This window comes from Numenius arquata, chromosome Z, assembly GCF_964106895.1.
Source record: "Numenius arquata chromosome Z, bNumArq3.hap1.1, whole genome shotgun sequence".
Classification (NCBI taxonomy): domain Eukaryota; kingdom Metazoa; phylum Chordata; class Aves; order Charadriiformes; family Scolopacidae; genus Numenius; species Numenius arquata.
The window spans coordinates 51,977,216-52,121,394 of record NC_133616.1 but is presented as its reverse complement, the minus strand read 5'-3'; the positions used below and the strand labels follow the sequence as shown (position 1 = coordinate 52,121,394).

Genomic DNA, 144,179 nt, shown 5'->3' with positions numbered 1-144,179 from the left:
TGCCAGCACAATGTTCAGCAGCAGCAGCATGATGCTCTGGGGCAACTGGAAGTCAGGCTGTGAGCATCATCGTATCCCACTGGACTGTGTCTCTCCTATCATGTAAAAGGTAGTTATGCTTACTGTTCGTACCAGTTTGTTCTCCAATCCTATTCCCTGGAGATCTTAGCACCTTCTGTGGCTCTATGCCTGCACCAGAAGTGGGGAGAAAATTGTGGTTTTCCTTCTTCCCAACCTGTTTTGCTCCTTCAAGCTCCCCAAAATGCTTATGATTTTGGAAACTCAAGCCAAGGGGTAGGAAGACTGGTGGTGTCTCTTGGCTTGGGAGAAGTACTAAATCCAGCAAGGTTCAGAAGCCCTTGTATCAGGTGATTGGAAGCAGAAAGGCTGGAAACCTACCCTAATTTACTCGTGCTACATTGTTTACATGGACTTTAGTAAAACTTTTGATACCATTTCCCACAGCATTCTCCTGGAAAAACAGGCTGCTCATGGCTTGGATGTGCGTACTCTTTGCTGGGTAAAAAACTGGCTGCATGGCTGGGTCCAAAGGTTGTGGAGAATGGAATTAAATCCATTTGGTGTCTGGTCACAGGTAGTATTCTCCAGGGCTCAGTACTGGTGCTGGTTATTTTTAATATCCTTATTAGTGACCTGGACAAGGTGATGGAATTCACCCTCAGGAAGTTTGCAGATGACACCAAGTTGGGTGGCGGTGTTGATCTGCTTGCGGGTAGAAAGGCTCTACAGTGGGATGTGGACAGGCTGGATTGATGGGCTGAGGCCAACTGGTATGGTGTGTGGTTCAACAAGGCCAAGTGCTGTGTCCTGCACTTGGGTCACAACAAGCCCATGCAGCACTACAGGCTTGGGGAAGAGTAGCTGGAAAGCTGTCTGGTGGAAAAGGACTTGGGGGTATTGTTTGACAGGCAGCTGAATATGACCCAGTGGTGTGCCCAGAAGACCAATAACATCTTGGCTTGCATCAGAAATAATGTGGGCAGCAGGACTAGGGAAGTGGTTGTACCCAGGTATTCAGCACTGGTGAATCTGCATTTTGAATTCTGTGTCCAGTTTTGGGTCCCTCACTCCAAGAAAGACATTGAAGTGCTGGAGTGTATCCAGAGAAGGGCAATGAAGCTGGTGAGGGAGCTTATGAGGAGCAGCCTATGGAACCGGGCTTGTTTAGTCTGGAGAAAAGGAGGCTGAGGGGATACCTTATCGCTCTCTGCAACTACCTGAAAGGAGGTTGTATCAAGGGGGATGTCAGTCTCTTCTCCCACGTATCAAGCGACAGGACAAAAGCAAATGACCTCAAGTTGTGCCAGGGGATATTAGGGGATAGATATTTGGAAAAAAATCTTCACAGAAAGGGTTGTCAAACATTGCAACAGGCTGCCCATGGTAGCTGTTGAATCACCATTCCTGGAGGTATTTAAAAGACAGGCAGATGTGGTGCTTAAGGACATGGTTCAGTGGTGGTTTTGGCAGTGTTAAGATAACATTGAACTCTATGATTTTAAAGGTCCCTTCCAACCTAGACAGTTCTGTGATTCTATGACTCTGTTTAAGACCCACTCATGCAAGAAGGTTGCTGTGGATATTGTCCATTTATTTAAAATGTTATGAGTGTGCTGAAGCCAGTGAGATAGAGTCCCTGAGAAAGAGCTGCTTGCTATTGTTAAGAACACAGTATAATGTTACACGATGTTTTACAGTTACACGATGTCAGGTTTTACTGCTTGAATGTCTCTCTCACTTCTCTTCTTTAATCAATAGTGATGTTCACCGAGGATCCTCAGAAATCCCTGCTCAGTCCAAACAACAGTAACATTGTGAGATCGATGAGACACCAAGTTCTGTGTGATCCCATGGCCTTCAACTGGGATTTGAGACCACATCAGTTTGAGGTCAGCTCCTGGCCAGCTCTCATAAGCTCACACTAGGGTAAAATTGTATTTTAGTAGATGTATTATTTCTTAGTCTACCCATATACAATTATGTGCTTATATCCACAGCTGGGGTACAGATTGAGCAGGCACCACAAACTGCCTGACAAGACCCTGTGTTTTAAGGAGCTCCCTTAGGGAGTAGGTCATGTCCTCAGCTACTATAAATCAGTTCCATTCCCCTGCAGACAGCTAAGTAGCTCTGGAGAAGCGATGGTGTAAACCCTGCTTGAACCAATTAGGCCCATGGAGGTGGTGCTGGCTGTGGACTGGATCTGCTGCTGGTGCCAGGGCAGCACTGCTGAAGTGAGTGGAGCTGTGTCAGTTTACATCAGCTGAGCACATGGATCAGGGCACTCTCTCTTGCTGTAGCACAGGAAAACATATTTCAGTGTGGAGGTAAACCAGAGACCACAGGGATTGTGACATGTAGAATAAACTCTCAACAACTTTTCTCCCCTCTCTTTACTGCTTGAGGTACGTATCTTAAAAAGCTGATAGCTCTGCAGCTTTGCTACAGGTTCAGCCACCCCCTCTGCTCTTTAGTATCCCTCTGGGAAGAAGGAGAATTTTCACAAATGTTTCAGTCTCTGTTTCAGAATTTGCTAGGTTTTTTCATTTCATCTCCCTAATCCTGCTGCCACTGCAGCCATCTGGCAGTGTTACTGTCCACCCGAATCAGCAGGACTGCATTTGCTGAGGTGGGCTTTGGGGGACAGGTTGTGCAACAGCTATATGCAGAAGATGAAAGAGTAACCTCACTGTGCACTGCATACTGCTTTCGGGGTCAGAAGGGAAGTTTACCGTGTATGCTGCTGGCACGACCTGTTCAGGGCCTCTGTCTTCTCACAATAAGATAGCAAATGTGTCCTGAGTTGAAAGCAGAGAGGATAGGGTGGCTGGTCTAATCCTGACCAGCAGACCTCTTGTGCCCCTAGCTCTGAACAGCATGAGACTGACAGGCAATCCCACCCGCATCCCTGCTCTGAATGAGAAGCTGCTTTTGAGCCTCCCGTTGCAGCTACAGGAGGATTTTAGCTATGTAGAAAATGTCCCCTCTTCCTTTGATTTCTTTCCTCTCACTTTTTGTTTCTCTTTTTGACACAAGGCATGATCAATATTTAATTTCTCTCCTTATTACACTTTCCACTGCATCTCTGGCTTTATTACCGTTGTTCCTATCTGTTACTCCTGGCTGAAAATCGGGGGATATTTTGCAAAGGGTACTTTTGAAATCTACTTTCCTATTCTACCCTTTTTCTCCCTTGAATGTTTTGAAAAGCCCCTCAATAGTCCCCCTCCCCGCGCCTGAGTGAGCTGGCCTGTTTTCCTCACAGCAAAGCCCAGACAATGAATCACAATGGTGAGAATTGGCTCAACAAAAGCACTGACTTCAGTTTATGTCAATTGCAGATGCAGTCTGATAAAACAAAGGCACTTTTGGGGGGGGGGAAGCAGTAGGTGGAAAGATTTGTCTGACATAAGCCAGGCAGCTATCTGCGTGTTGGGCTAATCATCTGGAGTGCTGCTGGATGATCATTATTTAGAAGAACAGCACAATACTGTGACAAAAGCATAGCCTGCCAGACCTTGTATGTTTCCAGGTGGCCTGCTGAGTGTCAGACTCTGCTTTCTGCTCTGGAGAAGTATCCTGCTGCCTAAAGGTGGTGCTGACTCACTTTTTTTCCCCTCTAAGTAACAACAGTGAAAGGTGAAGCTTTTTTCCCTCACCCACTTCTTTTGACCTCTTTGGCCCCTGCTGTAGGTGGTTTCATTAGTCGTGCTCTGCAATTATGTCTTCATAAACATGTGTGCTTATAGAAGTATGTTCATCCTTTCACTCCATCATGCACAGGTGGGACATTGCACACGGGGATTTCAGGGATTCCCCTAAAAAAAAAAAAATGTTTTTTCAGGGCTTATATCTGGATGAATTGAGCTGTGGGGAGATGAAGAGTTTATTTTGCAAAAGCTTAAAAGAGTTCAGTTAATCTTCTTGTAGGCTTTTAACAATCTTTTTAAATCAACATAGTGATTTAACTATGCAGCTAAGACACATGTAATTCTTTGTCAGTTCTGAAATATTTAAAGCTTCTTTATTTAATAAGAAAAAATTTATATTAGCAATATGGGATAATGGAAGTGAAATATTACATGATATTTTGGTCTCCAGGAGGTACAAATCAGAAGACAGACTAATTTCCAGCAGCTAAACTATTTGCTCCATTGAACTTCTCCTTGTAATAGGCTGAGCTAAAGGCTCAGAAGCATAAATTGATGAAATTCAGAAAATAACAAGAAAAAGGGAATGAAAAACCTGACTGGAGAGCAAAGATTTAGGAAAAATCATTCTGCTATATTGAGAAGGAGCTAAAGTAGAGACAATGGGAATACTTTCCAAGTAGTACAAACAGGACGGGGGGACAGGAGTAGTAGAGAGAGTATGTTACATGACCTACTGTTGATGGACCTGCAGACTTCGCCAGCTGCCTTCCTAGTTTTGTCTCAGCTTCCTTGAGCTGCCCGTGTGGATTTCACGTCCTCTTAGCACACTGCAAACACAGAGAAAGGTTTGGGGACACGTCTTGCCCTCCCTGTTGCTCCCTGCCACCTGGCCATGAGGAATGGAAAGGAAACTGCAAAATCTCTGATCCACCAGAAACATCTCAAAGGCATGGGCCAAGCAGAGAAGACACAAACATAAACTGCCCTATCACCTTTCTCAACAGTAAACTTCCTCTTAGCTTCTGCTCTTTATAACTTTGGCATCATCTTTATCTTCTAGTTGTCTCCCTTCCTGCAAAGCTGCCTCTCTTCACTCATTTCATGCTCATCAGCTGCTGATTTTATGTTGCTGAAGGGCTTGCTTGTCAGTTTCATTCTTCTTGTGTCTGCTATTCCAATTTATATACAAGTTTGGGAATAGCATAAGAAAGTTCTATGTGATGAGAATTTGAAACTCATAAAGCTGAAAAAAAAATAAGAAAAATGAAGAAAGGCTATAATAATGCAACACGTAACAATGAATCAGATTTCAGGCTGCACATGCTGTCACCCTTTTCCTTCCAGATTAGGTAAGGGACACCCACTGGAGCACCTTTAAAATAGCTTATGGGAGCCTGTGGTACTCATTGCTGCAATATATTGTGTGATGTAATGATGTTGTGGAGCTACAAGTCAAAGTATGGCTTATATATGTCCAAAGATAAATACTTGTGTATCTATACTGGGTGTGCTTTAATAAAGCCAGGCACCTACAAAGCAGTGTTTAAAACAGTAAATCTTAATAACTAACGTGTATATGTAGCACAAACATATTGAAGCCTTCCCTTACTCACTTCCCAATATGGCCTCAAGCTCTTTTCCCTGATACTTTTTTCCCAGTTACAATAGCTGTGCAAATCCTAGACTCATTTGTATTATCTTCCTGTAGGAAGCAACACACTGAGTATGTAAGACAGAGTGGGTGAGGTTGGAAGGGACCATTGGAGCGTTCGTTTAGTGGCCAGTCCAGCCTAAACCACAACAATCACCTTTGAATATCTTCAGCTATTTCATAAATTCCATAGCATGTATTAGATCAAGCTTTGTCACTACTTTTTATTTGTGTTACTGTTATTGTGCTTCATATTGCAGAGAGCTAAAATCTTTCAGCAGTTGTGGGAGGCTTTGCAGCCTTAATAATTTAGTTGACTTATTCTGAAAGGTGTGTTTTAGCATTCACAGCAATAAGTGAATGGATGACTTTCCCAGTTGTTATGCTTTTGATTTGCATGTCAAACTTCCAAAGTTTCGTCTTTGAAGTAAGGAGTTGTTTGATATAGGATGGCAAGAAAGACTGCCTGGTTTCACCCATTTGTTGGTTATGTCTTTGTAACAAAACACACAATGAGATGACCAATGACCCAGTCCCAGTGAACTTTTCTCTATGCCACACGTGTTGTGACTTTGTGCTTTCCTTTGAATTCATGTAACATGGACCCGAGGGCATTCTTTTGATACTTGCTGCTAACTAAAACTTTAAAGTACTTTTTCTGACTTCTTTTGTCAGCATAGGTTGCTAAACTTCGTCATCAACTGAACCAGAAACATCTCACAGTTCTGAGTTTGGGCTTCATGTTCCTGCTTTTAGAAATCCTTGCACTAGATCAGAAACACTAGAAACACAGGGGAAAAAAAAAAGTTTAAAAGGTAATTTGCTTTGAAAAGGGATGGATGTGACTAGTAGTATTGGGATTACTTTAGAAAATGAGGAGGTCCAGCACAACAGCACTGCAGGCAGGAATGTGATACCAGCTGCCAAACCATCAGCTGTGGTGACTAGAAAAGTGTTGGATGGCTTTGGATGTCCAAGTCTAGATGCTTCTACACTCTTCAGTGTGAGCCAGAGCTCCCCTTAAAATAGGTGTGAGGGCTTCCATGTACTTTGGGCAGTAAGTGTATGGATATCAGATACAGGATTTCCTGCAGTTTGGCTTATGTCACAAAGCTGAACTAGGGATTTCTACTATCTTTCATAAGCTTTTCAGGATCGTCTGAGTCCTACAGGCTATTGCAGGTTAAAACTTCTATGTGGGTGAAGAACATGTTGGCTAATGTCTGTCATTAGTGCTCTGTGTCCGTGGAGAGGAATCTACAGCAGCTTAGGTCTAGCCCTTGGTGCTCTAAACATGGGCCAGAAATTTCCCCAGGGGGTAGGTTACTCCTTCATTCCTCTGCACTGACTTTTCTGTGAAGTGTCAGTGCTGATCACTCTGGAGACATTATGTTAGTCTGGATTGACTACGAGTCTGAAGGGCCTGAATTCATCTGCTCTCTGTTCTTCTTCATGGAGTGGCTTCCCCAAACACCAGTGCCTTCTGCTGCAGAGTGTGAGGACACTACTAACTGTCTTTTCATAAACAGAAGTAGCACCACATCTAAATTGCCTCATGTATTGCCTTTTGACTTGCTCAGCAACATTTTGTTTTCCTCCCTGCACAGCTTCTCAGCTGTGTTAGGAGGATCCAGTTTCTTCATCCCAATGGCTGCATGTTCTCTCCTCATGTTCCAAGCTCTGTGGCTGACACCACGACCCCCCATTCTCTGTGTCCTTTGGCCAGGGTCTCTGCAGTGGTTGTGCACATACTTACTTCTGTGTTTTGGTGAGATTCAGGTGCCTCTCACCTATTCAGTGATCTCAGCTCCTCTTTGCTTTTACACTTGGATCCATGTACGTGCCTGTGTTTATTCATCAGGCTATCTCCATAGTCCTATGCCGGGTCCAGCAGAGAAGAGTGCAGAATTTCCATGCAAATTATGGTAGTACCTAGGCAGCTGAGATACAAGTGGTTCAGCATCAGCAAAGCTGTAGGTGAGGTCTGTGTTTCTGCCAGAAAGGTAGAGTAGGTTATGTCTCCAGAGATGCACATAATCCATTATTAATATTTCTACCTCTTTACTTTTTTAGATTTTCTTTTGCTATTTAATAGCACTGACACCTTGAAGAGTTAGTTAGCTTAGCCCTGCACATTTGCTACAGAAGAGTCTTAAATCTCACCTAGAGATTCGTGGAGAATTTGTGCTCCTAAATCCGTTAGGGCTTGGGGAAATCTGGCTTGTACTTCCCAGGAAGCTCTCAGCAGAAGATACTACAGCCAGCCATAGGCAACTGGAATAGGACAGAGCAGATGCTTTGCTCCAGTGCATGGATGTTCCAGGCCTGGCTTCGGCTGCGTCCCTGGGGGAGCAGTCTGAGGACCCTTGCATTGCTGCAGTCTGTGTTGTTTCACTACTAATCAATACAGACTACTTATCCCTGCAATTTGCAGTTTTTCCCTTGAGAGAATACCAGCAAGTGGGATTTCAGAAGCAGAGGAACTTGCTTTACCCTCCTGCCACTGAAATCACTGAGTGTTTTACCCTTGAGATCAGTAGGAGGAGAATTAGGCCCATACTGAGCTCTTTTGAAAATCTCACTCTCTAATGAAGAGAAATATGGGATGTTGATGACTGTATTCTAAAGGCTCTTCAGAGAAGACGGAATTTAAAAGGCACTGAAGAGAACAAATAGATGCTGCAATTGCTTGTCTGACCTGCCATTTCATCCCCAGATGATAGTTTTTCCTCTGTGAATGATACTTTTAATTGCTTGTGAGATACTGTGCCTCATCTAGTGAACATTAATGTGACAGACCAGAGACTATAGAAAAGGTGGTAATCTGCAGTAACTGAATTTGGCTATTGTAAAGATGTCTTTGTGTTGCAGCATGATAACAGAAAAAAATAGGCCTATTTAGTGATTAACGCATAGACAGACAAAGCGCCCTATTTTTTTCTGTGAAGACAGTGGTTCAGTGAGCAGTCATAGCTCCCATAACAACAGAAAATAATCGTGAAAGAGCAGATGTTACCTCTTAAAATACACTCAAATGAATCACATATTATATATTGATTGAGACAACACCTGTCTAGGTGAAACTGTGCAGCTTGTTTTCTGCAGGAATATAGGCTAAACCATCACAGAAGTTGGAAAATTTAATGATACTCTACTGTTATGAAATGAAACAAAAGGGGTGGCATCCACCCTTTGAGAACCCAATACTCAAGTTGGTGAAGGATAATACAGCCCCCACCCCCTGTAGTTTTGCTGATAGTAGCTACAGAAAGAGTGAAAATTTCGAAATCCCATGTTTATGATAGTTTGTTAATGTTTTGGGATCCTTCATTTTAATTTGGGGTTTTGCTCTTTTTCCTCTGCCTGCATGGGCTTTTGCTTAACAGTGCTGCCACTTAAATTTTTGTTCAGAATGCCTTTCTCCTCTTTCCTCATTTTCCTTGTTCTCAGCTCTTCACACTGTCTTCTGCGGGCTGATCCAAGAGTCTGATTTTTTTTAAACACATTACTCATGCACTAAGGCTGCCTCTGGCACATGGGTGAATGTCAATGTGTTTCATTTCCAGCTAAAAAGCAAAGAGGAGAAGTTCCTTCTCAGTGGAGGAAACACAGAGTTTCCTGATGTCTCTGCTATTTCAGTTGTTCTCAGTGGATAGAGAAGGGAATTAAGAAAATCTTGTGCCTGGCTTGTGATTCTTTTTCAGGCAGGTGAACGCCTGCCCTGGAGAAAGGTTCATTAATGCTGGTAATGTTGGAACAAGACTCCAAGCTTTAAACAGTGATGCCAGGTCACCTCTGGCTGATCCTGGTTCATAGAAGGTGTGCGAATCATCCTTGCCTTCCAGCTGTGCTTTGAATGCTTTAAGTGTCAAACCTGGCTCATAACTTTTTAAATAAGCTCACAATAAATGTGAAAAGGCAGGGTGCAAAGGCAAGACTAATGCTTTTTCTCTGGTGGAGCTCTCAAAGGAAAAGTTTATAGGAAATATATGAAAGAAAGGGTGTATGTGTGAGCACATACATCTCAACTAAGTTTTAAGAGAAAAAAAATAAAAATAGAGAAGAGCACAGTTTATTCATTATCAAGATGAAACTCTCAAGGCAAAAATATTTAGCTGTCATACGCTGTAAGAACAAAAAAATGGTCATAAATGTGTATAAAAGACCTTGTAACTTTTTTCTAAATGTCCATCCAAGGAGCATGAAGAGGTGGAACATACTCAACTGACCGACCTGTGATTTTTATTTCCAACACTCGAGGGCACTGTTGGTTTAGTTTTGGAGCAGTCAGGGTCCCCCGCTGGCAAGCCCCCTCTCCAGATGCCACTTGCGGGAGCCTGGCCTCTGCCAGGACGTGCAGTTTTTGGTGCTTTTGGGGTCCAGCCTGGGCTCCCAGCTCTCAGCTCGTATCGGACCACTACCTGAGATCTACTGTCCATGGCTGAGAGTAGAATAAGAGCTTGCCAAGCACTGTTGGAAAATCAGGCCCATTGGAGGGCTTTCCAGCTGCTATGGGCACTTCACATTAAGTATCTAAACAGGGATTTCAAAACAGAGCTTCAGCACTTTTGATTTTGATGCCTCAAGCTTTAGTACATCTTCAAGTGATGCCTTATGGATAAGGGGAATCTTCTTTTTCTCAAAACTTGAGTTTTGGTCTGTTCCAAGTAAGGATATCCCATTGCTGTGCTACCTGAGTCTGCCATTTCAATCTTGCTTTTTGGCCCTTGTTGAGGCACATATGGCAGTTCTTTGCATCAGGAGGAATGAAGCCTTCTCTATGTGCAGTGGGATGTCTTTGAAAATTTTAAATGTCAATGGGTTTGAAGCAGTTGGGTTTACAATTAACAAAGACTTTATTATGGAGACACTTGTGCAGGAACAGTAGGAGATTTTGAAAATACTGAGTTTGTGTTATCCCAGAACAAATACTTAGGGGCAATTATTGCATACTTGAACAACTTAAACCAATCTAAATTGTTGTATCACATTTCTCTGGCTGCCATCTGATAAGGTAGGTAATGTGCCTAAGAAAATGACAGGCCGAAATCTTACAGGCCCTTGTAAGGACACTCAGAGCCTATGAACACTCTCAGCATCTACAGGAGACCATTGTCTTTTGCCTTAAACATACCTCAGCACCTTAGAAATGTGCTAATCCCTGCAGTCTCCAAATAGTAGGGAGCATTACTGCCCTTATCTCTTCTGGACTGGGTACTATGCAGTCCTTCAGTCTGGCATGAGACTTAACATAGGCACAACTTGTCAGCATTCTGCAATTAGTACAGCACCATTAGTGGGCTCTGAAGAAAAGTGGTGATATCAAATCTGTTCTCAATTGTCAGAGGGCAAATGGAAATGATAAATCACCCTTTTTTTTTTCTGAAACGTGAACTCTATCCAGCCAGATGTGTGTAACTTGGCTTTTCCTTCACACTCATCCCCTAGTCATTTTCTCCGTGCTTGGAAATATACTTCTATTTGTGCATGGGTGCAGGTGGTGATCTTAGTGCTAAGTGGCAAAAAACATTCTCTGGAACATGTTTACTGGGCATCAGGGACCACACAATTGTTTCTGTCTTTTTTACTTCTGGTGAGCCTTGATTTGTGTTTGAAATCATCTGGGTGGCCTTATGCCAGCACACCGTGTTACTTAGTTTTTTTCTTGGAGATGTAATGAAATATTTCTGCAAGTCAAGGAGGCCAGCATCAGACGAGGTAACCACTGCATTTATTGATGGCTTACTAGCTTTAAGGAGCAGGAACCACAGGATGATACATATGCATTACGTCTCTGCTACAGCTAAACTAGACTGAACAACATCTGGTGTTGGGTTAACAGATAACAGATCAGGCTTTGATATGAACAGCAACATGCCAAACAAGTCAGTGCCATTCACACTTCACTCCTTCCTGAAGCTGTTTAAAAAAATAAATGAAACTGATAAACTTAAAGCAGAACTGGAGGTCAAACTGAAAATGACATGGTCAAGTAGATCTGGTGTGCTTTAAAACTTGAAGGCTAGATTTTCAGCCTTCCTAGTGGCTTGGGGCTTTTCAACAGTGGGAAGACAGCTAGATACTACTTTCCTGGAGAGCAAGTAGAAGCTCTGACACTTTTGCAGGAAAAGTCTAAACTTAGTTTTTTTTGCAAAGAAATAAATTCCTCAGCATTGGCCATTTCTGAAACCAGATATTGATAACACCAGCTAATAGCCATGTGTTTCAGGAGTGCATCACCCTTGTGGCATCAGTATAACTGAAGTATGAGTCCAAAATCAAGTGTTTTCTCAGTGGTATACAGGAGGAAACAAAGGTATTTTTTTCTTCAGAAGAAACCAGGGCTCTAATGTTCTGAATTTCTCAGAAGATTTTGGTTCAGACCTTTTGTGTAATACAGTCAACGGACTGACTCCTCATGACTCTAAAGGGCAGGGATGGGGAATCAATTGGATGTCCTACTTATCAAAGATTCTTTGATTTCCCCTCCCTCCTCCTTTCTGTAATATCAAAGGAGACCTTGATGCTTCTATACTCCTGTTCTTGCAGGGACATGGATCTCTGCTGTCGACTGAACACAGTTTGGACTTGTTGACACTTTTTAAGTAATAGGGAGCTGAAGCTGCCTTGCCTGTTCTCTGGCTCAGTGAATGAGCCTTCCTCTGAAAGTTCATCACTTCCTGCAGCCTACTCTGTGCCATGATATCACGCCTCCTGCTGAGCACAAAGACTTGTAACACAATTTCATCAGACTTTTTACTGGTAGTATGATATTGCTTTTCAGACATTAGAATCAATTTTTCCCAGCACTGAGCTACTCCATGGGCTGAGACGAGCAGCACCTCTAGCAGTTACTAATCTCAGTGTGTGTCAGGACACTCACTTACTCTGTCCTCACTGAAACTTTTCCTTTTTCCTCACCTTTGCATGGACTCTTTATCTTCCAGGGACTTGGAGAGATGTGGCAGATTCAGTCCCTCTGGAGTCAGGTGCATATGTGTGGAAAGGCTGGAGAAAAGAGTAGCCTGGAGGGGCTTTAAGGCTCCAGTCACCATGCAGCACAGAAAAACTTGTCCAGTGTCAGCCCTGATGATGTGAAATCTGGAGGTTAAAGCCTACTGGGAGACGTGACTGAATAGACAATACCAAGGAGTCAAAAGAGCTTACCTCACACTTCTTATGTTGTGCATGTCACTTCCATCAATACTTTCTGCTGAATGTATTGTCCACCAATAGAGTCATTTCCAGGCAACTTGGAGGAATACTTACGCTATTGAACAAGGGACAGGTGAAGCATCCTCCAGAAAAGTTTGTACAGCTGCCAATGTTTGGGAAAGCTGACACCTCCTGCACTAGTTTTGGTGGAAGTATCAATGAAGGAGTGCTTGGCTTGCCTTACTCAGCAAAATGAAGTCTCAGAGAAAACATGTTTAGCAGTAAGCATTCTGGTAAATATGCAGAGGAGAAAGCTGTTCAAGCCAAAGGACAACATTAGCACCAGTAAAAATAGTGTAGACTGTCCTAGGATACACAAAGGGCAATATTGGAAAGGCTTCAGGTCTTGCATGAAAGGACATAGTAGCAGGAGGGAGGATAAGACATTTCTGTATTATTATGATAGAATTTGATCCCTCTCTGAGCAAGCATGCCATGTGTTTAGCCTGCAAAATAAGATGCTGAGCTCTGCCCTAGATGACCTGCTAACCTCCATTCCTGTGTTGACCAAGTGATTCAGCACAGGGAACACCCTTTTCTGCATGAGGACAATGCTGGAGCACTGGAAGCAACAAAAACCTTTCCTGCATGTTTCCTGCTCCAAAACTTATTTCAGACCTCAGAAAAATAGCAGGCAGGGCTCAAAAGGCTTAGCAGCACAATGTGAGATGTGATGTTTTTTGGTGGAAATGACATACCTGTATGGTTAGCAGGCTGCTACTCCAGCTGTGTCATGCATAGAGGCATATCATTTCTTCCCTCCACCTTTTCCCATGTGACTTAGCAGCAGCTCATTAGCTGAGTGCTAAGCCCATGAGCTAAGGCAGTGTATCAAATGCACCAAAAGTCAGATCTTCATGAGTACACATCAAATATGGATATACTGGAGAGACTCCAGTAAAAGGGCCACTAAGATGACTAAGGGACTGGAGGGACTAAGGGACTCTGTGCCTGGGAAGATCATGGAGCAGATCCTTCTGGACGCCATGCTTGGGCACATGGAAGACAGGGGGATGATTCAGGACATCCAACATGGCTTTACTAGGGGCAAGTCCTGCCTGACTAACCTAGTGGCCTTCTATGATGAAGTGACTAGGTCAGTAGACAAGGGACGACCTATGGATGTGATCTATCTGGACTTCTGTAAGGCCTTTGACACAGTTCCTCACAACATCCTGCTTGCCAAATTGGAGGGATACGGATTTGATGGGTGGACGGTTCGGTGGATAAGGAATTGGCTGAATGGTCGCACCCAGAGGGTGGTACTCAATGGCCTTAAGTCCAGATGGAGAGCAGTGACAAGTGGTGTCCCTCAAGGGTCCGTCCTGGGACCAGTACTGTTTAACATTTTTATCAAAGACATAGACAGAAGGATTGAGAGCACCATCAGCAAGTTTGCAGATGACACCAAGCTGTGTGGTGTTGTTGATACACCGGAGGGATGGGATGTCATTCAGAGGGACCTGGACAGGCTGGAGAGGTGGGCCCAGTTGAACCTCATGAGGTTCAACAAAAGCAAGTGCAGGATTCTGCACCTGGGAAGAAACAATCCTCAGTATAAATACAGACCGGGGGATGAGGTATTAGAAAGCAGCCCTGAGGAAAGGGACTTGGGGGTGCTGATGGACGAGAAGCTGGACATGAGCAGGCAATGTGCTCTCGCAGCCCAGAAGGCCAATCACATCCTGGGCTGCATCAAAAGAAGTGTTGCCAGCAGATCCAGAGAGGTGATTCTGCCACTTTGCTCTGGTGAGACCTCACCTGGAGTACTGTGTGCAGGTCTGGAGCCCTCAATATAGAAAGGACATGGACCCGATGGAGCAGGTCCAGAGGAGGGCCACCAAAATGATCAGGGGGCTGGAGCACCTCTCCTATGAGGACAGACTAAGGGAGCTGGGGTTGTTTAGCTTGGAGAAAAGGAGGCTCTGGGGAGACCTCATAGCGGCCTTCCAGTACCTGAGGGGGGCCTACAGGAAGGCTGGGGAGGGTCTGTTTACAAAGGCCTGCAGTGACAGGACAAGGGGCAATGGTTTTAAGTTGGAGAAGGGGAGATTTAGATTGGATATTAGGAAAAAGTTCTTTACCATGAGGGTGGTGGAACACTGGAACAGGTTGCCCAGGGAGGTGGTTGAGGCCCCTTCCCTTGAGATATTCAAGGTGAAGCTCGACGAGGCCCTGGGCAACCTGGTCTAGTAGGAGGTGTCCCTGCTGACTGCGGGGAGGTCGGACTAGATAACCTTTGGAGGTCCCTTCCGGCCTGGACCAATCTATGAATCTATGAATCTATTTCCCTTGGGAAGAAAGGGTGGAGAAAGCTGGGATTGCTCAGCCTGGAGAAGAGAAGGCCCAGGGAGGTCTCACCAATGTGTATAAAGACCTGAAGGGAATCTGCAAAGATGATAGAGCCAGGCTGGTTTTGGCGGTGCCAAGTGACAGGACCAGAGGCAGCAGGCACAAACTGAAAAATGGAAGGTTCCTCCTGAACTTCAGGAAACCCTTTTTCACTGTGAGAGTGATCGGTCACTGCCACAGGTAACCCAGAGAGTGGTGGAGTCTCTGTGCTTGGAGGTATTCTAAAGCCATCTGGACATGGTCCTGCGCAACCAGTTTTTTGTGGCCCTGCTTGAGCAGGGGCATCGGACAAGATAACCTCCAGACATCCCTTCCAGCATCAGCCAGACTGTGATTCTGCGTGATTTAGTGTCACTGAAATCAGTTCTTCTCTTCTGGAAGTGTTTACTTTTCATAGCTGGTAAATTGTGTTATAGAAATGTTCTCTCTGAAAGGTTTGGGCTGCTGTAATATGAGCACATCAAACATGTTGAAGTACATGCTGAATGTCATCCCAAGGAAAGCACAGCACAGACACCATTCTTGATATTTGATGCAATAAATATATTAGTGAAGCAAAACTACTGTCCTTAAAATAGATGGAAAAAATCCCTAGCCATTGCTGATGTCTCTCAAAAGACATCTTTAGCAAAAAGCTAACAATTTTCTAGCTTTAAATATTTATAGGCATATGGGAACACCAGCACTACCCTTCATCAAGATGGCTTTGAAAGAAGTTATTTGAGATGGCAAATCTTAAAGTTGGTGTGTGTGATATGACAGGACTTGGGAAAATGAAATAACCAAATGAGGCGAAGCATTTAAAATTATTGAAAGGATTTACTGCAGCGTGTAACAGAGCTGTCAGGCAGACTAGATCTCTCACTTGATTGTTAGTGTTGCCTCACTGCACTTGCATATGACAAGGCTCTGCTTTTTCTATGCTGGCTGACTCCTGTGTTCTGACCGCGTTGGATTCTGTGACCAACATCCTTTCCCCAATGCAAGAAACAGGTGGGCAGTAGTAGGGAAAGTCTGAGTCTCAGCTAACTTGAAAAACCTGTCTGACATGGATGTGACAGTTCAAATGATCCTGGCAACATAAGTAAATCTACAGCAACAAGATGGTGGAGAAGGCTCCTAGTATAAGAAGGAAAATGAGCCCTTACTTTCCAACACAAGGGTTTGATGAGATGCTGAGCTTGTTTAGCTTGCTAAGTCTGCAGGAAAGGCTCAGACTGTCCTGCACAGAACATGAGCTCTCAGTCACCAGACACCACCCAAAACACCATTTCTCTTTGTAGATACCTGTGACTAACCTACAAAGGCTCTAGGACCAGAGAACATGGAAGAAACAGAGGCTCAGGCCAGACATCAGCTGTTGTAAATATGATCAGTAGACTGCAGGGCTAACAACGAAAGGAAAGAGCTACATCAGGTAAGCCATTCACAGCACGCAGCCTTTGCTGGTCCTGCAGGACCCCAGAACTGTGCGGCTATGCCTTCTGCAGCTCCACCCACCAGGATTGTTTAGGTACATGGAAGAAATGAGTGCTCCTGTAACAATGCTGTTTTTCACTGGTGACAGATTAGCCACAGAGTGGACTTTCTTCTATTGTAAATCAGTTGGGTACAATGAAGCTAAGCATAGTGTAAGCGCCAAGACAGATTACAGCAAAACAGACAGTTTGGAGAGGGCTGGACCATGGCCAGGCAATACATCGCTATGCTGGGGAGCACTGGGGTAAGAGCTCCTGGCTCTTTCTACACTGGTCTGGGCCCTGGGGAAGGGTGCAGCCAGTTGAGTGCATCCCTGCCCAGTGGAATTGCTGTGCTTTGCCTTTGCAGTGATCTTCCACACCAGTGTGCTGGCCGTCGTCCCCAGGGGCAATGCCGCACGTAGCTCAGTTGAGCCATTTCCCCAGAATTCAGCAGGGAGCCAAGCATTCAGCCTTGCCTCTAGAGAAACTGCCTCACAGCCAATGCTGGGAGCTGGGCAGCAGCAGAATTTTTCATGCCATTAAGTATTCACACTTTCTTCCCTTCTCTTGCTGTTGTTGTTTCTAAACATGAAAGACAATAATCAGAAAACAAAAGCATTTACATTCTCTCATTACGTTCATAACCAACATCAAAGGTAGGGTTTAGCGATCATTAGTGCAATATCACACTTCAACGTGATCAAAGCAATCAGTGCCCAAACACAATAAAGAAGATGGAGCTCTGACTCAGCTCCTCCATAAAAGGCTACGATAAAGAGATCTGAGTGAGAGTGAGAGCACGGTAAGTATATGAGACCATACGGCTGAGATACCATTTAACATCAACACCAATTTCCATTTCATACCCAATTATACCTCTGAGCTGTTCAGCCCAACATCACTGTCATCTCTGGCTTTGAATTGACATTGTAAATTGTGGAATAGAAAAAGCTGCCATAAAGCATGTCTCAGTTGAAATTTCTCCTGAAGTTTGTTACTGCAAACAGGTAACTCTCTGAGAGCTGGGATGCTTGCTCTGACCTTATTGATGCTGCCAGCCAGCCTTAGTCACATTTGGGTGAGGGACTCTTTAGGTACTGCCTAGTCAATGAATATAGCGGTTTTGCTTACCACTTGATTCAGGGTAGAAAGCTCTGAGTGTAGGAACAATGGACTTTGTGCCGTTGGGTGACCACAGCCAGAGAAACAAATGGCATTGAAGGCAAGTGTAGAGATGTCATTCACCAGGCTACCATAAGGGACTAATTCTTTTGTCTCTCAGACTTGCAGAGCTCAGGCTACAAAAGTGCACCAGAAAAATCCCATAGGAAGGCCTCACCTTCTGCCTGAGTCGGGGCACCTCTGAAACACTTGGCTTTGTCTTAAAATCCTTGAGACATACAGACTCTTTTATATGCCAGGGGCATCATCCCAATGACTGATTACAGCAATGACATATTTGTGCCCTGTTCTGTGAATTCAGGTTCAGGCTTACTGATTTGCAAGGGTGTAGGGGGGAGGCTGGGAGAGCTTGTGACTAGGGGTGTGTGGGTGGGAAGGGCTTGGGAAGGTGAGGGCTTCATTAACAAGACCTCAGATTCTGGAAGTCTGGTCCCAAAGTACGTAGCCCACAACTGCGACTGAGTCACTCTGTCTTCTCTTGTGCAACCTAAACCACAAGAGCTTCCTTTCTCTGAAAGACAGATTTTCCACACAATGGCTTGTATAGGAGATGTTCTAAAAAGTGTCTCAGGGGGAGAATACAAACAGAAAATAAGATCCAGTAAAAAGAAAGGCAGTCAGTGATTCTCAGCAGGGCAGGACACTTGTTTGGAAGCAGCAAAGCATCATTAAATATGGGTTTGTCAACTGCTAAGGGAATAGGAAAGGGAAGAAACTGAGTCATGTGTGTTGAAGAAAAGGAACCATGACAAGTCACAGAGGATACAGAACAATTCAGTAATAGAATGGGGGTGTTTTGCAGGGGGAGGAAAGTATTTTGCTTAAAAGAGTGAGATGGGTAATAAAGTTTGAGGCAGAGAGGTCCTCATCTGTGTTGGCAGTGAGTGTAAAAGTGATGTTGTTTCACTCCCACAAAGCTTCATCAGTATATACAAGCAAGCCACACAGCTCATCATTGGTATCATGAAATGGCCACAGCTGGGTAGCATTCCCATTCTGCTTTATAAATACCCACTCTCTGCTGGGTAGAAGCTGTTCTAGCTGCTGGAACCTCTTTAACTTCACCTACCTCCTGTTTCAGAAGTAAACTGGGTTTTCTTTCCCCAAAACTCCAAAGTCATGTGATAAGGGAGTCTAGTGAACTGTGGCTCTTGAGCACTGAGCCAAACACCCACAAAATTCCTGGAAAGAACAGGGTACACAGGTATGGGATCCTTGGGCGATGGCATGTGGAGCAGATGGAGTAACGCAACAAGCAGAGGGCACTGGCTAGAATTACAATCTGACCTGAAAGGTACTCGGACACTTTGTGCTGCTCTGGTTTTCTGCTGTGAGCCCACTCCCCTCTGCCAGTACTCTAGGTCCTTCCCCTTGGAAACAGAAAAATACAGGTATGTCTGTTTGTGATGTCCAGCTTGATTGGTAGGGCATCCTCCTGAGTGGGCCTGATTTCTATGGAGAAGGTGATGACCAAGTTGAACAAGACACTGCCAGGGGTTTTCACCTCATATTCAAATAATACTGGTGGCAAGTTTGAAAACTGATCTGTGTCCCACTCAGGGCTATTGGCATCTGTGCACACCAGTGCCTGGCCACATCGTGCAATGCTGAGCGATTCGGTTCTGCTTATGCCTGTAGCCACTGCTGAGGCCAGTGGGACCTCCACCTGTGGACTCTGGCACCAAAGGCTGGAGGTGAGTATGCATCTCCAGCACATTTAGCTTTCTGTGGCCTCAGCAGGAGGACTTGGTGCCCCAGACATCTTAGAATCATAGAATGGTTTGGGTTGGAAGGGACCTTAAAGATCACGGAGGTCTAAAGCTCCCTGCTGTGGGTAGGGACACCTCCCACTAGACCAGGTTGCTCAAAGCCCCATTCAGCCTGGTCTTGAACACTTCCGGAGATAGGGCACCCACAACTTCCTGGGGCAACATGTTCCAGTGCCTCACAATCCTCATTGTGAAAAAATTCTTCCTGTTATCTAAATCTACTCTCTTTCACTTTAAAACTGGTATCCCATGTCCTGTCATTACATGCCCTTGTAAAAAGTCCTTTTCCATCTTTCTTGTAGGCACCCTTCTGAAACTGGAAGGCCACTGTAAGGTCTCCCCAGAGCTTTCTCTTCTCCAGGCTGAACAACCCCAACTCTCTCAGCCTGTCTTCACAGGAGAGGTGCTACAGCTCTCCAATCATCTTTGTGGACTTCCTCTGGACTTGCTTCAACAGGTCCATCTCCTTCTTACGTTGGGGGCCCCAGAACTGGATGCAGAACTCCAAGTGGGGTTTCACCAGTTCGGAGTAGAGGGGCAGAATCACCTCCCTCACCCTCCTGGCCACACTTCCTTTGTTGCAGTCCAGAATATGGTTGGATTTCTGGGCTGCAAGAGTGCATTGCTGGCTTATGTTGAGCTTCTCATCAACGAACACCCCCAAGTCTTTCTCCTCAGGACTGCTCTCAATCCATTCTTCCCCCAGCCTGTATTTCTGCTTGGGATTGCCATGACCCAGGTGCAGGACCCTGCACTTGGCTTCATTGAACTTCATGAGGTTTGCACAGGCCTACCTCTCAAGCCTGTCCAGGTCCCTCTGGATGGCATCCTTTCCTTTCAGTGTGTCAATCACTCCACACAGCTTGGTGTCATCAGCAAACTTGCTGAAGGTGCACTCAGTCCCAACATACATGTTGCCAACAAAGATGTTAAACACCACCAGTCCCAGTACCGACCCCTGAAGAATGCTGCTTGTCACTGGTTTCCAGTTGGACATCAACCCATTGACCACAACCCTTTCAGCGCAGCCATCCAGCCAGTTCCTTATCCACTGAGTGGTCTGTCTGTCAAATCCATGTCTCTCCAGTTTAAAGACCAGGATGTTGTGTGGGACAGTTTGCACAAGACCAGGTACATGGCAACTGTTTCTCTCCCCTTATTACAATGCTGTAATGCCATCATAGAAGGTCACCAAATGTGCTAGGCGTGACTTGCCCTTGGTGTAGCTGTGTTGGCTGTCACGGATCACGTTATTTTTCATGTGCCTTAGCAGAGTTTCCAGGAGGATCTGCTCCATGATTTTGCCAGACACAGAGGTGAGACTGAGCAGCCTGTAGTTGCCCGAGTCTTCCTTTTTTTTCCCTTTTTGAAAATGGGGATTATGCTTCCCCTTTTCTAGTCAGTGGGAACTTTACCAGCCTGCCACAGCATTCCAAATATAGTGGAAAGTGACTTAACAACTTCATTTTCCAGTTCCCTCAGGACCCGTGGATGGATTTCATCAGATCCTATGGACTTATGTACCTTCAGGTTCCTTAGATGGTCTCGAACCTGATCTTCACCTACAGTGGGGGGTTCTTCATTCTCACAGCCCCTGCCTTTGCCTTCCACTACTTGGGCAGTGTGGCTAGTGCCCTTGCCAGTGAAGACTAAAGCAAAAAAATAATTGAGTAACTCAGACTTCTCCATATACTGGGTGACCAGTTCTCCTGTTTCCTTCTGGAGAGGGCCCACATCTTCCTTAGTCTTCCTTTTATCACTGACATACTTACAGAAGCTTTTTTTGTTGCCCTCAGTGTGCCTGGCCAGATTTAATGGGGTTTAGCTTGCCTAACCGCCTAACCTGATCTGTGGCTGCTCGGACAGTTTCTCTGTATTCTTCCTGGGCTACCTGTCCTTGCTTCCTTTTGGCTTTTGTGTGTGTCCAGGAGTTCCTTGTTCATCCATGCAGGCCTCTTGGCATTTTTGCCTGACTTCTTCTTTGTCGGGATACATCACTCCTGAGCTTGGAGGAGGTGATCCTTGACTACTAACCAGTTTCTTTGGGCCCCTCTCCCCTCCAGTGCCTTAACCCATGGAACTCTACCAGGCAGATCCCTCAAGAGGTCAAAGTCTGCTATCCCGAAGTCCAGGGTAGTGGGCTTGCTGCGCACCCTCCTTGCTGCCCTAAGGATCTTGAACTCTACCATTTCATGATTTCTGCAGCCAAGGCTACCCTTGAGCTTGACATTCCCCACAAGCCCCTCCTTGTTGGTAAGGTCAATATCTAGCATAGCTCTTCTCCTCATTGGCTCCTCTACCACTTGGAGAAGGAAGTTATCATCAATGTATTCCAAGAACTTCATGGATTGCCTGTGCCCCACTGTGTTGTCCCTCCAACAGATATTGCAGTGGTTGAAGTTCACCATGAGGCCCAGGGCCCCAGGAAGGCGATGCCACTCCTATCTGTCTATAGAGGGCCTCATCCGCTCTGTTGTCCTTGTCAGGTGCACTGTAGCAGACGCCCACTGTACCATCACCTGCCCCTGCATTCCCTTTAATCCTGACCCATAAGCTCTCAGTTGGCTCCTCATTCACCCCCTGGTGCAGCTCTGGCTGCACTCCGGCTGGTCACTGACACAAAGGGCAACACCCCACCCTCATCTCCCCTGCCTGTCCTTCCTGAAGAGTCTGTATCCTTCCATTCCAACACTCCAGTCATAGGAGCCATCCCACCACATCTCTGTGATACCAATGAGATCATAGCCCTACAGGCAGGCACAAGATGGATTCAAACAAGGATTTTGGTTTTCCAAGTTGCTTGAATTTTTGAATAACATAGCCCAGACTCTCCACTGGAGCAAACTGATACAGCTCCTCTGACCCAGTGGGATCCTGGCCAAGCAATGTCCTTCTCCATTATTCATTGCTCAGTCCCCTTCCTGCTCTGCCCATAGCCAGCGTATCTATTCAGTATGCGCTTGGGAAGGGAAGAGGAATGTTCTGATTTATAAGCTTAAATTAAGGCATAGAAGTGCAGCTTTAAGTTGTTCTAGCTCTCCATAAAAGACAGCTTTCTGCGGAAAATCTCCTCTCCCTTGGGAATCCTACCTGCCAGTGTTGGGGAAGGGGGCTGCAGATCAGCTGGTGTGGCACTCCAGAAAATACTGTGCTCACATTACCCACCAGGAGTCATCTGCTCCTCGCTACTCTCCTCTGCAGGAAATACGCTGTTAATATTTTCATATGATCACCTCAAATGGCCATTTTGCATTTGCAGCAAGGTGGGATTGTGTGTAGGACTTGATCAGTCAGCAGTCAGGCTGCTGCCTTTTCTGCACAGATCCTGCATCCATGCAAAAGCAATTAAGGGAAGATTCCTCTCTCCTTGCTGCAAATGGGGAGCACTGCCACAGAGAGCAGCTCCCCTTTCTCTTACTTCACAGCCAGGGTAGCAGAGCTAAAGTGTACTGGATTTTTGTTGGGTAACAATGAAGCAATACAACTGATGAGAAAGGACTGGCAGTTACCAGTTTTGCAGGAAGCGGCTGTTTACCTGCTGCTGTCTGTTTAGGACTACATCTAAAGCTACCTTCAAATTCAGACTTTCTGTGTAGTCTGATCTGTGCTCAGAGGAAACACAGGAAGCCAATTTTTTGAATACAGCCACCATATGAGAAGAGGTGCAGTAGCTATGGGACAGCTCGCCCTTGCAAAAGATGTGTATAAAGAAACAACATTTGGTATGGTCCTACAAATGCAATCAAGAGGCATCTTCCTCAGGGCTTATCTTGCACATTATTCCATGTTCCTTATGCTGTAGTGGACACAAATTGGTCCTGCCACTCACCAGCAAGTGAATTTGAGTGGTGTAGGTAGTTTTATGCAGCAATGGTGTGCAGAGCTTGACTCCAAGCTTATGTACATGTTAATAGCTGAGATGGCATGAGGGCTGCTGGCAGTGCTCTGAGACAGCGTGAAGCCTTGAGGGAACTGTAGAGACCCAGACTACAAGAAACTGCCCCAAACACTCACTGAAGGGTGTCAACTCTCTCTCTCTCTATTTCTTTTCCTTTTCTCTTTTCTCTAAGTACCTCATTTTTCCAAATGGCAGCTTAATGGCACGGTGAAAGGCTCACATTCATAAGTTTTCTTATACTTCAGGAAGGTTAGCTTGGTTAATAAATGTTCATTGTTGTTTGGACTTCTCTGGTGTCATTTCACCTTAATTCTGACATTGGAAATTTGTCACCTCAGTCTTGGGACGCGACAGGAACCCATTCCAGCCCACACATCTTCCCAAGCAGATTTTCACATCCTCTGTGAGTCCTAGGTTATCTAAATATACTGTTGCTTATTTACATGGATAGCCAGAGATTTAATGCACCTACATGATCCCACAGAGGCTGGATCCCTGTCCTCAGCATGCCCTCATGGGCATAGCTGACACTGTGACTTGGCTCTAAGTGCAGACCTGCAGAAAAAGGCAGGTCCCATGCCTACTCCTACTTTTCCATGTGCCTATTTTCACTCCAGCAGCTAGAAAGTCTCCAATACCCAAACATCAGACAAGGTGTTCACCTGGAACAGTAGCATGTGCTGTTCAATGACCCTTTTTCCATATTGCCCAGGAAAAAGGCTTGCAGACCTGGGGAACAGACACAGTAAGAGGACCCACTGAGTGCTGAAGGGTTTGCAGAATAACATTTTAACTATAGGCTGGGGAGAAAGGGACATGACTTGTCCCACCAGAGATCTCAACTCTTCTGCCACCCGAAGTGCCCCACAGGACTGTGCCCCAGCTGCTCTGAGTAGAGATGATTGTGCCCACAGGCTCACAGTTGCCACAGAAGTGGTCTGTGCCCCATTGCACAGCACCCTTGACCTCTCCTCTGGCTGCCCCAGCTGCAGACTCACGCTCTGGCCCTGGCAGTATGTCTGCCTCTCCTCTGGTGGAAAGCTGGAGGGACCTGCCTGGCCTCTGCACACAGAGTTGGAGTATGAGATGTGCTCCTGTGGGGAGAAGCCCACAGAGAAGTGCATGTGGGTGGGATTTCCATGTGCCAAGCAGCCTCACAGCAAGGGGGAGATGTGCACAAGCAGCAGCTGTCCCGCTGAAGGAAAACACTTTCCCCATAGAAGAAGCAGGCACCAGCTGAGAATTCCTGGGAGGCAGATGCACCGTGATGGGAGGGTAACACCGCCAATTGCAATTGTACATTATCTTTCAGAGCAGTGGTTTATTTGAAACCTGTTTCCAACTGACCTGACGAGTTCATTTCCAAGGCAACAACAGATGGCAGCAGACAGATGGCTGAGTAATTTCAAAGCCTCTCCAGAGACAGGAAGCGTCACTATAAGCCTGCACTATTGTGACATTAGGAAAGAATGGGATCATAACATCTGCATTAGGTGAAAATAGTGTTAGAAAGACTTGTTGTAGGCTGGATTTTTGTAGTTATTTTCATGTTCTCCACTGGCATAGCTCCACCATTCTCAAACCTTTTCTTTATCTCAAAATGGTATTTTGAGCCAGCATTTAAATGACCTATTTCACGACTGTAGATGTTTTCTCTGCATCATCTTGGTCAAACCATGTTGTTGGTGATGCTTCAGTTTCTTGTTGGCAAAACATACATAAAAATCCTCCACTGCTTCTCATGCTTCCACCCATGTGCTTCTCATGCATGTGCATGTGTGCACAATCTCTTCCCTTGAGTTAGACCTGTGCATAGCCTTACCCACTGAAATTATGTCCCTGATGCAATACATTATGCACAATGGGGACTGTGAGATGATGTGTATTAGGATGGTGTTGAAGGAGCAGATTGAAAGTAACTGTATGTGTTGCTGAACTTATCTCCAGGCTGATTTGCACTAGGGGTAGTAGATGCCTTGGAAGAATAATCTGTTGAATGAGTTTGTACATCAAAGGGATGGCTACGGTCTAGCCAGATATTAAACCAGCCAAAGGCTACTATACATCTTCTACAAATTATTAGCCAACCTTCCTATCTCAGCACGGTCAAGTTCTCATACCATGGGCTGGATGTAGTGAGGGCTCCAATCCCCTTGGTAAAACTGCGCTGCCAGACCTCCCCCGTCTGACCAGTCTTGGCACTGGTCCCTGGTCCTGTGCGTTTAGATGGCAGACTCCTTGATAGAGATTCTTTTCCATGTTTTCCTTCTTTTTTTTTTTTTTTCTTTCATGATGTTGTACTCTACTTTGGCTGGAATCTTACCATATGCAGGAAACAATGGTTGGAGGGCTGGATTCCTTTGCTACAAACTGATGAGTAAGGGGACCTCAACTTAGACCACTTTTTTGATATATTTGCCTTGCTTTATTGTTGTGGGAGTTGGGGGTGGATGTTATAATTTGAGCTGGTAAGGGTGTGGTTTTTCTTGTTGTGGTCTTACTGCCGTCTGTTGATTCCCAAGATTGAAACTGCCTCTTCCGGCAGTTTTTTTCCATTTTCCTCCTCTCTTTGGTATTTTGTTGCTGTAGCTTTTTGAAAGAATTGTGTGTCCTGCCCTCTGATCCTCTTCACATGGTAGAAGGCCTATCAAATGCTAGAACCAATAAATAAAGAAAACATTCTTTTGCTTTACTAGAAGTGACCTCTTCTTACTGAAGCCAGGCTGCATTCTTTCTCAGCTCTGACCTGTCCTCCACGGTACATGTAACTTTCTTGTCTTCTCAGAAGGTACTCAGACATGATCAAAAGGAATCAAAGAGCTGTCTCTGCCTTGTTGCCTGGTGCACAACCATTAAGCAGAATCAGGAGAGGGGAGGCTTGTGGCACAGCATAAATTCTGTTTGGGACGATGGAGAGATGAAGTCATGGGCATGTATAAGCGTCTTATTACTCTCAGCTGGGGTAAAGCACAGCTCAACCCAGTGGAGCTATATGCTTAGGAAGTTTTTGTAACTGATAGGAGCATTACTTATTCCAGAAAGCCCAGTCCCCCCGTACCATTGTGCCTGTACTTCAGGGGTTAGAAGGCAGTTGGCTATCCTGAACTTCCCCTTCTCCTTTGCTAGTGAGAGCAAGCTTGGCCACTCATAGCTGCTGGAGTTACAGGGAAGGAATGGCTTCATCTGGTGGTAATGGATCTAGGTTGAGCTCAGGCCCAGAACTTCATTAGCGTTTCAAAAGTAGAAAGAGTAGGGGGTGATAGTGTGTCAGTACTGTGCAGTCAGAGGGAAAGGTATAAAGGTATAGACAAAATGGAGGTGAGAAAATCCTTATTGTCATTGAGTAGAAAATTACCTTGGACTCAGAAGGAGAAAGCAAACGACGTGAGGTTTATTGTCCTGTGGGAAGATGCAAATGGGGTGAGGGAAAAACCAGTCTTTAGGATGAAGCCCATGAACAGTGATATAACCTGAACAAAGCAAGTGGTGAGCTGAGGAGCAATAAATGGCAATGCCCATTGAAACTAGCATGCAGAAAATGACTGTACTGAACTTAGCAGTTACCACAGGGCTGTTTGCTGATCAGAAAACCCTTGGGTGGGTGTTGCAATGCAGGACCCCCATATATAAAAGGGTAGACCACCCTGAAAGGGAGCATGACGAGTATCTGTAGACAAAGATGAGTTTGGCACAGCTGTGACACAGAGGCAGAGGCATACTAGGATGGAAATGGCAGGCCACTGCAGGCCTACCTTAATGTGGAAGGGGGTTATATCCGTCTTTTGAGATACACAGGTCTGTGAAAACTCTGGCTCTGCTTGCCACTGCAGAAAGGATATACCAACTTAGAAGGCTGGGATGCTGAGAGCAATGCCATTTTGTCCCCTGTTTTTACCAATGTGTTCATACTGTCCTGCTACCTCTCATCTTTTCCTTTCAGGATTCAGCAGTTAGAGCTATCTTGCTTACAGAACGTACCCTAAGATCAAGCAGGATCTGGGGGCTGATGGATGTCATTATGTCCCTCTAGCAGAGAGTTTGGTTCAGGTCTACCACTACTCATCCAAAATTTTGATCCTGGCCTGGTGGCTGGATGAGGTAGTTGGACTTCCACTGAGAGCAATGGTGTCTCCTACACAATGGAATCTGCCTTGCCAGTTGACGGAGGGACTGATAAAAAGGTGTATGAGTAACCAATGGAGTTGACACAAGCTACTGTAGACAGAAAAGGCACCAGTCCCTGAGTGGAGTTAAATTCAAACTTAGAAGGACAAGGACTGAAAAACACTCTTTATGGACTGGGAGAAGGGCAGGGGGAAAAATACAGCATCCTGACCTTCTGGGAAAACAGCATTGCATAAATTGCAGTCTCAGCTCCAGCAAACATTCTGCTGCCTCCACGCAAGCCATGAAATTAGAGAATTAACTGCTGGATCTGTCAGAAAGATTCAGATTAAAACATCATCCTGCAAATATTCAGTAAGACCAAATGCAGGCTGTTGATGCAAATACAGCCTCCATCATCAGAAACAAAGCAGGGTATCCCAGTAACTGCTCCAAAGATGTTCGCAAAAATGATGCAGCTGAAGCCTGGTTATTTTTCTAAAGTGTGTTATTGACTTGTCTCCTGGAAATGAGGTTTTCTGCCAGAAATCTACCTCCAGCCAGGAGCCTTCCCTCAGCGTACAGGGAGCAGGCGCTGGTCTCAGCAGGAGCCTGGCTGTAAGGGTTATTGAATAGTGCAGCAGAGCAGGTTTGGGACTCACCAGCACTTGAGGGCTTTAAAATGAGATTACGCAGTTCTTCAAAAAAAAACAGCTGTCATCTGGCCTCTAAGAAAAATACTAATGCTGGATTAAATTTTTCTGGGTGTTTAACAGACAAAAAGATAAAGCAAACACATTGTCTCTGCTGCCCAGTGTGGTATTGGCAAGTCTTGACCATGTGCTTGGAGGCCTGGTGATCACCACAGGTAGGAAAGGGAAATAATTCTTGTCATATGCCACACGTGTTCTCCTAGTAAAGCTTTCTTAGAGAAGGCTGTTAAGTTTCCGCATGTGAAAGAGAAAGTCAGATGATCTGCACTTGTTAAGAGGTTCTGTACTTACAGAGGTTATCAATGGTCCTGCACACCATCACATGAGATGTGAGCTCTTCCCACTGGGGAAAGGACAAGTAACTCTCATCCTCCCCAGTTGTGGGAGTTGTCCCCAAGTGGTGGCTTGTTCGTCATGTGTTTTGTGCATATGTCCAGAACTTGGCATAAGCCTCGTGATTTTTCCTTTTATTTCTGATAAGCCAGGATCAGATAACTCATTGGAAGAGGAATTATCATAGTAGATGGTGAGGAATTTTCTGGTATCCCTCAGGGTGAGTTAAACACATTTGTGCTTAAATATAAAAGAAAAAAAATAACGAACAATACACTGGGGAGAGTCCTATGGCAACAAGCAGTTCTATGTGGAGTCTGCAAAGATGCATCACAAGCAGATTCCTTATATACACTTGCACAAGTAACAATCACAAAGGGTGTTGCATGGGACACCTCAGCCCAGCTGTGGTCCATCCCCCAGCCCAGCTCTGCTGCCTAAAGTGGGCCCTTGAGCTTGGACCCCTGACCGTTCCCATTCCAAGATGGCTACAAGACAATGCTGAGGCTGTTTCTTATCTCATCACCAAGGGATACTTCACTCCCTTGCAAGGTGTGCTTCTGTCTCTGGCATTCCTGCTTCCAGACATTTTAACCCCTTCTTGTAGTTGGGTCTTCTTGACTTCCATGCCACATCATTCTTCAGTCAGAAATGACCACTGCTGAGCAGTTGGAATTAGATTTTCCCCTTCATAAATTAAACAGGCTGATGAAGGGGGTTTGTTAGATTCTTAAAAATATTCCCGAACAGCATTTAAAATAGGAGGACAGAGGCTCTGAACTGGGTTTTGTGTCAAGAGAAGAGCCAATGTATGCTTGTCTTGACCAGTACTGCTAAGGAGATGGGCTGAAGCCATTCACAATTTCAGGCCTGCTTTGGAAAAGGGGAGCCTAGGCCAGACTTTTGCAAATGTTTGGGAAGCAATAGACACAGTTCGTGCAAATAGGGACATGCAAAGACCGGCTGTGACACAACATGTAGCCCCACCTCTGACCGCTGTGGTGTAAAATGGCACTGACATAAGCCTCAGAGAGTCTGTGTGCATTGCCCAAGGTCACACAAGATGTGTGTCTGGCCTGAAAATGGTGTCCAAGTCCACTGGGACATGACATCTCAACACTGCCAGCATTCCTGCTACCCTTAGCCTGGCTTTTTTATGCCTAAACAGTAGCGCATGTTCCCATTTACCCTGTAATGAATTAGCAAGAAATAATATATTCTCTGAAAAAACCGCCATCTTTCTCAGCCTGAGACAGTTGCTTAGACAACTGTCAATATCTGGAATAAATTTATACAATGACCATGTTGAATTTTTAAATCCTTACAGAAAATGACCATTACAGTTTTTATGTATGTGTAAATGTCTATTCACTCAACACCTCCTCGAGGAAGATGGGAGCTGTTAGCCTGGACTTCCAGGTTGTGACAGACAGGACTACTGGTGCCTTGTTGGTATCACACATTTCTCTACCACCTTGCAGGCAAGGAAATTCTGATATGGAGTATGCTGTCTTGCACTGCCCAGGGCTGTACTCTCGTCCTCCTATGGGCAGGGGCAATGCAACCCATGGTGCCCCCAGGCAAAGAACTGATCTGCAAGAAGTTGTTTTGAAGAGCACAGGACAGAGCCCTGCCCACGCAGCCATCCCTGTGGTACAGAGAGAACACCCGCCCTTACATGCCAATGTCTTCTTCATGGCTACACTGTTTTTAAAGCTGGTGCATCTTCATCCTTTTGAAGCTGTGGTAACCCTGTGTTGATCTAGGTTTGCTCTGCCCTCATGCCAGTCTCCAGTAAAGGTCAGAGCTGATGGCTTCTAGGAACACTGAGCTATTGCTCTGCAGGCTCAGTTGCCTGTGAGCTGCTGTCCTACTCACCACAAAAAATCCAGTGAAACAGGTGGTGCCATCTACTGGGAATCGAGATTTTTACTCCCATTTGATATAGAACCTAATCTAATGCCATCAGTCAGACTCCCTCCAGGCTTTATCTGACATCTTTACAGCACCCTTCCCTTTTCCAGCTTTTCAACCTGGTGGAGAAAATATTCATCCTGCTGAGGCAGAGTGGAGATTAAATGCTCTGCAGCTGTGACAGACAGGTGCAGGGTGTTACGGACCAATGAAGTGGGGAAAAAGCATTGAGCTTGCAAAAGAGCTTGTAGAGAGATTCTCTGTTGTGTTTTACTCCAGGTATTTTCCAATAAGCTTGATAGAACACCTTTATAAAACAGGGTATAATTTTGTCACTAGCCTCTCCCTCAGTGCCTAAACTGTCTGAGGAACAGGGAGCTCTGGAGCCTGGGGAGAGACCTTTTGGAGTCCGCCAGTCCAAACACCTTGGATGTTGGATGTGGCTATAGTTTTTGTTATGAAACAGATTGCTTCAGATTGCTCAGCAGCCCCTGTGTCCTTCTGAGCAGCAATTTCTCTCTGCCATTTAATGACATACATGTTTTCTGGTTGGTAATACATAGTCAAACATTGAGTCAGGCTTTGCTGAAGCACACTGCCATTTTGTCAGATCCCTAGTTAGAAACTTTAACATATCATTTTCTTCTGGCTTAAGTCTGTTCCCTTTTAATTCAGTGGGAGTTTCACCTCTGATTTCTGTGAGGGAGTTATGATGAACACCTTAGAAAAATCTCTTCTGAACTGTAACTTTCTCTCTTTGTAATGTTTGGAGGCTCCCTCCATGCCGCCATGCATTGCTGACAGCTTTTGTCTAACAAGCAAGAAAGCAATTAATTCCTAGTATTTTAAATACGGTCTCCAGAAGTTATTTTAGATGAGCTATTTGCTGTATTAGAGCTGCAGCCCTCTGTTTTGCTCTCCACAAAAAGTTGCAAATTAATTAGGTTGCCCTAGACACAGGAATTCATCAGGCCTATATACATGCTTAAATGCCCTGCCAAGTAAATGTGAGATGTTTTCAGAACAGATTAATATATGGTTTGGATCCTGACTGGATCTGCAAGACAGATACAGCATGGAGCTATGAAGGTGCACTCCAAACCTTAGCCTAGCAAATTGCTGTTGAAGCGAAATGCAGTTCTTTTAACAGAGGGACTTGAGAGCAGCCCTTTCCAACATTGCTCTGCTGTGGGCTGGGATGCGAGGGCTTCTTGCCACGTTCCATGTCTCTCTGCCAGAACAGGACCTTGAAGCTGGATTTGTCACTGATGGGCTCTTGTTTAGAGACAGACCTTCCAACTTTCTGCTCTCTGTTTTGCAAGGTTTGTTAGGCATTTTTTTTTTAATGCAGCTGTCTATCCTTGCTGCTCTTACATGTGCCTGAAATAGTCCTCTGATATCAAAGAGGCTGTTTTGTGTTCGGGTAGGAAAAAGAATATTAAAAAACACATTAAATTTCTTTGACGCCAAGAGTTTTTTTTATTCTTTCTGAGACAAGTGTCACATATTCAACAGCCCAGATAAAAATTCAGCAGCCTCCTGGCTTGTAAATCACAGTCTTTCAAAGTCTTGTGACTTTTTTATGTATAGGTGGGAGAAAAGCCCTTTCAAAATTTCTTACCTCAAAATCCCAGCCTGGAATACTACTGTTTCTGGAAAAAGGCAAAAGCATCTGTAGGAAAACTGCCTTTGGATCTCTTTTGCAACTGTTTGATGTGAATGGCTCTTTAATGGGAAGAAGGCAATATTGTCCTGATTCCTGTGCTGCCAGCCTGTTCTGAGAGCTTTAGGGATTTCTATACCTATGACTGGTTTTCCTCAAAACTACTGAGACTTGTAGTGCCCCTCTCAGGAGCACCCAAATGTATCCTCCTGTGTGTATAAACCCCCTTAAGGTTTTTCCCATTCTTAATCCTTGATTTAGAGAGGGTTTAAGTGCTCCCTTAAAAAGAAGAACTGGGAAAGATTATTGATTTGGAGAAGAAATGCAATGCTCGCAGCCTTAGCAAGCAGAAATATATTGCTTTTCTGAAAATCGAGCATAAGAGGGAGAGGGGACAGGGGCAAGAGGAGGTCAAGGGGGTAAGAAGGCTGGAGAGGGAGTGGGGATGTGACAAAATTATTTCCTCCTTAACCATGATGTCAGTCTTTGTAGCAAAAAGCCTCTTTAGGTAGAATTTTAAGTGAAAACATGTCTGAATAATTTGTGTGTGCTTTCTTTCAAGAGGATAAGTAGTCTTGGAAAAAAACCTGGTTTTTTTCTGCTAGAAGTGGTTAATTTTTGAACTGTAAGGCCTGATGCCTTTCTTGTTTACATAGCTTTCACATTCATGAACATGGTTTCACTTGCTCTAGCAAAGTTGCTCCTGATTTGCACCAGAGTCCAGCATTCCACTCAAAGGAGAGTAAGACAACTTAGAAGGATCGGGAAGGAGCCCAGCGTCAAAGAAGAACATCCCCACAGGCTTCAGAGCTGGAGCTTAAAGCAATGTAAAGCATATGTCATATCCCTTGCCCTGTGAGCCAGTGACCTCAGAAAATCCAGTTTATACACCTTCACCCTTCGTTTACTAAAAGGAAAGGGAAAAGTGTCATGGTACATTAACATGAAGGCAGTGCATGCAAGTGGCTCCAGGAAGATTTATAACCATGGAGCTTTCTTTACAAATAGCCCTTGAAATAGTGCTTTGGGAGGGGAGAAGTCAAACTCTCTTCTAGTACCAGATGGAATAAACAGCTGAGATTTTTTTTTAATCCTCTTTTTGTGATCCAAAGAGAGAAGAGCTGGACTTGTTTGTGTTGCCTCACAAAGGCAGAGGTAATACTTACCTGCTAACATTGGTTTGTTCCAATATATCTCTGAAGCATTTGCTGGGGGCAGAAGGGGATATTTCTTCCTCCTTCTCCTCTTGTGAGGAACAACTTTTACTAAATGTTGTTGGAGGGTACTGCATCAGCTCTGAAAAACACGGTATAGTGTATTAGGAGCAATGGAGAGACTTGTACTGGTTTTGAGTGCTTTTGGGACAAGGACCTAATTCAGCTAGTACAGGCTGAATGTTTTATGTGTGCTGAAGCCCTGCCATGTGGCAGGCAGCAGTACTTTTTAGCATCAGCCTGGTTATAAGAATGTGCTAACAAAACCCTTGTGCCCTGACTCAAATGAATGATTAACTCTCTGTGTCCCCATGGACATGTCCCCATCCCCATGTCCCCATGTCCCCTTTCCTGGCTAGTACTTCCTGCTCTGGGATCATGGTACTCATCTCCCTTACCTCTCCTTATTCTGCCTCAGATGTGACTTTTGATGCTGCTTTCATGAAGGCTTTTGCTGAAGGTGGCCTCTTTGGAGAGTGAGCTCCACTCTGCCATGCATAGGGGTCACCAGGAGCTGCTCACACATGCACAGGCAAGGCTTTTTGCCACAGGAGCCTCCTCACCTGGTGGCACAAGGGGTATCAAGTGCGTGACTCTGTTTCAACAACATGCTTTGTCATGGTAATGATGACACAGGTTGTACACACTCCTTTCCGCTGCTGACTTGGGGTGGGACCTGTGCCCTCTTTGACAGACAAGGCTTCTCTGTAATCAGCTCACTGCTGGCACCACTTTGGAAAAGACGTGGTGAGGAAAGAGTGCAACAACAACATAAGTGCTATATTTGAGTTGTACAGAAAAGGACATGCAGGACTTGTGCGATCAATGGAGCAGTAGGCTGAGAGTAATATAATACACACCTCGGAAGTGTTCCCCATTCAGCTGGTGAGTAACTCTACATACTGGATGTGTTACAACAGAGGGGAAGGGAGACTGGTGACCTGCTGTCCTTCCCTAAGTACACTTTCCTGGAACCAGAAACACCACTCAACAAGCCTATGTGAAGCTGTGTCAGATGAGCAACATTTCCATGCTGTAACCAGTAAATTATGCTGTGCCTACCGGTACCTCTGCACAGTAAGTATTTTCATAATTTAAAGCGAAGAGGGGAGATCCCAGCCTAAAGTCCTCCCTGCCCCTTCTTCTCCACATGACATCTACAGGGTAGAACCCTGTGCAGTCCTGCAAATTCCCCATTTAGCCACGCTCAGAGCACTCTGGAGACTCTGAGATGTGATTTCTGGCAGGACGGGGTGAGCTGGGCACCTTGGAATTTGAAATTCTTATTGGCAGCATCATGAGACCAATTCTTAAGTATTGTGTCCAAGTGGCAAATAAGCCTTATTTCAAATGCAGTGGCATATGGTCTCCTTTGGCTGTGAAGATGCCTGGCTATGAAACTCCAACTTCATGTGAAGCCTCTCTTCTTCCACTGAGTGCTTGGTCCTTCTCCCTGTAGCTCTCCCCATACACCAATGTCTCCACTACCTCCCCCATCTTCAGGACAACTGGTGGTCCTTCATGCCCTCCAGTGTTGCTGCAGGCAAGGGGGAGCTACACACAGCTGTGAAGAAGTAGTAACTCCCTCCCGTAACTGCAAACTGACTTCAAGGATCTTTCCTATCCTACTTTCTTGGTAGTGAGGGTAGCACTGCCTGTCACTGCACACCTAGATGCACCCATCACCAGTGTGCTGATGGCACTGTGAAGGGCCTAGACCCCGGTACATCCCATGCTTACCTTCTGCAGCTGCTACTGCCTGCAGCACTTCCATCTTCTGCTAAAGAGCTTCCCTGCGCACAGTCTGTTTTAAACAGGGCTTGCCCTTGTTCCCTTGCTCTTTCCACATGGGGTTTAGCAGCTTATGTTCATTGTAGGAGTCCTGAGGAACCCGGTGATGTGAAACCTTAGTATCATGGGGTCAGGCTCCCTCTGCTGCATCACCAAAGCGTTGGCACCCACATCCAGGTTTTCAGCACAAGAAAACTCTTGTTGGCTACTCTGCTTATTTAAGGATTGCAGTAAACAAGGGCCTAGGCAGGGTAAAGCCAAAGGGCTCTGTGATTTTCAGATCTGACAGTTAAAGAGTGCCCATTTTCCTTCTGGGATGAGAGCTCCATGCTTGCAGACTGATTCATGCCATGAACCTGTTTGCTACCAGGTACAACAATTTGGAAATGGATCTGCTGTAACTTTTACTGTGGAGGTGACACCCCTTCAGACACTAAACCCTACTATGTGACTTCCGCAGAGGTCTGAGAAAGAGGTGAAGGCTGGAAGGACCTGATGGGGACAATCCTGCAGAGGTGCATTGTCTTGAGGTTTGTCAAGACGACAGCATGACACAGTATGCATATGGGTTTGTTTTTTTCATCTCCTGCTCTGAGATCACAGGTGTGTGTGTAAACCAGGGGGACTGAGAAATCTCCTCCTATTTTAAGGCCCTTCCTATTTATTTCACTCTGGTTGCAAGTGCCTTTGCCTCCTCATGTACTTTTTGTGATCGTTATCTCTGTGGGTACCTTGCCACAGGCCAGACTTGAAGAGGGGCCTCTAAATGGAAATCACTAAGCAGGAATTGCTGTAAAGAACCAAGTGGTGGAGACCTCATTGCTCATCACCATGCACTGATCACGCTCCATGTTCAGGAGTTTGAGTGCTTTAGCTTTTCCTCTGGGATGTCACTGTGATGAACAGGTGAAGTTGATAGTCAACAAGTCAACAAATTCTATTGAGAAGGCCAGGAAAAAGAGATCAGATGACTTGATTCTTGCCAAAATGAGATTATTCAACAATTCTCTGAAATTATATAATTTCTACATGGTAGCATGAATGCAGGTTGTGCAGGGCCGATGATTAGCTTTGCTTCAGCAGATGGTGGCCTTTGGCTATGCCTGTTTGTTGTCAGGAAGGGCAGGTTTGTCTTTGTAACTGTCCGAAATGGATGTACTGCATGATTGAAGGAGAAAAGGCAAGATGGATCACTTCTCTGAACGACACACTAGCTACTTCAGTGAGGACCAATGCTGCCTACTTTTGACCCTTGCAAGCCAGGAAGGGCAAGAGCTGAAATTACATCTTTCTGAGGCTGCTACATGAGTGTTGTGGGTGCAGGGAAGGCCACAGCCTAGTACTCAGAGAACACAAATGGTGTAGGAGGCATGCTGTTTGAGGGTCCTGAGACAGCCTCCATCCCCACAGCTAGTAAGTATCACTGTTACCTGCCACAGGCAGGTTTTGATGCAGTTTTCCTGCCTTGAGAAGGTTTATTTGGTGCAGGATTTGATAGCTACCATGGAGGTAAATAGGACTTTGCATATTTAGTCTACATATTGTCTTCCTAAGCCCAGAGTCACATAGTTGTTGGTGACAACCACAGTTTTCATAAAGCAGGTACTGAAAACAGCTGTGATCACAGAGAAGAATGTGAAAACTAGATTCATCAAATACTCAAAACCACAAAAACAAATTTCACCTTTTATTGTTCTATCTGATATTTTCAAGCCTGTCCCATTATAGGGCTCAGTTCATGGGACTCATGATAGGGCTCACTTCAGGGCTCAGTTTTAGGGCCAGTATTGTTTAATATCTTTATTGATGATCTGGATAAGGGGATTGAGTGCACCCTCAGTAAGTTTGCAGATGACACCAAACTAGGTGGGAGTGTTGATCTGCTTGAGGTGAGGAAAGCTCTACAGAGGGACCTGGACAGGCTGGATCATTGGATCAACTAAAGAGTCATTCAGATGCGGTGTTGAGGGATATGGTGTAGGGGAGAACTTTGTAAAGTAGGGTTGATGGTTGAACTTGATGATCCCAAGGGTCTTTTCCAACCTGAATGATTCTATGATTCTATGGATCAATGGGCCAAGGCCAATGGGATGAGGTTTAATAGGGCCAAATGCCGGGTTCGGCATTTTCGTCACAACAGCCCCAGGCAACGCTACAGGCTTGGGGAAGAGTGGCTGGAAAGCTGCCCAGCAGAAAAGGACCTGGGGGTATTGGTGGACAGCCGGCTTAACATGAGCCAGCAGTGTGCCCAGGTGACCAAGAAGACCAACGGCATCCTGGCCTGTATCAGGAATAGCGTGGCCAGCAGGAGTAGGGAAGTGATTGTGCCTCTGTACTTGGCACTGGTGAGGCCTCACCTTGAGTACTGTGTTCAGTTCTGGGCCCCTCACTACAGGAAGGACTTTGAGCTGCTGGAACGTGTCCAGAGGAGAGCCACCAAGCTGGTGAGGGGTCTAGAGAACAAGTCATATGAGGAGAGGCTGAGGGAACTGGGCATGTTTAGTTTGCAGAAGAGGAGGCTGAGGGGGGACCTCATTGCCCTCTACAGCTACCTGAAAGGAGGGTGTAGAGAGGTGGGGGTTGGCCTCTTCTCCCAAGCGAATAATGGCAGGACCAGAGGAAATGGTCTCAAGTTGCAGCAGGGGAGGTTTAGATTAGATATTAGAAAGAATTACTTTACTGAGAGAGTGGTCAGGCACTGGAACAGCCTGCCCAGGGAGGTGGTGGAGTCACCATCCCTGGAGGTATTTAAGAAACGTGTAGACGTGGCACTTCAGGGCATGCTCTAGTGCCTGAGATTGTTGGGTTGGGTGGTTTGTGTTTGTGTTTGGTTGGTTGGTTGGTTGGGTTTTTTTTTGTGGGTGCGTATGGTTGGACTTGATGATCTCAAAGGTCCCTTCCAATCATGAAGGTTCTGTGATTCTGTGATTCTGTGATGACTTTTCAGGAGCCAGAACTGATGGTGCAGGTATTGTCAATGCTAAGCTAAAGAGTTTAGTGCTTGTAGTACTGCTGTCAGGCTGGTGGTATGCGTCACCCCAGCTGCAGCCCTGAGAGTAGCTATCCAAGGGGCTGGCTGAACATCCCCACTGAATGAAGAAGCCAGTTTAGCAGCTGTGACTTTGATTTCAAGCACAGCTCTCAGTGCTGGCAATAGTCAAAAGTGCCTTTTGAACAGGTAAAACAAAGTTCCTCATGCTTCAGAAATGGCTTCAAGGGATTTTCATTTCAAGGGAGCAACACCTACAATGCAGCCAATTGCAAAACCCCACCATCCTAGCCAAGAGTCCCACTTTGCTTTCCATAGGAGACTGCTGCTGTGGCTGACCAAGAGTAAAAACTATAAATTTATTTGCATTGGATGGAGAAATTTCTTTCTTTTTGCAACATCTGCAAATGATCAGCATCAGGATTCTGGCTGATTCCTGGATAGCTGGCAAATCCAAGTTGAAACATCTGTGCATCCATCTGCAAAACACATCAGATGTCAGTTGATTGACTTGCACTTCGTTGGGCTGGGTAACCAATCAGTAGGAAAAGAGAAAGTACATAGCACAGTGAGAGTTGCTACCCCTTACCCCTCCTTTTTAGCTCTACATTTTTGTTCCTCTGTTCACATTTCTGCAGTTGGGTTTTTTTTGCATGGTGCAGTTATGGTGTTAAATATAGATAGGAGAGTGAAAGCCCACATTTCTAAAAGGTGGAAACAGAGCTGTCCTTGGCAAAAATAACTGTATCTGTGATTACCATCACCAAAAGCACAGATGAAACATGTAATGAAATCTTCCAGAAAGTGCTTTGGGATCTCAGCAGGAATACCGTGGAGGGGTTTGGATGTGTTTCTGTAACAGAGATTTGGACACTTTTGGGTGTCTTCTCCTTTGTTTTTTAAGTATTGTTGAATCAAATACAGTTGTGGTACCAAAGTTTGTTGTTCGAAACTGAAGTCATATTTTCTGACTTGCTAATCCCTGATTGCATTTACACTGTTCCCCCCCCCCCCTCATTGCTTCCTACTGCCCACTTCCCTGGGTCATGTGTATGTGCAGTTGGTTCAGTCTTCATCAGGAATACTCTTGCTCTTCTGGCTGCTACTTTAGTCACCACTAGAAGTGCAGACATGCATGATGATGATTACAAAGACTCTGTTAAGTTTTTTTTTAATGTGACGTGCAAGCTGATGTGGCCTGGATTATGACTTTGTTCAGAGCAAACACTGGATCATTCAGTACTGCAAAGTCAACCTGGACCTGGGGCTTATTTCTGCCCTTCCAGCAATTAGTGAAGGATTCAGCCATTCTAACTTCAGTAGCAGGTCTCCTAACAGTGCCTGAGAGGACAAAACAAAAATCTGTCTCACTCACCTCTACATTGCTTCTGCATCACCATGGGAAGTGATAACAGCATGTTGCTGGGAGGTCTTCAGACAGATGTGATCACCCAGGCATGCTACAAGCACCAGGTAGTAAGTTAGAAGGTGACAGCTTTATTCAGACATCTTTCTGACTCTAACTGCTGTTGATGTGCCACATCTGGAAAGCCAGCAACCAAATCCTCTGCTGAGATCCTGTCATGCTCTAGTTCCTTATGCTGCTCTGAGAGCAATGGCAATGGAGTCCTTCTGCCCAGACAGTATTGCTAAAATCCCAGCATTTCTGAGACAGAGAGAGATGAAGGCTTGCTTTAACAGCTTTATGCCACTCTGTGGCTATTATAGCTGACAGAGGGGATCTGCCACACAGTTTAAAATCAGAGCCATCACCCCTTTAATGATCTTCCCTCTGCAGCTCAAGGGTAGTTTGATAGCACAGTAGTTCAAACTTCCCAGTATGACTGTGATGTCTGGGTTAAGTGCTTTGCAGACTGCCTTTTAATCCTGAGGGAAGCAGAGCAGTCATTCAGCAGCTGGCTGGCCTAGCAGATGAATCCCCACTTCTCTAGGCATTCCCTGCATGAGATGACAGATGCCTAGATGGGAAAGGAAATCTCATCAAAGGCTCAGGTAAGTGTGCATGAGCTGTTTTATTTGTATCATGTCAGCTGGAGGAAGAGATCTCCTTTGGAGGAAAGGTCTTTCTGTATCAAAAACAAAAAAACCAACTGAAAAACACAAATGGGGAGAAAAGTGTGGATCTCTTCAATGTGTATAAAAACCTGAAGGGAGGGTGCAAGTAAGTTGGAGGTAGTCTCTTTTCAGTAGTTCCCAGACACAGGACAAAAGGCAATGCAATAGGCACAAACTGAAACATAGGACGTTCCCTCTGAACATCAGGAAACATTTCTTCCCTGTGAGGGTGTCCGAGCACTGGCATGGGTTGCCCAAAAAGGTGGTATATCACCATCCTTGGAGATATCCAAAAGCTATCCAGACACAGTCCCAGGCAACTGGCTCTAAGTGGCTCTGCTGGACCAGGGGGCTTGGACCAGATGACTTCCAGAGGTCCTTCCAACTTCAGCCAGTCTGTGATTCTATGACAGTGAATGAGGGGACCTCTTCAGACCAGTCTGATGTGAGCATGCTCTTCACCCAGATACTGGGAGCAAAGTCCACCAGCTCAGAGGCACGTGGCAATGAAATGTCATAGCCATGATACTGTGTTAGTACTTACTCTTAGCAGTGCTTACTCTTGAGCAGCTCCTCACCGTTAGAGACATGGAAGCACATTAAAAACTACCCACATTTAACAAGCACCCACATTTAACAACCATGGAAAAATGAGGCACTGGAAAGTTGATATGGGGTCATTTAGATCTGAGACAGCCCAATGCACTAGGCAATGCATATGGTGGTTTTGTAATGCTGACCTTGGGAACAAAGAAAAAATGCATTCCAGCATTTCCTCCCAGGAAAACTTTTAGACATCTTCTTTTTGCTGCTATCTCTTATGCCTGTGGACAGCTTGACTGGTACCTGACAAAGGTGAGATTGCTGAAAGCATGACCAGCTCAGATCTAATAAATCACATACAAGTAGAAGAGGAAGAGAACAGGAAATGTCTCTGAACAATCGGCAGTAGTAACAACCGGTTACAATCTATTAAACTTGAAACAGCAAAGGTTTGGTCAGTTTTGTTTCAGAACTAAGTAATTCTGTGGTATAAACAAAATGAAAACCCAGCAAGAACGTTTCCCTTCCACTATGTGGAGATGCTTGCAGTCTGCTGGTAATGAACAGCAGTGTGGTGAACCGGATGGATTTTGAAATGATGCCTGTAACTGATCTAAAACGTAAGTAATGATAAAATGTCCAGCAACTGGCTAGGTGGAAATAACAAAAGGAAGATTGTAATCCAGGCATCAGAGATGGCTCTCACGGTGCTTCATTTGGTGGCAATTTGTGGAGGCCAAACTCCAAACCAGTCCCTGATGCTGAATGATTTGTTCTCTCGATGTATTGAGAGACATAGGGCCAATTTTTCAGTGCCTGTCTGGTCTAAATCCTACTTACTGTTTTGAGCATGCAGCACTGGAAATGAAGAAGAGCAACATTACTGCTAAGACAGTTTGCTGCCTGTGGAAGTCAACCTTGGCTCTGTGAGAGCTTTTGGGATCTTCTCCAGCAACAATAATCTACTTTTGAGGAAGAACACAGGCACTGAGAAGAACAGTGCGAAGCATCTAAAGACATGGAGTTTCTGAAGCTGACTCAAAAGTGAATTTGGCTTCAGAGCACATGTTACATGAGATACCAACCATTTTGGAGGGGTCTTCTTCTTTCCACTGCCATGGCAGAGCTAGCTTGGGATTCTGGTGCCAGGGTCAACCTAGCCTGTGCATAACCAATTGCACAACAAGACCCTAACTGAGATCCTTTGTTCTCACCGTTGGTATTTACAGCCTACCTTTAAGATAGCCACGCCCCAGAGTGAGAAGAGGCTTTATGGCTAGAAGACATGCAAATGTCCACCAGTGTGGTGACTTTGGCTGAACAAAAGACCTCTTACTGCTGAGTGGACCACTGCAGCATGGACGTCCCATGTCTCCAGTGGCTGCTGTGGCGACTGGCCTCTGCTGCATTCACCTGTAATTCATGCTTGTGGAGGTGCTGCCATAGTTTTTAGTGAGGTGGGAAACTTTTTGGTACTAAAGTTATCACTTAGTAATTTTGCTGTTAAAAAATGTCAGTTCCCCTAGGGGAATGCTGGGAAGACACTGCAACACTTAGTGACATAATGCAGGGAGTTTCTCTTGCCTAGCTTTTATCAACTGAAAGTCAATCTTCTCACACGAGCTACTGTGAGCCTCTGGACTTCTTAGTACACAGCACAGGCAGAGATAGTGCCAGAAGGTGATTCCTCTCAGACAAAGATTTATTCCTGAAACCAGAGGAATTTCTTCTCCGTTCATGTTCTTACTGAATGAAATGGGCATTACTAGCTCCAGTAATGTGAGCATTACTAGCTCCAAACTATGTGAGCTCCAACAGGCCTGCCACCTCCTCTTCTTAGCTATGTTTGCTTGAAGAACTGCTTAGATTATGGCAGAGAGTTTTCTCCTGTAGGTGGTAAGGAAGTTTCAGGCTCTTTCAGAGGGGTGGGGGATGGGGGATGAAATAATCGTCTAACTTTGCTGTAAGTATATATTTTCTGAACTGGGACCAGGGATGGTAAAAGGCTCTCTGCTCAGTAGTGAAATCCAGCTTCAGAGAAAGTGAGCATGCAATCTACAAGCAGCTCTGCACAATGTCTCAACTGAATAAAAAAATATCCGGAGATCCACATCCACAATCCTTTTTTTTTTAAGAGTTATCACAGAAAGGGAGCTGATAGGCAGAGAGGAGCAGCCTTCTGTCCTCAAGGACTTTGAAAGCAGCAGTTTTCTTCAGTTCCTTTAGGAATAGACTCAGGAAAACTGGAAACAGGGAGGGATCTACCTGCCTTCCATTACTCCAGTGCACAATGTACCATGAACATCTGAGAAAATGCAACTATCATTAGATTTCCAATAGTATTGGCCCAACTTGCAGGACAGAGGAGTGATGTGTCTTCAGAGGCAGAAGCTAATCCACCTGGCAAACTAGGCATAACACAGCCAGAATACTGAATGCTGCAGTGGGAATTTCTGTACGAAGGAACAGAAAGGTGTTTAAATCTGAATGGATTTATTTAAAACTGAATGGATTTATTTTCCTGGATTTACTCTTGTTTTATTTAAGGCAAGCAAAACCAGCTTTCTAAGACCAAGTTGCCCCCATGTCTTTGTGTAATCAGTTTAAGAAGACATCTTAATGTAAGTTGAAGCTAGTTTGTTTGTGAGAAGGATACCCATATAGATTTGGATCAGGCAATAATTCAGCAATGTTGATTTCAAGTACAATATTTGCAGGGAGAGGTGATCTCTTCTGTTACATCTGGTGATGCAGCTACGGTAAAATGCAAATGTTTAGGTGGATAAGCTTTTGAACCAGTTAGCTGAGTAAATGTGGGTTGTTTACTGGAACATAAGAGGAAATTAGTACAGAGAGTTTCTGCATATTTCTTACTCTCAGCTGTAACCAGAACATTCTCTCTCCCACTAATATTTTAGTGAGTTTACTATAGAAACAGTAAGTTATCAAATAAACAGAGACAGGTCTTGGATCCAATCCTAAAACTCCAAGGAAACATTCCTATCCTTTCTGTCAGGCTCCCCAGCTTGAGGGCAGCTTGTCTCTTTTAGGTCTGTAAGGCACCTACCATAAGAAATGCTTAGTACTAAACTCTTGGTTCTGCTTTTGCCAACACTGAATAATAACGTTTGTGCCAGTGGTGGGTGCCATATATGTACCAGCATGCTTGATTGCAACACTTTACCTTGAGGAAATTATCATCCTCACTCAGCGTGTCTCCATGACCTTGGACACCAAAGCAGAGCATGGTTCACAGAGACAGGTTCAGAAATAGCATAGCTGCTTCAGCACAGTGCTATATGGACACACCACACAACATGCAGTATTGAGCTTTGCAGCTCTACCAGCCTTTGAACTAACTTTGTTATGTCGGCACAACATGACATGTAATAGCATATTCATCCCACCGTGTGCTTAAACCCCTGTTCAAGCAAACTTGAACACCAGTGGTTGAGCTGCATCCCTCAAATTTTCTGAAAACACAAACTGCAAAAATATGATGTGATTTCTTCTACAGGGTGTGCTCTGTTGGTTAGAGCAAGAAGACCAATCCCAAAAGCTGGTTAGACTGTTGTGACACATCAGGAAGCCTGCAAATAATCCTTGCTTCAGCTTTTCACTATCTGCATCAAAACCTGCTGTCAGAAGCCAGAAAGGGTGTGTGAGGACAGATGGGTGGGCTAAGTTATTGTGAAAATTCTTCTGGAGACCACAGCCTGCTCTGGAGCAAGAAGGCACTGCCTTACTATGAGCCAACAAGGCGCAAACCCATGCTAAATCTCTGCCCCTACATGGCAAATTTTCTTGAAGGGGATCAGAAAGATCAGGCCCATGGAAATCTGCTGGAGCCCAGCAAGAAACTGACCTTTGGGTAGGGTCTGGGGAGTGAGAAGGGTGCATTAAAGCCAGGAGGACTTGGCCCCTGGGCAGGAAGTGACAAGGTATATTTATGTCCCCGGGAGTGATGGGGAGAAACTCAGGAAGAGGGGTTTAAATTACCCCGTTTCCTCCGCTGGGGCATGGCCAAGGATTAACACCCCTGTTTGCTTAGAAGATGTCCTGCGGTGCTTTTAATATCTGCAAGAACCCACATATTGCTGCTGTCTCACGCAAATGCACCGAAAGAGCACTTCTAAACAAGCATAATGAATCAACACCAGCCCAGGCTCTGCAGGAAAAACAAATGCCCATCCCTCCAGCCTTTACTGAAGGTGTCTCTGTAATTTATGGGGCCTCAGGAGCACGCTTGGTGAGGAAGTGCGATCTCCTCCCTGCGTTTAGGGTTACAGCCTGCAGGCCATTTTTAGAATCGGACGGGGGCTTGTCCTGTGCCAGCACAGGAAGAACATGTCCTGGCAAAACTGAGCCCTGGAATTATTACCGCTGAGTTACACCTTGTGTTTCTAACATCACCACCTTGCAAATGAATTAATCATGGGGGGCATGGGGAGACACAGTCACCTTTCCTATTCTGACACACATAGGATTCACTATCAAACCCGGAGTCGTGGCATCTTTCCCGCTCCCTTGCTATGGCAGTGGCCTCACCCTCTGTGCCCTACCTGCCACCCCCCATCAGAGACCTATCCTTTAAGTGATGATGTTTTTTAAAAGTTATTATCTCAGATGGAAAAGTTGATTTGATGTAAACAATCGGTAAAGAAAACCCCTTCCATACATAACTGATGTTCCAGTTTCCACTGTGGTTTAGTCAGTCTGCAGCTAAATCCTACCAGTAAGCAGTCATTTCAGGGGGACCCGTGCAGCCAGCCTGGGACTAGAAGTAATTTTGCTGTCTGTGCAAGGCACTGAGCCCAAATTTACAAATCCTGCCAAGCCTGAGTTGGCATTCCAGCAGTGTTGCCAGGCAGGATAAAAGAGCAGAGATTGGAAGAAAAAAGTCCTTATTAGCAGAGTGTCTTGGGGGTGTGCTAAGTGCAAACAGGCAGAAAAGTTCTCCTTTGCCAGATAGGTCCAGGAAAGCAATCACGTGGGTGATGGGAAAGATAACAAGGCAATGCAAAGACTTGGGGTGGAGCAAAAGCAGCAAGGCTGCTGAACTGGTGTGCACAGCAGCACCGGAGTAAAAGAGGTGGTGAACAAAGCCATGTTCTGGTGCCACAGGTTTTGTGACATGCAGTAAAAATCTTGCACCCTAGTCCCAAAATGCAGGATGGGTATGTTGGGCTCTTTCCTCTTTCCACATCAGGAACTGAAATTCTCTAGGGTGCATTTGCTTGGATTCTTATTCAGGCAAAAGCCATACACAGGCTGGAGTAGTGAATCAGCCTGGGTGGTTCCCTACTCCAGCCTGTACATGGCTTTTAGAGGCTCAATTTTGCAGGACAGGTAATGAAAATATTATTCAGTTTTAACAAGTTACTCACAGTCAAACATTTGGATGAAACGAAGCAACCTTTTCCTGCCCTCACTTCCCTATTTATCTGATCTCCTGACTTGAGAATGACCAGGATATATCCTACAAGACTTGGTATTCAGCTCAGAAGATTTTATTAAATTTTTATACAGTTAGGAAACGCTATTGTCTTTGATGCCATTTCTCCCAAAAATTGCATTATCTTTTAAACATGGTCTCTATACTGTTGATATTAAAAAATTGACTGTCCACTTCATTTGCATGAATGTCACTCCATCTTGCTGCTGTATCTGTTCACAGACAGCTTGACACATCTAGATACTGATCATTCTTGCTTTGTTGTCATATTGCGTTACAACAGAAAGAGATACAATCAAGACGAGAGTAGAGGAAACATAGTCTAACTGTATTTAAAGTGCTATCTGTAACTTTTCTTAATGCTCTATGCTGACCTGTCTGGCATTTATAAATTAGTCATATAGGACCAGGAAGTCAGGGTCCAGAAAAACGCAGTACCTCCCTTATTCTTTCTAATAGAACTGGGCAAGATTGCTTCCTGTGCTGAACCACGCTGGTTGTATTTGAGTATATGGCCCTCTTATTTTCTGTACAGAGCTGTGAGAGCTGGCTCACCATGGCACTGAATGCTTGGTACCCGTCTGCATGCTGTGTGTGGAGTCTATCCATTGCCCTGCTATTGCTCTGTGATGTTGGCAGCTATTGAGCAAGAGGACCCGAGGGCAGATGGTTCATGTCTAACAGATACTGGGGCACCTGGTGAGGCCTGAAGCCCACTAAAGTGGCCTGAATCTCATGAAGATGAGTGCAGCTGAAGAGACTAGCCTAGGAAAAGTACAGTCCTATCCTTTAGGATGCATCAACAGAAATCATGATGCCATCTTCTGGTCAGAGTGTCTTTATGAATCAGAAGAGAACTAGGGACAAAGAACACATCATCCCAAATCCCTTTATCTGCAAAGAAAGAAGACTGGAACCAATGCTGAGTGCTCTTCAAAATCTGCCTCAGTATCTTGTGTGCAGGTAACCACTTGGGCTGCAATCCTGTGCAGTCTGAGTCAGGAAAGTAGCTCTGACCTTTTATATGCAGTTTCAAGAAAGCAGATGTGATAAGCCTGTGGGTGGGCTTCTGTCACTGATGGAAGCCAACCTCATGGTCTGGGGAGAATAAGGGAGTAGAAGCTACTTTGACTACTTCTCAGCTGTGGAGATGAAGAGGCCTGGGAGATTAATGGAAATTCTGCTCTGGGCCTTCTTGCATTTTCCAGCTGAGATGTGTCTCTGTCTGGCTGAAGGAAGGCTGGTTGAGGTCCACGGGTCCTTGATGCTTTGTATGCTAGAATTAGGCTTTTCCATCCAGAATTTCATCATGAAGTGTGAAAGTTCATGGCTCATCCTTGCAAATGCCTCTGAGGTTTAGAAAATGAAGATTTGGTTTAAAATAGTTGCAGATAGTCATGGCAACTAGGGAGGAGTCCTACCACCATTGCAAGGCAAAGAAACACTGTGGAGTAGCTTTAGTGCATGGGCCTGGGGTCCAGGGAGCAATGGGTTGGCTTGCTAATGTTTTGGCACCAGATCCTGGCTTGCTAATGGCGTGGTACAGATGGCTTGGTACCAGGTCTTTCACCTTCACATGATGGGGAGATGTCCTTGAGGAAGAACTGCCTCCCCAGGAACTTCTCTCCTAAATGGTTTTACACGTATTCAGTAATAACAACATAGAGTAAGGCAGTGTTCAGCTTCCTTTGATTATTCTGGTTTGGGTTTATTTTCTGCATATCAGGGTGTTCAACTATACCTTAGCCTCAAAGTGGAGATCTGGTTCAGCTGTGGTACTGTCCATCTGCCTGAAGCTAAGCACGCATCCAAGAACCCTCCTGGCCTCCCTCCTGGTCTAGAGCCTGAACATGCTCCTGCTGCTTTCGTGTCCCTGGAAATTCACTTACTTGAAAGACACCATGATGATGAAAAAATTTGGTTTATGTCATCATAGTGGGCACAAAGGAGGTAATTGGGCTTTTGTTTGTAGCACCATCCTTAACACAGGATTTAGGGAGTAATCCTGTGTTCACTGAAGTCCTGGACAGAGCTCTAAGTGAAGAGAGTATAAATCAGATCCAGACTGGTTAAGAGAGTTACACAGCATTTCCAGCAGAAATGGTCATCCTAACTGATAAGGGCTGGACATTTTTCTAGCTCCTCAAGATTACGTGTCCTGCAAAGCTAGGTGCAATAGCCATAACCAAAGGGCAGTTATTAGCCCTCCTCCTCACCCCAGAATGTTGTTTCAGCAAATAAATTCAGCATTAAAAATTGTCAAGCTAGAGTTGTGCTATTTCTTCTATTTCTTGGAAAAAGTAGAAAGCACGTTTTGTTTTGTTTCTTGTTGTTTTGTTTTTTTTTTAATCCTGATGAGAAACTGCAGTAATTTTCCTCAATATTTAGTGGGGAGAAAGAAAATTTCCAGTTGACTGAAAGCAAAGCAAGTGCTGACTAAACGAAAATTACTGATGAGAATAGTGCTAGAATAGAAACTTAATTTCAGCTCTGCTGCGCTGATGAGCTGACAAGAAAGAAGAATCTCTACAGTCAACTGAAGGATAATCACTGACAGGCTCATATCCATCTATGCGGTCTCTTACGAGAGCTCAGGGCTAATGCAAAATTGTATGAAACATTTTCAATGCTTTTTCTTTAATTTTCCTGGGACATTTTGCAGTGCATGAAGCAAATTCGATGTAAATCTTCACAGTACCTGAGCTTTAAATGCCTTGAGGCAGGGACAGTCATTTGCTGTGCACATCTGAGTAGCAAATAACCCAGCTGGATCACTAGTGTCTTACTGCCGTGCAATTCTGTGGTGACACAAATGCCCCACCCGAGCTCCACTACCCTGAGGAAAACAAAAGCCCCACTGAAGTTGGTAGCAAAACTTTGTGGCTTCTCTTGTGCTGGAACTTCACTTGAATGATGCACTCTACAGGCCTATTTTCTGCCTTGGTAACTGCAGGGAGATGTTCACCATGCATTCATCTGTTTTTACGAAAAAAAAAAAGAAAGACACCTTGCACACTGCTAAGACGTTTTGTAACAAGTTGGTGTTGCCTACACTGTGCCTTCAACCCTGACAGCTTTGCTACTATTTTTTTAGAGCTAGTTAGAAAACCAGGACAAAACAAGTGTGTTCTCTCAGAAAATTCCTCCCCTCTTTGTGGAAATCTTTAACTATGGCTGCTAAAAAATCAGGATAGCTTTTTCTCCCCAAAGGCATCCTGAAAAAAAATCATGCTAATTTAATGGATAAGCTGGATTCAGTGCATTTCTGTCCATTTTAGATTTTCTCCAGTTGTTCCACAGCAAAGTTGTCCTGATATCTCCTGGAAGACATCAGAAATCTACCTATGTAAACTGAGGGTTTTACACATTGTGGATCCCTCCTGAGGGACTCAGACTTTCCAGCTGCTTCCCGGATGGACACTTAAGTGCACAGGAGCGGGTTCTACCTGGGTTTCCAGGACTGCTTGCTCCGGCATCTTTCTTCCAACCCAGTGAAGGGCTTGAGAAGGAAGTGAGAAGACAAGAGATACTGTTGCATACCTCCTTACCAATGCCTAAGCAGCTGTTTTTCTGTCGATGCTGAGGGCCATTTATACGTTAGCGATGGGGCTACAGGTCCCAGAGAGAGTTGGACTGGCTTTCAGGGGTCTACATTTCCCTTTCAGCACCGCAGAGCAGGGTGGGCCAATGTGCTTACTGTCCATGGGATTTCATGATACGGCCATTCTCAATGCAGAGGAACACCAAAGCATCAGGTGAGAGGGTCAGCCATGGGATGATGGATGGAACAACCCTTTTGGTGGAGAAAATCAGTTAATTTCAATCAGACTACTTGAGCTTTACCATGGAGCTGTGGCCTGTTTCTCCTTCTCCAGTTGCAGTATGATGGCAATACAACTCAACCACCTCTTTAAAACACCTCAAGGTATACATTACTTTCTATCTGCATGACATATGGGGTCCCTATTACTGAATTTTATAAAATAATGCATTAATCATATTTATTTTCACAACCCTTCACATTTTTTCCTACTAACAATATGAATTCATAGATGAGTAATTCACAGTATTTTTACTATTTTGTTAGCACTTTATTCTCAGCTTTTAAACAGTTTTGGTTTTGATTGCACTCTTATAAAGAGTAATTTCAGATTGGGGAAAGAGGTCTGTAAGCTGTCCTGTAACTCTTTCCAGCCTAGCTTCAAATGATCCTCTCCTTTATTTCTAAAGTGCAGGGGCCTAGCGCAATTCAGAGCTCCCTGTTCTGGTCATGTACTTTCTCTTTACCTCCTTTCAATGATTAAGAGATTTATTTTTGTTTAGCTTTCCCTCTCCATTCAAATTGAGATTACTATTATTAAGATGCATTTAGAGAACAGAATTCCACTCTTTACACTTTATTTTTGGCTTCTGGCTGACTATACTTGATAATTACATGTAACCACTTCACTTTGTAATATATTCCCTATATTTCCCTTCCAGCTGACCTAACGCTTTCATACAGTAACATACTACAAAGTTCACTAACCCTTTTTATCTGGAGGCATAATTGGGGGCTCTGTGTTCCTGAATCTCTGAAGTCCACATCAATCCTTCTAAGCAAACTTCCTTTCAAATGCAGATAAAGTACTTTTTCTCAACTTAACGAAGAAAGCTCCTTTGCCTCCTTTATTATCAGCTTTATGATATCTGTTTCATAATTTTAATGGTGAGAAATACTCATGCCTGATTTTCATGGTGTTTAAAATCGATGTTGAATTCAAAACCAGATGAATACTGGGTGAATACTGGGTGAATCACAGCTGACCTGCCCATTAATGGAGTGTGAATATAATTCTGTCCTGAAGACGGTGCAAACCTCTTTTGTGGCAGCTTCTTTCACTCAGAGCTCACTGTGTTTGGCTGTATGAGGTGGCTTTCTTTCCCATTGCGGGTTAATGTTAGGTAGCAAAGGCACATGCACAAGCTGGAGGTCGGTGCGTGCACTGTATGAGGACTGTGCTGCACGTGCACACAGACACATGCCATCTAAATTAGCATGTGCAGGGAGCTTCTGGACTGTGATCCACTGCAGATCTGTTAGCAGTAACACCCACTTGAGGAGATTGAAGTCTCTGACAGACTCCTAGCCATTTTCGTGTAACTGTTCCTATGGCCTGGGAAACGGACTGAACGTCAGCTAACAAACATCAGCTGACAAAAAAAGAGGTCACCTGTAGGCACATCTAAAAGCATGGGATGTGGGTATGAGCAACTGCCTGTGCATGACAGCTGCTTAAACTCTGCTATAGGAGACACAGCTGTGGAGCCTGCCCCTTCAGTTACCTTGAATTAACTACCAACCAGCCAACTCAGGTCACAGACTCTTTGTGGTCTAAGGCCCTGATTCAGAAAAGCATTTAAGTGCTTCAGTTTACACTTTCAGTTTACACAATGTAAATGCATGTGCTTAGCCTTCAGCACATGCTGAAGTCCTACTGAAATCATTTTGCAAGGAACTGGGATAAACAAATCCCAGTCACTCTACAGACAGAACTTTATTAAATAAAAATACTGGGTTTATCTCTTAGGTTTCTGTTACTTGGTTTAGGATGTGGCTTTCTACTGAAATGTTGCAGTGAAAGTATAAATTACGTTGAAAGTCCCTATAAAACATTCCCTTTGTACTTCCTTGTTCCCCATTTTCCATTAGCAATTCACCACAAAGGACACAGTTCCCACCAATTAAAAAAAAAAAGGCCAAGCAACATCTTAATCTGCATTGCCTGATGCCTCTGAGCTACACTTTTCAGAAAGTGATATTATATATTTTGCTATTTTAGAACCAAAAGCAACTAAAAATGGTCACCCAGAAAGTACCTAATCAGTCTGGTAGCACATCTCTGTGCCGTGAAAGATTTATTCTTATTCTCTATAGCTTGATCCAGGTATTGTATGAATGCTATCTGGCTCCTCTGCCCAGAAATACATATGACCAAATGTGGGTCTGGCTTACTGCATTCAGGGCAGAAAAGTTTACACCTGGCTGCTAAGAGTGATGTTTGTTTGGAATAGCTGCTTAACTGTCTCTGACAGGTGGGCAAACTCACTATTTGAACTCCAAGTGTTGAATCAGGGAATTTTTTTTTGGGCGGATGATGAAGATATCCCATCCTCACTTCTTGCCCTGATAGATATAAGAATACCTGGAGCACTGGCAAATCGCAGGTAGTATTTTCCCCTGCTGTAAAAAAGAAACCACAATTAAAATAATTAGGGATTATAATCACTATATATTGCATAAATGCCATATCTTTTGTCAGATGGTGCTTTTTGTTCTAAATGATTGGCATAACCTTACAAAAGATGCATTTCATGTATTACCAGCATCATTCTCCTCATCAAAATCCACAGTATTCAGAAATACAGTAGTGCACATATCAGAAGGCAAGACAAGGGGTTTGGCTCTGATTACCATCTTCTGGAGGCAGTTACTTTGCGCCACAATACTAGGCTCTCCTAGCCAAAGGAGAGGAATGGCACCTTCGCTTTCTTTGAGTTGATGGGAAGGTTGCCATTGACTCGAACCAGAATTTAACCTTAGCAACAGAGATTTGGATCTCTGGGATTGAAAACGATGAGTTTAAAAGTAAGGATAGGGTAAAGCTAAAGAAGCAACAACTATCTGAGTGAGCAAAGAGCCTGAAACAATTCGTCTGCAGCTTGCCTGTTGCTTTGTGCATGGCATTTTCACATAGACAGCTTCAGAAGGAATGGTCAAATTATAATGAAAATATACTAGTCTTTTATCATTGCCACAGGACAGTAAGCATAATGGTGACTGCTAAAGTAGAAATGGTAAAAATACTATTACAGAATGCTGAGAAAAGATGGAGAAATACATTGTGGAGAAAGGTCTGCATTAAGAGAAACACCTTATTCTGGTACTTAAACCATCAGATGCTAGTCCATAGAGTGGCGTAACTTTCCCCTCTTCATTTGACTTCTGCTGTCTTTTTATTTATGGCTTCAACAGATTTTGGCTTCTTCTGTGTTTTTAAATCCTTAATTAAAACAACTGGGGATGGTGCAGGAGGGAATGTACCATACAATAGCATCATACACCATGTGGCCAATGGAGAGTTAGTATTGTAACTTTAAAGGGTTTCTTAGCTTGAAAGTGCTAACAGTTTTGCTATATGTGAATTACACATGCAATATTAAAATTATCAGGAAGATCCTGTTACAAATATTTTGAGAGCTATGAAAGTTCATTTAATTTGCACTGGACTAAAAACTGGCATACTTCTGGCTTTGCTCAGTATTTTTAAGGCTGTGGTTAACAGCAATATGTATTCTTGTGAGCTTTTAAATACCACTCTTCTCAGCAAATATAGCTGAATTTTATGATTAAATATGCCAACACGTTCTTCAGTGCATTTTTGATCCTAAATAGATCACACCGCTTGTGCAAAGACACACAACTTGGGCAGAGGCGTCCTGAAACAGGAAAACAAGAATTATTGAAAATAGTTCCTCAATCGAGGTCGGACTAGATGACCTTTGGAGGTCCCTTCCGGCCTGGTCCAATCTATGAATCTGAAGTTGACAGACGATAAAGAGACTTGGGAAAAATTACAATATTCAATTTCATATTCACTTCAGGAGAGCTGCAGGCTGGGCAGAGCCCGGCAGGCAGGGCAGGGGGCAGGCAGGAGCAGGGAAGTGGAGGCAGGCAGGGCAGAGCAGAGCCCGGCTCGGCACGGCGGAGGGCAGGCGGGGCTGGGACGGGGACGGGCAGGGTCCGGGGCGCTGCGGACCCCGGGCGCGGCGGGGGCTCCCGGGGCGGGGGCGCAGCCGCCCCAGCCCTCCGGGGCCGAGCCGGGGTCTAGTCGCTATACGCGGCACCCGCCGGGCCCGCCGTCGTCTGCCACAGCCAGGCGACGGCGGCGGCGACGGCGGCGGCGGGGCCCGGGGAGGGACACCCCCCACCACCCCCCCCGTGCCGGCCCATCGCCCGCCCCCGGTGCGGCGGGCCCCGCGCCCTCCCCTTCCTCCCTCCGCACCCCCCCCCCCCCCGCCCGGCACTGGACTCTTTAAGAGGAGGGGGCAGCGGCTGGAGGACTTGGCCAGGGGATGGGGTCGCTCCTGCGGGGGCTGTAGGATTGGGGTCGACCGACCAAAAAAAAAAAAAAAAACGAGGAAGGGGAAAAAAAAAGGCAAAAGAGGGGGAATTAAAAACAAAAAAGAGAGGTGTGGAAGCAAGAGAAGGGGGGCGGGGGAAAGAATAGGGGAAAAAAAAAAAAAAAGGGAAGCCGTCCCCAAATTGTGCCAAGCCTGGGAGCGAGCAGGGATGGTGCACCCCGGTTGGCTCTGCCTGCTGCAGGGCTCCCTCCTCCTGCTGGCCAGAGCGCGGCAGAGCCGCGGTCCCGCCGCCGCCTGCCCGCTCCGCGGAAAGGTGAGTGCCGGCGCGGGGAGGGGTGGGGGCAGTCTCCCGCAAGGAAACCCACCGGCTGCCGCGGCCCCGCGGGAGTTGCGTGGGACGGGGGGCACGGCGCGGCCGTCCCTTTCCCTGGAGAGGGGGCAGGCGCCCCGGCCCCGGCTCAGCCCGAACTGCGGCAGGCGCGGGGTGCGGGGCTGGGGTGGCGGTCGGGAGCGGGGCAAGGGAGAGGGGAGGGTGGTCTCTCGGGGCTGTGCGCCAGGTGGGACGACCACCGCTGGGTGCTGAGGAGGAGCGCGATGGAGGAGGAGGAGCCCGGGATGAGCCCCAGGAGGAGCTTTTGCCTGCGCCGCGCCGGAGGAGCGGCGCCGCTTGCAACGGGACAGGCGCCCCTGGAGCGACTGCTGCCAGCATCCCCGGCTGGGGTAGCCCCTTGCCTTACTGCTGAACGCCGAGAACGGTGAGGCAGGTTCGGACGGCAAACGGTCGTGGCCCTAAAGTGGAAACACGGTTATATGTTAGGGTTAGGTTTTGCTCGTCCTCTAACGTCATCAGCCTCACCGTAGTAACCAGAAGCAGCATGGGCTGACCTGGCTCCGGTGGGTGGTAAGTGCAGCTGGTTGCACTGGCCAGTGTGAAGCTTGCGAGCCGGGTGTCATTTCTATTAAAAATCAGACACCAAGAAGAAGCAATTCTCGCTGAAGTTTCTAAGCTAAAAATACCGAAAATCATGTAGGAAAAGCCTTTCTGAACTTACTTTGTTTTAATGCTTCTGTTAGTGTTGACAGACCATCCATGCTGTCTGTTGGCATATGCTTGGACCTGGAAGCATCCTGACTGGAGGTGCTGTGCACCTGAGATGCTCCAGGGACATGTATCTCGCCATTTGTGTTCATCTCCTGCACCGGGACAGGGTTACCTTCTCTGGCACAGCTGTTAAAAGAATCTGGAAGCCCTTTGAAGTTGAGTGCAGACCTAGCTGCACTAGGGAGGTGCCAAACCCACAGTGGGCAAACTGCAGGGTAGATGTGAGAAAGCTTTGCAACTCTGAAGAAGGTCTGCTATGTGACCTACCTTCTCTCTCTCACCTGCACATGCACCTACATATAGCCCCCTTGGTTTAGGGGCTTTGCTGCCTCCAGCTGAGTGCCGGCCCCCCTGCAGCCATAGAGGGGGATCCTGGGATTTAGGGCACTGCCAATTCAACCATATGCGAAGCTACATGAGCTACATGTCCCTCGCTGGAGTTGTCTGCCTAAGCTTGGTTAGACAGAGCTTAGCCCTGCCTTGGGGGGAGGGTGCCTTACCAATTTGCTTGTGCCTGGAACCAGTTTGTTAACTGGATTTATAGGTGGCCAGTCATGACGTTGCTGTAAAGCCAGGTCAAGCCTCTGCAGCAGGTCCCCCTTCCCCCTTGAAATCATGAAGTGTAAAAGCTCTGTGCTGGCATGAATCTACTGCAAGGAGCTAGTGAGAGCAAGAAGGAAGAGAGAGAGCCTGAGCAGCAGAAGTCGTACTTTTGGAAATGGGTAATTTGCTGATTTGGTGGGACATGAGGAATTTTCCTCAGGAGCCATTGACTGGACTTCTGCCAGTTACAGGCAAAACTGGAGGTGAAATGTGTTAGTGGTATCTCGTTATCTGCTGATTAGTCTGTCATTAAAATGTGATACCACCTGTAGTTCTGGTATTGGCAGGCTGTTTCCTGGGGTCCTTGGGACAGTGGTGGTAACCATACTATCTAGGAATGGCAGCATCAGCCTTATTTGCAAAGCTGTTGAATGTAACCTTATGAATATTTACACAAACCCCTTGGGAAAAAAACATTCCTCCTTGTCCTTGCATCATGAGGGAGGGCTTTTTTGTTTGTTTTTACCTTAATTCTTTATGGGATCTCTTTTCTTACCTCTCTAGATTACATATACACATTTCTTCTTTTTGTCAGGTTGCCTAAAGCTTCTGTCATGAAAGAAATATGTGCATCAGTGCCTGAAAGAGAGAAGCTGCTATTTTAAGGAATTAGCATACAATACTTCAAGGGGCTTTCTCATCATCATTCCACGTTATAGTTAAAGCTGGAACCAATAATCTGCCCCATCATTCTTTTTTTTTTTTTTCTTTTTAATAGGAAAAAAGAAAGGCTTTGAAAACAGTTAATCGAAAATAAAGTATGCTGAAATCCTTTGGGTTATCTTCCAGTTACTAAGTGATGTGGTCTGGTGGTGCTTTCTTTTTGCTTAACATTGGAGTATATTGGTGAATTTAAAGCCAGAATCCAGGGTTTAACAACAGAATGCTTGTAGTTGTAGCTGGTTAGTATTTTATGATGTTGTTCCTGATAGGAGGCCAATTAATTTAAATGGCTACCTTTCCCCATATATGCACTTCAGCAGAGCAAGTAGTCTGTCTGGTCTCAGTCTTTGGCTTTTTAGTTAATGTTTTATTTTTATTTTTCATTTCTGGCAAATAGAGACTGAATGTGTGTTCTTTTAATAGTTGTGCAATTTCTATCCCCAGGCGAGTTCTGCTTACTGTCTTAAGCTGAGTTTGAGGTGGGCAAAAGCTGAAGTGAATGACTATTAAAAATGTGCCTACCATTTCTGTGTGCATTACCATAGATGCATGGGGCACTTTACATGAGTGAGGTGAGTAAAGGCACAATCTTTGCCTCAATTAGGTATAAATGAACATGACAAGATACAACACCAGGGTAGATAAGAGGAAAGGAAGCCATATAGGGAGGGTTATAGGGCTGCCTGCCTGGGTGAAATATTGCATGCCACATGCTCTGGCTTCTGTAACAAGCAAAAATACGTAAGAGAATATTGTGGGTTGAGAAACAGTGCAATCCTGGGCTGAAGATTGGCAGATGTTGCTGTGGGGCCAAGTATGAGGGTTAGAGGTCCTGAAAGATGCTGGAACCACGGAGGGCATCTACCTGCACAGTGAGTTATACACTTTGTGCTGCAAAAATGTATAGTCTAGATAGATGAGACAGATAGAAGATGGAAGGAAGCAGAAGCGATGTAGAAGGAAGCAGACCAGGCGTAGGTTTTCGATTGTCTGGAACTCAAATCCAGTTCCTCAGTCTTTGGACAGCAGTTTTCCTTCCCCTCTGAGCATCCATTCCACACATCACCACAACCTTCCCTCTTGAGTTTTTTTTTGTTTGTTTGTTTTTTAAACTCCCACGCTCTTCTTCGAGACATTCACAGTGCTGCCATGAGATGAATTCTTTGTTACTCTTTTTTTTTGCTGCATTACTTCCTGAATTTTCCATAATTTTACTCTTGACAGGCAGTACATCATGTGACTCAATTTGAGTTAGTTTCTCAGAACAAAGTTGACACTTCTGTGATCCTTTTTGGCACCACTCTTCCTGCAGGATCATGGGATCGTACAATGGTTTGGGTTGGAAGGGCCCTTAAAGATCACCCCGTTCCAACCCCCCTGCCATGTGCAGGGACACCTCCCACCAGACGAGGTTGCTCAAAGCCCCATTCAGCCTGGCCTTGAACACTTCCAGGGAGGAATCATTGCTGCCTCACCTGAAATTATTTGTGATGTCTGACAAACACAGTAGTATTTGTGTATTTGAAGACTACAAGTTGCATCCTATGGTGAACCTATAAATACTGCTAGAAAGGCAAGTTGCTGGGGGTAAAGAATTAACAGAATCTGAGGCTTGGGTTTTTTTAAATCTTAAAAGAAGAAACGTATTGGAAAGATAATAAAAATCCTCTCTGTCAGAGCCTGTGTTCTACTTAAGCAGATGGAAGGAAGGTAGGATTTCATGAGAGTTCCCAGTGCTGCCTGCGGACAACCAGCTATGCGCTTAGAGGGCAGATGTTGGGATATGGGACTAGCACGCTCTGGTTTCAGCTACTGATCTGCAGTACATCACTTTACTTTGCCTTTCTTCAAGCTTTTTTTTTTTTTGTTCTTGCCTAGACTGTTGCTCAGCTCCGGAGGAAAACCCCTTGATTTGCACCATGCTTTTCCAGGATTTCTGCAATGCCTGACACTGTTGTCCCCTCATTTTGGGGATGCATTTTCTGGCCCTGTATGCCCCCATTGCATCTTATGGTGGGCAGTGGAGTTTGTCCGCTGTACAGCCTTGGTTGAAGGGAGGCTTTCCCAGCCTCTTTGTAGGAAGTGGATTCCATAGGTCCCAGTGTGTTGTCAGTGTCAGCTTGAGTAGCTCCTTTTCCTTCTCCTTCATTTCCCTGCTGGTTTGGGAGAAACCTTTCTCCTTTTTTGTTCCAAGTAATTTTTTGGTTGGGCTGATGCCCTGAATCAGTTCACAGCCAGCTGTTCTTCATGCGGAGAGGTGAGGTAGGGGAGAAGGCGTAGTGCTGAGGATTCAGAAATACCTTGATCTGGGACTATGTAGTGGGAGGTTAAACTTGAGGCACAGTGGAGGCGTGGTGTGGGTAGTGTGACACTGCCTTAGATCTTGGTGTGGCAGCAAATTGGGAGACTGGTGTTCTCATGCGGGACTGCTGCTCTCTTTCTTAGGCTGCCCCTCTATTTTTTCCCCTTGCTCCTAGTTTTTCCCATCACAAGTAATGCATTGAATACTACCTGTAAACTGGAGCATGGAGACAGAATATGTATCTTGATCTATATGCAAACCTGACTTTTTGTTGTTATGTTGCTGAAAGTGAAATTCTTGGAGCTATACAACCCAGCTCACTTAAACCTCCAGGACACCACTTTGACTGTAATTTATGCTGGTTTTAAAGCACCTTTTTCTGATGTAACAGCTATATAGAAGGATCCTACTGCAAAGGAAAATTGGGTTGTAGCACCTTTATCTATTGCATTCGCTCAGGAAAGTGAGCTGAGAGAGAGGCACTGCCAGTCATGGTGTATAGTGCGATGCTGAACAAGCCTCGGCACTGTACCTGTGCTATCTTACAGCCACCTAGAGCATTGTTTAGTGGTTTCCCTTTCATGATCTTGGGGAGAGATTATACCAGTGCTTTTCCCTCTCTGAAGCTGCAGTGAAATGTGTTAGCTCCAGGAGGTACACAGGGACATGAGAGTGCCGGAGGGTTGAGCAGGGGAAGCACAGACCTGCTCAGGCACAGCAAGGACTTTGCCCCATCCTCTCTCATGCAAAGCGGTAGTGGGCTGTTTGCAGGGGTCTGGCATGGAGGCAGAGCTGTGCTGGGACTCCACTTTCCACCTCGTGAAAGATAAGGAGGTGCCAAAGGAGTGTGAGGTACCAGCATGTTCCAAACAGCTGTAATGCCTTTTGGAGGGAAAGTGAGCTTTGTGAGCTCCCGTTGTAGCATCACGTGGTCATGATACCCAACTGCTGGTGCCCGCAAACTGGCTCTGCAGGGTCTGGAGAGGTTTCCCAGCCCCCCTAAGCAATTCTGAGAAGGGAGGCCTGAATAGTGCTTGGGGTAGGATGCCAAATTCATGACTGCTCCTTTTGGTGTGGAAGTGCCAGCAAGAGTGCCCAGCCACTCTGCTTTGTCAGGTCTCAGTCTCTAGGACTGTGTGAGAAGTTTGACTAGATCTCAGCCTGCTTTTTTCTGACTGTGCCACAGGCTCTTTAGAGGAAGACTTTATTTGCTTTGTGTCTGATGGCCTGTGTGATTTCGTCAGTGGTACCACTAATAGCTGGCAGTATTACTCTGCTTTCAGTATCCAATTGTGAAAGCTGAGCATATTTGCAAAGCAAAAAAAGTGAGAATGCAATACCAAACACCTTTCTAGCTTGACTGTGTGTAGTAGTTCAGAGCAGTGCAGATGATTTTTGTTAAAGCCTGGTACCATCCATCTGGGCTTGATCCTTCTGGCTGGGTTTATTCAGGAGCTGAATTGAAGTTTTAAGCCGGCTGGTGACCACTTACTCCTTTCGATTCCTTGCAATTGTGGCTGTTCTTGTGTGCTGCCATGTACATGATCAGACTTTTGCAAAGTGAACGACTGTTGGCCTCCTGACCCCATGCCTGTTCCAGGTGCCTCTTCTGTCTCTTCATTTGCTCATACTTCTGGTCCTTCCTCCTTGCTGAATGATGACAATTTCCAGTTCGTTTCTCACCACAGTGGTGTGCCCTTCCATTTTTCCCTTCTGAGAAAGGGCAGGAGAGAACTTTGTCTTGTTTTCCTTCCTGTTTTACTTTGTGTATTCATTTACCTCTTTTCTTCCTGGGTCTATGTCAGATTCATACTCACCTGTTGTGCTGTATCTTCTTTACCTCTCAATTCTGCGTCGTGTTTGTTCTCCTTCCAGTGGTCTTCAGGAGAGTTTTTACAGTTTGTAATTCAGGAGTGCATTCCAGTGTCCTATAGGATCCAGAGTTGTAGCATGATGTTACCAAGGTCTGAGGTATCCTTCAGACTATTGACGTGCTGCAGAAGTGTAGGAAGAGCTCTTTGGAGTATAGTTGGTTTGTTGGTCTATGCTGGTAAGCTGGACTGGTGGTAGCACTTTGCTGAAGTGCTGCCTGATCTGTGGTCTGGGTTTGACGTAGAGAACTGCTGGAGAAGATTGTCTTGGATGAGCCATTGCAGAGCAGTCTTTAACCTTTCTGACCCTGGGCCTTTAGTATCAGAAACTTATAGGCAGTGTGCTTCCAATAAATTCCTCCAAGCAACCTGTTCTGAATTTGGCAGTCAGGCAGGCTTCTTAGATCATCACACATGCACACTTAGCCTCAGACCCAAGGTTAGAATTATCTGCTGGCTAAAGGCTGACCAGATGTTTGAGCGCATCTGGAAGCCTGTCCTCTTACTTAGACATGCAAAGACTACCTTTTCCTGTCTGCACAGACAGATTGAAACTGTTTGTGTCCATTGCTCCAGTAAAGGCCACTGCACCAGTGGGGTTCATGCTGTGGGTGATGGAGGTCATGCCTGATGCTGGTGTAAAGTGACTTTGCAGGATCCAAGCAGGATTTATTTTGCCCCATCTGCTCTCCTGTCCTGCAAGTACAGGGAATACCCTGTACTCTGGTATTCCTGAGGATGCTGTGAGTCCCATTTTGCAGCGGAACAAACTTAAGGTCAGATTCTGACTTCCTGATGGCTGTGGTTTTTGAGAGATTTTAAAAGCTATTCTAAAGGAAGAAGGTTTTTCTCCTCTCTATTTAAATAAGTATGCCCTAGAACCACAGTCTGAGTCTGGCCTGCAGAATTTCTTTCCTTATTTTCCAAGGTATTGCATGTGCTTCTGTGTTCCTTAAGAAAGAGGAGAACTGGGGCTGCAAGGGGTCTTGACAGTGTGTCTGTCTGCCATATCTGCTACATCCCAGTGAAACTGTATTTCTGCCTACTCCAGCAAGTCTGCCTGTCAGCTGTGTTTTGTGGTACTCGTTTGTTTGGTGTCTCGCTCAGAGCAGAAAGTTCTCCCGAGATGCTGGTGCACCCTCTGACTAAGTATTGCAGCAGTTTCTTTGATGAAGGGTGCCTTGCTGTGCTGAAGTGAGAGGCATCAAGGTGAAGGTGATTGAAACCCTGCTGTTGTGCTCCGCTTCAGCAAAGCGATGCCAGCTTTTGACTCGATAAGAGGTGTAAGCTGGATAGGCGTCTTGCCTGGAGCATGGCCTGCTTGGGCTATGCTCTGCTGCTGATTTTGGCAGATATCCGAGTGATGAGCCGGGGTGGTGTTACTGTTAAGAAGACCCAGTGTCGCCTTTCAGAAGGAGAAAGCCAAGGCCAATCGTCTCATGTTTTTAATTAATGAAAATTGAATTTTGACATCAAGACCTGAGAAAAAGAATGGTCAAAGAGAACTCTATGTGAGCAAAACTGCTTTAGGAAAAGTCCATGCTGGCAAGTTCCTGAACCAGGTGACCTGCCGGCTTGGCACTGTTTTCCTTTAAGCCCTGTACTGCAGTGGCCCAGCATAAATGTCTGTACTTACTCAGCTGTGTCTCCCTCTCCCCCAGCAAAACGAGCTGAACTCCTTCCTGTGGACCATCAAGAGAGATCCCCCGTCTTACTTCTTTGGGACAATCCATGTCCCATATACTCGTGTCTGGGATTTCATCCCAGAGAACTCCAAGAAGGCCTTCCAGCAGAGCCACATTGTATACTTTGAGCTGGACCTCACCGACCCCTACACCATCTCAGCTCTCACCAGCTGTCAGCTCCTGCCACAGGGGAAGAACCTCCAGGACGTGCTGCCCCATGACATCTACCGCCGGCTCAAGCGGCACCTGGAGTATGTCAAGCTCATGATGCCGTCCTGGATGACCCCAGACCAGCGGGGCAAAGGGCTGTACGCAGACTACCTCTTCAATGCCATTGCTGGCAACTGGGAGCGGAAGAGGCCAGTGTGGGTGATGCTGATGGTGAACTCTCTGACAGAGGTAGACATCAAGTCACGAGGTGTGCCTGTCCTGGATCTGTACCTAGCCCAGGAAGCAGAGCGGCTGAGGAAGCAAACAGGCGCTGTGGAGAAAGTAGAGGAGCAGTGCCACCCGCTCAATGGACTGAACTTCTCCCAGGTGAGACGGAGTGGTGTGCAGGGTGCCAGGCTGGCTGCTTGGGTGGCTATCCCAGCAGCAAGAGCACGGGCTGGGACGTGAGGTAAGTGCTCTCTATCCAGAGACTCTCACGTTTGCTCCGTGGAGCCCATGCCTTTCCCTGTGCCCTCAGGAGAGTTTGCTAGCTGTAGGAGTTAAGGCTACTAGATTCAGACCTATATTTACTTACACTTGGCCTGGGGAGAGCCCTCTCTTCTTCCCTGGGCAGCCTGGGGCAGGCTCCACCCTAAGAGACACTGGAGCTTTGGATGTCAGCTCTCTGACCTTGGCTGGGCTGCCCGGCAGGGGCCCAGGGCAGTCTGTGGCTCAGCGTCTGAACTTGCTTTTGTAATGGCTAGTTCAGAAGGAAAGTGTGATCACTTAGGGGAAGCAGGGGCACTGAGAGTAAAGCTGACAAGTAAGCACTGTTTGGAAAAGTATCCCACTGGACCTCTCAGTGCGCTCAGAAACAGGGGCCCACCCTCTGCATTGGAAAAAGTATTTGGTTTTGTTGTTTTCTCTTCCTTTGAGAACAGGTGAGGGTCAGCACAGCTTCCTGCAGGGAGTTCCACTGGCTAGTGCAGGCCCTTGTGCAAGTGCCTTTGTGTTGGCAAACCAGCTGGAGTTTAGCAGCGTTGTTCATGCAGTGTCACACCAGGCAAGCAGAATAACCTCTGTGTTGTCAGTGTGTTGGGTGGGGTGGTTGTGGCCTCTCCTCTCTGCACTAAATACACCATGGAGCAGTCTGTCGCAGTCTCTGCCTGGGTGGTGGGTTCACAAACAGGCATAAGGTTGCTCTCTGGCCTGGGATACCTTTGTTGCAGGGAGGTGCTGGTCTGGGGAGAGAAAGGGGCGTTTGGTTAGCCATAGGTAAGACCTGCTGTTGCAGCACGTTCTGGTAGTCCAAGGTGGGACAGCCTTTGGTCATAGGCTGGGGGAGTTTTGACTGGTGCTTGACCCTTTCCCTAACACCCTGAAGCCTATCCCATCGCTGATGCAGAGTTTCCCGTGCTGGAAGGGAACGAGCAGAAGGGGAGTTGCAGCCCAGCAAGGGGAGGGACAGCAGTTCGGGGCAGATGTCAGAAGTGCTGCTACCCTGGGTAATCTTGGCGGGGACTACGGTGCAGGGAATAGCATGGAAGTCCAGAACGCATCGCTTGTGCAGTCCTTAACTGCAGGCAGGGCATCTATGCTCCTCTGTTTGCTTGTTTGGAGCTGGGCAGCCTCATTCACCAGGGGAGGTTCAGACTGGATATTAGGGAAAGTTTTTACACTGAAAGGGTTATTAAGCATTGGAATGGGCTGCCCAGGGAGGTGGTTGAGGCACCATCCCTGGAGGTACTCAAAAGACGGGTTGATATAGGGCTTAGAGACATGGCTTAGTAATGTGGGGGTTTTTTTGTTGTTGTTGTTTTTTTTGATCAGAGTTGATGGTTAGACTAGATGATCTTAAAGGTCCCTTCCAACCTAGACGATTCTATGATTCACATCTCCAGTTTTTTGCTTAACTGTGCTTTGAATCCTTGTGCTGTCACTGTTTGCTCACAGCTACCCTAGGAATGGGCTGGGAAGTCTCAACTCCTCCACCTCTTACCTGGTTGGGGCTTTAGTAACATTATTGGCCATGTTTTTCTTTTGCTGACACTGTCTCTCTGGTTTAGCCCGATGGTGAGGTTGAGATGTGCTTTCTCCATTGCCTTGTAAGAAAGTGGTAGGAAGACTGAGAAATATAGATTGCAAATCTGCAAATGTCCCCATTAAGCTATGTCCCCATGCAACCATTGACACTTAATTTAGGCCTTCACACAGCTCGCTTCAAAGAGCGGCTCTCGCTGTGATGTTTTGCAGGTGGAATAAATACCATGTGAGCTGGGAAGCTGCCCGGGCTGGGGGCACAGAGCTGCAACATGCAGAATGCAGAACCTGGTGACATTTGTTGTGAGAGCCCAGGTGAGGGCGTCAGGGTAACCGGAACTGCAGGAGAAATTTAGCTCTAGTTGGGAAAATCACAGCCCATGATAATCCCAGGGTGGGTGGAGAAGTGCATGTGCATCATGGAAGTTGCGGCTCCTCCCATGGCTGCTCACTTTCAGGGGGAAGCAGCATGCTGTCCCTTGAGGGAGCAGGTATAGAGCAGCTACTGCACCTCAAAGTCACACCCTCACTTCAGCTCACTACCTGATTTCCAATACAGGCAGCTCAAGGTAAAGGAGAACCTGTGTCAGGTAACTTTTATGTTTCTAAGCCAATTCCATGTTTTTTTCGGAACCTGACTTGTGAACTCTGTTGGCAATTCTGTAAATTTTTGTTTTCAGAGCTTTCTTCTGAGTTTGTTCAGGCAGTAGAGTTAATTATGTTGTTAATGTAAACCAAACAGAGACTTTGAAATAGGCTTCTTGAAAATTATTTCCTTTGGTATTGTGCTGCTGTTTGGGAGCCCGCAGTATCAGACCACTTCCGTGTCTGCCTTTCACCTGGGTGAACACACAGGGATGACTTCAAACAGCTGGGGAAAATGGGGACACAAAGCCATAAGGAATGGTCTAATCCTGTGCAAGAAATGCCTTTTTTTTTTTTTTTTTTTTTTTTTTTATTGCAGCAGAATCACAGAGAGATGATTTATGTGGCAGAGAAGCAAGCTTAGGGCTCTCAGTTCATGTTTCTGTGTAGGGTTTGCTCTTTCTTTCACTTAGGACATGGTTGTACTACCTGGTGAGGAGGACTCCCAGGCTGCTCACAAGCAGTACATTGTTTTTAGCTAGGTCCCTCTCTTGATCCATACTATTTGACAAGGCCTGCTTGGTGAGGGTATGTTATTGCAGGTGAAGGCCTGGAACAGTTTATCATTGATTGCCTCCATCAGGTTGCACAATGCTCAGTAACTGCAAAGTGCAGGCAAACCCAAGCTAGACACTTCCTTTTTCTCCTTGTGAGGAGAGAGAGGTAAAAAAAATGAAATAAACAAAAAGCCCCATACAACAGCTAACAACACTCCCTGTCATGGGGCTCTTTTTCTTTGACTGTATTTGTTCCAGTTTCCTCTTTATCTTTTGTTTTATGACTTTCATATTTTACCTCTCTGTGCTTGCTCAACTCAGGCTGGCCGACCACATAGGCAGGTCATAAAAGTATCATTTCTATATGGTACACAATGATGTGTACTAATCTGTGAAATACTTTACTGCCTTCCCAACTCCTCTCTCTTGTTCCAAGATCTGTGCAACTTTAGGGAGTATGGAAGGATTAGTCTGCCTGCATGCCAGGGTCATAGTATTTATTTTCCTGCTTCATGCTGTTTCTGTCCTAGTTTGTCTTAAAGACTTTTTTCTCCCACCCCACCTTCTTTCACGAGTAGTGCCTCTCTTGTTGCAATACCTTATAAAGATGCAGATTTCATTTCTAGCAGCATCTGGGCTTATAGGAGATAAAAGGCTTTGTAGCTATACACAATCTGCCACTGCTGACTCCCAGCACTGGAGTCAGTCCCTCAGACCTCCCAACTGTTCTTTTCAAGTTATGCATGTGCTTACGTGTTTGCTGTATTGGAGGCATTAGTGCTCCCGCCTAAAGCCCATGCAGCTTTGCTGTTGGCTCCAGCTGTTGTGTCACAAACATCGGTTTGGCGTTAGCTCAGAAAATGAGGTGGCCTTCGCCCGTACTCTGCCATGCACTTGTAAACAGGCTATGCTTTGGCAAACTCAGGTGGTGTCCAGGCTGTGCTTCTCACAGGCCAGTTTAAGCTTGAACACAAGAAGTTTGGACTTATGTCTAACCCCTGTATGGGTCCGAGGCTTAAGCGTGTAAACACTGTCCAGCTATCACCACGTCCTAGCCAAGACTCTGGCCAGTTTGGCTTCTCCAAGCTTGGGAAACTTGGGACTTTCCCTGTTTGCCATTCTTGATTTGAGAATAATTTTCCCCATGTGGCTTTCCTGTGTCCAGAGCTTGCTATAGCACGCTGTTCCTACCTGAGCATCTGAATACATGGGTGCATCTTCAGAAGTAGTCTTCAAAGCTGCTTGGGTGGCAGTAGAAAGCAGCGAGCCAAAAAGGACTGACTGCTCCTGAAATCCTGGCTCCAGCTTTTGGTTTGAGCCCTTGAAAGTCCTGTCTTTTGCATCTTTCAGCATACAGTTAGTTGCAGAGAAAAAATGAAGCCCAGGCTTCTAAGATTGACCATTATGTGTTAATTAGGACATTAATTGTTCACATTTCTAGTCAGAGCAACCTCTGCAAGCAACAAAGCACTGAGACATTCCTGCTTTTCTATGAAGGGTTACCAGCTTTTCCAAAAAGTTCTGGACCACCAGCATGACTGTCTGAGCTTTAGACCGGTGCTTAGCAAATACAATGTAATAGCAGCATCATTTTTTTTTTTTTACTTAATCTATGGACCCACTTGGGTGAAAGGGTCACCCTTAATAGCCCTGGTATAAAACTATTATTTAGGAGCAGTCCACATCTGTGTGGAAGCCAAGACACCACTGCCTTGTTACATGTGGAGGGAGGAGTTGGTTGGATCGGGTTTTTTCACCCTCTAAGGAAGTTAGATAAACAGGAGTGATGGATTGAAATTAGGCCCAGAGGATAAGATACTGGATAGAATTGTGTTAGTCTCCTCATTTCAAACAAAGGGTATTTTTGCTACACTGGGTTGATCAATTTTAATGTTTAATTTCTGAGGTGATGAGGTCAGATCTGGCAGTGTTTCCATTGACAGAAGATCCCTGTTCAGGTCCACCTTTGATAACAGCAGTAACAGAGAACCTCAGAGAAAGAAAGAGCAAGGAGAGGCACACAGCGAGAGCTCTGAAAAGAGTGGGTCAGATCCAAACTTGGAGCAAAGCGAAGAGCACTTGCTTTATGAAGAAGCTGACAGAAGAGTAGAGCACTCACTGCTGAACAAGTCGGACAGGACACTACTTGTGGTAACCTGATTGCATCTTCTGCCCCAAGGGTGTAACTTCAAGATGTATGCATCAGGAACAGCCCTCCCTCCTTAGGTGATGGGAACATCAGGGTTTTCTGTGTATGCACTGGAGCTGAAACTGAATTGATCCTATTTGCATCTTTGGCTGCTGAAGTCTGTGACCTAGATTTGTTTTTGTTTTCAGTTTGTGTGTAGACACACCTGCAGCCTCCACGTCTAGACATCAGGGATGGGGAATGGGCTGGCTGGTGGGAACCAAAATAGTTAAGGCTTCGCATTTCTATTGTCATAATTAGAGTTTAATTAAGATCTTATTAACTACCTGGGGAGTTCAGGGCTCTTCCTGCAGTGAGAGTAAAAGGGGAATTCACTTGCTGATCTGCTGTCTCTGCATTCAGAAGGGTGGAGGCTTTGTTTCAAACAGCCTGGACTCTGAGGTAGGGCTTCAAAATCCCAAACCGCGGCTTTTGCTGTGGCACCAGTTTGCACTGGTCATATGTGCCATTACAAGCTCCTTGCATTTGCACTCTGCACACCTATCAACTGGCTGGATTTTCCCATTAAAAATGCCTTTGCTCTGCAGTTTATCCAGCCTAAACAGAAGACGTCAGGTGGTAAAAGCGGCTGCGACTCTTCTCACAGCTCCCACAGATGGCCCCTTGCCAGTGGCTGGCTCCCGGTGTTCCAGTGTGGGCATGCCAATACGCTTTCCTCTCTTCCCAGTTAGCAAGGTCTGGGTGATCAGTTGTGCACGCCCCTCCGAGAGTGCTCCACACTGGGTTATTCCTGCTTTCCTTGACAAGTCAGCACTAAGCTGGTGGGATGGCTGGCAGACACACTCCGTGACACTTGGGATCCTCTAGCTTTGAGTGAGAGTACTGTTGCTGCAGAAGAGCATAGCCCTGTCAGTTGGCTGAGAGGAGTCCTGGGCCACTCAAGGAAGCACGCAGAAGCCCTGGACTGGATGCTTTTTGGAGCAACTCAACCAATAGTGAGGAGTGTGGAGAAGGGAGGCGGGGATGTGGGCTTGGCTCATTCAGCTGATCAAGCAGTTGAGTGCCTCCATGCTAAGCTTTGGTCTGCATGTTCTCAGGTCTTGATGCTGACTTACTGTGCTCAGTCATGGTGGCCTGAAGCTGTGGCTCTGTCTGATGCCTGATCCTAAGGGCTCACTACTTATTGCCTATTACAAAACCCGAAGTGTGGGACCGTAGCTGCCAGTTTTTCCCTTGGACAGCAAGGCTGCAGCTAGTGTGGACACCATAAAGGCACATGCCTGCAGAGTTGTAGAAGACAATTTCCTCTCTGATCTGAGAACTGGACTGCATTGCTGTCACCCTCCCATCCAACAGCTCTACAACAGTTCCTTTTTGGCCCAGACTGGATTGCCAGGTCCATGTGGATCCCATCTGGCTCCTGCATCCCAGTGACAGTTTCTGTCCCATGGCAGTGGTTCCGAAGACTAATTTTTAGTTTTCTTCAACAAACAGAAGAAATAGCCCAGAATATAGCCCAGCATCAGACCCAGAATATAGCCCAGCATCAGCTTTCAACTGTTCGATTTTGTGAGGGTTTCAAAGAGCCTCTGCTGTCAACTTTCTCTACCTTATGCCAGTGCTGCAACTGTGATCAGTTTGTCCTTTGATGTTCTTTTTGTTCAATGAAGCAAAGGGAACCCATTGAGCCTTTCCCAGCGGGGCATGTTTTCTATGTGTTAACTATTCCCTCAGCTCTTCCCAGCTCCAGCAGCATCTATCCTGTGTTGCAGCAGTCACGTGTGTGCTTGGCACAGCAGTATTGTCACTAGCCTCATCTTTCCTTCTTTAAACATCTGAGTTTGTCTGTTGCTCTTTCAGGCACAATGGTTTTCTGAGAGCTCATGCTTGGGGGATTCAAGCATGGGGGATCCTTTTTACTCTCACTTCACAGGAAAGAGAGAATGCTACCCTTATTGTTGTGGTCCAGTCCCTGTCTGCTCTGTGGCCAAGACAAACTGCAAGCCAGTAGATAATATTTGTTTTAAAAAGAGTCAGATTACACAGCACCTCTGCTCTCTTCCCTGAATTATTTTGCTCCCCTGACCTTTTTTTTTTTTAACTGCAAAATCTATCAGTCATAGAGTTGGGGTTGTTGGGTTATTTTTGCCCTCTGGGTTGTTGACATGTATGTTGAATGCTGTAGGGCAAAGAACTTCCCCTGCAGAGGTCTTCAGTAGTTTACACAGTTGTTTCTCACCTGCACTTACTTTTCAGGTCTACTAACTACCATTTCTGTTTCCCATGTCTTCAGTATGTCATTTGTTGGTTTTGTATTTCTCTAAATTCCTACTGCCATACACTCTATTCAGAAGTCTGTTCACTGATGCTATTGCCCTTACCAAGTAAACTTGAAAGCTTGCAAAAAGCTGTCAGGATTTTTGGAAAAGGTATGGTTTCCATTATCCTTACTGACTTGCAATTTTCTATAATCTTATAATTATTTCCTATAATCTTCATGAAGGCTTTTATTAGTTAGAAAGGTTGATGGCAAGTAGGATGAGGAGGCTGAAAAACAATTTTAGGGTATCTATTGCTTTATCTGGCCAAATGCAGAAAGGGAGCAGCAGGAACAATTCTTCATTGCTTTTCATAACTGAGGAAAGATTGGATCCCTTAATAAAACTATTATCAGACAGCAGTCTTAGCAGGTAGATGCACGCCCACAGAAGACATCTTTCATTTCCGGCATGCCTGGATGAAGGATGTTCAGACACCAAGACGTGTGAACAGTTTCAAAAGGATTAAACAGATGGATGAAGAATAGTCAGACCAGGGAGTCTCGATACATGGCCCAAGTGCTGTCTCTGGCTCAAGACATCCCTCAGCCCCTGACAGCCTGAACTGAGGGCATGCAGTAGGGGAAGAGCTGCTCTGTAGGTTCTCTGCCATTGTTTGAGATAGGGTGCTGGGCTTCTACCCTACTGGGCAGCTGCAGGAAGATCATTCCCAAAATGTAATTGGGGCTGCATTTCCCAGAGGGGTGGCAGAAGTGAGCAGCTGAAACAAAGGGCATGACTTCTCTCTGGAGATGTTGAGCTATGCCGGTGGGCAGTGCCAGTGGGGACAGAGCGCGTGCACCCGCCTCGGCCTGGCGGAGTGTCCAGTGTGGGACTCGCCTGGACTTTTCCTTCCTTCTGGGTTATGCACCAGGTGACAGTGCATCTGTCCTGTCTCCTGCAGCACGCAGTCTGTGCAGGCGGATGCTCGGAGACTCGACCCGAGACAACTGGCAGTAAAAGTTGGTGCTCAGACACAACAGCTTTTAGACTCCATTGCCTCGCTGGGAGCAGGAGGTGGGCTTGGAAGTTGATAAGGAACAGGTCAGCCAACCTAAGTTTGGCAGTGTCCCTGCTGGAGCACTCAAGACGTCCACGTTTCCTTCCTTTTCATGAGGTTTATCTTTTTTGAGCATGGAGAGGTCAAATGTGAACAGACAAGCACATGGGGAGTAGTAGTTGGCTGTGCAGTCTGAAACCAGGGAGAGGTTTATCCGTGCAACTTAAGAACAGTCATGTCAATTAAAACCAAATGTGTAACAGTGTTTAGTCTGCAATTTGCTGTGATCACAATCCTGTCATATAACCATGTAAGGGAAGGCTTAGGTAGCTGGCCATGCGCATTTCTCAGTCTCTTTGCTCTAACAAGATCAGCAGGATTGCTAGCTTTGGCCAGAAAAATTAATCTTTGGCAAAAAAATATACACTGTTTCAGACTTGACTTACATGAAGGTCATACAGTAATGCATTAGAGGGATGTTCTAGCAAATATTTTTTTTTAATGTCAGCTTTTATGTGTTTTTATGTTGACCTATTTTGCTTTCTGAGCATGATTCTTTTTTTGCAGAGAAGCTGCATTATCAGTAGTCTCAGTGCTAGAGAGTGATTTTAATCTTATTTACTCAAACCTTAATTTCTGTGTTAATTACTGTCCAAACCATGACAATTACTTATAATTTGTTGGTGTGTCCCACTCGCCTTGTGTGCCCCAAACAGTAACATGTGAGAAAAATATTTATACGTCTTTATGGACCATCAGGCTGTCAAAGCTCAAATCAACAGGGTTTGCAACTATACACGGAATCTGGCTGACCTTGCTGCAAAAAAATTGGTGCTACTTGATCCAGACAGCAAGTGTGGATGTTCCTCTCTCCCAAAGCTGAGGTGCTGTCTGCCTTTGTTGGGTACGTCTGGTGGCAAGTTATCCTCACATTGGCCGCTTGCAATAGCTATAGTGAGAGACCCCACTGAGATGCGTGGCTCATGGGGGAGAGCATCGTGCCTTGTCGCTGTCTTGAGAGCACCCCAAGTACAGTTAGCCCCCTCCACCTTTCAGAAGTGGCACTTGTTGGCTTACTGGGATGTCACACAGGACAAGCCATCCTACCCCCACCAAGGAGATGGGTTTCATGGTGTGCTGCACTTGGCTGAGCAAGGAGCCCACTCCAAACATGGCTTAAGCTTATTTTTCACGCACACTTCAGGCAAGGCAGCCCCAAACTGCATCACTACAGCTCCCTGGCTTTGCTTTTCTGGCACCTTGTGGCATTTTGAAGATCTTCCTGTGAGCTCAGGGGAAGCGTTCGGACTTCTTATGGTAACCGATTATATAAATAACACCAGAAGCTCTGAACTAGCTGGAGAGCTGTAGCCCAGCAGTGGTGTGCTGCTTGATGTGTCCCAGTGCAAGGTGTTGTTGAGGACCCTGCTACTCATGCTACAGCCCTGGATTCCTCTGATTCAGTTTAGGACAAATTTTCAGTTGGTTCAAGTAAAATCTGTTGTGGTTTAGCTTCAGCCAACAATAAAGAATCAAGCGGCCACTCTCTAACTTCCGCAGAATGTGAGGGAGAATTGGAAGAAAAAGGCAAAATTTGTGGGTTGGGACAAAGACAGTTCAATAGAACAGCAAAGGGAACAGGAAAACAACAACACTGATAGAGGAATGTACAAAAAAGATTATTACAATACCACCACTCACCGACCCAGACCCCAGCCTGCTCCCAAGTGTGACCTCCTGCCTCCTCCCCAGCTAGGGACTGCGCATGGCTCACATGGTATGGAATACCTGTGTCCCTGCCAGAGCCTGGGGAAAACTAACCCTATCCCCACCAGAACCAGGACAAAGCTTTACTTTTGTTGAGAGTCCTGGATTAACTGCTTAAGGACTTTAACTGCTGAGAAAATTTGACCTTTCATCAGGACGTTGTCCTAAGCCTGATCTTCCTGCCTCTCCACCTGCAAATCTTTAATCAAACCATTGATTCCTGGCTTGCTGGTACACCTGACAAAACCAGGTGTACTTGTCCTCAAGCCAGGACAAGGGTGAAAAACAGATTTTGTTATTGCTTGGGGCTTCTCTTCTACTTGTTTTGCAGGGAAAAGCTGGCTAAATCACTCAGGTGCTCAAAATCCAATGTTTTTTCTCCTACAGTTTTACCCCTCTGCCATGCACTCAGAAGGACAGGCAAATTATGTCAGAATCCAATGGTAGAGAAGGCTAACACAGCTTAGCTTTCCACAGTTGCACAGGATCAGTACAAAACTAACTCCTGGGTCTTTCACTAGACATCTCAAGGCTGTGCAGCTTTGGTAAGGCTTGATACTGCTTGATCAGGACTGTCCCAGTAGGGAAGACAGGCCCTTAGCCTGTGCTAGACAGACAGAGGATTGCTGCTGATGTTCTGAGCTCAGTTTTGAAGCTCTTACCTTATTCTGTCCAAAGCAACGCATTCTGCTGGGAATGAGCAGCCTATAATCATACAAGAACTACCCCGACTTCTGTGTATGCCTGGGGAAATGCCTGCCCATGGAGTTTCAGGGTATTCCCCAAAGTGCAAACATTCCATATCCCTCTGCAGCTCTTTGAGAGAGGAACTGAAGTCCTGTCACTGTTGGTGTGTCTGGTAAAATGGTCTCTGGTGATTTTTAGGGCTGAGATTTCTGTACTCAAGCAGTTGCAGACATCCCAAGGTGAAGTATATCTATACTGTCCTTGAGACCATGGTGGCTACCTGGTAGACAGGTAGTGTACCTTTCAGTCTTGCATTGGTGCGAGGTGACTAAGCAGACCCAGTCCTTGCAATCTGGCTGGTTGTTCCCAGCCTCTCACCACTCTGTCCTCTGTGACAGCTTGAGTATTTCAACAAATTGCACTGGGCACTGCATTTGCAGTTTCCCAAGTGCCTGCACAAAGGCTTGACCCTGAAAAATGCAGGCATGTAAGAAGTGGTTGGCAGTTGCTGATGTAGGCATTACTGCTGAAACAATTCATGCAGTATAGCCTAAGTCTGTACACCTGGACAGTGTCTGCTCCTCAGCCCGTACAGTAACATCTCAGGCTAGGGTAGTTTGATCATAAGTTTCATCCCTGTGTGAATTTATAAGGCCTGATTTTTAAGAAAAATTTTTACAGCTGGAGTCCGGTGGGGTAAGTTGCATGTCTGGAATGTTAAAAATAAAGTAGCTACACCCATGCTTTCTGGGAAGGATGAAGTGGAAAAAAGACGTGACACCACATACCTTTTTGTTTGTTGTGAAGCTGTTGGTAAGTCAAAAGCAGAAGAGAGGAGAGCTCAAGGTTGTAGCTGATCAACACCACCACAAGGGACAGAAGTACTTGCTATCAGTATTGCACAATGCCTGGGTGAGCAGCTCCTTGAAACTCTGCCAGAGGAGAAGAAAGAGGAAAATTATGCTTCCATTTAGGTACTTCAGGCATGTTTTTGTAGCACTGGGAGAAACCTATTCACCAAAAACACAAAGGTGAGTAACATTCTATCTAGAAGGTATCATGGCTGGCTTGCCATGCTGGCAGCCATTATCATGGCTGGAATGCAATTTCAGACCTCATCCAGGTTAACAAAAATGAATTAATCACTGAACTGAAAAGGATGTTTGGTTAAGTGCAAGTAATTGTGACTGAATTTATTTTGCTGTGTGAAAAGGGAATATATTGTCCCAACCAATAATATGTATGATGGGTGCTTTAAGGGGACCCAATTTCCCCAAACTGAAAATAATTATAGGCTAAATAAAGTGGGAGGAAGAACTTAAGCAAAAAAATATGAATGATAGTTGGGAGTTGTTCAAGAATCCTATATTAGGTCCCTGAGAAACCACAATTCTGCGTTTGCAAAGATGAATTCTTTAGTTAAAAAAAGCTGTTTTGGTTAGCAGAGGAAACTAAAGCAGCAATAAGAAACCCAAAATGCAACAAATGGAAAAATAGAGGAAGTAATGTGGACAAGTAATCTGCAAGGACATGCAGACAACTGATGGGAGAACTGAAGGGTACCAACGAAGAGCCTCTGGGCAGTGTGCTTGGAACAGTAAGAAGGGGTTCTTTAAATATATCAGGGATTCATGAAATCCTACCAGTGGTACAGGCTCCCTACTGAACAAGGTTGCAAAATTGTTGGTTATGAAGTAGAAAAGGCAGGAATAACCAGTAACTATTTCTTGTTATTTGGAAAGGAGAAGACTGTGTACTCGTAGCTTGGTCATAAGGGAATGTTTTCTGCTCCAGTAAGAAATTACTTTCAGTAATTAGGTAAAATATTAAGTGTCAGTGTTTTTAAATATACAAAACATTTAACAATGGTTAACTTACAGTCCAGAATATTTAAAGACTAAGCCAAGAAGCTCTTTGAATCATTAATATAAGCACTTGAAAAACTTCAGGGGAGTGAAAGAAACCTAGTGTATCAGCATTATTCTGGGACAACAAGTGGGTAGCTTGTCAGGCTACCCAAACTTCAGTTTGCTCAAAGCATAAAAAGGCTGACAGGCTCTGCAGCTGGTAAAGAGCTGAGAGATGGCAGGATGATGCTAGCCATTTTCCCGCGACTGGAAAGCTGGCCTTGTCAGACAAACGTGTTCCCACTTCTTGATATCGAGTATGATATCTGGTGATAAGAATCATTGTGTAGACATAATTATACATAGATTTGAAGGCTTCTGACCTTGTTCCTGGTGATAGTCTGATATAGGGGTACACACTAGACTAAATCAGTGTAGCTTATTGTTACCAGCCCCAGGGAAGTGGTCATTCTCATAAAATGGCTGCAGGTGGAGGGAGAGTTATCCTCCACCAGGGAGGAGGGAAGCTAGAAGATACTTGTAAAGAAGTACTGAAGGTATCTGTCCCTGCATTACACAGTGGCTTTCTCAGTGATGTAAACAGCAAATAATTGTTTGCATAATCATAGAATGGTTCAGGTTGGAAGGAACGCTAAAAATCATCAAGTTCCAGGGTCTTCCAAACATGGAGACCCTGCAGATGTAAGGAAGGTGAACAACAGATTAGTTGTGGGAGCAGAACTGAGTCGCCTGGAAAGCTGGGCTCGTCCAGTGCTGTTGAATGCAAGGCTGTAGGTCTAGGAACAAAGAATGGATGTTAAGCTAGAAAGGCTGGAGACCTTATCTGGAATACATTGATGGTGCAAAGGGCTCGGAGGATAACTAGCTAACATGACTGCCAAGCCCAGTAACGCAGCTGAGAGGGAGGTTGCAGTCCTCAGGTGAGTGCTAGGAGCAGGGGAGAAATGTGCTGGGCATCTCAGTGCAGGAACACTGCTTAGTCCTGATGTCAGCACCTCACAGCACTTTGAAGAATTGAAGCAATGTCAGAAAAGAGCTACAGAATTAATTTGGGACCTGAAGACCACGTCTGCGCAAGAGGAACCTAAAGAAACTTGATCTACAAAGTTGTTTGTAGAGAAACTGACAAGTCATTTCATGAGCATGCTTGGGTATCTGAGGAAAAGGGACAATGCAGCAAAACCCTCAAGTCCAGTGGCCTAGCTGTTGTGGATACACACTGTCAGAATCAATGTAATTGGTTTCTAGTGAAGGCTATTAGCCAGTTGAACAAATTTCCTTAGGACCTGGTGAAATTGCCATCATTCAGGCTTTAAATTGCCACCAAATAGCTCTCTGAAACAGAAAAGATTGCTAGGTAGTGTTCAAAGGCTGCTGATTCATGCATGGAATCAATGTGCATTTTGTTCTGTCTTATAAAATACTGATTTGGGGTATTTAGACATCTGCAATTAAGGGTAGACAAGTGGTTTCAAGCAGCTTCCAGATTTTTTTCTATTTTTTTTTCGGATCTTTTCTGTAGATCAGGTTGAAGGTTTGTAAGTTTGTTGTCAGTGCCAGTGCAACTTTATGATAATCTGAAACCAGACTATTTTGTTTCTTGACAATGAGACATAGGACAAGAAATTACTCTAAAACAGAGCTACTATGACTTTAGCGTGGGGGCAGGCAGGAGTGGGGGGCCAGCTGCAGATCAAAGTTGTATGCTCTTGCGCACTCTGCTGCACATCCTCTGCAAATGGGCTGAGCTTTAGCAGGCACCAGCTCTTCTCCGTTTACTTGCTTAACAAGAAATGAAGTGGGACCATAGCGCTGCCTGGAAGCCTCATTCCTGCTGAGGCTAGTTGTTAAGAGTTCAATGCCTCCTTCATCTCACTAGGCCTCCTCCTTGATCTCCATGTTTTATACCTGTTCCAGGAGACTGTAAAGGGCAGGGACAGCTCATGAGGAGCACCGGGCAGATGAAGAGCAATTTAAAAAGCACTTGTGTTGCCAGGTCCCTTTTGTGTGAGGTTATCCTGGAACGCAAGACACTTTTCTGGGTGCTCCTGTGGAGATGGCTTGAGTTGGTCCCCAGAGCAGTGTTTTGTGGAAGTTACTGGAACAGCAACAGTGGCAGGGAAGCTGTGATGCATACAGGTGGAAAACTCAGGCATCAGTGATGCTGGTAAGTAGCAGAAGTTGCTCCTCTTGTTCATACTGTCTGGGAGAGCTACAGCATGTATGTACAGTAGCATTGTAATGAGTCCTCTGGGAATAATCCAGTTTCATTTGCTTAAAATTTGGTTGTTATGCTAGGCTAGACCAGTTTGACATTAAGAGCTAAAATTTCCAGGCTGGATTCTTTGGTCTGCACTCAGTCCTAGCCAGCTGGCCAAAGCAAGAGTTGGAGCTCATTGCTGCTATTGCAAAACTGTTTCCAAAATGTCATTGTAGTGCCATTGTAGTTACAAATGCCATTGTAATGCCACTGTATAGCCACAGTGCTATAGATAGCATTGTGGATAGGTGGGGATGTCTCTTCTGTCCTCCCCATGTTCAGTGAGGGTTGCAAACCCGGCCAAATGCATTGCCTTGTGCAGGCAATTTTCAGGCTGGTAGTGTTTTAAGGCCATTATGGTGTTTTGAAGACCTGTCTTGAACGTATCCATTCCCTGTGGTAGTGGATTAGGGAAGCCGGGTTGCCTGCATAGCAGCCCATTGTCTGTAGCTGCTGGAGCATAATGTTTTCATAACTTCAAGAAGTCATGGTCTCATTAGGGAAGGCCCTTGAGAGAAGGCACTATTTTCTTTTTCCAGTGCCATCATGTATGATTATGCACATGAGATAGCTAAGTAGACATCTAAAATTTAGAGGAATTGCATCCTTTGGCAGCTCAGGAACCTAAGTGAATCAGAGGCCGTGTATCTGTAACGCAGGAGAAAGAGAGGTGTTGCCAGGCACTGTTGTCTTTAAGACATTGTTGTGGTTTAGCCTCAGCCAGCAGCAAAGAACCAGGCATCGGCTCTCGCTCTCCGACCCACAGCTGTGGGGGAGAATGGGAGGAAAAAGGCAAAACTCATGGGTCGAGACAAAGGCAGTTCAAAGAACAGCAAAGGGAACAGGAAAACAACAACTGTCACACTGACAGAGGAGTGTACAAACACGATTATTACAGTACCACTGCTCACCAACCCAGACCCAACCTAGATGTTGGATGCCCCAGCCCGCTCCAGGTGGGGACTTCCTGCCCCATTCCCTGGCTATGGACTGTGCATGGCTCACATGGTAAGGAATACCTGTGTCCCTGCCAGAGCCTGGGGAAAATTGACCCTGTCCCCACCAGAACCAGGGCAGAGATGTGTGTAGGTCCATAATTGATGCTTCTGTATATACGTCTGTTAGTGATGTCCCTCTGGAAGGAGTTAGCCACCAGGCTCTTTGCTGAGCTCAGTGCTGGTGGCCTGGAAGGGTATGTGCAGGACTGTATGCTGGCATAAAGCATGTTCCCAGGTAATGCAGTGGAGTGATCGTGGTGACTTGTGGTATCTTCCTAGCCTACACAGTTGTGATCCCATGTGCCACATGCTTTTCTGTTCTTACTTTTAAGATAGGTTCTGGAGATCTCTTGAGAGGCTGTTTGTCTGTGTCTGTAGAAAATGATCAAGTGGCTGTAGAGTGGCTGCTTGGTGCTAGATCTCCCCAAATAAGCGGGTTTGCCTTGTGATGAGAAGAAGGAGTGGTGGGTCAGAATGTGTCCCCCAAGCGAGAGTAGGCTTGGCTTAGGAAAGGCTGTGAAAAAGGAATCCTGCAGCTCGTGAGCCGTCTCTGGAGGGTCCTGTGCAGCCAGACAGAGGGTGAGCTGCTTCAGATCTATTCTAAGTTTTGCAGGTAAGCTGCCCTAGCCTGTGATGTCATTTTCCTTTTCCTCCTCTGTGACTAACATTTGTGAAGCTCAGAGCCTGGCAAACAGCTCCCTCTGCACGCAGACCAAGTTGGCCAAGAGTGAAGCAGGTAGACTGTGGAAACTGGAAAGGTACCAATAGTCTTGTCTTAATGGATTTTGTGAAAAGTCAGCTGCTGTTTCTTGATGCAAAGCTTACGTAAATCAGGAAAGGATCTCCTGCAGACATCAGTAGATTTCTGCTTCAGTATCTTTAGAAGTCATGGGAAAAGTCCTAGGAATAAATTCTGGTGTTAGATCTCCTCATACAAACATTGGCCTCATGGACCTCTCTCTGGAAGACACGGCTGGTGTACAATGCATTTACAGCTGTTCTTCTCTTTGCAGGTGGTGGGGTTCACCTTCACTTTTTATCCCTCCCTGCACACTGCTTTCCTGAGATGTGTCCCAGCCAGGGGAAGCACCAGTCCCCTACGTCGAGCATGTTATACGTGTCTGTAGTGTAACATTGAAGGGTACTAGCTCTGTAGTCGCGTGTCTTGGTCACACTGGCTTACATCCTGAAAACTGCTTACTCATTCCCATGCTCAGTGGTTGCAAATCAGCATTGATTCATTGATTTTATTAGAACTATACAAGTTTTTCACTCTCAACTCTCTCTTTTTATTCTTTATATTGGTACCCATGAGTACAGTGCCTGAGTTTCGAATGGGGATGGAGTGACCATGTTACCTGGGCTAGAACCGGCCCAAGTGATCTCAGCTCGTTAGGAAACTGTTGCAAGTGACCCACCTGTCTTCCTGCTGTTTCAGGTGAAGCAGCTTTTACCTGCTGTCCCTAAAACTTCACTCCTTCAGATTATGTGGTCAATAGCCTTAGATATAAATTAAGAAAATGCTCCACGCTCAGTTCTGTTGTCCCTTGGCTTGTGTTTTCTTCTCCTTCCTCTCTCCCCATCTTAACATAAATGCTTTCTAGGGAAGACTTTGCTGCTGATGCAGAAGATAAATGAAATGTTCCTTTGCACTCACGTGGTTGTATGCACAGCACCAGCCCCCGAGGTGTGCGTGCAGCAGGAGAAGGGGAGAGGCAAAGGGATAGGGATTTCGGGTCTGGCTTGCCTGGCACCCTGGTACTGTGGCACTATGTATGATGATGCTGCTGTCACTTTCCCTGCTGCCTGTGAACTCCACAGGCACTGGGAAATTCAGTCCTTTTCTCCCTTCCGCGCCCAGGGGAAATCCCACCCTCGAAATACCAGCCTCGTGCTTTTTTGGAGTAAGCACAAAAGAGCTAGAGCTGAGTTTTAACTTCATTCTTGCCTGGCTACTTTTCCCAGTTTAACATCAACACTTGGCCAGAGTTTGGGATTTTTTTTCTTTTTATTTCTTTTTTGCTGGAATACACAGACACATTTCTTCGCAAGACAGGCAGGCCTAATTCAAACGAGTGGAGTGCCTGAAGACTGACTCTAAGCAAGAAAGCACTTTGGCCTGCCCCAGGGTTCACGTTTAAAAACAAAGTTAACTGTTAAGCGAATGTTCCTGGGCTGGTGGGTGACGGGTATGAGTTCTGCAAAAGCATTCCTGATTGCACCAAGATGCTTCAGCTCTGTGCTGGAACGCCATGGGCCTCCTGGGAGTCAGTGTCTGTTGAACCATCCTCCTCCGGCATCGGGTGCAAACGCATTGTGACGTCCCGGCAGATGGGTGCAGAGCTGGGAGCAGCAGGTATCCTGCCCTCAGCATGCACGCACCAGGTGGTGGTCCCAGCTGCCAGGAGATGACTGAAAAAGAAGGCCAGATTCCTGCCAGTCCGACTGTCCATCTCCCATGACCTTGTTACACACTACGTGGAACATGCGCTCTGGGCAGGACTGCATTCCTGGCCGGATTCATACATCTGCGTGCTCTGCAGGTTGCACAGCCAGAGCTGCAGGGAGGCATCAAGAGGATTCTGGGAGGAGTGGGATAGTGCTTAGGTTTCCACTCACTGATGGCACCTTTTGAGGTAACAAGGAATCCTCTTTCCTCCAGCTGGGAAACAGACCATGACCAGGTGAAACAGGTTCAGGAGGGCATGTGTTGTACCTACAAAGTGCCATCCCACAGGCGGTTAAAGAGTTTTCCAGGGTCTGCAGTGGTGGGAGCTGCACAGACACCTTTCAACTTCTGCCTGGTAGAGGAAGAAAAAAATGCAACTTATTACAAGGCTGGGAATGAGGCAGTTGCTCTGGTGCTGCTGCATTTCCTCTGCAATTCTTTGCAGTTCATGGTTTCTGTGCTCACCTGTCTTTCTCAAGGTGTTCCACAATGAGCCAGGGGTTGTCCACATTGCCTTTTTGTCCCAGGGAACAACACAATGCTTCTGTTCAGATCCTGTCTGTAGGCTTTTGATAAAGAGTACTTTCCTCCCTTCTCATGTCATCCATACCAGGCAGAGGTGCAGCACTGCTGAAGCAGGAGGAACATCTGCTTTCAAGCTGGGATCTCACACATGATTGAGCAAGATCCTCTTCCACCCCAGCATCTCTGCTTGCAAATATCTGCCTCTACGCTGCCAGAGCATGAGTGTGTGCTTTGGCATTGCTGGTCTGCTTGAACTTGTTTTCTCTTCCCACTGCTTCCTAATCCAGCCTGGCTTCCCCAGAAACGAATCAATTTATCATCCAGGGTCTAGCCACAGGTCATGTAATGGAAACCTGGAAACCCACCAATGTATGAGTCTTCACCTCAGGTATTGTAAGTATTATGCAGGGCTTTCAAACATCCTGTAGATAACTTACTCTGTTTCCAATTGCATTTGTGCTGGCCAAGATCTTTTCCTCCATCCACTTCAGTCCCTAGAGGAGAGTAATTGCAGATTAGTTAGCCAATAACAAGAACTTTATCTTGGCCACAGAAGGTTCCAGCAGAGGATTTTATTGATGGGCTTTCATAGCTGAGAGCTAGTGCTGTTGGGAAAGCATCTTTCTGAACACTGAGCTGCATTTACTTTAATGAGGGCAGAAACTCAGGCTTGCCTCAGACTGTTTTAAGTAGAAGCAGTTGCCCCTTATCTCTGCTATGATTTCTAATAAGAGTGGCAGGGGAAAATTAAGGTCCTGTCTTGTTGCTAAGACTCACAGGAAGGAAAATTGGGTAAAATCTCTAGGTCTCAGATAGTGGTGCCTGAAGCCAATGTATTTCTCAGCCTTAGCTCCTAGCAGGAAGATGATCTTATTTTCAGTCACATGCCATGTTATTTATTGAGGAGTGGCAGAACTGTGGTAGGAAACAGCTCAGTCCCAGCATGAGTCAAACAGAAAAGAGATTACTGAGTTAGGCTTCAAAACTGCACAGCATAAGCAGCCATGAGAAGGTGGGTTGTGAAAAGCTTGGTGCAGGAGTGGAGAAGGCTGAAGTCTCTGTAGTTGGGGCATTTGACTACTAAGCCTCAGAGGTATTGCAGAGCCATTGAGTTAAGTGAGAGTGAATGTGCAGAGAAAATGGCACAAGAGACCAGCTCCTAGCTTTGGCATCACTGCTTTCCCCTCTACCTCTCCAAACTATGCCAGTGTCAGTGTCGCTTAGCGCTGTAGAGGTCTGATTGCTCTTAGGTGTTTACACTTTCTGCATATCTGCTCATACTGTTTTTATCTCATTCTCAAGCAATGTGTAACCTTGCAGAATTTGGCTCCAAGGCATTTCAATGTGACTGGTCTTGGCTTACACCGGGCTCTGCCACTGAAATGTTGTAGAGGTGAGTGACTTGGGCTGTACATCATCTGGCAAACAGAGTGGCAACTGGAGAAAGCAATGCTTAGCTGCAGAATTAAAGATACAGGGTACAGTGTATGAGATAGGTGTGTGATGTTCTCTATCACTCTTCATATACCCCTTAAGGTTTCAGATGTCCAGGTCTTTTGAGGGCCCCCATGGAGAGCCTCACAACTTGTCGTAGTGAAACAGTGAGGACACCACGTGGCTTTGCTAGTCAGTGGCTCCCCGTGCTAATTTGTAGCTAGCTAGGGCTTTGTAGATTCAGTGTATCAAGGGAGGGGTGTGTTGGGAAGAAGCAGTCCAGTTGTGGTGTGGAGAGGCAGGGATGGGGGATACAGCAGAAACAGACACAGGAGTAGTCCATTACGGTTTGCATTTGAGTGCAAGAATGTAATGCTTTCAGCAAGCTGTCTGGAGAAGTATGCCAAAGATTGTCTAGGGCTGCATCAATAATTATTATGACAGCAGAGAGATCTCTTACTGTGCAGCTGGTGGAAATCTCTCACATTGTCATTCTCTTGCTTTGTGCTGAACCAACTCATCCGTCTGTCCCTGAATTGCAGCTTGCTACTCTGTGGACTCTGCTGAGCTTAACATGTAGTTCTGTGCTCCATCTAATCAGACATGGCAAGGGGTGCTCCTGTTCTGCTTTGCAAATCAGTTTCCCTCTTCTGGGCTAGGAGTGTATACAACTGCAAATTGTGCAACAAGGCAAATTTTATTCATTTATGTTTTTTCCAGTGGGCAGTGAAACATGACAATCATGGACAGAGGGAACATAGAAATTCCCATTGTCCCAGCTCGGCCTGACTCCCTAATGACAGCTTTGCATTCACTGCTTAACTGTAAAAATTAGGAGTTGTGTTTCCAGCTAGATTTCACCCACAGGGTACTTAGAGAATAAGTATAAGAAACACAACATGCATAAATTTACTTACCCCTGCATGATCTCCCAGTTTCTGGTTATCAGAGGCATAGACACTTCCTGAGCTAGAGGTAGATTACTGCTGAGGGATGGTGAATGCATTACAGCTATTCTGCTGAACTTGGCTAGCACAGAGAAGATACCAGCCAGGCAGGCACAGAGATGAAGGAATTGCTTTGTTTCACTGCCTTGTAATAGAACTAGAGGAAGTTTGCCTGTGTTAGCAAGATAGGAACAGATGACCTTTCTGGAGCTACATATCAAAAGCACTCAGAGTTTGGAGGTAAAAGACATGTACTGGATTTTTTAGCTGGAGGAGAACTTCTGAGAAGACGTCATAGGCAGAAGACAGTATGTGGGCACAGCAGACAACTGTGGGATGCAGTGAAACACGGGGTTGCAGGGTAGTCTAGCAGTTACGGCCTTGAAGTCATTGCTGGCTTGTCATTCCCAGACCTAGTGATTGGATTACTCAGAAAACCTTGCAACCATCCAGCCCTGTTGCTGTTCTTCTAAACAGCCACGCTTCAGTGGCTTACAAACTGGAGAAGGGTCCGGTGGTGACAGAGACAGGATGCTGGAAAATGTGTGCAGGAAAATGCAGTCAGGAGCAAGGAAGGAGGAAGGGATGAGAGGAAGAGCCAAATATACTCTTATTGGTGGTGTATATTAAAACTGATCATCATATCTTCTACAGAAGAACAAGCTGTGTAACAGGCTAAGCCCTTCGTTCAAACTGGAAGTGGAAAACTTCACTAGAGAAACCAGCTCAGGAAAAGGGGCTGGTTTGGGACTGCGTCTGCAAGAGAAGAGTTTCCATTTAACCATCTTCCTTGTAATATGATTTTTGTGGCTGCTGATCTGGACCTGCTGATAAACAGTGCTACCTATTCAAACAGATCAAAGCATGTGAATCAGGTCAGCTGCATTAAATAAGGGTTGACCTCTCCTTAAATGTCTTCTATGTTTGGTATCCTCTAAAGTTGCTGTTTTTTAGCTTCTGCTTTGTCTGCTGCAGGCAACCGGTGTAGCATTTCACTAAGCAGCTGGGACGCAATGTGATTGCACAAGATCAGCAAGTAGGCTTTGAACTCCCAGCAGCTGGGAAGGTGGTAGCACAGCTGGTGCATCCAGCCGAGGCCTGGCTAGCATCTTGTCTTGGTTTAGACAGGAGGGAAAGTTGAACGAGATGCAGGCCCATAAAGGAGTGAATCAGAGTGTAGCAAATGCTATTGGGTAATTAGTTCACTGTAGTAGGTTCGGAGGAACAACATGCTGACATATCCAGCTTAACTGTTCACATATAATCTAGGCTGGCCTGGGCCCCACACTGCAGTGTACCATGTTTTCAAGTACCCTACCTAAGCAAAATGCATCTTCCCTTGAAAATAGAAGAGCATAGAGCACCTATGCTGTTGTAGATTGGGGTACATGAAGTGGAAGAGGAGGGATCATATGCTCCAAACACATAGTCTAGGTGTCAGGACACCTGGTCGTGTTGTCTCTTCTCCCTTACCTCTCTCTGAGTTTGTCTCCTCAAGTGAGCAGTGAACTACTCACTCCAAGTGAGGAGTGAATAGTTCTGACACATACCAGAGAGTTGCCACAAGATAAATATGAAAGGAGGCTGAGGCCAGAGGACGTGTACAAGAATGCCAAGCAGAGCTTGCAAGACAAGGTCTAGAGTAGAGGCAGGCTTTGGTAATCAGGAGAAGGAGATGGAGAACCTTACTTGCAAGTGGTGGCTTGAGGCAGGTTTCTGCAAACAGGTCCTGTGGGCTAGAGTGGAAGCAGGTGCTGTCATGCTCCTGTGGACTTCCATATATCTTGTTCAGGATGACAACATGGTGTAGTGCCCTCCAAGTCTCACTCATGCCTGTTTTCTGGGCCAGCTCTGTAGAGCACTTTGACTAGATTTGCTCTGGGGATTTGAGGTGGACTCTTTTCTACCAAAAGTTTTGTCAAAAGGTCAGGGAGTCCTCAGTTTGAAAAAAAACACTGTCAAATATAGTTGTGATGATGGTTTGAAAGAGACAGTTTCTAGGACTTTTATTTTATTTGGGTATTTTTGGCAAAAGCATTCTTTTCCTTTGAAGGATGCCGTGGCATGGTATGTGATGGAAAAAGACCCTTATGCCTCCAGGCTGAAATGTTATAATCAGAAGATCTGGCTTTAATTCCCAGCCCTGCCACTGCCTTCATGCCTCTTCGGTGCCTTCTGCTCCTTGTATAACGTCAGGATTAACAGTGCTGTTCAGAGCTGTTATGAAAATGTTGCAATGAATACACTGTTCGAGTACTTGGAAGTTGCAGTAGCAAAAGAGTTCACAGGAAGGTGGGGTGGTAGCATGCTACTTCTGCCGTTTGCTTCCCAAAAAGGGTATAGCCTGTCCACATGCTTTAGTCACAGTCTAGGTTCAGTTTTTTAAGGACTCCAGAGAAGTTGATCCTTTTCTAGCTTGAGAATCTGGCTTCCTGAGCAGTAACAAGCCATTTCAGCAGCCTTTTAGAGAGATGGAAGTGGGGTTGTTACTGTAAGGTGCACTGAGGGGATGTGTGAGATAGTCTGACTGCTTTGGATGAAAGTTTGAATGAATTTAGCTAAATGAATTTAGCTTTTGAAAAGTCTAGATTTTTCATAGGCAGTGAAGCTAAGTTAACAAAATAGATTTCAAATATTTTCTTTCAGGAGCTAAGAATGTCTTTTTGGAATTGCAAAAAGTAGAAAACATGCGTCTGGATTACAACAGGTGTGCTTTTGTGAATGTGTATAAAATCTGTTCTGTAAGCAACAGCCAAATAATTGCCTAGGAGAAAAGGAAATACCAGAATAAGGTTGTTTTGCTTACTCTTTCCACTATTCTCTTAATGTATCTGTTAACCTCAGGTGATGTTTGCTCTTGTTTGTGATGTTTTCTACTCTAAAAAATGTTTTCCCATTAAATGATTTACTGAAGGTGAATTTTGTTAATTTATGTTGGTTTAATTTTAGCACAGATTTTATTAGGATTGACAGTGGCCCAGCATTGCAGAGACCCAGCTGTAGCTTGTATTTATTGTGTTTTGCCTCTTAATAGATTTCTGTTCCTTTAGCAGGAATTAGATTGTCATGTTTGAGATTATCTTCTAAAACATAATTACTTTAGAGCATAGCACTGCACCAGAGTGACTCTCTATATACTACTGCAGGGGAGGGTAGGTGATGTTTCAGGATTTCTCTATTTTCAGGGCTCTGATCAGCGTAAATTGAATTCTTTTGGAGACTGGAACAATATTTCACACTTCTGTCACAAATGGGCATGTTGAAAAATAGCAGGATAGTAAATCCCTTCACATTAGGGGATGTTCCAGCAGATGCTTCTATATGGCCTGAACCTAATGTTCCCAAGTGCTGTGTCTCCTGTGGTTAAGTGAGTGACACTGGATCATGGTAACTTTTGGTTCAAGCCTATGCGTCATGTTGGTGGGTTTGTGCTGAGTGGAGGGGGTGATGTCCGATGACTGCTGGTGCTGTAGCAGATGCAAAGCTGAAGAGAGGAGCATTTGACAATGTGTGCTGAATGCCAGCTGGCAGTCACCAGTGCAGAAGTCACCTGAAAAGTAACTTGAAAGTGCTTCTGGAATTCCTGTATATTTTCCTATAGGTTTCTTGCAGCAGACACCCTTTGCTTCTGATTGTGATGTTTGCTATATAAGTAAATATGTGTTGGCTGAAGCAGATTTTGGAAAGTGCTAAGTGGATTAGAGGAACAAGTGCTATTAGTCTCAATGGCATTTGGACTCCTATGTCCTCTGCATCTGAAAATCTTTGCTTATTAGAGCTGTCTGGGACAGACCAAAATCTATATAGTACTGGATTTTAAAGGAGCTATTTAAAGCGCTCTTGTTCTTTTCAGTGGCACTGTTTGTAAGAGGATGTCAGGCCTGAATCTCCTCACAGTTACTTTGCCTGTGTTGTGACAGCCCCATCATCAGTGTCATTGCAGAAGGAGCTGTGAACAAGTGATTTTCCAGCTGTGAAGAAAGTGCAATGTATCTGCTGAGGTTTCTGGGGGTGAGAAGAGTCTTTGCTTCTTGTTGGCTTGGCTTTGCTCTCGGCTGTGTTGCAAGGTAACAAGGATGCAAAGGGAAAACGTTAGCATGCTTTTGGGCCTAGAGCAGAAGTGAAGGTCGTGGCTTGCTTTCCAAGTGCTTTGCTGAGTACCTTTTCCGTGGATTGTGTGTACGTCAGAGACAGCAGGATAGGCAAAGACAGGTGCAAACAAGCATCTTCCAGTGATCCTGGGTGGTGGGGATTTTTTGACTTTTTGAAAACGTGGACTTGGTGTAACTCAGGTCAAGGGAAATTTGAACCTTTTGCACATACAGTTCACACTTTTTGTTATGGTGTAGGATTGTCCTTACAGGGAACTAAACAGGACAGGGCCTGAATTAGAGAAGACAAGCCATGTCCTTGAGTTCTTCAGTTTAAATGGTCCTTCAGCACTGTCCTGGTAGCTGATGCTTTCTCTCTCTCCTCACTGGATTGTTCATAGCCCCAGGCCAAGGAATCATATTTTCTCAGCAATGGCTTTTAATGTCACAAGCAAAAGTGTGTCCGAAAGGGTTCCTTTTTCTGGTAGAGTTTTCCAGGCTATGGAAAGATCTCTCTGTTTCGAATTACAGTGTATGGCTGTAATCTCAATGTTATGAAACTGGACACCTAGGAGGACTTTGACTTAGCTGAAAATCCTATTGGTAGCTCCACAATGGCTTACTTATAAATTATATAACCCATTATATTTGTTTGTAAAAGTTAAATTTTGTTTTACAGGTACTGATTCCCAATGATTTGAACTGGCCTGAAAGAAGCACAGGATTTTTGAAATGCAGTCTCTTTATATAATAAGACTAGGCATACTGCAATACCTTGGCAGCAAATCCTGTCTGCTACCAAGGTTTAAACTCAGCTTTTGCTTCTGCTTTGCAGCCTCTCCTGACAGTCCTCTCCAGCAGGAGCCTTTCCTCCTGCTGATTGCTGATGACAACGTCAAGCTTCTGGCCACCAAGCTTCTTGTGTGCAGGAGCTGTCTTTGTGGAGGCATGGCAAAATGTGGGCAAACTGCTGGTTACCGTTACTCCTTCTGCTGTTGAACCTGCTGCCCAGGCTCCATGCTGTGTGGCAATACTGGCGTCTGGGTGCTTGCATAGTGCACGCATTCTCATGCTGCTTTTCAGTTGTCTCTAAGTAAAAACGTCAGGCAGACTGTGCTAGAGACGCAGCTTCAGGTGCTTCTGATGCTGCTGCAGTTACAGCTTTCTGTGTGTGTGCGTGTAAGCGTAAGCTTACTAGAGTGGGTGAAGTCTTGACAGCTGCTGTTCTACCTCAGCAGCATTAGGTCTGACCGTCAGTGCTGGCTGCATTGCTGACCATCTCTGAGTCTCAGAGGAAAGGTGAATGCGCTACATCCATCTCTGTTGGAACCGTCCTGTGCTGGGGAGCAGCCTCAGCTGCCCCGTAACACTGCTCTGAAATGGCATTCAGACTTCCCTCGGTGGTACCCATTTGTGTTCAAGTGGAGCATGTGTGTGCATTTGAGCGTGCCAAGGTGAAGCAGCAGTGTGGTGGGAGGTCAGATGAGTGAAGAGGATCTGAGAAAGGCAGAAAGTTGTGGGGCAGGGTTTGGTAGAGACGTGATTTGTCAGGAAGGATTGGAGTACCGAGAAATCATAACTTTTCTTGTAAGATTTTCTTTTTGGCTTTTTTCTTCTACTGTAAAGACTTGTGGATGGGACCCACATGTGGCAGAGACCGATGCAGTCCCTTACCTCCAGTCACATTTTCAGCAACCTTTACTGGTTGCTAGAAATATGTTGTGAATCTGTCTGTGCTATAGGAACAAGTTGAGTGTCCTGTGAGCTCTGTGGATATGCATGAATGGTTTCTGTTCAGTAACTAAATTAATAGTTAATTTAACAACACCACTTGGTATGTTAAGAAGTTTTATAAATAAACTGATTAATTAATTTAATAAAATTCAAATTGAAGGACCATTTAACTGCCTGCAGTTGGCAGTTATTAAAACTTCTGACTGAGCTTGTTTGCAGACCATTTCTGTGGATACTGAGCTTGTATGATGTGGATGATTTTATTGTCTTTATGTGTCATGATCCAGAGAAAACACTAACCACAACTATATAGACAATCTCCATGATGAAATTATTCTGTCATGTAACAAACAAAAATTTCAGATCTTGTGGTTTTACTGAGTTTACGAATTTACCAGGGAAAAGACAGGCTTTTCCATAGCCTGCCTTCTCAGAAGTTAATCTTTGGGAAGATTATCTTATTATTTTGGACACTCACTTCTCTCTGCATACGTTTATTTTCCCCATACTAGATAGCTTTTAACTAATTACTGTGCATACAATATTTTGTTCTTTAACTAATTTCAGTTTCATATTACGGCAGCATCTTGAACTTTTTAAATAGGGAGACACAAATACACAAAAAAGGACTAGAGATTGGAGGATCCTGTCAGTCAGTGCAACCGTTGGCTTCATTTCAGTGCTCAATTTTCCAGTGCTGGAAAGATCCAATATTCTGCTATCACTTGACACAATAAAGTTTTGGGCAAAGTAGCTAGACTTAGAAGATGGGGAATGTAGCAGAGGTAACTGGGAAAATAAGGCAACAAGCATTTTAAAATGAGAAAATCCTCAAGTATTATGTAAATTCAAAATGGACACAGACATGAACAATTCAATTTGTACTACTATAGTAGGAAATACCAGGTTGAGGCAACTTGCTTGTGTTTGCCTGGGCTTTTTAATACAATTTATAAAAACAGAGCTTCCTTTTTGCCTTTGGTTGGCTGGACATAGGTAGTACCTAGTATTTTACTTACTTTACTGTCAGAAATGAGCCATTTTTTGAGTGTCTTTTCCTTAAGAGTATAGCCTGAGGAGAATTGTAAGCAGATGATGGTTTAGGCGTCAAAGGCTGAAAGAATATCACATGTGCATTGCAATACAGAAATGTACAGTAAAAAACATTAGCCAGCCACATCAATGCATCCCCTATGTACTGGGTCCTAAAGACAGAAGACAGACAGGAGTCTTAATCTTGTGGCTACCAGGGAAACCATTCTAGTGGCCCACAGGGAGTTACAAGGTGTGGTGGGAACTCAGTGGCAGGAGGAGCAAGTGTGCTCTGCATCCAGGCTTGCTGAGCACTCTCAGCCTTTCCTAACAGTAGTGTGTCTCTCTGTCTCCAGTTATTTTCTTTTTACCTGAAGAACCAGTTACTTGTAGCGTGTAAGCATTAGGTTATGATGGCTAAAAAGACTTGCTGAAGCTGCAGAAACCTAATTCAGCTTCTTGTCCCGAGGCAGGAGAAGTACAACAAAATGATGGGGAATGAGGCTAATGGTGTCTTAAATTAAGATGAAGACACTGCACAGTGATCCTGGAGAATCCATCCTTGTTTCATTCCTTCCTGTCTTAGCTTCCCCCCTGTATATAAAACACTTGCCTGTTGCAAACTGAACTGATGTCTTCTTCTTGTCTCCAAGCTGTGCTGTGGACCACAACTTGATGGCCTTTTCCTTTGTTAACCACTTTTTGTAGGCAGGGTGAACTGTGGTGATGCCCATCTTCTTCCACAGCTTCTTTTTTCTGAATTGATTAAGCCAGTTTCTTCATTTTCTCCTGTAGCTTATGTTTCCAAGCCTCTGAATAGTCTTCTTTTTGTCCTCTGGACTCTGAATTTGTTTCTGTCTTGGAGGTGTCCAAAACTGGATGGAAGAGTTTGGCAGAGGTGGCCAGATTTTTTGAGAACTCTTCTCCAGCTAGTCTGCGCTGGTACAAAGTCCCTTGTGATGCAGAAATATTCATGACACCATTTTGCAGCAGAAGAGCAAAAGCTATGGAGGTAGGAAAGGAAAATAAAAAGCGAACAGCTTGGATTACCTGAGGATGGTGGAAAGACTGAAGCAAACAAATACTTTACTTAAAACAGTGCTGTTATAGACCATCATGAAAATGATAGAACTGATGTTGGTTTAGCCGGCAAGTTATTGATCGGGGGTGTATGTGAGAGAGGATACCTGGTAAAACTAACCACTTCAAACCAGCAGGACCAGATAAGACACAGCCAAGGCTTCTAAAGCAACTAGCACAAGATACCATGAACTGCTAGACAGCCTTTTTGAACATTCATGGAGAACAAGTGAGATCCGATAAAACTGGACTAGGCAAATACAGTAACAGCTTTTAACAAGATAAAACCACGTCCCTGGAAATTGTTAAGCAGAAAGTTTGAATTAAAAGCATTTTGAACTGTAACAGAAGGTCAAACATGGCAGCACTTAATATCAAACAGTGTTTTTCAGCTATTTTAAATTGAAATTGAATTAGCCCTTTGTGGTGGTAGAGAATTGTTGCTGTTGCAACAATTCCATCAGCAGAGAAAAATTATGCTAGCTTAAAGTCTTAATTATTTTTATATCAGGATTGCTTGGGTCTGTTTTTCAATCTTGGCTGTCAAAATGTGCAGTCATTTCATGGACCATAGTCTGATGTCCTTGGATGACTGATCTGTCTGACCACAATTTAAACACTGAGCTGCACCAAATCCATCCTTGACACAATGTACTGAGGGTTGGCCTAGTGGCTTTTGAGTATCATGAGGTCATTGAAGATAAAGGGTTGTGCTGACAAAACTCTGACAGCCTCTGGAGCAGAATTATGTGATCGCTGAATAAAGTGAAAACATGGGGCTGGGTTAACTGGACCGTAAGTAAAATTGTCCGTATATTCCTTCTTGGATGCAAAATAAAGGTGCTAACAATATTTTTTAAGGGCTTCTGCAGAGGAGTCATATAGTCCCAGCAGAGGCTGGATATGTCTAGCAGACAGACTCAGAAGAGAATTATGATTTGGACTGACATTTATTTGATTATCTTTGTTGCAAAAAGAGAAGTTGGGAGAAGTCCCATGTCCCAGAGGTGGGATGGCTCGTCAGTTTACATCGCCAAGGATAGGGAATGAGGGAGTTATTTGCCCAGGGTGTACAGCCTTCAAGTTTTATTTCACTGACTTTCACTGAATTTTTTTTTTAGAGTTGGAAGGGACCATAGAAATCATCTATTTGGTTTGAAATGGTTAGGAACATATATGCAAATGGACATACTAACTGCAACCCTGGTCTATGACTTAGGTTTGCACCTCTTAACCAGTGGTGCTGCTATTGTTTTGTTCGTAAACTCACACTTTCCTGATGTGCACATTAGTCAAGCAAGACACTTGTCAGGTAGCAGTCCTGTCCGCTTCATCTGAAAGGTGTCCTGAAAGGGGTTGTACAAGGGCATTGCATTAAAGGCTGCAAAGGATTGGCGTTCGGGGTTTGGTACTGAGCCTTGGTGCCGACCAGGGGACATACCAAGGGAATGAGTTGTCTCCCTTGGGTCTCACTGTCACGGTTTAAGGATGGGTGTGGAAGCACTTCCTTCCCTAACGCTTCTTGTCACCTGGCAGAGCAACAATACTGTCATATCAGAAGGACCTGATACATCACCATTGCAACTCAAATTTGATACTGAAACATTGGCACTTATTGCTGTTGAGTCTGGGAAATATGGACAGCCTGATTATAAAAAGCAAATGTGGTGGCAGTTAGCATATGAAGTAGAGCACTGAGTATGTGACCATCAGGAATAGACCCTACCCTTCACCTCCCACCTTTGGAGCAGCAAAAAACTGGAAGCGTTGAAGTGAGTGAGTTCTGTCTGAGCTTGTCAGGTCTTCAGCCCACCAAGGGCACCTTTGCTGACTGTGGTGCTTATTTGGATAGTCAGAAAATCAAGTTGAATGCCAGGAGTTCACACACAAACAAGAAGGGAAAGACTAAGTCTGGAACAGGAGGCTTGGAATACTAGAGAAAGGGAATTTATGTAGAGCTTAAGTTTGTGCAGTAGGAAGAGGGGCTTCAGCCAATGTATCAGAACCAGCTCAATGTGCTCCTGTAGTGTGAAATCCTATTTCTGAGTGCAAGAAGGAGTGTAGGAACAATGAAGTCCAATGCTAGCAAGAGTGTTACACTTAATTTGCACCACTGCTCAGCTGGAAGGCTGGAGCTGGTTAGGACTGAATTTTCCGGACAGTAGTGTGCATGCACATAACAAAAGGCTCTAATGTCTTCTGTCCCTGGAATTGACATGTGTACCCACAGTAGTTTATTCATGTGGTACCTCCAGCTCCACTGGGCTCATAGAGATCATGGTGGAGTTGATGTGCAGAACTTTCAGGCGCTTCTGAACCCTCTTGGGAAACTTTTTTGGTTTTGCTTTTTTGCACCAATTCCAAGAGGCTGAGCATATTCAGGAGGTTTGACTTCATTTCAGGTTTTTTTTTTTGATTTATACAAGAGTTTGAAATGCTATTCTGAGGGATGGTGATTTCATCCCTTGTTTTATCTGTCACAAACAGATGTTCTCCATGTAAGGTTCCCTAATGAAATGTTTGTTTGATGTGAATTTACGTTTCAACACCAAGTGTGTTTAGCAACATAATAAGTATGACATGTTCTAAACAAGAAATCTATGTTGTCTAGGTAGGTTTATCTTTAATTATAAATGGTACAGAGCCTGGAAAACTGGCATCAAGAGCAACTCAGGTCTGGTATTGGTTGGTGAGTGTTTTTTGTATGAGTGTTCTTAGGGCAATGTCTATGAAGATTCCTTCACCAGGGCTCTTGTGGGCTTTTCTTCCAAGCTGCAATATGCCTAGTAAAGCTGCCATGTCTAGTAAAATTAGGGAAGAGGTAATACTGTTTTTTCTCTGTCTTCAGTGAGTTCCCTGTCCTAGTCATGCATAAGGAGGCAAAAAACCCAAAGATAAGCTCAAGTGAAAAAGCAAGCTAATGCCCCTAGGAAAAGAATAGCTACTAGAAAGCAAGGTGGGGCTTGGAGCTGGAGTTTCTTGGAAGGGTGAATGAGCACCCATTTGGCATCAGTATCCTGATGGAAAAACACACCAACATAAAAATGCATTTTCTATCATGGCATACTGGTGTGTGTACTCTTTGAGAAGGGCTGGCTTGAGCTGCGACACAAGCTAGTCCAGTGGGGTCCCTTCACTATTAATGACTGTGATAAAAGAGTGTTGCTTCCATATTTGGGTATCACACATTGCAGGGTAGCAAATACCAGATGTCCTGTTCTAAGGAGGCAATTTTGTCTCAAGTTGTTTCTATTTAGAAAGGTTAAAGATGAAGAGTGATCAGAATACCATCAGGGCAGCATTTTTCCCAAGATGATAAAATGAGGAATTTGTAGGAGTCCATGAATATAAGAGATTGTTTCTACTGTGTGTTGGATTTTGACAAAAGTTTCTCAATGCCAGTTTTGTTTTCCTTGTTCATGAATTTGGTGGCAGCATTTTAATCCTTTCATGTATTGTATGAATATTTTTAAAAAACGTGTAGGAGCTTTATGAGGGGGATATGTAGTATATTTGAAAGGATGGATAGCTTCTTTTTGTTATCTATTCTGTGTCACAGTCCAGAGTGAGGTAATCTCTGAACTCTTTTATCCTTAATCCAGTGTCACAACATTGTATAGACACATGGCTTATGGACCTGCATCTCAGATTTTAACTGAAGAGATATGAGCATAAGGAGTTCCAGTAGATGTTGCCTGATTTAGAGAAGATGCACATTAATAACAATGTGTAAATGTGTAAGATGCAGGAGGGAGGCAACCTTCTGTGCATATTTGGGGTGGATAGTAGTAATGAAGCTTAATGCCAGACTTTGTATATGGTGTGTTCTCATTCAAACTTAAGTTTTCAGACTGGACTTTTTGGAGTGCAAGCCTCCTGTCTGCACTGTACAGGCCTTCTTGAGGGTTTGTTGTCCAAAAAATGGAATTAAATTGCTTCAGAGTCCCTGGGAAAGATCCTGTTAGACTAAAAGTACCACTTGTCAGAATTTACCTAGCTGGGGGAGGATGAACAGTTCAGCCACTTGAATTTTGTTGCCCTGATTACCTGCTTATTGTTTTGTTTCTGATGCAGTTTTAGCAGATATTCACCAAGCAACTGCTGTTGTACAATGCTGTTTGTCTGTTATTCCCAAACCCGCATTTGGAGAATGATGATTCACATCCCATTCTGCCTTTAAAATCTTCTGCACAATTCTGAGTGCACCAGACCTATTTGGTACTGAAATTTACAGACATTAAGCCAATGTATTCTTGCATTTTTCCACACATGGAGTTGCTGTTTGTGTTGCTACCAGTTGCATTGCAGCTTTTCCACATAGCTTCCAAAAAAGCATTGCCCTCCCTACCCAGATGCTCCCTTCCAAGGCCAAAGTACAAAATGCTCATGAGAGAAGTCTTGCTATGCTGTGTTCTTGTTTTACCACATTTCATCACACCTGAGAGCCTTCCTACTTATCTTAGACCATTTTAATCTTAACAGTCAGACTTTTGTAATCCTAGTGACTTTGTGAAAATGATGAGCTCTTGGCAGATACCTCCGCTTTTCTCAGGGGTCCTTGAGCAAATGTTTATCCAGGACACTTACCCACACACCCAGTGAGTGTGTGTGGCCATCTGTTGGAACTGCTGTGCGGAAGGTGACCTGCCGTGGCCTTTAACAACTTGATATGACTATCTAGGCATCAAAAGCACTAAAGAAGACTGAGGTAGATCATTGTTGGTACTGCTGTCTACCCTGTTCACTGAGGTGATTAAGAAATCTCTGTTCAGTTGGTCTGAACGGTATAAGTTCAGAGACACTCGACGGCTTTCTTGCCTGACAAAATCTTCAGATAATCTTTCCGTGATGCTTTTTTTCCCGATGCATTCTAAGTGGCATTGTTGGTAGATCCCTCGAACAAATCTTCTGCAATCCAATTTGAGCTGACATCCATCTGATTTTGTGTTTTGATGCACTGTAGTTACTTTTTGTTGATTTAACAGCTGTTGTTTTTTTTTTTTTAAATGTAGTCAGCAGGGAAAGGAAAATAGTAAAGGCCTGTTGTATAGCGGGTAAGTTTTGGGGTTAGCAGGGGAAATAAGAATCCTTTTTTCTGAATTCAGATGCATTGAAACTGGCACAGAAGTCCACAGGTCCACACTTTGAGAGCAATAGCTTACCTGATCTGTGAGATTTCTTGCGAATCAGTTGAACTTAGTCACTTAAGCTTCCTGAGGTGTCCTTGTTGGCATGCAGCAATCCCTTTCAAGAACAAAACTGAAAGAGAAAAACAAAACAAAAACCCCAGATACCTTTTAACAATAAACAGCCTATCTTTCAGTGGCAAGCACCCAGCAGTTTCCTGATTACGTTGCCAGCAAGTGGGTTTTCATGGGTCTGAAAATCAGAGTATTTTAGATTTTTCTACAAAGGCAGCTTGGTGTGTTGGCTAAAGTGGGACCTCTGGTCTTGTCCTAATGTGGACAGCCAGGTAGTTGAGGGGAGGTGCTGTCTGACAGTGGAGCCAGCTGGCTCATTCCGAGAACATTGTCTCAGGAGTTCACACAGCACAGCTGGTGGCTTGTAAATTCCCATTCTACCTTGGGATACACTAATTTTTCTATGTGGCTGAGCTCACAGTTACTAAGAAGATCACAGCTTTTGGCCTGTGTTTCACTACGTGAAAATTTTGTCAGCTATTCCTCTTGGAAAGCTTTTGCACTGAGAACTTCAGCCTCTGATCTGCCTGAAATCAGCTAGGGACCATTTCAGCAGTTCTTGTTTGAGGTTTTTTCTTGGCAAGTCTATCACTAATATAAACTCTGCCTTCTACCCCTGTACCTTGAAAAGGTCATCTTGCCCTGCTGTGCACCATTTGGAAGCCAGAAGCTTCTCTTAAAGATGCTCTGAGTTGCTTTTCAAAAATTGCAGTTCAAAATTGTTCTGTTTGGAACAGCAGCCAAGGTCCTAGCCTAATTGTTCTGTTGAGTGGAAAAATGTTTTATCAATGCTGAGTGTTTTATATGGAACATGCTTTCCAAGCTGGCAGAACTTCAAGAGAATCCAAAGTATCTTGTTGCATGGTTACCGGAAGACATACGATAACTTTCTGAGCTTGTTCACCACATTGCAAGGCCAGATTGTTTACTCTATTAACGTTATAGTCTTGATGTGCTCATGCTTACATGAATCATGCAAGTAATGTACATCAATTTTACAGAAGGAAGGGAAAGTACTTAAGCCAATGAAAAGTTTATTTTCAGAATTATTCCATTCCACCAAAAATGGTGCACAAGAACTGGTGAGAGTTGTTTCAAACTTCAATATTCTGCATTTGTAAGACATGCTGCTTCTAGCAATCTTCCAAACCGCTGTCAAGTTTAGTTCTAAGGTATGCATGGCCTGTGGTAGAGAGGACAAGTGAAAAAATAATCAATGCAGGCAAGGGGGAACGTGTATGACTTTTTCTTTCATCTGTCAGCACTCCAAAGAGCATCTGTGGTTAAGTGAAAGAAAACTGGAGGCTAAATGCCAGGTCATCAATACCAAGTTTGTTTAGCTTCAGTGATTGCATTTTAGGAAGATAAAAATCACTGCCTAATGTTATCCTTGAAGCTGTGGAGATAGGTTGTGCTTTGGCTGTGTTACTAGCTTACTCCTTACAGTGGCAGACACTGTGATGTCTTCATCATTTCTACATTTTTTTACGTAATATCTACAGTTTGGAAAGCAATATTGTTTCCTTTCTAAGGGAGTTTTCCTGTAAAGTTTAAAAATTAAAAAACTCAAGAAGTTTGCTTTGTTAACTTCAGTATTTTAGTTTTGCTGCCACTAAATTTAAGGGTATGCAGTGGAAAAGAAGGAAGAGAAGGTGGACTAAAGCAACTTGTATTTTAGTAGAAGTTGTTTCTTTGTTGTTTGTGGTTTTTTTTAAACAACAAACAACACATTAATTGCAGATGTCAAATTTTAGAAGTATAGCTAGTCTCAGCCCAAAGAACCCTAGTGTCAGATTTGTCGCTTTGCAACTCCGTTATTCTTTTAATACAGTTTTGAGATGGCTGTGTTAGGTGTCTTGTAAAATAAGTTATTATACAAAAGAAAGACTTCTACTACTAGCATACTGGTTAGACAGTCTTCTAAACTGCAAAGTGGGCGATTGCTAGTAGTTCTTTTTCATTTGGTTGATTGTTGTCAAGTCTGATCTTGAACCGAGTTTAGGAGCTAAGTGGCAACGCTAATCCAAAACAAGCTGGACATTGCTAACTGGGGAAATGGCGAGTAGCAGACAGACGGGAGTTCTAATTGTAATGCCTTGAAAGTCCAGCTTTTTGCTTTGAACTTTGGTTCAGGACTGTAGAAACATGAAAATTATACAAAGACCTAGTTCCTCGTTCTGTTTAGTGAGATAAAAATGTATCTGATGAAGGTTTGATTTGTGAAGGTGTTAAAAACAAACTTTGCTAATGTTTACAGAATCCTTAACAAAAATGGAATTTAAAAAAAAGTTTAATCTTTCTCTAGTACGTCCAATCATGCATCACCAGTTAATTTCCAGCACAGAGCAAAGGCTTTCTGGACAAGGGTGAGCTCATGAAAGCTTGAGGCATTCCAGCAGCATGAGGAGGAACCCACAGTGAGCACTTATATGGAGAGGTCTCAGGGAGGAGGTGCAGCAGCAGGTTCATAGCCACGCTATTAGCCCTATAGAAAGATGGAAGCAAGTCCCAGCAAGGTCATAGAGGTGTCCAGCTGGGAACTGCAAGCTGACCTGTGAAATGGGAACAATCTATTCCACTGCTGGTCTTATTCCACATTCAGCACATAGTGGGGTGCTTATTTCTCCTGCTGTCAGTGAAAACAGAAAAGCCTGTAAATCAGTGCAAATTACTCAGACAAAAGGCTACATATTAATGCAGTCTCTTACAATAAATGAGTTGCACTTCTTCCAGCAGTGCTGTAAGCAGTGTTACTCTGATTCACAATTATCTACCATCCTCCTGCATCAAGAGGAGGATGATAAATTCATTCATTGCTTCCAGAGTACCTAATAAATTATTGGAAGTCCCTTGTTTTTATAGCTCCTAGTTGGAGAAGGTTTGGCTTGTGTATTCCTATATAAATCTCAGATAACAACCAAAAGCTTCAGAGTGTCTTTTTGTTTCGTTCTGGAAATACACAGTGCAAGAATTTGGCACCAGATGTGCCAGCATGAGTTTGTTGTCAGCAGACAAAGATCAAATTCTTCACTGGCATTACCTCTACCAGCATCTGTGTGTGTGATTTGAGGCAAACAGAGTGTGATCTAAGTGCTTTGGATGATTGTGCTAGAGAAGAAGTGCTCCCTCTGCTTGCCATGCTGGCTTTTGAGACCAAAAGCCATAAATAAAACCAAGCCCATGGGAAACTTGCAGCTCATAGGTAACCTAGAATAGTTTCCTTTTCCTTTTGCTTCAGTGATTTGTTGTGCTGTTTGTCTCTTGTCCTCTAGGTCAATCCCTCAGATAGCCTGTCTCTTCTAGTTGCCTGAATCCAGTTTATTCTCACAAAAGTGATCCAAGTTTGGACCTTTTCTCTCTTCTCTTTTCTCTCTTTACAAAAGCTTGTTGCGGTGGCCACAGGAAACATCTAATCTGGTGCAACAGCCTTGAAAGTCACTTAGGCTTCTGTGAAGGCTGCAGATGATCTCCTATTGGTATCCTTAGCCCCTGCCAAAATCAGACTTCTGCCTGTGTGTGAAGGCTGGTGTTTGCAGAGCTGCTCATGGCAGGTCAATTCAGATTTCCAGGCTCTGATAATGCCTGTCCCAACTTTCTTCCTTGAAGGCAGCTGAGGTGCAGGCACCAGACATCTAAGGAGCTGCTTCACATTGGAGTGAGGAATCCCGCTTGCTTCTCAGCACCTGGCCTGCTGGACCATTACCATGACAAAAGAGGATTACTGACGTTCATAGTCACGATTCCTTTGATTTGAAGCTCGCTCTGATTTGGGGCAGTAGTGTTCGCTGGCCCAGAGAAGAGTGGTCTCCTCCAGGTGAAGAGCAAGGAGAAAAACGTGCTTTTGGGAAGGAGGAGGAAGAGGGAAAGAATTGGCTGAAGAGGGTGAGTGGAAGTCATAATGGATGCAGTTAGTTGCTGGGAAGGACCCAAAAGCAGCCCATGATTCCTTAAGACAATTAAAAGCAAATTGTCCGGCTGAACGATCCTAGAGCAAGGAAGATGCTCCCCCAGACTATAATTCAAGGGGCTGAATGGCCCTCAAAAACCGAGAGTGGAGAGAAAAAAAAACAGAAGATGAGGCAAATGATGGAACAGATGTGAGCGCTTTTGTTGGGAAGACTTGGAGGCTAGCGGGATGGCGATAGGCTAATTTGAGGCGCATAATGCCAGGTTCCTTTCATATGCAGAATAGCACTTTGATCCAATGTGGATGAAAGTGCTGAAAAGTGGAGAGGATGGCAGGGGGTCTTTTGTCTTTGACAAAAAAGGCATCTGCCGGGCTCGAAACCCCCTTTTCCCCACCCCCTTAGCCTAGCAGGCCACTCCAACAATGCTAGCAAAGGGGACAAGTGTCTCCTGACAGCTGAAGAAATCTCCAGGAGGAGAATGAGGCTTGCAGCAATATGTGTACCATATAAGAGAGTTTAATCGATTTTTTCCACAGTACAAAAAAGGAGAGAGTTGGGGGAAGACAGAGAGATCACAGTGGAAATGGGAGGTGGGAGGAAAAAAATCCCTTTCTAATAAACTTGTTACTTTTGTTCTCCAAATACATCTTTTCAGGAGATGCTTTGATGATAGTATGAATACACTTAATGGAGCAGAGTAGGGTAGAGTTGATGTGGGGGGGAGGTGTGAAGCAAGGGAGAATAGCTTTGCAAGGAGGATGAATGTGGAGTGATTTCTGTGGATTCCAAAACAGGAAAGATTATGGAATTAGTAAAACAGTGCAATGCAAGAGATACCTGGAAGACAGATGCATGCTTTCTGTACCTCTTGTTGGAGGAGCTCAGGTCAGCACAAATTCTTGTGTGTGATTTCTAAGCGAAATTGAAAATGTTTCATCGACCTTTCCTTCTTTTCTGTTGTGTTCTTAACTCCTTGGATTTATTAGAAATTAAAGGACTGCAGGATTGAATGAGGAGCTAGGAAGGCAAACAGTATTTGTGCCAAGCTAATATAGCAGTTGCAGATCTGCTGATCTGGTCCCTGCTTCTCATACTCTGTCCACTTCAGCTTTTCACATCTGGTAAACAAGACTGGGATCCAAGTGGCAGAGTTTGGTGGTGGTGGTCTTCCTTAAGTATCACTTTGCACCTAGTCTAATGTTTTCTTTGAGAAATAGTGACAGATAAGAGTGATCAACCTCTGAGCAAGACCCACCTCAGTAAATTAAATCCTTTAAGAACAGTAGGCTCAGGAATCTTCCTTCTCTTGAGATCCTGACAGTGTTTGTGTATTACTATTTACTGAAGATAACCTTCTCACCAGGGCACAGCTTTAAACAATACCTGGTACTACAAACAGCTCCTCCCTTTTTACCCCCACGCTTCTCTTTCTGCCAGGGAGTTACAATTCCCCCAAGGAGATAAGAGCCATACAGAAATGGAGAGAAGCTATCACATTCCTTTGAGAAGCTCTACATGCATGCTGAAACCAAATTGTAATCCTGTGTTCAGTAGGTGTGCCATGATCCCTCTCTAGCAGATGCCATCATTCTGTTCAGACCAGCTGATGGGAAGAGTATTTTTGGCAATAGCATCTCCTGCCCTCCAGCTATGAAAAGCCTGATGACATGAGTTTGCGTAACTCATTAGGGAGGACTCATTGTCAAGGACATTAATGCTCTTTTGATTTCTGTCCATTTGTTGTATCTTGACTTTTTTTGCTCCCAGTGCTTGGGCTGTGATTGAGAATGGTGCAGAAGGACTTGAACTGCTGCTGCTGTCATCAAAGGAGCTGAGACCACCTCTGTCCCTCACAATGCCTTGGTGAAAGTCCCCTCTCTGGATGGGCTTCAGGTGGCTCTTGTGTGACTTCTTTCTCAGGTGCTATGCACAGTGATAGGATGTGGGTCTAGATCTAAACGGGGAAAGACATTGCTTATGGGGAAGTCTGACTTGGCAGGGAACAGCCCTCTGTAGTCCTCCATGTCAAAGAAAAACAGCCCATGCAGGACCATGAAAACCCACTGACCAGATGGTGGGGTTCATGGCAGCCTCCTGGATGCTCTGTCCAGGGGCAGTCATGGTCGGGATGGGGTGTAGGAGCCTTGGGCAGTGGGCTTGGACACTTTGTTAATTCTTTCAGGTGGAAACATGAACCAACTTACTGTGAAAGGTCTTTTGTGCTTCCCCAGCTGGACGGGCAAACCCTTCAGCAGCTGCCATCCAGAGATTTCTTCCCATGTCCCAGTATGAACTATGCCAGCGCCACACCACAAAGATGTACTCTTGGAAAAGACCAGAGAGCTGCCAAAGCTGCTTCACCACGACAGCTTTGTGCCATGCCAGCAGTAAGATTAGAGGAAGGGGCAGAGTGGGTGAGTTGCCTCTATGCCTTTGTAAATGTGTGTGGTAATCCTCCGTAATTGCAGGTACTCATTGTGGTTTTAAACAGTGCTCTTGAGACAGATCTATTTAGCTGTTTTCAGTTCACTGTGTGCTAGTTTCTTATGGCAGTGGGTGAGCGTAAGGAAGGAAGATGCCTATGTGGCTCAACCTGGCTACTAAGGTCCAGGCTAGGTCTGTTTGGAAGAGAGACTGAATCTGTTTCACCTGAAGCTCACTGCGAAGAAGGAGGGAAGAGATGTGCATGGAGCAGAGGGTAGCATGCAGAGCAAGTGAGAGCAGGAGTGCAGGCTGTGGGAGTACAGCAGAGAGAGGAAGATTTGCTTTGCTCTCACGTCTCGCCCAGCAGGCTGGTGTTTTCTACACAGAAGCCAGTTACCCTCCGCTGGTTTGTGTTCAGATGAAAATCAAATGGTAAAGATTGCAAAGCCTCTTTGATGTGCTTACTCTACATCGAGGCAGAGCTACCCGACCAGCTCAGGAGACCATCACAGGTCTTATTCCTGTTCTGTGGACAGAGACTGTCTGGTGGTTTTTTCAGAGGCTGTAGAGTCTAGAAAGGGCCTTATTGCTTTAATGGTAAATTATCCAAGTGGATGCAGCTATGGTTGTCAAATAACTTACAAAATAAGCCATTCCCATGGAAGTGTTTTTGGCTGGACTGATTGTACATACGAGATTTTCCTGGCATAGCCTAGCAGCCCTGGCTGTAGAAACCCCGTATTTTCAGCATGAATTTGGCTTGTCTCTTGGTGAATCTCGTCTGGTCATTAACATCCATTAGGGTTTCTCTATGTGGGAAGTGAAGCCAAACAAACGGAAAACAATGGCTTTGGAGTGCAGTAAACCCCAGCCTGCATGCAAACTTTTGTTCAGACGTAAAGTGGTTTCAATTTGTTTTTGTTTAATTTACTTCCAAATTAAACAGAGGTCCTTTGCAAGATGGCCACTGGCTAGCTTGGTGTAACCTTCCTGAGTGTCTACCTGCAGGTATTCTTTCAATGAGGTGAAGTATGTACCAAAAAAGTGAATTCTTGCTCTTTTTAAATACATGAGATGGGAGTACATGTTGTATTCATGAAAACCTTTCAGAACTAATGCTAAGTTACATGCTTTCATATTCAGTTAAATACAGTGGTTTGGATCCGGACAGGCCGATCTAGCTATAGTGGGGACAATGTGATTTCAAGTTTAGTAGGACCTGCACCTTTCTGTAGAAGAAGGATTGTTGTTCTGGGGGAGGGCAAATTGCACCTGTTTGTTCCCACATCTGTTCTGTCCTGTATTCCTGAAATTTAGATCATATGATCTTAGTACATTAAGAGTATTCCTACTCATGTGTGAGTTATATGGTGTTGGTGAATACCTCCAGTTCCAGAGTGCTTTTGATGGTGTGCGAGGCAAATATCCAGGAGTTAATTACACAGAGCCCTCATCAGGCTGCAGAGACTCACCAGAGCCTGGAAAATAACCCTCCCAAGAGAGAATAACTTGAAATGTGTTTCAAGAGTTTTGAGACCTTAGCAAATCTCTCAGCTTACTTCCTTTAGAAATAAAAAAATAGTCCGTAAGTAGTAGGAAGGCTTATTGCAGTTGTCTGGTCTTGGCGCTAAACCCAGTGGTAGCTTGAGTAAGGGCGGTGTTCAGGAGAAGTGGCAGTGTTTTACTTGCCACATGCTGATGGATAGCCGCTGTCTGGTGAGGCAAATAGCCATTTCCACACCCCACTAGTGTGCCTGCTGCCATCCCATGCTCAGCCTGGGGAGTTTCTGCCCCAAGTCCCTCCTTTCACGCTGGTTCAGCTCGAGGAGAAGGGAATGGAAGTGTTTGCATTCCCAGGTGAACACCGAGGAGGAGAAGGCAGCCCCCATGCCTGCGGAGGCAGTCAGCCTGGGGAGAGTCCCGAGCCGCTGCCATCAGAGTGTGCCTGCGGGGAGGAGTGGCCGCCCCTGTCCCCTGGCAGCCGCTCCTCTTCCCTGGCCTGCTCCGGAGAGCCATTCCTGCCTGAAATAAATAGGGTATTGGGGAGAATGAGATGCGAAGCAGGAAATGACAGTGTTAATGTTCCTTGTGGACAAGGAAGAAAGAGCAAACAAGGAGAAGTGGTGCCTCATTTAGGTAGGTGGCTGAGGAGCTGGGGGGATAGGAGCCCGTCAGGCTCCTGTAGGGTGGTCAGGCGAGCTGAGGGGAGCAAGATTGCCTATATTTCAGTCTGTCCCTTTGTATCTTCTGTCTTAATCATGTTGTGGGCAAAACCGCCTGGAGTTAGGTGTGGTGAGTCCATTCCCTGTGAGTGGGCCCCTGGGACCTGAGGTGTGAGTATCTGCAGACATGGAGGAGGTGGGTTGGTGAGGCATGGTGGACTGGAGCGCTCGGAGCAGGAGCAGCTTCAGAGAGCCCTTGGCAGGTGGCTGTATGTCTGTGACCTTCTTAAGGGGCGAGATGAGAACTCACCAGGAACTCTGTCTTTTCCTCCCTCTCCCCTTCCCTCAGGTGGTCTTTGCTTTGAATCAGACTCTCTTGCAGCAGGAGAGCCTCCGAGCAGGCAGTTTCCAGATCCCCTATACGACAGAAGACCTTATCAAGCATTACAACTGTGGGGACCTCAGCTCCATCATCTTCAACCATGACACTTCTCAAGTGAGTCTTGCACTTCTCGAGTGCAGCCCTTGTACTACGCACATATCCCCATAGTGCTAACCCGTCTCACTCACGCTTGTCTCTCCTCAGGCAGGCCCTTTGCAAGTGAGGGCCAAGGGCATGTCACTGGCTCCCTGGTGCCTCCACTTTTCTGCACCTCCTGTCCCTGGAGTCTGCATGACCTCACCCCTGTCTTGCTGCACGCAAGCAGCGAAGGCACCCCTGACTTTCCCGTTTGGACAAGTGCTATATTTGCTTTAGCATCAACGCTCTATGAGTTAATCCTTTATTTTCTTAAGGATCCTGTGGAATTACACCAGCTTGGCTATAAGCAAACTTAGTGCCAATAGGCTCTAAGCAGCAGCAGGCTCTTTTTCGCAAATAGCAACAGAAATGTACTCATGACTTGGATGATTGTGTAAGGCTGGGCAAGTTGCAAGCTTTTTAATGTCCCCTATCAGTATGATTGTGTACTGTGGGCAAGGCCCAATGAAGAGGAATGGAGTGAAACAAATTAAAGATAGATTTAGACTGAATGTTACGGAAAAGAAAACCATCTGAGGCCTCACAGACTTGGTTTATGGAGATGGTTTCCTAAGCAGCACGCTGGAATGCAATGCTCTGATCTTTAAACCACGAGAAAATGCGCAGCAGGGACCAATTTGGCCTGTTTGGGCTGTTAGATTAGCTAACCTCAGAGAGAGACACCAGGCCTCTCTGTTTTTGTCTGTGAGGTACTGCCTGGCAATTTATGCACGTCAATGAAAACATAGGCTCTAGCCTCACAGTGCTGCACAAGTGGGTGTTTAGTGTGGGCTTTTGGTGCTGAATAACCATTTTCCTATGGCCTTTTGATATAAACGGTGCAGTGCTGCAAAGCTGGAAATACTGTCATACTAACCCTTGCTTCTCTGGCACTGAGCTTTGCAGGCATGTTGTTGTCTTCCTGTCCCGCACACCCTTCAGCCAGCAGGTGCAGGTAACTTGGTGGTTAGCACAGCTTAGCAACACAGTGCACTTGCTTCATAGATTTCAAAGGGCCTCTCAAAGGAGGCCAGCACTGTAAGAGCGTACGGATGCTGCATCACCATTCTGCTGAGGTGTTACAGACTGCAGACAGCTGGCATTGCCTTGAGGTCATTGGAGAGAACAGCTCTTGCTGAGACATGTGTGTTTCCGAGGGAGCATCTGCCCTTTACTTACATGAGGGACTCCACTGCAGGGCACTCACAGCGGACCTGAATAGTAATAGTCTGCAACACTATCAGCAGACTATCTGTTTTTAAGGAGAAGTCCTCTGTAAATTGTATTTGATCCCATGCTTGCCCAATAGATGACCCACTCTGCACTAAGAACCATTTGGAAACAGTCAGTCTCTGAGTGGCTCCAGAGCCTCTTCAGTTGCTGCAGCCTTGCAAGCGAAAGCACATGGCTTAATGGTTCTGATCCCCAGAAAACACCACTTGCAGGCCCTTTTATTAGCAGTCCCCGTGACTGCAGTGCCCAGAGCTACTTGTCAAGAAGCCAGGGTGGCTGCAAGTCCAGACCCACATTTCTCTCTGCTAGCAAGAGGTCAGGGTATTGTGCAGCCACAGCTGTCCTGGGGGCCCCAGGGGAGGAAGCCAGTATTTTCAAAGATACCTTGAGGACAGGGGAACTGAAGGTGGTAACACTTTCTTTCCTGACAAAATCTGGCTCTCTTTCTTTTGGAAAGTTTGGGGATGTTTTTGTTAACTAGTTCAAATTGCAGTTATTCTTTGACAGCCTGAGGGCTCTGATACAAGTCAAACTCTCTTAGAAGAGCGTAATTATCATTACATTTATGTCATACCTATGGCAATTTAAGGAAGAGGTATGTAGCTAAAGATAGCCAGGGGCAAATATTTACTTTCTTCAGCCAAGCAATCAGGATTTGGGATCTACAGTGTGGCAAACTGAGAGTACTTACAGACTCTGCATAAAAAAAATACAGCTGGCTGGCTTATGAAATGATATTTTCTTTATTGTGAGTGTGTTGAGGCACTGGAACAGGTTGCCTAGGGAAGTTGTGGTTGCCCCATCCCTGGAAGTGTTCAAGACCAGGCTGGATGGGGCTTTGAGCAACCTGGTCTAGTGGGAGGTGTCCCCGCCTATGGCAGGGAGGTTGGAACTCGATGGTCTTTAATGTCTCTTCCAACCTGAACCATTCTATGATTCTATGGTTCCATGATATGTTGAGAGAAATGAAGCACTGTGCATTATTAGAAGTTTGCTGAGTCATTTTTTAGCTTTCTTTGGGTTTTGTCTTACTGTGCCTTAAGGGACAAGGCAGTTGATACATTCAACGATGGAGCAAAATGCGTGTGCATCATGGCTGCCTGTGAAATAAATGCCCCTTTCATGAAGGCTTTTTTTCTTTTCTACCTCAGGTCCCAAATTTCATTAATGCTACACTGCCAGCGCATGAACGTATTACGGCCCAAGAGATAGACAGCTACTTCCGTCAGGAGCTCATCTACAAACGAAATCAGCGAATGGGCAGAAGGGTGAAGGACCTGCTGGAAGAGTACCCAGATAAGAGTTTCTTCTTTGCATTTGGAGCTGGTATGTGATTGAGGTGCTCTTCAACCTGAACACGTTCTTCCCACATCCGTTAAAAGCTTTTTACAAATGCTTTGTTTAAAGATGGGTCAGTACTTCTACCATGGTGGACACAGAACACAATTTTGCCCTGATAGTTGCACCCTGCACTTTTTTCAATGTAGGAGACTGTTTTTCTTCAGCATCAAAGAGCTCACAGTGTATGTATTGATTGTAAGATTTATTAGTTACAGACTTTTTTGTCACATGCATAGCCAGAGGTAATGAACCAACTACAGTGCATACACAAAAGGAACAGCTCTTAGACATATGTGGTTATGGTCTGGCCAAACAAGGCAGAAGGGTGGGAGAAACGGGGAGCTGAGATGTAAGGTAGCAAGTAAGAAGTTGCACTAGTGCTTGAATAAACCTTTCAAGAACACATCCAAAAGAATGACATGCCAAATTGTGTGAACCTAAGGGGCTCAATAAATGCAAGGGAGAGGCATAGAACACTTTCACCTTTTTTTTCCTGCTGCAGCTCCTTACCTCTTTCACTGCACTTCCACAACTACAAGGAAATTGTGTCTGCCACTATTTTGGAGCAGAGCATTGGGCCCAGTTGGGGAAAACCTACTCCATTTCCTGCCTCTTAGCAGCCAGCAGGAATCTATAGGCACATCTAGCAGCACATCCAACTCAGTGAGGTTAACACCCACACTTCAGACAAGGGCTGGGTGGAGTGTGTAAAGAAGATTGGTTTGCCTTTGCTCTAGCTCAGGGAAAGGAAGAAGTGAGGATCGGTGTTTGAAAAGACAGGTGCTAATTCACAGAGAAGTATCGCATCCTCTTCACCATGAACCGTGTAGGCCTTGGGAAAGGAAGAGAACTGAAACAAGTGTCAGGATCCATGTGACATTTTCCAGTCTCGGTGGCTACTGCTTTAGTGAGGATGAAAGACCTAGGCAAGGCAAGGAAAATATTTACTTAAACACTCTAAAAGCATTGGTATTCAAAGTCTGTGAGAATCTCCTCACTTGCAGCAGGGAGTTGTAGTTACAAAGTTATACCAACAAGGGTCCTCTGTATGAGGGGAGGGAGATTATGAAAGGTGGCTGATAATGTCTGTTCAGGCATGCATGAAGATCGTAACGTGCTATTTTCTTGCAGTATCAAGAAAGATGATACGTTGTGAAAGATGCGCAACTCCCTTTCACAACGGACAGTGCAGCAGGCATAGGTTATGTAGATTTTGGTCATGTCTGTCTGTAAGCTAAGATGAGGACTTTGCTGTACTGCACTGCTGACGTTCTGATCACAAGTGTCCCTGCTGGACTGATGTTCCTGACCAGTGTGTATGTCAACCCTGAATGCCAGTTGCAGGTATCTAGTCTCCTGTCAGAAGGCTAGTCACAGATGTTGGGGCCACAGTAACAGCGCCACAACTGAGCGATGAGCAGCCCATGCAAATGGACGGATGTGGATGCAAGTGTCACTCTGAGTCTGCCCTGTCCCATGAGCAGAATCCTTCGAAAGAAAAGAGCTTTTTCTCCTCCTTGCACACATACCTTGCTTCCCAGTGCTGCGTTGGACAAATCACATGTCTTTAAGATGCTTTTCTGTCATTTTTCTCTCCTCCCATCAACTTCATTTTCTTCCCACTCTTCTGCCCCAAACTGTCTTCATTGTCATGAGCGTGCACAGCTCTGCCCCAGAGCTCAGAAGCAGTGCAGCAGGAGGACAGATCCCTGTCCTTCCCAAACTGACCTTCATGACAGCCATAAAACCCTTCCCAGGCTTTCTAGATTTTTGCTTTTCTCCTTCCTCTTATTTTCCTTTTCCCAGTAGCCCCCTTCTTTGCCCCCCAGATTGCCTCTTCCCGTAGAGCAGAGTTATGATTCGACACTGCTATACTGCAGCACTGCTTGGGGCCTTGGCTTATGTGCACGTGGCTTGATCTCTACAACCAGGCATGTTCTTCTCATGCTTCTCCATCATACTTTTGAATCCAGACAGGTTCCCTGTCTTCTCTGGGGACTCTAGATGGACTTCGAAATTGTCTCAAATTACACTCTGGCTTTGATACCAGTCCAGCCTCCAATCTTCTCTGCTTTTCCAAATAGCTCTGCTCAAAGGACAGTGCCAGCCCCACACTTTTAAAAGCACAATTCCTTATTATCCCCTTGTTTGACTGCATAGTGGGTTTTTTTTTGTTTTGTTTTTTAAATTTGTTTCATATTAATTGTTTAAATGAGAAGTAACATCACAGGATATAATGCAGAAGAGAGATCCATGTCTACACAGTTCTGAGGTTTTCTGAGTGCAAATTACAACTATGAGTGCAGGCTTTTATTGTTTTCCATCAAGCTAATTTGGCCTGTTGCTTATCCAGATTGCTGTATGTGATAATTATGTGGAGGATTTATTTTTATGCCAGCAAGCAGTGAAAATGAACAAATGTCTTGTATTCAGTTTTGAGCACTGCTTGAGTATTGTACTGTTGTTAATTACTGGAAAAGGGTTCCAGGAAAGTGCTTGCACAAGACAGGTTAGAATGAGCTGTAGAAGAAGAGGAGGAAAAGAAAGGCTTTAACATGGGACTGTATTGTAGTTTTCCATCTTCTGGCCACCAGTGAAAAAAGTATCTCCCAGCAGTGGCTGATAAACTGCAGGACACGGTTGTGTTAAAATGGTAGTAGGATATTGAAGGGTCTCCAGTTTAGAAGGAGGAGGAGCCTTTTACTTGTTTCTTTCCAGACTTTTTGACCCTGTGATTTTTTTTTTTTTTAAGGGGTACGCTTTTTGTAAGGAAAATTCAATTTTTTTCCCAAACACCATTGAAACAACACTTTCATCATCAATTAAGCCCAAACAGGGTCATGTTTGTAGGTGACTGTGGTATTACAAATGCCCTCTCTTGTTATTTAAACTACTCTTTGTGTTTTTAATGTAAATGGGGGAAAATTGGAAAAGATCGATGGTTTATTTTATATTCCAAGTGGATTGATGTGGTTTAGAGATGTGTAAGACATTGCGCAAAAAAAGCTCCTATCTCTTTCCAGGTCTTAATACAGCTGCATGGCTATAGATGTTGATTTCTTACATGGAATTACATATGCTAATTTGGATGGTAATAGATTTGATCATTAGGTTCACCATATTTTATGCTTTTAGTACATTTTAACAGATCAGATAAACTCCCCCTACATTCTGTTGAAAATGTTTCACAGTCAGAGCTCATTTCTGGAACTATTTTTGTTTGGAAGTAATTTAAGCTTGCACAAAAGTGGAGAGCTCAAAAATAACAGATTTTGCTGAAACTATCCAAAAAGCTTTGCTTCTGGTCAAAGTGCAAACATAGAATCATAGAATCGTCCAGGTTGGAAAAGACCCTTGGGATCATCGAGTCCAACCATCTACCCTACACTACAAAGTTCTCCCCTATATCATATCCCCCAACACCACATCTAAACGTCTCTTAAACACATCCAGGGATGGTGACTCAACCACCTCCCTGGGCAGCCTATTCCAATGCCCGACCACTCTTTCTGTGAAAAATTCTTTCCTAATGTTCAGTCTAAACCTACCCTGTTGGAGCTTGAAGCCATTCTCTCTCGTTCTGTCATTAGTTACCTGTGCGAAGAGACCAGCACCAACCTCTCTACAGTATCCTTTCAAGTAGTTGTAGAGAGTGATGAGGTCTCCCCTCAGCCTCCTCTTCCTCATACTAAACAGTCCCAGCTCCTTCAACTGCTCTTCATAGGATTTGTTTTCCAGGCCCTTCACCAGCTTCGTTGCCCTCCTCTGCACTCGCTCCAGCACCTCGATATCTCTCTTGTATTGAGGTGCCCAAAACTGGACACAATACTCGAGGTGTGGCCTCACCAGTGCTGAGTACAGGGGCACAATCACCTCCCTACTTCTGCTGGTCACACTATTTCTAATACAAGCCAGGATGCCGTTGGCTTTCTTGGCCACCTGGGCACACTGCCGGCTCATATTCAGCCACTTGTCAGTTAGAACCCCCAGGTCTCTTTCTTCCAGGCAGCTTTCCAGCCACACTTCCCCAAGCCTGTAGCGCTGCTTGGGGTTATTGTGGCCCAAGTGCAGAAGCTGGCACTTGCCCTTGTTGAAACTCATACCATTGATTTTGGCCCAATGATCCAATCTATCTAGGTCTCTCTGTAGAGCTTCCCTATCTTCCTGGGAATCAACACTCCTGCTTAACTTGGTGTCATCTGCGAACTTGCTGATGATACACCCTATGTCCTTGTCGAGATCATCAATAAAGACATTAAACAGAAGTGGTCCTAACACTGAGCCCTGAGGCACACCACTTGTGACCGGCCGCCAGCTGGATTTAAATCCATTGAGCACCACTCTTTGGGACCTTCCAGTCAGCCATTGCTTGACCCAGCAGATCGTATGCTCATCCAGGCCGTGTGAAGCCAGTTTTTCCACGAGAATTGTATGGGGGACAGTATCGAATGCTTTTCGAAAGTCCAGGTATACAATATCAACAGCCTTTCCCTCGTCCAGTAATCTGGTTATCATGTAAAAGCTTCAAGCTTTTGAAAAAAACATGTAAAGCTTCAAGCCAAAATGAGTCTGTTTGAAGGAATTAGAGAAAAGTATGGGAAGAGAGAGATGGTAACACCAGCGGATTCCACTTTGTTCAGTAAGGATTTTGTCTAAATTCTGTGTCCAGTATGTCCACATCTCTTCTGAACTGGGGAGCTCAGAGGTAGACACTGAACCCAAATGTATGTCACCAGGGCTGAGGAGCAGGGAAGGATCACCTCCCTCAGTGTGCTGACATTGCTCCTCTTAATGCAGCCCAGGAGGCTGTTGGCTGCCTTTGCCACAGGGGCATGTTGCTGGCTCAAGGTCAACCTGATGACACCACACCCTTTTCTGCAAGTTGCTCCTCAGCCAGTTGGTGCCTAGCCTATAGTGATGCCTGGAACTATTCCTGCCCAGGTGCAGGAGTTGGTTTGCTGAGCTTCATGAGCCAAGATTCCCTCATCATAAATCCATACTGACCACTTCCAATCATCTGTTTATCCCCAAGACATTTGGAAATGGTTTTCAGGATAATTTGCTCCATCACCTTCCCCAGGAATAGAGATGTGGCTGACCAGTTTGTAGTCCCCCAGATCCTTCTTCTTGTCCTTCTTGAACGTAGGAATGATACTTGCTTTCTGCCAGTCCTCAGGGACTTTCCCCAGTTGTCATAACCTTTTAAAGATAATCAAGAGTGGCCTCGCAGTGACACTGGCAAGATCCTGCATTTCCTCTGGATGTATTCTATCGGAATTCGTACATGTCTGGTCTGTTTGAATGTTCCTTAATGTGATCCTTCTCCACCCAGGGTGAACATTCTTTGCCCTGGACTTTCCCTGTAGTCATAGGAACCTGAGATTTCTGAAGGCTGATTTTACCAGTAAAGAAAGTGACAATGGCACGAGTACCTTGGCCTTTTCCATATTCTTTGTCATCAGGTCTTCTGCCTGCATCAGCACTAGTCTACATTTTACTGCTGAGGTATCAGTAGAAGCATTCCTTGTTTCCCTTGATGTTTCTCATCAGATTCAACTCTAAATGGGCTTTCCTTCTGCATGGTCACTTTTATTCCAGGATGCGTGTGGCTTCTCTGCTTCAGTTTACTTACCGTTTCTGTTGAAGGGGCTAAACAATTAAAGAAAAAAAGGGGGTTATTTTTTATGCAGAAGGAAGCGTACTTAGTGACATGAGATCCTGACTTTATTATGACAGCCAGTGCCTCAGGTGAAGCTAGGGTATTTAAGACCCAAGTTTAAATTCCCTCCAGTCTCTCCTGCCTCTTTGAACAGCTGAGAAACTCCAGAAATGCCATCTTATGAATAAGAAGTGCAGAGGGATCTAAGATGCCTTATATCCCTGTGGAGTAAATGACTGAATTCACTGAGAGACACTGGCTGATGTGACAACTTCAGAAGTTGGTCATCTTAATCTTGTAAACACTGGCAAATTAATTTTCCTCTCAGCTCTTTTTTCTTTACTGCTTCAGAAAAAAGCATCATTCTGAGGCTTTAAAGTATAATGGATGTTGGCAACCCACCATTAACGCTAAGAAAAGGACATTGGAAACTTCTTCAGCAACCATTTCTTCTAATTAATAAAGGAAATAATGTGTTTATTTTGCATTACTCAGACTGTATGGATTCAAACCTCCAGGGACTGGCTCTGTTATGAGCAGAATGAAGAACCAATATCCAAATCAGCAATCCAGCTAAGAGCTCCAGATCTTAGTTATTTGCCTCCCAGCAGCTGAGTGAATTGATACTCGCTAAACTAAAATGAACTCTTAGATGGTTGACGTGTGATCCAACAACATGCAGAAGAAGGATTTGGACATCATTGTAGAAGCTTAATTGACCTTGTCTGAGCTGAAGATGGGTGTGTAATGTGTCATCTTAGCCACCTGGACAAGGAAAAGAGAGAACATGCTACCACCTACAGTTACTGCAGAGTCTGCCATAGCCCCCTAAATGGCTTCCTCCAACTTCTCTAGGTTTTGAGGCAGTCCTTGGAATGTGGGGGACTGGTCAGTTATGCACCAGCCTTAGGTGTCAAGTGTATTGGATTCACAGGCATGTCAGATGACTTTCTCCTTTCCCCTTACATCATAAAAAGTGGGAAAAATAAGAACAGATTTCAAGGGGAAACTGGAATTGTGCTGAGTGTCTTTCCTGAATGGTGTGCTAGGAAGTGCTGTTTTCATGTAGAGCTGTTTGCTATTACTTCTTGAAATTTGCTGTTCAATCTGGCATTTTTGGATGGGAAATTATGCACGAGGAACAAGGTTTATTGTCTCTGGAAAAGAAAAGATTGGAGAAGGGATCTGTCACCAGTGTTTGTAAAGATAATCAATGTTGTTTAAGCCCAGAATGTCTCTGTCCATCTGTGTAGGTGTTTATACCTGTAAAACAAAAGCAAACAAAAACCTGCCATGGAAATAGGAAAGTTGCCCAGGTAAATAGGATATCAATTTGCCCTTGAAATCCAGTGGGAATTCAGAAGCCAGCATGGAAACTTTGAACCTGCCATCAGCACATTTGGGACTGGAAATGTGGGTGTGCACAGGGAATGTAAATTTATCTATGCCTTATATAAAGGATTTGAAATGTGTAATGAGTAAGTTAATGAAAATTCCACAAGAAGGTGAATCTTGGCAGATCCTGGAAGAGGACAAAAATGAGGGGGGAGATGTAGGAAGATAACATAATGATAAAACAGATTAAATGTGTCGTGTGGGGCCGCATCAATTCTTCCTTGGCACAAGGGGCTTGCTGATTGCCTCCTTGCTTCTTCTGTCTCTGGAATGCAGCTTCATTTTAGCTTCTTTGGGTGGGAGAAAAGGCTGAGTCCCTGAAGGTGTGCCTGTACCTCTGTAATCTGAGAATGCGAGATACAACTCGGCAGCTTTGAGACTGTTTTGCTCAGTAGCCCCTTTGAGTCTGCAGAATGCTAATGATGGGGTTTATTAGAACAACAATCCCCGAAGGGGATAGACAACATTATGTGGAGGCAGGTTGTGTGGAGGCAGGACCCACATGCAAAGCCCCAGGGTTCACATAAAGGGCACTCTTCCTGACATCTCTGACACATGAAATGAGCATTTCTGCATTAGAGGCAGAAACCTCTCTTCCAATATATTAGTGCAACTATCAAAATCAGCTAGGTCAAACAACTGTGTGCTGTTTCTGCTCAGGTACTGACAGTCTGGTGACCATCAGCTTCTAATCAGTGCTGGGGTTTACCCATTGCTACCTTTATTGGGCAGCTACAGTAGCAATACTTTTATCTTGTAATGTATGTTTTAAACTAGTGGAATTTCAAGTCCTTAATACCCTTTTTTTTTCTGGAAAGGAAGCAGTGATGTGGAATGGGAGCAGATCCAATGGCAGAGGTGGCTGTGAATACTGCAGCTCAGACGAAATAGCACGGGTATTTCCTTCCCTTACTGGTAATGTAACATAGGCTGCTAGTATAGTCACCTACGTGACAGTTTCCTTGCCTAATCAGGCTAGGGCTTCATCAATCGAAAACTCTCAGTAAATGCCAGTGGAGGTGGAGCTCCAGTGGCTAAGGCTACCTAAAAAGAAGCTGTTTCTTTTAACTCAGGTTTTACAAAATAAGCGATATGAGGTTGTAAACTTTTTCCTTATGTTAACTTTGCTATAAATTTGGCCTTATAATCGGTGGAAAACCTTTTCTAGCTTCAATTTGTGTAGTTCTCAGGAGGTTTCACTTTGCCCAAAGGTAAACATAGAAAGGCCTGGGACCAAAAATACTCAGGTCATCCATTTAAGAGACCTAGTTTTTGACAGAACCTGGTAGATAGGAGTGTTGTCTTGTCTTTCACAAGAAAAATGCCTTCGTTTTGGCTCATGCAAATGGTAACTTCATATGGTTCTTTTCCATGGTATTAGGCAATTTTTCCCATGTTGTGCAAGACCTTCATCATCAACTATTTTGAGAAGGATTTCATGTGTACATGATTCAGTTATAAACAGATGTGGATAAATGAATCCTAGTAATTCCATATAGGTGAGTTAGCAGAGCACATCAGTTCAAAAGAAATGAAAGGTACTTTTTTGTTTCCTCCTGAGCGAATGCAGGTCTGAGGCACTTTCTTCGATTCTCTCCATGTCTAGTGAAAATATTTTCTTGGGCATAGAGAATGCCACTGTTCCACAGTTCTGCCAATGAAATTTTCCCCTTCGGTTTGAGAGTGATGAAGTATGATCCACTAAGACTTTATACTAAAAAAGAGACTTGAAAGAAATCATGTTTTTTGAAAACAAACACTTGTCCTGGCCTCAGTGGAGTAAAATCTTAAGTTTAATGTTTATGGAGTGATATTTCATCTTACAGTTAATCACAGGAAGGAGTATGTTTGGAAGTCCGCAGTCTCAAAAATATTGGAGGGCATGGGAGGGCTGCTTGCCGGAGATTTCACCTACATGCATGCAGAAGTATTGTAATACAACATCCTTATAATCCTACACTTAATATGAATTCAGGGAATCTGTAAGTTGGCTGTCCCCATCCCCTTCAATTTTTGACATTTCCTTTTCTTGGCAGCATTAAATTTGTGAGAGTACCATGCTCTTGGTCCTTCAGTTTGTGTACCTGAGCTTTTCCTGGCTGGGAAATACTGTTAGAAGCAAGAAGATTTTATTAGATCTAGTGTTGCATGGTTTCTGCCTGAGAAACTGTTTTAACTTAGAGGGCAAATCGGGAATCCCAGTTACTTTATCAATGACCGCTGTTTTCCAAAAGCTGTTTGGATTATGTAGTATAAGAGCACAGGACTTCCTCCCTCTGATTCTGGGAGAAGTGAAGAGCGAGCTCAGCTCACCTGAGTGCACAGTGTTCATGCTTGAAAGCAGTGTCTTCCTCTTGAACGCTGTGTATAGAAAGCATGCATCTAAAGGAAACTAATCTGTAACTTAGTTGGTCACATCACCCACTTTCCGTGTTTTGCTTTGAATCATGTTAAATAGGTACTTTAAAAGTATAACCATGTGTATGTGTGAGGGAAAGTCACAACAGTTGCCCCTGGATTTGTTAGCACCAAGTACAGGTTTCTTCAGGGGTGCTTAGCTGGGAATGTATGCCACTGCTGGCGTTACCAGCCCATATAGGAAGTTTTGCACAGGAACTTTTGCAAATGAAGTTTGGTAGTAACATGGTTACACAAATCCGAGGGCGCTGTCTGGGCTTGCTGTGGTATGACTGCCTCCAATATGGCTTGCTGAGCTCTGCCAGTGAGACATGGTTAGGGGTTGTCTTTCTCTGCTCACTTCGCTCTGCTCCCCTGTAGTACTAGGTCATTTTGTGATATGTGTGAAAAATGGACTTGGCCTGTCACTCACAGAGCATGAGCTTGTCCTTGTGCCAAAAGGTTAAACTAAGTAGAGATTTAGGGATAGGGAGGAGCGTAGTGTTCTTTCCACAGGTTTGCTTCTATTTCCCTGACTTCAGCTCCTTTTGGGGAATAACAGACCATGGAGTGGGATGAAGAAAATTCCTCTGCAAGGGTTCTTGCTTGTAGGGACACTGTGGGTGGGGGTACCACGTGAGTACCTTCCACGCCTCCATTCTTAGTCATTGTGTCCTAAGAGCTGTGTCTTCTGGGAACTCATTTTAGCTTTGTCAGGTACCTGATGTCAATAAGGATCACTCTGTCCACTACTAAGGGTCCAATAAGGATCACTTTTGTCTCATGGGCTGTTGAATGCTAAAGTGATCTGGACCTGTAGGAGGAGTACGATGTCTGTTATGCAGTTTGGCTTCCATCCAATGAAATACTCTGCATTCTCTAGATCATTGGCCACACACTGAAATTTGAGCTTTTCACTGCGGATACCTGTGGGACTGACTTGGGCCATGCATGCCCCTGCTCTACAGGTCATCAGGAATTCTCCTTTGCTTCTGTTTGCATCCTTTGAGGGAGCACTGGCAGTTTTGAACCCTTCTTCACGGGTTTATTAACTCACAGACTGATATTGGAGGACACTTTGATTACTGAAAGGGTCGAAGAAGATCCCTGCCAGGGAGGCACATAGAGAGGGATGAGCTATCCTTTGTTGCCTCACAGTTAAGTGCTAATTTTTGCTGAAGTTTCTCTTTTTTTGTTTGTGGGTAGCATCAGCCTTATGTCATACCTTTTATACAGGCCAGTGACTATAATCCAGTCACCTACAGGTGTCCTGTTCACCCTTCTGGGGCATGTTTTATGAATTTATCTATATAACTCTTGGAAGGAGTCTAAGAAGAATGATAGCAGATGATCGTTGCCAAGGAAGTTTCCAGATGATCGTTCCCAGGAAGTTTCTAAATAATTGTAAGGTCTGTACCTCAAAAACATTCTTGAAAATATTTGTTTCAGTGACCCACAGAGTCGCAGGCACCAAAAGCCCATCTGAACAGTCCCAGTCCAGTCAGAGATAAGTATTCTGTTTTTATGATATCCCCAGTGGCTACCATCGTTTATGCCATTTTCTGGTGGCACTGTTATGACCTGTGGTTCTTTCCACCACTTCTTGGAGGTCAGCAGTCCAGATCAGGTTTCCCAACAAACAGTTAAGTTTCTTTACATGTAAGCCAAATGATTCATTGTCTTGGGATATTTGTAGATGGTGAGGTCCTGGTGTGTTTCTGGGGCAGATGGGAAAACACAGCAGACATAAAGAATTACATGGGCTTGGGGGTTTCCTTTTACAAGACTCTATGTCAAGGAAATTTGTGTATCAGCTTGGAATCATTGAATTTTTTTAAAATTCAAGAGGAACATAGTTTTCTTCAGTCTTACAGTCTTGCTTCGTATGAAAAATAAAAATTTGGGAACAGAAACAGAACTTCTGTTGTACAGTATTTCCTTGTTCATTTCACTAGATGAAGAAATTTTCAGCCTTGTGGTGGCTCAAATTTGGGTTCAGGAGCCTCTGCTGAAACCCACAGCTCTAGCACATTTACCTAGATGAAAACACCTCTGCGTGCACAGGCAGTAAAAGCTGCAAGTAGGAGACATGGATCTCGTGACAATAGTAGTAGCCTTTGTTCTGTGAGATTAGGTATTTCTGCTGAGGAAGGTCAGGAGTACTCAATGTATGTCCGAGTGTGTGGACTAGTCTGCAAGCACACGTTGGTCAAACAGCATTGTTTGAGCACATTGCCTGTTGCGGTCCCTGCATGCCATCTCCTTTCAGTGCAGATTAAAGGCTGGGGTCTTATTTACTCTCCAGTAGAGTGCATGGCTGAGCTGGTGCACACAACAGCTTCTTAGTTTCTCTTTGAGCTTGAACACAGAAGAATGGCCCGCACCCCCTGCCAGAGTAGATTGACCTCTCAGAGGCATCTCTTCACCTAGTGGTGTGAGGATAATGCAGGGCTGCATACAGAAAGAAAAGAGCAGGCTTTCTAATGGGACAGGGCCTGGGGCTTTTCTTTTGGGGGGCATTCAAGTGTGTTAGTCTAAAATAGAAATCAGGTGAAAGAAGCCTATTCTCTGTCATGTGACTTTGGGCTAAGTCTCCCTTGCAGCATAGTTATTGATCTTAAACCTTGGAGAGTGAATCTTTCTCGTGTTTCTTACAGTTGCTTTTGGTGTCAGAACTCTCATATCCCACCAAGCTCTTTATGTGACAGTTCCCAGAAAAAAGGCAGAAGTGCTGACTGTAGAGAGGCTCCTGGTGGCATCCTGCACCTCAGACCCTCACCCTTCTGTCTTTTTTTTTGATTTTGCACCTAGCTCAGGTTGAGCCTGTAGGTTCTCTGGGCCCTGGACCAGCTCTGTCTCATGAAGCACGTGTGGCCCACCTTTCAGATAGCAAACACTGACATCTCCTAATCCTTTTATGTACCTAGCCTGAGCGGCTCCTGGCTGATGACAGTCTAATATCATATACCTCTTTAAATTTGTATCTGTTTTACAGATGTTTTAAATGTGCATCTGTTTTACATATATGTATTCCTTTTGTCTGTTCTCTTTAGCACAATATTAGCACACCATTTTTCTTTCACGCGCAGACGTAACTCATTGTATCACTAATGATGAGCAAAGGCTCCCTGTCAAGGCCTGTACATGTGACTGTGATATAAAAGATATTCTTATCACTCCATCAAATTAAAAAGAAGATTAAGGCCCAGCTTCAGGGAATTTATTGAAATTCCCTGAAATTCATGGACTGAAATGGGATTCATCCATGTGCTACAGTCATTTCTTACATACCAGTCTAAATGACTGCTCTAAGCAAGGGTGACTGAAGATCGACAAGAGGTAGTGCATTTAATGGTGTCATGTGAGCAGCTATTCGGTAGCTCACTCTTGAAGCTCTTAAACTGGGATGAGGAAAATTATTTTAACTCTGTAAATTGCCCTATAGATTGCTAATCTTTATGTTTTGTCCCTTTCCTCCTGAAGGACTTGGGTTAGGAAAATGAGAGTTCAGAGCCTTGGCACTGTTTTTCACTGCTGAGGATGGGGCTCAGCTCATTCAACATTGCCTACATGAGATGGATACCTAGTCTGAACTTGCTATATACATTGTCCCATCCTCATCAATGGAGAGGCGTTTCTCTAAAAGTCGTCAGTTGTCCCACCTCACTCTCACTTACAAGGGGTAGAAGCACCCCTTTCTCTGCTGTCTGGAGGCAGCAAGGAGGAGTAAATCCTCCCTCCCCTTCCTTTTGCACATACCTCTCCTCTGTGTTAAAGGTGAGAGATAGCAACTAGGTCTGGCACCTTATATACCTAATGTTGGCCTTCCAATGGGTGATTTTACTCAATTACAGTGTTTAATTACAGTCATTCCGGTTCCCTGCTGTATCTAGTCTTTTTGCTGACATGAACAAATTCTCAGTTAACTGCACCTGGGGCTGATACCAACAGTATTAGGTTAGATACACATAATGGTCAAGCCTTTACTCTTTCCAAAGGCAAAAGTTAGGCCAAGGAGCTGAGGGAAAATCCAGGTATTAGGTAAGAAAATATGGTACCCAACGGGTATGGATTGCAGTATTTGGTTAAAAGGTTTCATGTGAGCTAGATCTGTTTGTGTTCTTCAGCTCTTGGGGAAATTTCATCTTGATAAATGTCTGTGCTCAAATGATACCATCCAACTGTCATGCCTTAAACTAGTAGTTCATGAGCCCTTTGCTCTTGCGGTATGAGAAACTGGAATTTTGTGCTGCCATTCATTGAATCCATTTTGGAGTGAAAAGTCATAAATCTCTTGGGTTTAATCCCCTCTTAATCTCACCTCTGTTGGACTTTGCTTTCTATCTCCCTGCTTTTCCTGGCTAATAGAATCATTCTAGTGTGTTTATTGCCATGTATTTATGAAGAATACTAGCAGAAAACAGTTTTTCTAAAGTTACGTATCAGTTTCAGCACTGCATATGTCTACTGAAACAAGGGAGGATTCTAATTGGTCATTTGCTCAACCTAATTCTAATTACTGTAGGCTGTTAAATGAACAAAGCTTTTCAAGAAAGCTAGATCTATGAGGGTCTTTGCAAGGTCTCTGTTGTCCATCTGCTTCTCATGAGCCTTGTCTGATGAGGTATTGAGTGATGGTGGAAGTCAGTCAGTCAGCGTGCAGAGCATACAGTGCTTCAGGAGTAACTCTTGCACCCTTTGAGTAGCCATTTATTCAATATGATGCCAAATTATGGGCTGAGCGGCCACAACATCTGTGTGAAAGTGGTTTAGAGACATAGGGCAGAGCTAGCTAAGTCCTTCCAAAACTTTTGTCAACATGACTGAAATGGAGTTTCTGTACCCAGTGGCTTACACTGAAGGAATGAAAGGCGTTGATCTAAGTCATTGGCTTTCAGAGCTATTTTCTATTCTTTGCAGTTGGATGATTCTTACTCATTTAAAAATTGTTAATGAATTTGACCAACATCTCAGATAGTGCCTTTATGATGCTAAAGGGTTTTAAAATTATGTACGTGCTGTGGCCAGATTCTGACCTGATTTCCACCACCACCAGTTGTAGATTCGGTGCTGCTCCTGACCAAGTGTCTCCCAACTTCATCTCTTACTGCCCTGAGAAATCTACAGTGGCCTGATAATGCAAAAGCCTGCGGGACCATAGTAATTTCAATCAGATCTGCATTTTAGAAAGGCAGAAGGTGGTAACTGAAGTGACCTTGGGAAAGTTCAGCAGTTATTTGTTAGAGATCCTGTGTTTCTGGTGCATGTTGGTGGGGAGTGATAAAGTACTGCCTCCCTTGAGTGTGGCACGCCTCCTGTGATGAGGAAGGACTTTGTTGTTCTTCTCTCTCTCTCCCTGTGCTCCTTGAGTCATGGATGTCTGATGTCATTTTTCTCTTAACTGCAGGTCACTTCATGGGCAACAACACAGTGATTGATGTTTTGAGGAGAGAAGGGTACGAGGTAGAACACACTCCAGCTGGACAAGCCATCAACAAGTAATGCATGCTTTTATCTAGCTGAGCAGCCATTGGGAGGGTGGGCTTGTAAACAATCTTGAAGAGGTAGTGACAGCTGGAACTGTACCAGTGAGCTAGGCTCCCTCTCTCCTCCCCAGCAGTTTGGTTTTCTCTTCCTTGAGCCAATTTGGAAACAGGATTTTATTTGGGTTTTTGGTGTTTAGTTTGGGGGATTTTTGGGGGTTTTGGTTTTTTTTGTTTTGTTTTGTTTTGTGTTTTTTCATGAAAAATATTCACCCCCTGTGAGTTTTTAACTCTTAAACTAACAGCCCTAGCGTGTGCATACTTTGTTCATCAGATCTGGATGCTGTCTCATACCAGATTGGTTTCCAGGCTTCTCCTTCCTCCCTCTTAAGTGTTTAACTGCCCTGCCTTTTAACACTCTCCTTCTCTTACACTGCTATTTTTGATTCTTCCCGATTACTCTCATCCTGGAATCTGAATGCCCAGAGTCCATCCAGCCTCTTTGCAAGCTATCCCCATGACTGATTGCTCTCTTCTGCATTTTTAAGCCAAGGTGCTTGCTGTTCTGGTTCATCTTGCAGCTGTCGTTTGGGATATACCCTTACTGCCTCTTCTTATCTCTCACTGAGTGCCTTTATCCATTTCCATGGTTTCAGTAACTACAGAATGCCAAATAATTTCTTCTTCCACACTCTGCCGAGAATTACATGTGCTCTTGACTCACCTCTTCCTGGACTTCTCACCACCAGTTTAGGGTCTTTAATCCTTGTTTCCCCCTTCTCCAGACTCTTGGCAAACGTGCTCTTGTGTCTGTCAGATATCCCCACTGTTCCTTTTAGTCACTGCTGAAAGACCACAATGGAAAAAAGGGTTTGATCCTAGTTATGGTACTGTTTCTCTTTTATCCTCTATGCCAGGCATGCTGTTCCTCATTGCTTACACCTCTGTTCCTCCTCCCCCTCATTTCTGATATGGGGCTGTCAAGCAGGGTGATCACCTTTTGTGCAAGGGGCACAGTGCAGAGTCTTGGTCTTTGCCAGGGGCTCCACAGATGTGTTACAAAATAGTAACAGATATTTTTCTCATACTCTGGTTGCTTCACCTTTCTCTTTGCATCACTTTTGCTGCCTTTTTCAGACCATGAGACTCTGGAACTCTGGCAGGTCACGGTTTTGTTATGATTCTTGACATGGATGTACATCATTAACTCTACATGCAGTGAAACAAACTGAGCCAAGACTCATCCCCATGAGTACATGAATGCAACACCTGTTGCCACCAACGGGCTGATAGTCTGACATGGAGAAGCCTCCTGTACATAGCACAAGACAAAATGATTTTGTAAGACTTGTCATGCTAGGCAATCCAGTGTATCAGTGTTTACAGGGATAATCAACCTGCCTGATATTTTTGTGGTGTTTTTTTTTTTCCTGCCATAGAACTTTCTTAGCTTAGGTATTCCTAAAAATAGCCATAGCAGCTTCTTAAAGGATAAAGAAAGAGAGCTTAATATGTAGTTGAGAATAAACAAAATCAGATACTGCTCTGTAAAGATGTAGCTGCAAGGAAATTAAGGACAGACAAATGTGGGAAGGAAGACTAGATCTTTACCCATCAGGAAGGTAGGTATCAATGATACTCAGGGCAGCTGGGCACCCAGTTCTCTGACCACATCATGGGAGTTCATTGTCCAGCCAGTGACTCTTGTGCCTTTTAAAGCCCTCTGGCCTTTTAAACTAGTCTGGCACTGGCTGCATCTCAAACCTTTCATTAGGACTACTGGACAGAACATCTTTCCTGGAGTCTTGATTTTAAAGCTACATTGAAGAAGCTAAAAAAACTGGCACTTTAGTGTTTTCTTTGAGAAAAAGTGTTAACATTTCTGGATGACTTGGAAACAGATTTAATAATATGAAATTAGTTTCAAGAAAAATGTGAGTTCTGAAGGAGAAGAGCATTTGAGGTGAGGGAAAGATCTGTGGCATGAATGTGTCAGAATCCTGGGGGCTGGATGGAGGGTTTCACTTGATTGCTATCCTGGGCTTGTCCTAGAAGCAAATACCAGGGCATTCTGTGTAAATAAACCCAGTCCAGCGCACCTAAATGCAGAACCATATCCAGCTACTGTCCCACATAGCAGTGCTGCACACAGTCCAGTCAGTACCCATTACCCCCTACCCAGGAGGCAAGAGGGCTCCTTCTTCTTGGGGTCGCCAAAGCAAGGAAGGCAAAAGAGGTGCTTCAACCACACAGTAGCACAAAGGACAGTTTATAAATAGTGCCACAAGTTCAATCAAGCTCCTGCTGCCTTGTTTGGGGCTTTAACTGTTGTTCCTGATTTCAGAATGCATATGTATATTGTAAAATATTCATCACATAATCACAGCTGTAATTACGGTGCTTCCTGACTCCTCCCTTAGCTGCTGTGCTGTGAGAGGGAACTGGCCTTGGGGAAGAAGGACGTGCATTTGCATCTGTGTGCCTTTACCTGTGGTTGCTCAGTCAGTCCTTGGAAGAATTACCTGCAGGAAGTGTCTCTTGTTGATAGTGTTCTGAGGCTGCAGGTATAAAAATAAATGGCTTGCCATACAGGATGACCCTCATCCTGGCTGCGTCTGTAGCAATGCTGAGCTCCAGCTCTCCAGTTGTTGATCTAGGACTGGTGCCTTCAGCTAGAGTGCCTTAGTTGTCCTGTCCCTGCCCCTTCTCCCTGCTCCCTAGGTTAGCTGGTTCTGGGCAGGAATTGCTGAAAGGAATAGTCTGGTCTGTGTTGTGCAGTACATCAGACTTGAGGAGTATGGTTTGACCTCCTCTGAGAGTGATTCCTTTTTTGTCTCTTTCTAGATACACGATGTTATTTCCAAGAGCCAGACTGCATTCTTTCCTGAGTTCCAGATTACCTCTTTTCTGAGGCTTTTTTCATTAAAGAGAACTATTTTGATCAGAATATTAACTTAAGGAAGAGGGGGCAGGAATACAAGGCAGAGAAATAACCAGTCAACCAATATGTCAGGAAGAAACATCTGTTTTATGTATGTGTTGATGGTATCTGTACCAGGATTCTGCCTCAAAGCATTTTCAAATATTATCTGTGTTCCCTCCTTCTTCCAGCAGAAAGCACCCCAAGACCTTGTTAGCTTTTTCATCATCAGCAGCAGCACATAGCCACTATGTCATGTCCCAAGAGCTCCCACTGCCGTTGCACTCCCGGAAGGAAGAGGAGGAAGAGCTCCTGCCTCACCTGCTGCTCCCTGACAGCTTTGACATCCTGGAGAAGGCAGATAGGAAGTACAAAAAGAAGAAGAAGAAGAAGCAGCAGAAGAAGCAAAGACTTCGACAATTTAATGACCTCTGGATTCGCCTTGAAGAAAGGTAGTTAATGGCTGGGGAGGGAGGAGGGTTTGTCATGCAAACTGGACTTTAACTTCGATTAATTCAGTATGCCAAACTTCTGCAGGGGCTAGACACATGCTTAGGGCAGGATCTGACCTTCTCCCTCACTGTAATTCTTGCTGAAGCATTTACTCAAGGCTGCTTGTGCTTTTAGTGACAAAATAGTTTCTTCCATGTGGTTAGGTTAGTGGAAAATTAGGCATAATACAAGTGGAAGCCCATTTAGACCATTTTGCATTTGGGCTTGAGGGATTGTGAACACATGGTAGTCCTCTTTATCGCAGAAGGCTGGGTGTTATATGGTATAGATCATAGCCTTGGACCTTTATCCAAGAGCTGCTGCATATTTGGAAACTGTCATATCTGGCATATGTGCTCCTTGTGTTGGGACAATATTTATGCAGTATTTCCAGTCTCCATATTCTTCGCAGTGTTAAAAAGCATGTGGGCCCCATGGCATTACTGGAGATCTGGAAAGGGGGATGACAACCTAATGGATGATGGAGTTAATACAGAAAATGGAGTGTGTTATGGGACAAAGGTTCACACATACTTCCTAGTTTTCATCCAGAAGAGCTTACTCACCTACAAGAACTACAGCAGCCTGCAAAAAAAGCCAGCTTCTGTCTCACTGGCTGTACTTAGGCCTGTGCCTGAATGTGTGTGTAGCTTAATGTTTCCCTCCTGGCAGATAACACACAGAGCCAAATATGCTCTCTTTTGTATTTTCTGTCTCTGTTTGTATCTCTGACATACTCAGGTTGAAAGCATTTTATTTTTGTGGTACTGTAAATAACCAAACAGGTTGAGACGATGGAGAAAAGCCTGCAGTTCTTGAAATGAAGCCTCTACGTTCATCTTTTCTTTCCTCTGAAAAATATTTCTTCCTGCTTTTCAAGGTATTGAGTATATCAGGGTTCTCCCGTGGCTCTCCTGTCACGTCTCTGGGTCCCAGCTGTACCACTGCTTTGAGTAATACATTGCTCAGGCTGGCTGCAAGTGGGTGCAGCAGCTGTTGTTTCAAGCATTCAGCCTTTGTCAGACTTTTTAGATCAGGCTCCTTTTTCTCTTTTCTAGAGTATTTTTGTGTCCTCTCTCTGCCCCTCCTTACAACCTAAGTGCGAGTAGTTCAGAGAGAAAGGGTGACAAATGCACATGGAGGTTTGCATCCCCACTGACATGACAGACCTACACGCAGTCCAAAATTACCCAGTAAAACAAATCCTTGTATTGATCACATTTGGTTTTGTCTTTTAGTGTATCACTTACTTTCTATTAATGTTAATTCATACCAGCTGTTCATGAATGGAGCTTCTGTTGACAGTCTGTTTAGTTGAAAAGCTAAGGAATGATTTGGAGTCTTTATGATCTCAAGCTTTCTCCCTGCCTGCTGACTGACGTGTTCAGTTTTTCACATGCAGTTGTCCCCCTGAAGCTCAAGGAAGCCAGTGGGTGCCCTGATGTGAGATAGGCATGCACTTGCAGCATCAGTGCCTTCAGAAGAAAAGGGAAGATGGGAGGATGTGTCACTGTGACTAAATTGGAGGTATATTAGGGCTACATACTAGATTGCAAGTACTGCAACACAATAGAGAGGTAAAAGCAAAGCTAATGATTTACAAAGCTACAACATAAATATGGAAACAGCAAATGCTAACAATTACAGCTTAGGAAACTACAACATAAATATGGAAACAGCAAATGCCTCCTTTCCTTTTCTTCTTTTGTAATGTTTCCTTTCTTCCCCTACTAATTAAGTTACCCTTTGAGCTAGAAGTTTACCGAGGTGCTAGGTGATAAATTCTTTTTAGGGATGAGTTATTAGTAGCAGAGAACGTCTGGAGATGGAGCTGTTGCATGACAGTTATTTGGGAAGACAAGTGATGCTTATTGCTGCCTGGGCGATTGCTGCGCCCTTACTGCAGAGGGAAAGCCGCGAGTGTCAGAGTGGCAGCTGCCACTCGCTCACAGCCCCGACCCCGTACTCTGGGTTTAGTCTGTGTAGAGCAGGGGGGAGTCGCCATCCTCTCTGCCCCGACAGGCGTGTGCGGGCTGTCTGTGCCGCTGCGGGCTGCCCGGGCAGGCGTAGCTTGAGCTGACAGCCCCACCTCGTGGCACAGCCGCGATGTGTCCCCACGGAAATTCAGCCCCTCTGGGCCAGAGCTCACCTGTGTGCAGGGCACGTCTCGCGGGGTGTCTCAGCCCTTGCTATAAGCATTCCACGGGTGCCCAGGGCCAGGTAAAGGTGTCAGGTTTCTTATGCATGGGGCCATTTGCAGCTTTCCTCCTGTGGGACTCAAAATGTGAAAGGCGCAGCTCCAGTGATTTAATACAGTCTTGTAGTGAGCTTGGCAGAATTAATTTGGTTCTTGCTCCTGTATGCATCAGCTGTCAGCTATATTTCTTTGATGTGCTGCCAGCTGACTTCTCTCCGTTACAGTTCAAGCCTTCGGTGGGGGCTTTTGAGTATGGAAGGGTAGGTGTTTTTAAAAAGGATACTAATTGTCTTCATTTTCCCAAAGTGTTTTTGCTTAATCCAGCTGGCCAAAATAAGCCAAAAGTGGTGCACAGCAGCTGGGGAGTGGGTACAGGAGAAATTGTTCTGCTTTGGTATTTGGCAGGTAGACTTGCTTTTAATTTTGTCCGATTTGTCTTCCGATTCTGCACAGCACCATGGGGCCCTGGAGTGTATGTCAGCCTTACAGCTGTGGGGTCAGGCATGGCTTTTAGACCATTGCCAAAGAGAACAACACCTGTGTAGTACCTGACCTTTCTCACTCTTGACCTGCAGTGGTGTGGGAGCTCCCCCAATTCAGGACAGTTGGTGTTAGCAGCCTGGAGTGCACAAATTTCTCTCCTCCATCACCTGTTGCTGTAAACAACATGAGAGTTCAGAATCATGTAGGTTCTGATTCAGTTCTTGTTCATCACCACCTGAGTCCTCACTGCCACTGGGAGATACTCTGAGATGTGGTGGTCTTTCCTCAGTGACTCTAGGATGTGTTTCTGGAAGTGGTTCTTCTCCTTCAGGCATGTCATGTAAACCCTTTGTAATTCCTGACCTGTGAAGGGAAGATGCAGTATAGGAATAAGTTTGGTCCATGCTAAGATGCATTTACAGAAAGAAGCATGGCGGGGGAAGATGGATTCAGCTGAAAGCAGGTGCCTCACTCCTGCTGTGCTCAGCAAGTGTTGCTACAGTGACACTCCTCTGCAACGAAGCTTGTTTTGTTCTTGTTATGTATTTTCTGCTTAGCTGAAAGGTGCTAGGAACATGGTTGTCTTACCCATCTGACTGCATCAGAGCAATGGGCAGGCTGGCTGGGTAGACCTGAATATAGGGCAGGTGTTTTGGTGCTGTCTCCACCCTCCTCAGTCTCTTCCCAGTTACCCCTAAAGACTGGGCACTTCAGCTGGGCACTGCCCATGTCCACGTGGGCTGGCATGGGAGCTGCCCACATGTGTAAAGAAGGCACAAGGCAGTGATCTGCCATTAGAAGACACAGTCCTTTGGTGAGCTTGGACCCGGCACGAGAGACTATTCCCAGAAGCCAGAAGACTGAAAGCGGGGCACAGAGGCTGACTAGTCAGCCTTTGTAGGCGTTGGGCAGTTCTGGGCTGGGTCTGGACTGATGTTCTTCTCTTGCCTTGCAGTGCTACCAACCCTCCTCCCCGGATCCGCATCATTAATGGCTACCTCACGGTCGAACCCCAGCCCCGGAGCCATGGACGGTGTAGTCACGCTTATGCAGACACTGGCAGAGCTCACCAGCTTTCCCATTCTCTCTTACTTCTGGTACTGACTTTGACTTTGCATACAACAAGGCTGCATTGAAATGCAGGGGGAGCCAAGGTGCAGGGCTCTCGCCTTAAAAAGCAAAAAAGAAACTTACATGAAAAAAAACAAAAATAGAAGATTCTGAGTGGCACACCTGTTCTTTGGGGTGTTCTTAAACTGCCTTTTCCTGAATCTGGATCATTAACACTATTAACTGGTTTGACCTGCCCAATACAGGAGAAGATATTTTAATGAAAGTGTTATTTATCCTTCTCTTGCAGAAGAATGATTTCATGTTATCCCATAATGCTTTGGGGAGATTATAATGTTGCTATAACATAGCTGTTGTCTAGCTTTATGAGCCCAGCTAAATTACATTTTTTTCACCTTCAGTGCCTTGTAAGAAGATTTACACACCACTAACTTGTTTATTAGAACAGAATATTTTGGTCATATGAGCACAGCTGGGAAAGAGAGGTGGATATTTTATGTCTCTACTGGTAATGCTTTTAATTCTTGCTTGTTAGGGCTCCAGATTACATATAAAGGATCATGACAACACCTTCTACAATAGAATAAAGCAGTGAAGAGTTGTGAACAGAGCGTTTCTGATGTCCGTTTGGTGCTATTGTAAGATGGGTACACCTGAATCTCCAATGGCCAGACAAGTCTTGTAAGCACAAATTACCATACATTTAAGAAAAAAAGAATGCCTGGGGCACTTCACAAACATACTGTTGGATGCTTCCAAAAGAAGTAGTTGTCAAGAGGTAATATGAGAAGCCCAGATGCAGGTTTTCCCTCTCTTTCTAAATGACAAATATATTATTTTATAGCTGGATTCACTTTTGGGGAGGAAGGGTTTTCTTTTCCTTTTCTGCACAGTTAAACTTCATTCTAGGAAATCCTTCTAAGTCTTCTACTGATTTCAATGGAAATTCTCCGACTTTCCAAATTGTTTGAAGTCCTTCACTCTCTACTTAAAAATGCTGTTGACTGTGGGATGTAGGAATCTTGGAAGTGGTGATGAAGGGTCTTCTGCGTTTGAACAGGACAAGCTCTTGTGATAACACTAACTCATTTTGCGAGCAACATATTCCTCCCTCCTCGTAAGGAGGGTTTTATTGCCTGGGAAGGTCTTATAAGATTCATTGATGGGAGGGCTTGAACCGAATGTGCTGAGCCTGGTACCCTGGAACACAGCAGACACCTCTGCTGTCTCACCCAGAAAGATGACAAACCCTCAGGTTTCCCTTCCTATGCACGTACACATGCTTCACTGCTTTTTTCATTGCTGGTAAAAATTACCTCTTTATCTCATCCTTCTACTGCACATTGGAAGAGGAGAAGCAAACAGTTCCAGCTTTCCTAACAGGCTTTTCATGTCTTGATCTCAAATTTTAGTCCCCCTTCAGAAGGACTGACCCTGAACAAAGCCTCAGTTTGCTGAGGAAAACAGAGAAAGGAGAAGCTAAATATTACAGTTTGCAGCAGGACTGTGGGGAACAAAATATATCTGGCCTGGGGTAGAAGACGGTACCATCTCATTGTATATTCCTTCTCACAGGGAATTCTAAAAGACCTCAGGGCCCCAAATGAATTCTGGCTTCCTTGGCTTTACACAGCAGCCAGCCTGGTGATACGTGCTTCCCTGACTCTCTCTCTGGTTGATCTTTCACTGATGTAAACTGGTCATAGACCTGCTGCGTCCAGAGCTATTTTCCTTGTCCTGAATGTGACCTGAGGGGAGCAGATCAGATGGGGAATAGCTTAGTTACAAAGAGGCACTGCAGGCCTGACAAACTGAGCACATACTTGTGTATTTATCAGTGCATCTGAAGGGGCCACCAAAAGCATTATGTCAGAGTGCATTCTGCCACTGGCTAGCCTCTGCATTGGTATTGCTTGTCCTCCCTCTGTTCTCTGTCCTTCAGAAGTACATGAGGAGGTGTGGCACAGGTCCAAAAGGCTCTGGAAGCACTGGGAGAAGGGACTGAGGCAGAGCTTCCATTTCTTTTCTCCATTACAAGACAAAGGCTGCTGTGTAAAATAGCTCAAGGCTGACTTTTTGCTTTGTTCCCTCCTCCATGGTTGCTCCTCAGCTTTGCCTCTGTGAGGGAAGCTGAGTCAGTGGAGCAGCCACCGACATTTTTTTTAGGTTGGCATTAGGGAAGAGTAATTATAAAACACTCAGGAATAACAGTGAAGTAGCACTATGGATAATTCAGTTCTGGTGGTGTAACTCATTTTGTAGCCTGTTTCCAAATGTGTAGCTGTGTCAAGGAAATAGAGATGTCCTGAAACTGGATTGTGTGCTATTTCTGAGGGTCTAGTGGCTTGATACTAGACTACTAGACTACTGTGAACTAAACTAGTGATTCCTACCCCTCACTTTTTCTTTCAGACCAGTCATTACTGACTGGCCATGGGATACCAAAGTCTTGAAACTCTGACTGGTATGAAGAGCAGAGCCTTACTCCAGCTGTATATCCTACCCAGGTGTTTACCACCACTGGGGAGTGCTAGATTTGGGTCCAGTTGTTTCTCCCTAGTTTCAGAAGAAGAAAATTTTGCCAGACTTGGAACAGCCCAAGAGCCATCTTAATGGCCAAAGTCTGCTCAGGGCCTTCTCTGGGCCACAGAGCACCAGGAAAGCAAGCATTCACATCATGTGCCTGGAAGACTTCACTCACTGTCCCTCTATCTGTCCCTCCCAAGCAGCTGAGGTAGCTTTTGTTGACTTGCAATTGAGATTGTCAGGCTTGTGATGAGTAGCAGACTTGATTCAGAAATCCCTGTGAAGGAGCAGGTACTTCTTTCTTCAGTGCAGGGGCTGAAATCTCCTGTTGTCTCCTGAGCTAGGTGCCTCCGGGTCCTCTAAATGCTGGATAACAAAGCATTCTTTGTTATATTTGACCATCCTTTTCCATTCTCTTTCCTTTGTGCTTACTAACTAGCCTGTGCATTTTCTTGTTCCTCTCCTTGCTTAAATTGTTTTCATAAATCATCTCTCCAATGTTCTCTCTGAACAAATCTGTTTTGAGATGATTAGGACTCTTGCCATGGGTTCCTTGTGGTCAAGATTACTCTGTCGGGAGGCTGATATTTGTGATGTTATTAGCGAAAATTGAAAACCTCCCCACTTCAAAAGGTACTGGTTTGATAATAGAATTCCACACACACCCTGAATTAAATTGTGATGTTGGAGAATATAGGGTATAACCATCACTGATGTTCAGCAGTGTATTGTGAATTCTTGTGAATATTTGTTGCTTGACTAAGCTTGTCTAATAGACTACTATGTTGTGACATATATGCTTTTTAATTATTAGAAAACGTCACATTTAGAAGAATGAAGAAGAAGAATGTTAGGCACCAATACAGGTTAGGTGTGGACCTGCTGGAGTCAAGTTCTGAAGAGAAAGATCTGGGGGTCCTGGTAGACAGCAAAATGACAATGAGCAAGCAGCATGCTCTTGTGGCCAGGAAGGCCAACGGAATCCTGGGCTGCATAGGGAAGAGTGTGGCTAGTAGGTCGAGGGAAGTCATTCTCCCCCTCTACTCTGCACTGGTGAGGCCACAACTGGAATACTGCGTCCAGTTCTGGGCTCCCCAATTCGAGAGGGATAGGGAACTACTGGAAAGAGTCCAGTGAAGGGCAATGAGGATGATTCAAGGATTGGAGCATCTCCCTTATGAAGAAAGGCTGAGAGAGCTGGGACTCTTTAGCCTGGAGAAGAGAAGGCTGAGGGGAGACCTTATCAATGCTTATAAGTATCTGAAGGGTGGGTTGAAGGAGAGGGAGCCAGACTCTTTTCAGTGGTTGCCAGTGAGAGGATGAGGCGCAACGGGCACAAGCTGGAACATAGGAGGTTCCACTCAAATATGAGAAGAAACTTCTTTACAGTGAGGGTGACAGAGCCCTGGAACAGGCTGCCCAGGGAGGTTGTGGAGTCCCCATCTCTGGAGATTTTCAAGACCCGCCTGGATGCAGTCCTGAGTAACATGCTCTGACATGCTCTGGGCAATCCTGCTTCAGCAGGGGAGTTGGACTAGATGATCTTTATAGTCCCTTCCAACTCTAAAAATTCAGTGAAATTCAGTGAAATTTATGTATATAGCTAGGGAAAAAAGGAGACAAACATCCTCCTTGGGAAAAGGGTTTGCTTCTGATTCCTGAGATAGTCAGCACTTGCACTTTATTTCTACTTGCTGATGAAATGGACCAGGTGTTAAGACACCATTTATTTTTAACTTCAGTGACCTTCCAACAGCTACCTCATGCAATTTCACAGCTTTTCCTTTCTGCTGCTGGTTGCTTTTAACACATTGAAGCTTTATTTTCAGATAGGATATTTGGTTAGCAACTGGGATTTCTTGCGAGGCATTGCAGGAGGTATGACTTCACTCAGTGTGCTTCATACTCAGTAATGTGCTCTTATCTGACACAGCTTTTCTGTGAACTGTGAATGCCAGTTAGTGAGCTGGCGATCCAGTGCTGGTTTACTTTCAAGCCCTTTCAAATTAGGATGTGAAAAATAAAATTACTGAAAGAAAAAGAAAAAAAAGGATAGGGTCTAGAAACGTGCACATCCCTCCTAAGTGATAATTATAACAATGTGAGAGGGGATCCATAAACCATGCAGATAACCTCACTGTAACCTCTGACATGGTGGTCCTTGAGGACCTTGCATAGTGTCGCGGTTTAGCCTCGGATGGCAACAAAGAACCAGGTGGCCACTCTCATGCTTCCCCAGAGCGTGAGGGAGAATCGGGAGAAAAAGGCAAAACTCGTGGATTGAGACAAAGGCAGTTTAACAGAACAGCAAAGGGAACAAGAAAACAACAGCAATAACACTGAGAGAAGAATGTACAAAGAGGATTATGGTACTACTGCTCACCCACTGGACCCGGGACACCCGATCCCAGCGGGGACTTCCCGCCACTTCCCCTGGCCAGCTCCCAGCTACAGACTGGGCATGGTTCATATGGTATGGAATACCAATGTCCCTGCCAGAGCCTGGGGAGAATTAACCCTATCCTCCCTGGAACCAGGACACATGGTATTGTTATTTTAAAGATGTAGTAGCATAAAATAATACAGAGAAATGCAAAAAAACCACAAAAAACCTTGCTCAGTGATTCACATTTCTTTTTTTTTCTCTTTGAAACTTTGGAAAGACAGTTGGTTTTTCCTGTTTTTAACCATTCATATAGCAAAATCACACTTCTAAAACAGATTAGAGGGAAAAGGGGAAAAAGTGCAGGAGTTACAGAAGGCAGGTAAATAAATAAACATTAAGAAATCTAAGTATTTTGTTTCCTTTTCTCTCTTTGCTCTTTTTGTACCATCTGCAATAAGGCTTCAGAGGAAAACTTCAACTGGGCAAAATAGAGCCAAGCACTCAAAGAGCAGAGCCCTCTTTTCAAACACCAGGATACTCTTCTGGCTGGCTTGTCGTCTTCCTGGTAGAGTTGAAGCTGCAATTACTGCATAAGTAAGATAACAAGCTGTTCAGTGGGTTGTTATGGCCCCTGTTGATCAGCTATTTAAAACAGTGTGACACAGTCAGTGTGTAGAAATGAGTCTGAAATCTCTTACTTAGATAACCAAGAAATGTGCTTTAGAAGATATATTTCTCCAGTGGCTTGCTGTCTAGAAAATGTGGACAAAACATGTCAGTTACCCATGTCACGAAATATAAAATCTAAGCCATGAAAAATAATAAGAGAAAAGGTGATCTTGCTACATCTGTGGTGAAACTGATTACTATTTTCTAGCCTTCTACTCTGTTTCATCCAGACTGCTATCCTCTAACCACCAATGAATGCACATGAGGTTTATTCAGGTCAGGTCTCATGCTGGAATTAATTTACCTTTCAAAATCACAGTCCTGTTACTGTGCGGGTTTGTCCTTATCGAGAAGACTGTATGTATCAGTAAAAGCTGAGGAAAAAAATCTCTGTAACAATATATTAACACTCCTCTCTGCAAGCAGGCCACAGGTAGACTGAGTGGGTTAAACAGAACAAAGTTAGATGGGTATTTCCTGGCTTCAGGGTAGCCACAGCAACATCTGAGATTAAAATATTGGGTAAGACCTATTTTCAGCTCGCTCTGCGCTGGAGGGGATTTGAGTCCAGAGATGCTCTCTCGATTCTGGAGCAGAGATGCTTGAGGTGCAGGCAAGCACCCACTGAGGAGTTAACTGGGGAAAGATAGTTCCTCTCTGTTTAGGGTGCATGGAATATGCAAATGATTCTTAAGCAATGGGTAAATTTGTTAATAAATGGGTTTCTTAAGCAATCAGCTCTTAAGAGCTGATTACCAGCATCTGCCAGGGATAGCTGTGGTCAGCCACTGGAGGGCTGCCTTCCTGCAAGCCATTTCTGTACTGTGTATTTGATAGTCATTGGATTCAACATGTAAACATGCCTGGGACATGTTTGAGGTTATCAAGTGGTGGCAGAGTATCTCAAAAGATGCACGCCACACTGATGATCAGCCCTCTGAATGATTCAAACCTTGCATACTCATAGTACTTCTTATTCAGGGTTACTACACATGACTCAATGTACACTGGGAATATCAACCCTGTCCAAGATGGTTTTGCCTACTGTACGTCTTCTCAGTGTGGCATAGTGGGCCAGGGTGAGGCTGGTCTGGTTAGCTGCTGGTAGAGCCAGAGTCCTTGAAGACTGAGAGCTGGTGCTCCCTTTGTGGAGTTGCACCGGATTGTATAGTGCATCTTTGTCTCGGAGGACAAAGCAACTCTGACCCTGTGATTAATAGGGAAATAGAGCTCTTAACCAAGCTGCACCGAACACTTCAGATTAAAAAAAAAAAAACCATAGAAAAAAAATTCCCATGTTCATCTCCTTCTTCCCCAAAGCTTTGAATTTTTTAAAACCCCCTCCTAACTAATTTAGTGAGTACTCACTATAATCTTGCAAACATTTGTGTAGAGTTCAGTGGAAGGATGTGGCCTCTTCTAAAGAAAAGGCAGAAATCAGATATTTTGATTATGTTCAAATTAGCAATAGATGGAAGTAAGCCCCTGTCTTCTCAGGTTGCATTGCAATAGATGTGCTGCTGCACAGTCACACCTGTCCTGGCTCCTGCCAGGACAGGGTTAATTTTCACAAGGATCTGGGACTGGTATTTGATACCATATGAAGCAGTGCTCAGCTCATAGCCCTGAGCATGTTCAAACGAATTTTTTATACGTAATAGTTAAATATGGTAAATAGTTAAATATGTTAATAGTTAAATTTGTTATTGTAATAGTTAAATAGTCGCTGATCACTATGTTGCATTGTTTGTTCTCGTGGCTGTGTTACGTAAATTCTTACATGTTTTATATACTCACCAGGATGCTGTTTATCACCTCTGGGAGAAAGATCAGGATTATCATTTTGCTGTCCTGTGTAATATCAACTTATGATATAACATCACTGTTCACATGGTTATGTTGGTACACTTAGGCAGCATTGCTGTCCTGCCCGTACCTGAGGCACCATCTCTTGGAATTTATTAATAATCACACCCAATCTATGGGGGAGACAAGAAGGGATACTTTTCCCAGCTCTTTCACCTCTCTTTTCTCCTTTGGGCCACACAAAACTGTTTTTGAGAATTCTGAATATCCTTGGGATGTTCAAACCAGCATGTTCCTATTGTTATGTGTCCTGAATGTGTTTCAGGTCTTGTTTAGGGTTAAGCAACTATATAAGATTACCACCCAGAGATCTGCCCTGAGGCTGGGTAAGTCATGGGTGGCATGGCATGTGGGAGAATGTGTTCAGGTATCTAGAGAACTTCTCACTTCCAATGGCTGGGGACTTCACCCCCAAACAACTACAGGACCCTGATAAAGTGATAGAATATTTGAAAGGAAAATGCTGTGGCTTTTCCAGAGAGGTACAACTCATCACACTGTGAGCACAGTGAGGGAAACCAGAAGAATAGGCACTGCAGCTACTCCAACCCCTGTGACAGGCAGTAGGGCTACTCCAATCCCTGTGACAGACACTGCGGCTACTCCAACCCCGACGACAGGCACTGCAGCTGAACCAGAAAACCAGCCTGTGCCGGTATCAATCGCTCCTTTACAGAAGAAGAAATACAGAAAGAAATCAGTTTGCTTAGTAAGGGATGACAATGAACCAGGGCCATCACAAGAACAAGAGAAGAGGCAGAACCAGAGATAATCACTTGATCCCTATCCCTGAGCAAGCTGCAAGGGGGATATTATTTATTATTAATATTTATTATATTAATAATAAAAAGGAAATAATTAAATAGATACAATATATATAAATATATACAAAACCATATCAAGCTCCCAGGGGGATGTCACTGGCAGGCACTGGGAAAGTTCCAGGCTAGACTCAGTGACAGATGGGAACTGGATTCCGGTTCTACCTTCAGAAACACACAGAGCAGGATCAGAGGCAGACAAACTGACAGGATCCTCCATGGATGTCAGTCATTGAAGAAAGCCACTGAAGAACAGCTATTGAGGAAAAGCACACCTGACCCCTTTGATCCCTCAGCTTTTATACTAAGCATGGCAGATGGGATGGAATACCCTATTGGTGAGTTTTGGGTCACCCGTCCTGTCTGCCCCTCTCCACAGCTTCGACCCCTCCATGGGGTAAACGGCCAAGTCAGCTGACCCTGGTTGCCCCAGAAAACAAGTGTAAGCAAGAGCCTCTCTCACGGAACAGAAAGTTGGCTCTGCTCCACACCATGAAATTGAAATGTGCTGCAGTCAAGCAAGCCAAGAAGTTAAAGCCTCTTTGGCATGGAGGACGATGGCTGAAATATAAATATGGAGGGGCCTGGCAGATTGATTATATCACACTCACAGAAACCCACCAAGGAAAGCGCCATGTGCTCACAATAGTGGAAGCAACCACTGGATGGCTGGAAATACCCCGTGCCTCATGCCACTGCCCAGAACACTATCCTGGGCCTTGAAATGCAAGTCCTGTGGTGACGTGGCACCCCAGGGAGAACTGAGTTGGACAACCGGACTCATTTCTAAAACAACCTCATTGACACCTGGGCCAAAGAGCATAGCATGGAGTGGGTATATCACATCTCCTATCACACACCAGCCTCTGGGAGGATAGAACGATACAATGGACTATTACACTGAGAGCAATGGGTGGTGGGACTTTAAAACATTGGGATACACATTTAGCAAAGGCTACCTGGCTAGTTAACTCCAGGGGATCTACCAATCGAGCTGGCCCTGCCCAACCAAAACCTCCACGTACTGTGGAGGGGATAAAGTTCCCGTAGTGCACATGAAGAATGTTAGGGAAGACCATCTGGGTTAGTCCTGCCTCAGGCAAAGGCAAACCCATCTGTGGGATTTTTTGCTCAAGGACCTGGGTGCAGTTGGTGGGTGATGTGAAAGGATGGGGTGTACCTCATGGGGATCTGATTTTGGGTAAGAATAGCCAATGAATCAAATTGTATGATGTTAATTGCTAAGTACCCCTGACACTGTATGTCATCATTACTATAATTGCTATGTGCCATATCAATGGTACTACAGTAAGAATCATCCAAAGGACAGATGGACTTTGATGAAACCAAGTAAAGTGGAGCAGTGATGGGATCAGAATCGACTTCAGCAACTGGCGCCCAGCAACTTCCTCGAGATTGACGTCTTCAACCTGTGGACCATGGGCATGAGCTGCACCGGATACACCAGCCGCAAGCTCCGAACACAGCATGCAACAGTGCAGCCCCACACACACCATCTTGTCTGCCCTGAGAGACTGGTCTAGCAGATGGAGCCCAAAGTCATGGACTAAATGAACTCAGTGGACATTTTACAGGGATGGCCCATAGAGTAAGGGCATGATATCTATATGTATATATATGTGTATATATATATACCAAGGAGCTGGGATAGGACACAGCCAGGTCAGCTGACCCAAACTAGCCAAATGGGTATTAGATACCATGTGATGCCATGCCCACTATACAGGCAGGGGAGCTGGCAGAGGGAGGGGGCGGGAAGCACTGCTCAGAGTGGGCTGGGTGCTTCCCGGGTTTGGTCGGTGAGCAAGGGTACATTAATCATGTTTTGTACATTTCTTTATCCATATTATTGTTGCCATTTTCCTTTTTTCTTTGCTGTTCTGTTAAACGGCCTTTATCTCAACCCATGAGTTTTTCCTTTTGCTGCTGCTTCTTCCCTTGTCCCATGGCAGAGGTGGGCGGGTGGTGGTGAGTGAACAAGTGGCGACACAGGTTCTTTGTTGCCAGCTGGGGCTAAACTACAACACTCCTTATGTTATTATGATTGTCCATCTGGTACGTGGCTTTTGAAAACATCCCAGGAAATGCATTTTGTCTGTCTGATTTGAACATAGTGGAATGTTATAAATAAGTATGAACTCACTGGCCTGCCCCAGAGTTTGTTAGTGGGCAAGGCAATTTTCTGAGACCTCCCACTGGTGGGTACCAGGCATCAGTTCCATGTGGAAGGCACACGGACTTTTGTGCTGGACTATTGTAACATACTGGGTCATTACAAATCAATTGTATTGAGAATTCTGATACTGTCATTTGCACTTTGCCCAAGAACTCAATAGCTAGAAAGGAAATTAGGCAAATGAAGTTTACAGAAGAGCCGACAACTTCTGTCTCAACAGTTCAGCACCTAGACAGCAGGAAAGGAAACTGATAATCCAGGAAACACTTAGGTGTACCATCATGAACAAACAAACAATAATTTGCCCAGGAGGCCAGGTGTCAATGAAGAACTACAGCACAGAGATTGGTTTACAGCCTGAAAAAATGACAAAAATGCCCTCTCCAAAATTTCAGTTGTGGCTGCTAATAACAAGCTGAATATTCTTCAAATACCCAGTTCTTTACTGAATTTTTTATCTGTTTAGTCTCAGTGACTTTCTCTGGTAAAGTGTTCAAAGTCTGACTTGGAATGTCCTACACCTGAATTTCATTAAAACTCAATTTTGTTTTGACATTTCTTCATGTTTGCAAATTGAGGACTGCCATTCTTGATGCGTTAGTTCTGGGGTTTTTTTAATTGTGTGTGCTGCAGAACCAGAGGTGTTTAAAGCCAGTCTGCTCTTTATGTGGAAAAATAATGCATTAGAGTGCATCTCTGTCTTGCTGCACATACACTGCCAAACCTCTCTGGGGAATCTGTTACTCCATGACTCCTTGTATCCAAAAGAATTAGGGTTCAATCCAGACTGACTGGTGGGCCACCAAACTAAGGATGAAGGATGTTTCAGTGAATTTTATATCCTCTGATACGATGAGCCTAGCCTTCAAATTGGGAGATCGAGAGGTGAGTTAGAATTTAGGCTTGAAATGCACAGACACAGTATTATAAGTGGCCACCACTTTCTAACAGCTTCAGATCCTGGGGATTCCTCCTGCCTGGCAGCTGTCTGTGTCCCAGAGTGATGGAAGAGGCTGCTGCTTTCCTATTTGCAGGTTCAACCAGTACCAAAGCTGAGCACGTATCCCAGAGACAGATAGACAGGCACACACACAGAGAGGACATTGACATGGCTGATCACATGCATTCCCACAGACGAGGCACTGCCTTCAACAGCACTCAAATACACATAAAACATAAGCACAGACAGCCCAGTCCCCTGCTCCCCTTCAGCTGGTAAAGATGGAAGTTCACTACTGAAAGCACTTGCTCTCCGCGCCTCAATTCATAAGCACACATCCAGTTGTGGCTTGTGCTGGCATGGCCTACCCCTCTGTCCATCCACCACCCCCACCCAGATCCTAAACCCTTTTAGGCACTTGGGTCTCCTGCTCACCATCTGGTCCAGCTAACAGATACAGAACTCACACACCCATCTCACTGGTCCCCTCAGTTACCAGCACAGACCCTCTTGACTACTTGGTACCACTGCCCAGATGCAGCGCCTCCTACTCACCAGCTGGTGCAGCTTGAGGTTTGCCAGTGAAGCACACCCAACCCCTGCACACAGCATGTTTGTAGAAGATACCGACCCAGCAACTGGTGCCAGGCACATGTCCCTGTGACTTGAGGTCCCACTCCACCAGCTGGAGCTGAGCACCTCACCTGCTTTGTTCTCTCCAGTTCCTCACAGTTACTGGTTTTCGGGACACATACTGTTCCCATCCCACTAGCTGATGGCCAAGATCCACACCTGCTGTAGTTAAGATTTTATAAGAAGTTAGGACCAACTTCAGTGGTCAGGCACAGGCTGTGGTCAGACTAGCGTACTGACCAGCGATGTTTTACATGCAACCAGGCCCTTTTTTACCACTTTCTGGCTGTTCCTCCTCTTTATTCCTCCCCAGTCCTCTTCCACTAAACATTCCAAGTTTTGCATAGTTCTTCAGACTACCCTACTTGAATATCTCAAATCCTCACATTCCTCTTTTTTCTCCCTTTCTTAGCAGTTACAAAGTCCAGGTGGCCATCTCCAAAGCTGTGCCTGGGAGTTTCTTTCAATCATCTGTCAATTAATAACTAGAGACTTTCAATACTTGGTATTGTTTCTTTTTTCTGTTGTCTACCAGGTTTGTGTCTTTATGCGTTCATGCTTATCACTTCCCCTTTTATTTATTATCTCCTTTGCACTGAAAAGTGCCTTGATCAGAAAACCTTAATGAGGCAGACACTCTTACCTTCAACGTACCCTTACAATACCTACTGTATAGGACATTCTCTAAGCAGAATGACAGAAAGGTAAGTGAATTTTTTTTTGTTGGCAACTTGGATTTGTGTCACAGCAAGAGCACATTTCAGGGCACGAAATACAGCAAACTCGCACCTTAAAGCTTCCTTTGCTGAAAGCAAGTCCATGGTAGTAAAACCAAGAAGCCTGTCTTTGGAAATCCAGCATGGAAGGACAAACTGCAGGTGATGCTGTAAAGATGGCTAGCATGACACTTGGCGCTATTAGCTTGTCTGACCTCCTGATGTAGCTGTAGCCACCAGCACCTTGCAATGAGCCAAATGGGCTGCATCAAGGTGGTGTGAAACAGGAAGCTGACAGACAGATCTCAGGATCTCCATTTGTAGCTTACTCATAGCTTGTGAACCATCTATGGCTTGCCAGGAGTGTGACTGGCTCCCAGAGCAGATACAGAATGAAGTCTCTCCAGGGACAAGGACTGATTCTGAGCCTGCCAAAAAGCTGAGAGATTTTCCCCAGAACCTCATACAGCTATAGTTTGCCATGCAAGAAATTGCTGTGTTGGTCTGAAGGCACCACATGAG

At 44.8% G+C, this 144,179-nt stretch overlaps 1 protein-coding gene across 2 annotated transcripts; it reads left to right on the top strand.

Annotated features, from left to right (window-relative positions):
- Positions 1 to 54,328: 54,328 nt before the first annotated feature.
- On the top strand, positions 54,329 to 130,968 carry TRABD2A (TraB domain containing 2A). Of its 2 annotated transcripts, none has more exons than XM_074166596.1 (7): positions 54,329 to 54,433; positions 62,323 to 62,883; positions 106,062 to 106,208; positions 108,617 to 108,791; positions 123,665 to 123,755; positions 126,855 to 127,112; positions 130,788 to 130,968. In XM_074166596.1, exons 1-7 carry the CDS (start codon positions 54,329 to 54,331, stop codon positions 130,966 to 130,968), a joined length of 1,518 nt encoding a protein of 505 aa, XP_074022697.1. The 2 variants fall into 2 exon arrangements, with proteins under 2 accessions (XP_074022697.1, XP_074022695.1); XM_074166594.1 differs by having other exon boundaries at positions 126,852 to 127,112.
- The last annotated feature ends 13,211 nt before the right edge of the window (positions 130,969 to 144,179 follow it).

What these genes read in the sequence shown, in the direction of transcription:
- TRABD2A (XM_074166594.1), top strand. Translation starts at nt 54,329, where the DNA reads ATGGTGCACCCCGGTTGGCTCTGCCTGCTGCAGGGCTCCCTCCTCCTG. An exon ending in ATGGACTGAACTTCTCCCAG is followed by an intron (nt 62,884 to 106,061) that starts GTGAGACGGAGT and finishes CCCTTCCCTCAG; the next exon opens with GTGGTCTTTGCTTTGAATCA. An exon ending in TCAACCATGACACTTCTCAA is followed by an intron (nt 106,209 to 108,616) that starts GTGAGTCTTGCA and finishes TTTCTACCTCAG; the next exon opens with GTCCCAAATTTCATTAATGC.